General features: G+C 36.4%; 21 protein-coding genes across 34 annotated transcripts; 14 read left to right on the top strand and 7 right to left on the bottom strand.

Annotated features, from left to right (window-relative positions):
- The first annotated feature begins 9,414 nt into the window (after positions 1-9,414).
- LOC109189042 (germin-like protein subfamily 1 member 13) lies at positions 9,415-10,543 on the top strand. 2 transcript variants are annotated; one of them, XR_002055530.1, is made up of 3 exons: positions 9,415-9,595; positions 9,768-10,427; positions 10,460-10,543. XR_002055530.1 is itself a non-coding variant. In XM_019339744.1 (2 exons), the coding sequence occupies exons 1-2, from the start codon at positions 9,463-9,465 to the stop codon at positions 10,328-10,330; spliced, it is 696 nt and encodes a 231-aa protein (XP_019195289.1). In that variant the 5' UTR covers positions 9,415-9,462; the 3' UTR covers positions 10,331-10,524. The 2 variants fall into 2 exon arrangements, 1 of the variants encoding a protein (XP_019195289.1); XM_019339744.1 differs by having other exon boundaries at positions 9,768-10,524.
- An 8,391-nt stretch (positions 10,544-18,934) lies between these two features.
- Positions 18,935-20,015, top strand: LOC109189043 (germin-like protein subfamily 1 member 13). Its single transcript, XM_019339745.1, has 2 exons — positions 18,935-19,103; positions 19,258-20,015. Exons 1-2 carry the CDS (start codon positions 18,980-18,982, stop codon positions 19,827-19,829), a joined length of 696 nt encoding a protein of 231 aa, XP_019195290.1. The 5' UTR covers positions 18,935-18,979; the 3' UTR covers positions 19,830-20,015.
- A 3,165-nt stretch (positions 20,016-23,180) lies between these two features.
- LOC109189051 (germin-like protein subfamily 1 member 13) lies at positions 23,181-24,150 on the top strand. The gene is made up of 2 exons (XM_019339754.1): positions 23,181-23,331; positions 23,434-24,150. Exons 1-2 carry the CDS (start codon positions 23,208-23,210, stop codon positions 23,994-23,996), a joined length of 687 nt encoding a protein of 228 aa, XP_019195299.1. The 5' UTR covers positions 23,181-23,207; the 3' UTR covers positions 23,997-24,150.
- A 3,563-nt stretch (positions 24,151-27,713) lies between these two features.
- Positions 27,714-28,720, top strand: LOC109189050 (germin-like protein subfamily 1 member 13). Its single transcript, XM_019339753.1, has 2 exons — positions 27,714-27,892; positions 27,984-28,720. Exons 1-2 carry the CDS (start codon positions 27,769-27,771, stop codon positions 28,544-28,546), a joined length of 687 nt encoding a protein of 228 aa, XP_019195298.1. The 5' UTR covers positions 27,714-27,768; the 3' UTR covers positions 28,547-28,720.
- Positions 28,721-30,555: 1,835 nt separating this feature from the next.
- LOC109189052 (germin-like protein subfamily 1 member 16) lies at positions 30,556-31,580 on the top strand. Its single transcript, XM_019339755.1, has 2 exons — positions 30,556-30,741; positions 30,891-31,580. The coding sequence occupies exons 1-2, from the start codon at positions 30,618-30,620 to the stop codon at positions 31,448-31,450; spliced, it is 684 nt and encodes a 227-aa protein (XP_019195300.1). The 5' UTR covers positions 30,556-30,617; the 3' UTR covers positions 31,451-31,580.
- Positions 31,581-36,838: 5,258 nt separating this feature from the next.
- Positions 36,839-53,123, top strand: LOC109189044 (germin-like protein subfamily 1 member 13). Of its 3 annotated transcripts, XM_019339747.1 has the most exons (3): positions 36,839-37,012; positions 37,161-37,301; positions 52,566-53,123. In XM_019339747.1, exons 1-3 carry the CDS (start codon positions 36,889-36,891, stop codon positions 52,991-52,993), a joined length of 693 nt encoding a protein of 230 aa, XP_019195292.1. In that variant the 5' UTR covers positions 36,839-36,888; the 3' UTR covers positions 52,994-53,123. The 3 variants fall into 3 exon arrangements, with proteins under 3 accessions (XP_019195292.1, XP_019195293.1, XP_019195291.1); XM_019339748.1 differs by lacking the exon at positions 52,566-53,123 and having other exon boundaries at positions 36,842-37,012; positions 37,161-37,863; XM_019339746.1 differs by lacking the exons at positions 36,839-37,012; positions 37,161-37,301 and adding an exon at positions 52,094-52,288 and having other exon boundaries at positions 52,425-53,123.
- LOC109189048 (putative germin-like protein 2-1) lies at positions 45,444-46,473 on the top strand. Its single transcript, XM_019339751.1, has 2 exons — positions 45,444-45,629; positions 45,754-46,473. Exons 1-2 carry the CDS (start codon positions 45,506-45,508, stop codon positions 46,317-46,319), a joined length of 690 nt encoding a protein of 229 aa, XP_019195296.1. The 5' UTR covers positions 45,444-45,505; the 3' UTR covers positions 46,320-46,473.
- On the top strand, positions 48,841-49,804 carry LOC109189047 (putative germin-like protein 2-1). Its single transcript, XM_019339750.1, has 2 exons — positions 48,841-49,003; positions 49,105-49,804. The coding sequence occupies exons 1-2, from the start codon at positions 48,880-48,882 to the stop codon at positions 49,668-49,670; spliced, it is 690 nt and encodes a 229-aa protein (XP_019195295.1). The 5' UTR covers positions 48,841-48,879; the 3' UTR covers positions 49,671-49,804.
- A 7,701-nt stretch (positions 53,124-60,824) lies between the features above and the next one.
- On the top strand, positions 60,825-69,558 carry LOC109189011 (germin-like protein subfamily 1 member 13). 4 transcript variants are annotated; one of them, XM_019339693.1, is made up of 3 exons: positions 60,825-60,969; positions 63,619-64,216; positions 69,519-69,558. In XM_019339693.1, exons 1-2 carry the CDS (start codon positions 60,846-60,848, stop codon positions 64,179-64,181), a joined length of 687 nt encoding a protein of 228 aa, XP_019195238.1. In that variant the 5' UTR covers positions 60,825-60,845; the 3' UTR covers positions 64,182-64,216; positions 69,519-69,558. The 4 variants fall into 4 exon arrangements, with proteins under 4 accessions (XP_019195238.1, XP_019195237.1, XP_019195236.1 ...); XM_019339692.1 differs by lacking the exon at positions 69,519-69,558 and adding an exon at positions 66,858-67,050 and having other exon boundaries at positions 63,619-64,186; XM_019339691.1 differs by lacking the exons at positions 63,619-64,216; positions 69,519-69,558 and adding an exon at positions 61,061-61,759.
- LOC109189012 (germin-like protein subfamily 1 member 13) lies at positions 66,036-69,702 on the top strand. The gene is made up of 3 exons (XM_019339695.1): positions 66,036-66,194; positions 66,290-66,888; positions 69,544-69,702. The coding sequence occupies exons 1-2, from the start codon at positions 66,071-66,073 to the stop codon at positions 66,850-66,852; spliced, it is 687 nt and encodes a 228-aa protein (XP_019195240.1). The 5' UTR covers positions 66,036-66,070; the 3' UTR covers positions 66,853-66,888; positions 69,544-69,702.
- Positions 68,540-69,502, top strand: LOC109189010 (putative germin-like protein 2-1). Its single transcript, XM_019339689.1, has 2 exons — positions 68,540-68,810; positions 68,919-69,502. The coding sequence occupies exons 1-2, from the start codon at positions 68,687-68,689 to the stop codon at positions 69,482-69,484; spliced, it is 690 nt and encodes a 229-aa protein (XP_019195234.1). The 5' UTR covers positions 68,540-68,686; the 3' UTR covers positions 69,485-69,502.
- A 369-nt stretch (positions 69,703-70,071) lies between the features above and the next one.
- On the bottom strand, positions 70,072-71,458 carry LOC109189015 (HVA22-like protein e). 2 transcript variants are annotated; one of them, XM_019339700.1, is made up of 5 exons: positions 71,121-71,458; positions 71,006-71,032; positions 70,678-70,800; positions 70,399-70,600; positions 70,072-70,281 (listed from the first exon to the last, which is right to left on the bottom strand). In XM_019339700.1, the coding sequence occupies exons 1-4, from the start codon at positions 71,165-71,167 to the stop codon at positions 70,429-70,431; spliced, it is 369 nt and encodes a 122-aa protein (XP_019195245.1). In that variant the 5' UTR covers positions 71,168-71,458; the 3' UTR covers positions 70,072-70,281; positions 70,399-70,428. The 2 variants fall into 2 exon arrangements, with proteins under 2 accessions (XP_019195245.1, XP_019195244.1); XM_019339699.1 differs by having other exon boundaries at positions 70,072-70,279; positions 70,409-70,600.
- Positions 71,459-72,375: 917 nt separating this feature from the next.
- On the bottom strand, positions 72,376-75,123 carry LOC109189013 (acyl-coenzyme A thioesterase 13-like). The gene is made up of 3 exons (XM_019339696.1): positions 74,839-75,123; positions 74,594-74,743; positions 72,376-72,777 (listed from the first exon to the last, which is right to left on the bottom strand). Exons 1-3 carry the CDS (start codon positions 75,013-75,015, stop codon positions 72,634-72,636), a joined length of 471 nt encoding a protein of 156 aa, XP_019195241.1. The 5' UTR covers positions 75,016-75,123; the 3' UTR covers positions 72,376-72,633.
- A 2,080-nt stretch (positions 75,124-77,203) lies between these two features.
- LOC109189005 (protein SUPPRESSOR OF GENE SILENCING 3) lies at positions 77,204-81,584 on the top strand. Of its 2 annotated transcripts, XM_019339680.1 has the most exons (7): positions 77,204-77,356; positions 78,688-79,623; positions 79,746-80,040; positions 80,132-80,376; positions 80,895-80,977; positions 81,276-81,487; positions 81,565-81,580. In XM_019339680.1, the coding sequence occupies exons 2-6, from the start codon at positions 78,700-78,702 to the stop codon at positions 81,463-81,465; spliced, it is 1,737 nt and encodes a 578-aa protein (XP_019195225.1). In that variant the 5' UTR covers positions 77,204-77,356; positions 78,688-78,699; the 3' UTR covers positions 81,466-81,487; positions 81,565-81,580. The 2 variants fall into 2 exon arrangements, with proteins under 2 accessions (XP_019195225.1, XP_019195224.1); XM_019339679.1 differs by having other exon boundaries at positions 81,276-81,584.
- Positions 81,585-86,169: 4,585 nt separating this feature from the next.
- Positions 86,170-90,763, top strand: LOC109189009 (peroxidase 47-like). Of its 2 annotated transcripts, XM_019339688.1 has the most exons (5): positions 86,170-86,550; positions 86,837-87,025; positions 87,136-87,298; positions 87,382-87,814; positions 90,751-90,763. In XM_019339688.1, the coding sequence occupies exons 1-4, from the start codon at positions 86,281-86,283 to the stop codon at positions 87,777-87,779; spliced, it is 1,020 nt and encodes a 339-aa protein (XP_019195233.1). In that variant the 5' UTR covers positions 86,170-86,280; the 3' UTR covers positions 87,780-87,814; positions 90,751-90,763. The 2 variants fall into 2 exon arrangements, with proteins under 2 accessions (XP_019195233.1, XP_019195232.1); XM_019339687.1 differs by lacking the exon at positions 90,751-90,763 and having other exon boundaries at positions 86,171-86,550; positions 87,382-87,958.
- Positions 87,819-91,903, bottom strand: LOC109189006 (ribosomal lysine N-methyltransferase 3). Of its 5 annotated transcripts, none has more exons than XM_019339684.1 (6): positions 91,717-91,901; positions 91,231-91,606; positions 90,641-90,837; positions 89,496-89,751; positions 88,207-88,895; positions 87,819-87,913 (listed from the first exon to the last, which is right to left on the bottom strand). In XM_019339684.1, exons 1-5 carry the CDS (start codon positions 91,725-91,727, stop codon positions 88,215-88,217), a joined length of 1,521 nt encoding a protein of 506 aa, XP_019195229.1. In that variant the 5' UTR covers positions 91,728-91,901; the 3' UTR covers positions 87,819-87,913; positions 88,207-88,214. The 5 variants fall into 5 exon arrangements, with proteins under 5 accessions (XP_019195229.1, XP_019195228.1, XP_019195226.1 ...); XM_019339683.1 differs by having other exon boundaries at positions 87,828-87,913; positions 88,253-88,895; positions 91,717-91,903; XM_019339681.1 differs by having other exon boundaries at positions 87,847-87,913; positions 88,219-88,895; positions 91,717-91,903.
- Positions 91,904-92,227: 324 nt separating this feature from the next.
- LOC109189014 lies at positions 92,228-94,805 on the bottom strand. The gene is made up of 2 exons (XM_019339697.1): positions 94,648-94,805; positions 92,228-92,975 (listed from the first exon to the last, which is right to left on the bottom strand). The coding sequence occupies exon 2, from the start codon at positions 92,831-92,833 to the stop codon at positions 92,426-92,428; it is 408 nt and encodes a 135-aa protein (XP_019195242.1). The 5' UTR covers positions 92,834-92,975; positions 94,648-94,805; the 3' UTR covers positions 92,228-92,425.
- Positions 94,806-95,612: 807 nt separating this feature from the next.
- On the bottom strand, positions 95,613-114,408 carry LOC109189008 (acetylajmalan esterase-like). Its single transcript, XM_019339686.1, has 2 exons — positions 113,250-114,408; positions 95,613-95,624 (listed from the first exon to the last, which is right to left on the bottom strand). Exon 1 carries the CDS (start codon positions 114,358-114,360, stop codon positions 113,251-113,253), a length of 1,110 nt encoding a protein of 369 aa, XP_019195231.1. The 5' UTR covers positions 114,361-114,408; the 3' UTR covers positions 95,613-95,624; position 113,250.
- Positions 95,834-97,119, bottom strand: LOC109188860 (acetylajmalan esterase-like). Its single transcript, XM_019339494.1, has one exon. The coding sequence runs from the start codon at positions 97,117-97,119 to the stop codon at positions 96,013-96,015; it is 1,107 nt and encodes a 368-aa protein (XP_019195039.1). The 3' UTR covers positions 95,834-96,012.
- LOC109188859 (acetylajmalan esterase-like) lies at positions 99,915-101,042 on the bottom strand. The gene has a single exon (XM_019339493.1). It carries the CDS (start codon positions 101,040-101,042, stop codon positions 99,915-99,917), a length of 1,128 nt encoding a protein of 375 aa, XP_019195038.1.
- Positions 114,409-119,734: 5,326 nt separating the features above from the next.
- Positions 119,735-120,847, top strand: LOC109188858 (acetylajmalan esterase-like). The gene has a single exon (XM_019339492.1). It carries the CDS (start codon positions 119,735-119,737, stop codon positions 120,845-120,847), a length of 1,113 nt encoding a protein of 370 aa, XP_019195037.1.
- Positions 120,848-139,768: the final 18,921 nt, after the last annotated feature.

Here is a 139,768-nt window from a genome sequence, read left to right as displayed (position 1 = left end):
CGCGTGCCACGCGCGGGATCTCCCCTTGTTCCCTCTTCATAATACTTCAAGCCATTTAAAATAAGTGGTAATTTAAATAGTGGGAGATAGAAAGGTAGATAAGCAATGTGGGACAAAGCCTACTCTTTAAATGTCCCCAACAATCCCCCACACATTTAAAGTGGTAATTCAATACCGTACCAACCTGAGTGTACATTCGAGTTAATTTCCATATCAGTGTATAAGACTTGAACTGACATGTAGTGGAGCCAAGTAACTCTTTTCCCGAGAGTGAATAAGATCTTGAACTCATCGGTCAGTCGAGTTTTGAACTTAGTTGCACTCATTAACTTTGTACCAGTCCCTGTCTCGTCTATTTCTACATATAGACATTTTAATCTGTCAAGTCTATCTCTGCATAGACTACCTGTAACAGGCTACAGACTTGTCACTGTTTTTTTTCCCAGTTTTGTAAGTCTTTCCGTGATCTCATATGCCCATCATATGTGGTGCATCACGAATTTCTTACCACATTGGGTTTCGAACCCATTTCCCTTGACGTATCAAGGACGGTCTTACGATTTAGACCTTTAGTGAAGGGGTCTGCTATATTCTTTTCAGATCTCACAAATTCCATTGTGATTACCCCATTCAACATTAACTGCCTTACAGACTCATGTCTGACTCTTATGTGTCTTCTTTTGCCATTATAGACACTGTTTTGCGCAACACAGATGGCAGTTTGTGAGTCACAGTGTATTGGAACTGCAGGTGCCGGACACCCCCACAATGGCACGTCTGCCAGTAGGTTTCTCAGCCACTCTGCTTCCTGGCTTGCCAGATCTAAAGCTATAAATTCAGCTTCCATCGTTGATCTGGCAATGCATGATTGTTTTGATGACTTCCATGAGACAGCGGCTCCACACATAGTGAATACATATCCACTTGTTGAGCTTGCATCATCGCCACCATTTACCCAATTTGCATCGCAATACCCTTCTAACATAGCTGGAGACCCTTTATAGTCTAGACCCCAATATACTGTGCCTCTTAGGTATCTTAGTACCCGTTTTAGTGCATCCCAATGTAAGTCACTCGGGTTGTGGGTATAGCGACTTAGTTTATTTACTGTGTATGCAATGTCGGGTCTAGTGTAGTTCATGAGGAACATCAGACTACCGATTATTTTTGCATACTCTTCTTGCGACACACTATTCTCTATGTTTTTTGACAATTTTACACTGGGATCGTAGGGGGTCTTGGCTGGAGTTACATCATAACTCCCAAACTTCTTTAGAAGTTTCTCCGTATAATGACCTTGAGATAAGAGGTAACCCTCCTTGGTTTTTGTGACTTTTATCCCAAGTATCACATCTGCCTCCCCTAGATCTTTCATGTCAAACTTTTCACATAGATTCCTTTTCGTGTCTTTTATAGTCTCAATATTAGGACTAAAGATTAACATGTCATCTACATAGAGACATATGATCACAATGCTAGACTTGCTCTCTTTAGTATATGAGCAGGCATCTGACCGGTTAGTAGTATAACCCAGGTCTACTAAAGTTTTATGAAATTTTTCATACCACTGCTTGGGGGCTTGTTTCAAGCCATACAGAGATCTCTTGAGTCTGCATACTTTCCCTTCTTGACCCTATCTACGCATCCGGGAGGTTGTTCCATATAAATTTCTTCTTCGAGTTCACCATTGAGAAACGCAGTTTTCACATCCATCTGGTGAACCAACAACCTGTGTAGAGATGCTAAAGCAAATAGAACACGAATAGTTGCTATTTTAGTTACCGGTGAGTAAGTAAAGAAATAGTCCTCACCGAATTTCTGTGTGTAGCCTTTTGCCACTAGTCTGGCTTTAAACCTTTCAATTGAGCCATCTGGTCTCAATTTCCTTTTAAAGATCCATTTGCAACCGATAGGTTTGCAACCTCTTGGTAGATTCACTAACTCCCAAGTGTGATTAGACTGTATGGAGTCTAATTCATTTTTGACAGCCTCTTTCCATAATGTGGAATCTACTGAGCGCATAGCTTCTTGAAAGGTTTTTGGTTCTTCCTCTAGGACCAATTGACATATGAACTGGTCACAAATCTCATTTATGTCTTTCAATTCTGTTAAGTATGTTATGAACTCAGAACCAAAATTTTTCTCTATTCTAGCTCTTTTACTCCTTCTTGGTTCCTCAGTAGGGTTTGAGAAACTCGGAAAAGAGTCCGTAAAATTCTGTTGAAGGCTAACATCAGATGCGAGATAAGGTGATTTCATAGGAAAAACAGTTTCAAAGAAAATAGCATCTCTAGCTTCACACATTGTACGATTTTCTAAGTACATGAATCTATATGCAGCACTGTTCTCAGCATACCCAACAAAGATGGCATCCGTCGTTTTAGGTCCCAAGTTGGGCCTTTTGAAGGACGGTAGTCCTACTTTTGCTAAGCAGCCCCATACTCTTAGGTAACTAAGGTTTGGGGCATGCCCCTTCCAAAGTTCATAGGGTGTTTTATCAAACCCTTTGTGCGGTACTCTATTTAGAATGTGGTTTGCTGTTATAGCAGCTTCCCCCCACAAAGAGTCCGGAGCACCTGAACTGATTAGCATTGCATTAATCATCTCCTTGAGAGTTCGATTTTTCCTCTCAGCAATGCCATTTTGTTGGGGAGTGTATGGTGCAGTAACTTCATGTATAATGCCAGAACTTTCACATAGTGTTTTAAGAGAATTTGATTCATATTCTCCCCCTCTATCAGAACGAAGCCTTTTTATCTTTTTGTCTAATTGGTTTTCTACTTCATTTTTAAAAACCACAAATTTCTGTTCAGCTTCGTCTTTTGATCTCAATAGATAAAGTTTTGTGAAACGCGAAAAATCATCAATGAACGTAATGTAGTAACGTTTTCCACCTTTACTTTCAGTGGTTTTGAAATCGGCTAAATCCGAGTGAATCAGTTCTAAAATTGATGTTTTTCTATTACATACTGTTGAGAATGAACTTCTAGCAAATTTTGATTCAACGCAAATTTCACATTGTGTGCATGCTTCACTTGACAATTTTGGCAACAAATTCATGCTCTTTAGCCTGTTTAAACATTTGGTGCCAATGTGTCCTAATCTATCATGCCAAAGATTTAAAGAAACAACTATATAAGCAGAAGAGGAAGATTTATTATTGGCAACATTGTTTGAAATGAGATCACATTTAGTAGAGCCTACTCTAGCAACTTGATTTCTAGCTACAGAGGCATCTAACACAAAAAGGCCAGCACGAAAATATCCCTTTCCCAGGTATTTCCCACAGTGAGTTAGAACCAAACGGTCAGACTCGAAAACCATTTTTATTCCAGCCTTATTCAATAGGCCTCCGGAAATAAGGTTTCTACGCAGGGAAGGGACATATAGCACATTTTGCAATAACAGAAGCTTTCCTGAATAAAGCATTAACTCAATTTTCCCTCTACCACTTACCTTAGCGATACTGGAGTTTCCCATAAAAACTTGTTCATCCCCGGTGTTGAGCTCGAGCACCTTGAACAGGTCCTTGTTGTTGCAGAAATGACGGGATGCTCCCGTGTCCACAACCCACTCATCTGGATCTCCTACCATGTTTGCTTCAGTTATTACAGCTGCTACCATTTCGGTACCTTCTGGATTTTCCACCATGTTAGCTTGGTGTTGTTGTCCTTCATTGCTTGGCTTTTGACCGGTTTGGTTTGTTGAGCCTTTCCTGTGATAGCAGTATTTGGCTTTGTGCCCACGTTTTCCACAAACGTAACATTCTGGGTTGTTTTTCCCTTTTTTCTGAATTTTACCGTTTTTGACACGGTTATTATTGTTTGGTTTTGAGCCTTTCTTTTGGTTTCTGGCACCTTCCCCAGGCTTTGACCTGTTAGAACTCCCACCCATTTCAACTACATTAGCATTAGTATTGTCAGAAAAATTACCTGATTTTTGAACCAGGCGATTTTCTTCCTCTATATTGATTGTGTGGATTAGTTGTTGCAGGGTGTGATTCTTGAGTTCATGTTTCGACTTGTTCTTGAAGTCCAGCCACGAGTCAGGTAGTTTATCAACCAAAGCGTCGGTCAAAAAGGCATCATTAACCACAGCCCCTTCAGATGTCATATCAGCCACCAAGTTTTCAAAGTCGTGTACTTGTTCTGTAATCGGCTTGGCATCCGTCATTTTGAAGTGTAGCCAGCGATTCACAGCATATTTTCGTCTTCCAACGTCATCAACGCCATATTTTTCTTTCATCATCCCCCAGATCATTTTTGCAGACTTATACACTGAAAACATATCAAAAAGTGGATTACTCACCCGTTGGAGAATTAACGCGCGTGCAGTTTTGTTGTCTTTCTCGTATTTTGTACGAGATGCTTGGAGAGTCGTGGACGACTGCTCTGGAGTCGACTTTGCAGCAGTTGAGTCTGCTGAAGTGGCCTGCGTTTCCGTGGTTGTAGCAGTTTTCTCAGTTGACTGCACCACAACCTCAGCAGGCTTCTCAGGATCTTCAAAAATGACATAGTCCACATCTTTGGACTCCAGAAGCATCAAGACCTTACCAGCCCATCTCTTGTAGTTTAAACCCCCCGTGAGAGGTTCAATGGGAGCAACATCAGAGTTGTTGTTCGTCGACTGTGACATAGCTGATCAAATGCTTTTAATTGTTGATTCGTTTGGGATGTGCGACTGCCAACCAAACCTCTGGACACGCTGCTGCACTGCTTGATTAGTTTGGGATGTGTGAAAGCTAACCAAAGCTACTGGACAAGAAATATGCTGCACTTATAATTCGCATGTGACATGCAAAATCCAACCAAAGCTACTGGACAAAATTGATGATGCAGTGCTGACTCGCTTGTGATGTGCAAAAGTCACCAAAAGCTACTGGATATAAATGATGATGAATGACGCAAGTGCTGCTGCAATATCGAACAAGCTACTTCTGCTTTGAACAAGCTGATTTCGAACGGCAATAGATGTAGGATGTATTATTAGGATTATATATGTGTCGTGTATGTTATACACTTCCTTAAAAGCATTTGCGACCAGGGTATCGCTACTTTCGACAGGAAAACACAGAATCACAAGAACATGTATTTTAAGAATTCTCAGGTAATCTCTTCTTTTCAGTGCCCTTGATGTTATGAAGCAGTGGGTTTATATACTAGTTGTATGAAAACCACTCCTCCATTACAAGCCAAATGAGTCCTATAAAGAGGGAGAGCAAGAGAAGGATCTCCACTAATCATCCACACACACCTCACGTTTTTGTACATGGTAAAAAAATGTGCGGACCAAAACTTTGACCCCACCACACCGCGCGTGCCACGCGCGGGATCTCCCCTTGTTCCCTCTTCATAATACTTCAAGCCATTTAAAATAAGTGGTAATTTAAATAGTGGGAGATAGAAAGGTAGATAAGCAATGTGGGACAAAGCCTACTCTTTAAATGTCCCCAACATTATCTTCTTGTGATTTTTTACCAATTAGAGTCACAAGGTGAACTTTGTCTAGAGTGCACCTTTAGGTAGTTAGAATAATATGTATTTGTAATTTAAAAGTTGAATAAATTTCATTAAAAAAAAACCAGAAGCAGGTGCGAAGACTCGGAAAAGATGGAAATAAAATATTTTCGAACGTTAATATAAGGGTCATTATAAACTCGGCAAATTATACAATGGACCATGGTCCATATTGCAAGGTAAACTATTAATAAATGTTAATTTTTAATATACTAAACATACATTATTTGTATACTGAAGATTTATTATTTAGTAGTATATCTTTCATTTTGGGGGCTACTCTCTTTTTCCACTACACATTCTCTCTACACTTAGAATCTTCTCAACTCTCTCTAGAAAATAGAAGAACAATAATGAATAAAAAGGCCCCTTTAATTTGAGCTACATTTTCAAGATCATCTCTCATTTGTTCATACAATTTACATACGCATTATAGATATACAAAATACATCAAGCAATATACGGTATCAAGTATATTACGTTAATGATCTACCTTACAAGGTGAACCATAATCTATATATGGTATGATGTTTGTATATACACAGGTGTCCTTATCCATATTAACATGATCTTTGACTTTAGGTGTATTAGAAGATTGAACTTTAAGGCTCTGTTTGACAGAACTTATAGCTTATTTTAAGTTACTAATAAGCTATAAGCTTTGTTAGGTAAGAGCGCAGCTTATTTTAAAACGCAACCTTAAGGTAGAGTTTCAAAAATAAGTTAGTAGCTTCCTAACTTTTTTTTTTTTAAATCCTTATCATTTTAAATAAATGAAATTTTTACCTCTCCCAATTAAAACCATTTTGGCTATTTGTCTTCTCTTTCTGGCCTTTCGAAAGGGATTTTCCTAACGAAAAAGCTTTTAATGCCGTCTGTTGGGAAAAATCCCTCCACTTGTGACAAATAAAATCACAACAAGAGCGCAAATACGAGATGGTGCAAAACAACCAAAATAAATAACAGACACAAGGGACACAAGATTTACGTGGAAAATCCCAAAATCACGGGGAAAAACCACGGACCACCACCAACACAATATTCCACTATAACAAATCTTGGATGCAAAGTTGCTGGCTACCACCCGAGCCAAACACCCTAAAAATCATCAAATACAACAACTAGGCCAAATACAATATATCACGTTCACGGGCCTAAAAAAGGGATACCAACTCGTACTCAAAATATTCAACCACCACGAACAAGGTGAAAAGAATACAAATATTACGAGCTTACCCAAAACGATGATGCCTGGAACAAACACTGACCTCTACAAAATATTTGATGAAGAAAAGTACCCCAAAGATCTTCGGCAAACCTCACGACAAATTCATCAGACGTGCGACAAAACCTGCCGACACACGCCGCCGCCGTGCCACCAAAGAAGCTAGGCAAACCCACGACAAAGTAGCACAAAAAGAAGAAGAAATAGATGTTGCTCCTTCAACTGCTGCATACGGCCGTGCAAAGAGAAAGAAAGAAAACTGAATTTTTCTTTCTTTTTAGCCTACTGCTTCTGCCGAAAAATACAAAAGGAATATATGTAGTATGTAGAAGTGTCTGGTGTAGTGGTGAGGAAACAATGAATTTTCCCTCCTTTTATAGATGCAGGTAGCCACCTTGGAAATAAATAAAGTTAATTAATTCCTCAACTTCCTCCCATAAACCTTAGGAAACCTCTTCCCAAGTTCCCTTAGGAAACCCCTTCCCATAATCCTTAGGAAACCTCTTCCCATAATCCTTAGGAAATCTATTCCCATAATCCTTAGGAAACTTCTGCCCAACAACTTCATCCCAACATCCACTCTTTAACTTCTACCCAATAACCCATTCTCCAACCCAAACAATTGTCAGCAAACTTTTCCATCAAGCTAACAAATATTGCAGTGGAATAGGCTTGGTCCAAAATGAGCTATTTACCACATAGGAGGGAAGCCCCAACCCAACACTGCTCAAAATGACATGATGTTTAATGTGCTTGAGCAGCATCCAGATTACGTTTCTCATGATGAACTTCAAGATTCAAGTAGTAATATCTCAACAATATTGCTACTTCATTATGAGATGCTAGATCATAATGATTATGGTAATAGTTTCATTTTAAAATGTTAAATTTTAATATGTTAACAAATCTATTCAAATTTTATAAAGATGTCATTTTTAATCTTTTTATATTTATTGGCTTATCAAAAAGCTAATTTACCGGATATACTTTTGAGCATAATCAGCTAGCTTAACTACTCTTCAATTTTAAGCTTCTAACTTATAATATTTCAGCTCTCAGCTATATTTTTAACTAGGTTTGACAAAAATAGCTTAAGAAACTATAGTACAAGATTAGTTAACTTGACTTAGTTTGAATCAATCCAAATAGGCCGGGTTATGCGTCACAATAGTTGTTAGGAAATGGGACAGTTTCAACATGAGATAACCCCACAACAGATATTAGATAATGTTAATATTGGTATTATATTATTTAATAATATTAAGTATAATGAAGCTAAGTATATTTTTTCTTGTACATAATATTGTCGATGAACTAACAAGTATTCATGGATGTTGATAACATATATCCAATTGCATCAACAACGTACAACTAACATGTTCTTATTAGTCTTTCAACAAAAAAAAAAAAACATGTTCTTATTAGTATTTGTTCAAAATGGGAATTGTAGTTGTTGTTGAGGTTGCAAACTCTCTATGATTAATTGTTGAAGAGGTTGTCGATTTTACTCGTATAATTATAAACTTCACATATTATTGCATATAGATCGAGTATTTTTAAATTAAATGTTATTGTCAATACTACTCGATACAATTATGTATATATAATATATATAATAAAATTTGGTATGCATGATTAGTATTGATGTCGATTGACGACATTATAATTTTTTTATAACATACTTAACCTCAATATGTTTTTTTGACTCAGCTTTGTACATCGTGATGATGTTGATTTCTATAATGTTTCATAACGTGTTATAAGAGCATCTCCATCTCTGTACGTTTTTATCAAGTTTATGTCAAAAATAAAAATAAAAATAAAAGAGGCACGGGCGACCATCCTCAACAGGCCCACTGAGAACGTGTAGTACACGCGCCCACTGGGCACTACTACTAACTTCTTCTTTTATTCATTTTGTGGCACCTTTGAAACAAAAAAAATCATTTTTCTTACAACACTTTTTTTTTTCTTTCTCTATTCAATTCCTTTTTTCTTTCTTCCACCTCAGCACAAACTCTGAAAAAACCAAGCAATTCAAAATTCACAATTAGGAATGCCCTAAATAATGCATGCATGATTTGTCCCTAGTAAAAAATTGCAAAATATAGTATTAATTTTATTAATTTGTGACAGTTTTTATTGTGTTAGGTAGTGACTCGGAGAATCGAATCCAATATCGTGTTATCAAAACGTGCACGAATTGTTATGTAAGTATAAAAAAATAAAATTGTGCCTTTCCTATTAATTATAGTTCTTGCCATAGTGATAAGGGCTTAGTTCTAATAATTAGTATCAGAGTAAGTAACTTGTTCATGAACTAAAACATATATAAGACGAGTTAGATTTCCATGAACATCTTGCTCAAAATGGGATTACTCGCAATGGATTCATACCATGAATTTTGGGAGTTGGAGAAGGAGTAATTCCAACAAGCTAACAAATTAATGACCGATTCCAAGAGTTCATTGTAGTAAGTACATGTGATGTTTGTTAAATTCTTGTAGTTGGTGATGAGAGATTACAAAATTTCAAAAACACAATATGGCTTGAAGAAAAAGTAATTGAATTAGTAATCCCATAAAAATACTAATTCTTCATTATACCTATAAATTGGTGACTAAGTCTTAGAAGACATGCCTATAAATAGTCACCCCTCCCATGCTTAGTTCCTCACCACCTCAACAAGTTTTAATTTAGCTTCTCTTACTCTATTCTTCTATGCTAAACATGGCTCTTAGGTTTCTTTTGGTCGCCATTGCCGTTATGGCTTTGGCATCTTCATTTGCCAATGCATCAGATCCCTCCCCTTTGCAGGATTTTTGTGTTGCAATTGATGATCCCAAGGATGCTTGTAAGTATATATCCAAATAAACTGTCTCAAGCCGTTTTCTTTTGAATTTTGATATATAGGCTAAGTTTCTATTGTGTTATATATATAGTACATTAAATTTACTTCAACCGTGATACGTATAGTACTATTTATTCCAACATAACCCTTTTTGTTTCTTTATTTGTGCTTGCAGTGTTCGTGAATGGAAAGTTTTGCAAGAACCCGAACGATGTCAATGCTGATGACTTCTTTTTCCGGGGCCTTAATAAGCCTGGAGACACAAACAATCCGCTTGGTTCTAAGGTCTCAACAGTGAATGTGGCTAATCTAACCGGTCTAAACACTCTCGGGATTTCACTGGCTCGTATTGATTTTGCACCCTATGGCCTTAACCCTCCCCACACCCACCCTAGAGCAACTGAAGTCATCGCTGTCTTGGATGGCACCCTCTACGTTGGGTTTGTTCTTTCTAACCTGCCACCAGGAATGAAGAACAAGCTCTTTACAAAAACATTATACCCCGGAGATGTTTTTGTGTTCCCAGAAGGCCTCATTCATTTCCAATTCAACATAGGAAAAACCCCAGCCGTTGCATTTGCTGCTCTGAGTAGCCAAAATCCAGGAGTGATTACAATTGCCAACGCTGTCTTCGGTTCTGATCCACCAATCAATCCAGATGTTCTCACTAAAGCCTTCCAAGTTGAGGACAAAGTGATTGAATATCTTCAATCACAATTTTGGTACGACAACAACTAGAATCGAATTAAGCATGTACACGTTGAAGGTTCTTCCTTCACTGGATACATAATTATTAATATTAATAAATAAACCGCCCTGCTATGGTGCGCTTATAAACTCATACATACTGAATGTTATGATTGAAATATAATCTCATACAGTATTTTGTTATTTTGACTTTGTGTGGAAGTATACGTGTATTGTCTATATCATATATCTTCTTTTTGTTTTTGTTTTAAAAGATCGAATAATCAAATACATTTTGAAAATTCTAATTAGCAAGTAATCAATAAGCACATCAAAGATTGACCACCACTCAATGAAACTCAAATGTTTATAAAATTAATGTACATAACATACATAAATACTTACAATAGTGAAATTTAGAATTTATTTGTTTATTTATTTTTTGCATTGTGATAAGTTATTGATCATGACAAAATTTAGACATAAAACTTTTGGTACAAAAAATATTTTATTTTACTTTTGATTTATGGGAAAGCCTACAACCACTACTTGGATGTGCGCTCTGGATGAAACCTGCCTTATGATCCTAGTTGGCATAGAAATTAGGTAAACCAGGCTAAGTTGCCCATAACTGACCAACTTAAATCAATAAATTAAAATCAATACAGAACTTCAATAAAAAATAAAACTTGAAATCTTGTGGTTACTAAGCCAATTATCTAATGAACTCACCTGTGTTCAATTTTACCGGCCATATTGTTTGTGGAAGAGATTGATATTAAAAGTTAAACATAAAATATTTAAATTAAATAGACAGTTACATATAAATTACAACTATTTTTGGTTTATATTTGGCCTATTTATGATTTATGAAGACATTGAACGCAAATTATGCCATGGAATCGTGTTTACCGAGAATGGTGAACACAAGGCAAAACGACGTTGTTTTTAGGCAAAAAAAAAAATAATTTTCGCGGATGTGGAGTTAACGGCGCGCGTTTGATCAAATTATGAATTTTCTGTTATGAGATTATGAATTTTATGAAAATTCATAATCTCATAACAGAAAATTCATAATCGCATAACAGAAAATTCATAATCTCACAACTGAAAATTCATAATCTCATAACAGAAAATTCATAATCTTATAACAGAAAATTCATAATCTCATGGTTCCAAAGTGAATGTGTAGGCATGGTTCCAAAGTGAATGTGCAGGCATGGATTCATAATTTATGAATGTCCGTGATTTCGGACGGGAATATGTAGGCATGGTTCCAAAGTGAATGTGCAGGCATGAATTCATAATTTATGAATGTCCGAAATTATGAATGTAATGAAAATTCATAATCTCATAACAGAAAATTCATAATCGCATAACAGAAAATTCATAATCTCATAACTGAAAATTCATAATCTCATAACAGAAAATTCATAATCTTATAACAGAAAATTCATAATCTCATGGTTCCAAAGTGAACGTGTAGGCATGGTTCCAAAGTGAATGTGCAGGCATGGATTCATAATTTATGAATGTCCGTGATTTCGGACGGGAATGTGTAGGCATGGTTCCAAAGTGAATGTGTAGGCATGGTTCCAAAGTGAATGTGCAGGCATGGATTCATAATTTATGAATGTCCGAAATCTTTGTTCACCTCAAATTAAAGTGAAACCGCAAAATGTGAAAATAAAGAAGAAAAGTCACGCAATTAATTAAGAAAAAAAAAAAAAGATAACGGTGTACTAACACCGTTGGAACCGTGTTCACCATGAATGGTGAACACGGTTCCATGGCATAACGTCTGGACATTGAACTATTGGGTAAATCCAACCAAGTTGGTTGATCTGATAATTAGAAATTTCAAATTCAATTCTCGTTGGGGTTGTCTATTTGACCTTGTTAACTAGTTTGAACTAATTAACTATAATAATCAACATTTGTTGATTTATATTCTTGTGATTCTTTGTCGGCTTGGGCAACATGGCAAACTTCATCTAGAGTGCACTTTTAGGTAGTGAGAGTAATATGTATTTGTAATTTACAAGTGGAATAAATTTCATAAAAAAAAAAAAAAAAAAAAAAAAAAAAACCAGAAGCAGGTGCAGAGACTCGGAAAGGATGGAAATAAAATATTTTCAGACGTTACTATAAGGGTTATTATAGGCAAATTATTGTATGGACCATGAATATATGATACATTTTTAATATACTAAAGGTACATTATTTGTGTGTACTGAAAGTACATTATTTGATAGTATATAAAAAATAATGTACTTTTAGTACTAAAATAATGTACCCTCAAATAATGTACCTTTAGTATATTAAAAATGTATTTTTTATTTATGGTCCACACAATTGTGTGGACCATGGTCCATGCAATAATAATTGGTTATTATATTCACGTCAAATTATACTATGGACCATGGTTGCAGTATGGGCCATTAATAAATGATCATTTTTACTATACTGAGTGTACATTATTGGTATACTGAAGATTTATTATTTAATAGTATATAAAATAATGAACTTTTTGTATACAAAAAATGTACCGTACCGTATCTTTAAAAACTAAATATTTAATGTATTAAAAATGAAACTTTAGTATATTAAAAATGTATGTCAATGATCTATCTTACGAGGTGAACCATAGTACATGGTATAATGTTTGTATATACAGAGGTGTCGTTATCCATATTAACATGATCTTTGACTTTAGGTGTATTAGAAGATTGAACTTTTAATAAACTATAGTATAATATTAGTTAACTTGACTTAGTTTGAAACTTTGAATCAATCCAAATAGGCCAGGTTATATATGCGTCTAAATAGTTGTTAGGAAATGGGACAGTTTTAACCTGAGATAACCCCACAACAGATATTAGAGATTGTTAATATTGGTGTTATTTAATACGGAGTAATATAAAGTATAATGAAGTATATTTTTTCTTCTTCTCCCAAGTATATTTTTTCTTGTACATAATATTGTCGATGAACTAACAAGTATTCATGGATGTTGATAACATATATTATATACAATTGCATCAACAACGTACAATTAACATGTTCTATATTAATATTTGTTCAAAATGGGAATTGTAGTTGTTGAGGTTGCAAACTCTCTATGATTAATTGTTGAAGAGGTTGTCGATTTTACTGGTATAATTATAAACTTCACATATTATTGCATAGAGCTAGCATTTTTAAATGTCATTGTCAATACTACTCAAAACAATACTACCGTGATGATATTGATTTGAGTTAATTCTACCAGAGATCCATTATCTTTGGTGGCAATTTTAAATTTACTCTCTGACTATCATATCGTTTTTGTCATTTAACATCGCAGATCAGACTATTATTTTTTGGACACTTTTAATTATTCTCAAGAGTTTTTCAATTTTTAGTAAGGGCATTTTTATCTTTTTTATATTTTTCTTTTGTTATTTTTTCCGGTTCCAACCAGTTTAATTAGTTTAGGACTTTACTAAAAACTGGTTGAAAAATATGGTTACTAAAAATCAGAAGTTACATGTTCTAAATCAATTAAACCAGTTTCAACATGAGATAACCTTACATGCAACAATATCCAGTATAATGAGGCATTAAAAAAAAAAAAAAAAAAAAAACTTCACGAAGACGGCCATGCATGTCTTCGCTATTAGAGTGTGCATATCAATAAGAAGAGAGTGTAATGACCGAGCGTGTACAAACTCGTTGTTGGGTGTATGCGGTATGCTGAACATGTCCATACCTAATAAGTAGTTTGAATTTCACCTATCCGCTGTGTGCGCAACCATGGGTGTAGACATGTCCATACTCAATAAGTAGTTTGAATTTCACCTACCCGCTGTGTGTGCAACCACGGGTGTAGAAGCGTGCGTTATGCTGTAAGTGAACGGGTGCAGAGGGTGTTTTATGCATTAGGTAAACCCACCTAATAAAACACATTCATTACCTATTATTAATTTGTCCGAACGTGTCAGTGTGTGCATGAGCGGTTAACGGAGTGTACGTTCATTTCACTGAGCGAAGGAGCGTAATGACTGCGTGTGTGCATGCATTCTCGGTGTTAGATGTGTGCGTTATGCTGAAAGAGTCCAAAGAACAATTAAAATAAATGAAGATAACAAGTAAACAAAGTAAATAGAGGCTAAAGTTAAATGTATGTATTATTTTTTAGTAAAAAAACTCAGCATTCAAAATAAAAAATTAAAGAGAATATGACCAAATCAAATATGAGAAATGTAGACCCGAGAACTGTATAAACTATATTAAATGAACAGTGATTATAACTGTACAAAGTGCATGAGAGAATATATACAAAAGAGAATCATAAAAAGACTAGGATGAGAAGTCATAATAATATGACTCAAATACAGAGTCCTAATACTTAGTCCTAATAGTTTATATAATCATCTCTTCTGGACAGTAGCAAGCTGCCTTGCATAATTGCTATCCGTTTTAGCATGCGTATACAAAAAGGTCCCACAACTGCCCAGATGAAAACCTGATGAACTGAATTATGTCATGAACATGAATAGAACCAAATATTGGGAAAAATGACTGAAATGTGTAAGTAGCTACATGTATTTCTGAAAATATGACGTTGCTAGGGATTGGATGAAAATATGAAAAAAACGTTTGGAAAATGCGTTTTATCATATTTCCGGTCAAACATGAAACGCAAATCCCACTTGCGTTTTTTTTTTTTTTTTTTTTTTTTTTTTTTGTCTTCTCCGGCGAAGGACCAGCAAGAAGCCCAGGAAGAAGATGAAGATGGAGATCAAATTCAGGGCAGTCCCAACAGTGGAAATAACAATACTGCACAAACGTCACCGCTTAATAGTAGTAGTTCTCCCCCACCACCTGCTGTCGCTGCCACTGCCACAATCGCAGCAGTGTCAATTATGCCTACAACGACAACGCCCACAAGCAAAAGATCCGAATTCAATGACCGTGAAAGCGATCCTTCACTCCTCGCAATCAATACCCAGCGCTGCTTCTCCAAACCCAATCCAAATCCTCCGTTGCCGCCGTCGCGCTTCCGGCTGCCCAGTCTTTCCCCGCCGTTCTCAGCTCCAGTTTTGGCACCCCTTCTGACATTGGTTGCCTTCTCCTTCGCCGGAGAAGACAAGAAAAAAAAAACACAAGTGGGATTTACGTTTCTCGAGAAATGCAAGTGGGGACTTGCGTTTCATGTTTGACTGGAAATATAATAAAACGCATTTCCCAAATGTGTTTTCATATTTTCATCCAATCCCTAGCAACGCCATATTTTGGGAAATGCATGTGCCTACTTACACATTTAAGTCATTTTCCCCCAATATTGACAATTGCAAACTTTCTTTTAAAAAAAAAACAATAGGAATATGGAAACTGGGAATCGTTCACGGGACTGCTCTTTCTACCAACAAATCAAACATTGTGTACTTGAATGAAGACCATTGTATACTCAAGTAAAAATAAGCAAGGAAAAACAAGGACTTTCAAGACCCAGAATTTCTTTTTTCCTCTAATAGGAAAAACAAAGAAAGTAGATTGAGTATTAGTATAGAAAAACTCTACTTTTGAAGGAGTTTCAAGACCCAAAAAGTTTAAATTGCAAAGTTTCTTGACACCCCCCCCCCCCCCAAAAAAAAAAAAAAAGCAGCAATTTAATATTCTATTTACTTAATTGAAGTATAAAGAAAACACTGGATTAATGTTTGTTCCACAAAAATAGAAAACCGTGAAGGAGTTTCAAGACCCAAAAAAGTCTAAATTGCAAAGTTTCTTGCCCCCCCCCCCCCCCCCCCCCCGAAAAAAACAGCAATTTAATATTCTATTTACTTAATATAATGATATAAAATTTATTGGAAACAGATAAATCAATCCTAGAAAATTAAGTATTGGGAAATTACACTTTTGAACTGATTCCTCAAATTTTAAGTGAACTAATGTAACCCTTCAAATTTTTGTCTAGTTGTAGGTACATGAGTTTGGCCTCTTAGGCAAAGGGATCAGATCAAATTGACAACTTGAGCAAAAATTAAAGAACAATATTTCTTCACTTAGAAGTGAGCTGATGGACCACATTTTAAAATAGAAAATAATTAAGAACCAAAATTTGCAATATTTCCTTATAATTTATTACAATTTTAATTGTTTACTAAGTTTGATAATAATATTGATGGTCTAATTAAATGCTCAGTTGTTCACCACTGTGATGCACGAACAAGTATTCATATGGATGTTGATAACATACCAATTGCATCAACAACGTACAACGTAACGACTGACATGTTCTATATTAATATTTAATTTGTTCATAATGGGAATTGTAGTTGTTCATGAGGTTACCAACTCTCTATGATTAATTGTTGATTAGGTTGCAGATCGTACTCGTATAATTAATGTTTTTTTGTTGTTGTTGTTTTTTTTGTTTTGTTTGTTTGTTTGTTTGTTTTTTTTTTTACATATTATTCTTCCAAAAGGTTGAACCCCAACCCTAATGGCTCTCAACACCCCGACCCGACAGAGCATTTGAGAGGATGTAAATCATGGTAACTCAATTGAATATGAACCACAGAGGCTAGACCTTTGCTAACTGCGCACAAGGAGCCCCCTCACTTTGAGAGTATTGATAAGGAAAATTGGTTCATGTATTTCTAGCGTAGAGACAAGGTATAAAATGCATAAAAATCGTATTAAAGTGTATGGTTTTTTTTTTTTTTTAATTGGTCCATTTACCAAACATGGCCCATTGTAATTTCTCTATCTCTTGGTCTCACAACATGATTTTCTAGTTCAGCCCTATGTGCATAGGGCTGTTAACGAACCGAACATAAATGAACGGAGGTTGTTCGTGTTTGTTTGTTAAGGCTTTTGGAGTGTTCGTGTTCGTGTTCCTGTTCGTTTGTTAAGCGTTCATGAGTGTTTGTTAATGTTCGCGAACACGTTCGTGAACGTGTTCGTTAATATTAACGGACACGTTCACGAACTTGTTTGTTAACAAGTACGTTCACGAACATGTTCATTAATGTTTGCGAACATGTTCGTTCACGTTCATAAACACGTTCGTGAATGTTTAATAAACGAACATGTTCATGATCACAATTTGTTCGTGAACAAAAAATAATCAATGTTCATGACAAATAACCAAACAAGTAACACAAGTACAAAGAGAATACAAACAATATTAAACAAACACAAGCAAACTTGTTCACGAACATTATTAAACGAACACTAAACGAGCTTGTTTGCGAACATTATTGAATGAACACAAACGAACTTGTTCACGATCTCTTAGCAAACGAGCTTACAACTTTTCAGAGTATATCCGTTTATTAACCGAGCTCTAAATTTTGTTTGTTAATGTTCGTTTACCTTAATAAGCGAACGCCGCTTACCGAACACGAACACGAGTAGTTTACCAAAAGTTCTATTTGCTATCACCCCTACCTATGCACAATGATAATGTCGATTTGGCCCTTAGGGTTGGGGTTCAGCCTTTTGGAAGAATGATGATGTCGATTTCTTCAAAGTGACCAAAATAATATGACAGTCATTTAATTAGTTAAGATGTCTAGTTCAAATGGAGTATTTAATTCTTACAAATAAATATGTCCTATTTAATATTCTTTCCCAAAATTATTTTAAACTTAAATTTATTTTCTCTTTTTTTTTTTTTTTTAAATGAGATCTTTTAAATGAAAAAATCTATATTGATTTTATTAAAAAAAATAATTAATTTACAGATTCTTTTTTTTTTTAAATTTAATTGTAAGTTAATTAAAAAAATTAGAAAAAAAATACAGAACATCCACAAGGAATTATTTCAGTTCAAACTATGCCCCAAAAAGTATTCTTGAATGATGACTTAATTGCCACATACTATGGGTCCCGGGTAACTAAAAGAACTATTTTTACTTTTGAAAAAATAGAGTTAAAAAAAAATAATATTAACTCTATTACAATGTAATATCTGTTCATAACTATTTTTTCAACCAAAAGAAGCACACGACCAATATCGCCGCCACTGAGGCGAGAACCCACAACCTTCCCTTATGAGGGAGTAACTTGGTGTCCCTGGACTACAAGGTCTATAATGGAGTGTGTAGTATGGATCATTAGATAATTAAATAAAGTGTGAACTATAGAGAAAGAGATTTATAATAGTTCGGGTAAATCCCAACTCCACTTTTTCTCCTTAACCAAATGAAGGATTTCACTAAGTATTTATGAAGATTAAGTGTTTATTACTACGCCAAAAGTTAGAGCTAACAGTGTAGATACATACAACTTTATTTTCTTATACTTGCACAATAGTCAACATCACGTTGAACTCTGCCCTTGCCAAGCTAGCTTTCACTGCACCTAATAACACCCATATTCAAAATAAAGTTTCAAACGTCAATTTTATGTCCATTTTCTAACAGTTGCGCCCCTAGAGGGGATTATTTGGATGATTTGATAAGATGGGTATTCTCAAATTGAGAAAGGTTACGTTGCTACGTTGAGTAGGTAGTTGGCGATTAATGTATTTTTTTCCTTGATGATAAAGAAAATGAGTAGACTTATCGGAACTTGGCTAAGTGAGTCACTCTTTTTTTATAATAAATTGGGAACCTAATAAGTCTAAGAAGACAGCTATAAATAGCCACCCCTCCCATGCTTAGTTTCCCACCACTTACTTATTCTTCAATTCTCTGCTAAACATATATGGCTCTTAGGTTCTTTTTCATCGCCATTGTTGTTATGGCTTTGGCATCTTCATTTGCCAATGCTGCAGATCCCGATCCTTTGCAGGATATCTGCGTTGCAATTGAAGATCCCTACCATGTTTGTAAGAATCCAAACTTGGGCTTTATTATATTTCTGTTATGTTATTATATATACATTACATTATATATATATATATATATATATATATATATATATATATGTACCATATGTTGTAACGTAACTCTTTTTTGTTTATTTATTATTTGTCATTGCAGTGTTCGTGAATGGAAAGTTCTGCAAGAATCCGAATGATGCCAATGCTGGTGACTTCACTTTTCGGGGTCTTAATAGACCTGGAAACACATCAAACCCACTCGGGTCCAATGTTACGGCTGTGAATGTTAACAATTTACCCGGACTTAATACTCTTGGCATTTCAATAGCTCGTATTGATTTTGCACCCTACGGTCTCAACCCTCCCCACACCCACCCTAGAGCAACTGAAGTCCTCGTTGTCTTGGAAGGCACCCTCTACGTTGGGTTTGTTCTTTCTAATCCACCACAAGGAAAGAATAAACTATTTGCCCAGATATTACATCCCGGAGATGTTTATATATTCCCAAAAGGTCTTATTCATTTCCAGTTGAACATAGGAAAGTCCGACGCCGTTGCATTTGCTAGTTTAAGCAGTCAAAATCCAGGAGTGATTACAATTGCCAACGCCGTTTTCGGTTCTGATCCACCAATCAACCCAGATGTTCTCACCAAAGCATTTCAAGTTGACGACAAAGTGATTAAATATCTCCAATCACGATTTTGGTATGATAACAACCAGGGAACTGATTAATATTAATAAATAAGCCGCCCTACCTTTGGTGTGCAATGTTATATATGATTGAAGTTTACGTGTATTTTGTTATTTTGACTTTGAGTGTATTTACATGTATCACGTTATGTTGTATCCCCTCTTGTGTTGTTATTATAACTAGTGTGATACTCGTGCGATGCACGAGAAATGACTTGTAAAATTTAAGTTATACTGTGTTAATAAAATATTAGAAAAATTATATGAAAATAAGTGTAATTGTTAAAATATAAAAAATTTATAAAAATAAAAAATGTGTAGTTAGTGTAATATAAAAGAATAATTTTCATTTGACTTAAAAATATTAATAAAAGAATATAAGCTCATACGAAAAAATAAATTTCCAAGTGTAATTATACTCTTAAAATATAAAAATCTAAGTGAGCTCGTCCTTAATGCTCCCATGGAATTCAAGGTTGTGATTAAGGAAAAGGACACTTCAGGAAAAAGTCAAGGGACGAAATGCCAGAGCTTTTCCTTCCAAACGGAGAAGCTTGCTGACTTCTCTTCTCCGTACACGGAGAAGCTAGTGAGCTTCTCCATGAACGGAGAAGAGAACCCAGCGAGGTTTTCTGCCTAGTGTCGAATCTGGCGACTTATCTACCGTCGGCAATTACGAACGGACGAATTCTGACGACTTTGCTTTTAATTTTTTTTAAAAAATATTTAAATAAAATGTCATGTAAATGTCAAGCATGTAAACTTAACTTGGTTACTTTTTTTTTCCAAAAAAAAAAAAAAACTTGGTTACTTTTTAGTAACCTGTTAAAAAGGATAATTGCACATTTTTAATGAATTTAAGAGTTTTTTTTTTTTTTTTTTTTTTTTTTTTTTTTTTAGCTTGAGGGGCTAATTGCACTTAGGTATATATAGTTGGAGCCTGGAGGGTCTATTTGACCATTATCCCTTAAAAGTATATTATTACAAATGAACACAACTATATATATATATATATATATATATATATATATATATATATATATATATATATATATATATATATATATATATATATTTGTCTAAATTAAAAGAACATGAATCCATTTTGACCTAATTTAAAGCAAAAATGAATCCCAAAAATATTTATACCACAAAATGACCACTTAAAAATAAGCCCAAAGTTGTGTAGGCATAATAAAACATGTTCATAATATAATGATGAGTTAATACGCAAAATCGTCCTCGACTATAGTGGGTTTTCTCAATTTCGTCCTAAACGACTTTGGTGACCTAATATCGTCCCAGACTTTTGTGTTTCGCTCAATTTAGTCCCAGACTTTTGTGTTTTTGCTCAATTTAGTCCCTCATTTGTTATTATGTCCATTTGGTGTTAAATAAATAGACAATTCAGTAATTTTAATATTGGCATCTCTTTACTCATAGACATTTGAACTGCGAAATCCTTTTTTTTTTACGAATTACTCCCAGAATTACTCTTAAAACTGCGAATATAAAATTTGATTTGCAGGTCCGGGAGTAATTCTGGGTGTAATTCGTACAAGAAAGAGGAATTTCGCACTTCACAAGTTGAAAGTAAAGAGAGATCAATATTGACATTACTGAATTGTCCCTTAATTTAACACCAATTTGACAGAATAACAAATGGAGGACTAAATTGAGCGAAACACAAAAGTCTGGGACGATATTAGGTCACCAAAGTCGTTTAGGACGAAATTGAGAAAAACCACTATAGTCGAGGACGATTTTGGGTATTAACTCATATAATGATTAAGCCTGCATAGGCAGCTTAACTGGTCATAGCGGTGAAAATTAAAAAGAATAATATAATGATTAAAAAATAGAGCACACTAGATCAAAATTTAACTAAATTATTCATATTTCCCTCAATATAGATATCGATGTAATTAAAAAATAATAATAAGAGCAAATTACACTTTTGGTCCTGTGACTATTGGGGGTGTGTTAATTTGAGTACGTGACTTTTAAAACTAACAATTTAGTCCTTTAACTATCATTTTTTTAGCAGATTTGGTCCTCCAGGCCAAATTGCCGGTGGAATTTGGCCGGAAAGACGTTCAAATTTTTAAATAAAACGCTATTTTTTTTACAATTAAAAAGACCGAATTACCCCCACTAATATTTGATTTAAAAATTCGAATGTCTTTCCGGCCAAATTCCACCAGCAATTTGGCCAGGAGGACCAAATCTGCTAAAAAAATGATAGTTAAAGGACTAAATTGTTAGTTTTAAAAGTCACGTACCCAAATTAACACACCCCTAATAGTCACAGGACCAAAAGTGTAATTTGCTCTAATAATAATAACGGAAAATCGGTAAATGATGACGAAATGTTTGACCCAAGCTTACCCATCTCGACAAGAGATAACTTCTTCCTAGGTATTTGGTCTTAACTTTTTTTTTTTTTTTTTTTCTATGTATTTGGTTTTAAAATTTCTTCTTCGCGGAAATAATGATTATGCATATTTGACAAATGTATTAAAGATCAAATAGCACTAAATGACCAGGCCAACACGAGGTAATAAACTAACATAGGTTGTCCATTCACAATTGATCAGTTAAAATCAAGAAACTCAATAGATTGTTCATGTTAAGATGTTAATTTGTAATTTTGTGATTATCAAATTAACAACTTGTTAATTGGGACCGTTCCCAACAAAATCTAACAGAGCTTGGTTCAAGTTGCCCCAACAATTAACGCTATGGTTCGATGGTAGCATGTTGGACTCATCTCTCTACCCAACAATTTGTAATAAGTGTAATTTATTGCAATAAATATTATATTTATTGATAAATCAATTCTAGAAATTAAGTATAATGTACCTGATCCATATGCAACCTTAATGGATAACTCTATTTTCAAACATATATAACCTTATTTAAAGGATTTATTACTTTGATGTCACAACTTGGTGCAATATTTTCAAATGGGCACTCATAATAATCTTTGGTGAACTTTCAAAAACCATCAATTATGAATGTTTCTTCTAGGCGGCCGCTTGAATGTTTCATAACTCATTGTAAATAATGCATGAATGATTTATAATTTCTTATACTCTAGCTTCTTGATGAAACAATGTGTTTTAGTTAGTTAAAAATTATTATTATTATTATTATTATTATTATTATTATTATTATTATTATTATTATTTTGAAACAAGTTAAGAATTAATTTATTGAATTAGTAAGCCATCAAGACTTAAAGAAAAAGGAATTGAATTAGTAATCCATAAGAATACCAAATCCTCACAAACTTATAAATTGGAGACTAAGTCTAAGATGAAATTGCTATAAATAGCTACTCCTCTCATGCTTAGTTCCTCACCACTTCAACAAGTTTTACCTTCTATCTACCTCTAACTCCATTCTTTTCTCATAAACATGGCTTTTAGGTTACTTTTGGTCACCATCTCCATTATGGCTTTGGCATCATCATTTGTCAATGCATCAGATCCCTCCCCATTGCAGGATTTCTGTGTTGCAATTGATGATCCCAAGGATGCCTGTAAGTATTATCCAAGAAAACTGTTTCAACCCATTTTCTTTTAATAGGCTAACTTTCTTATTGTAAAATAACCCCTTTTTGTTAATTTATTTTTGTTTGAAGTGTTCGTGAATGGAAAGTTTTGCAAGAATCCAAATGATGTCAAAGCTGATGACTTCCTTTTCCGAGGCCTTAATAAGCCTGGAAACACGTCAAATCCGCTTGGTTCTAAGGTCACGCCTGTGAATGTGGACAATCTAGCAGGACTAAATACTCTTGGCATTTCACTAGCTCGTATTGATTTTGCACCCTATGGCCTCAACCCTCCCCACACCCACCCTAGAGCAACTGAAGTCCTTACTGTCTTGAAGGGTACCCTCTACGTTGGATTCGTTCTTTCTAACCCGCCACCAGGAATGAAGAACAAACTCTTTACTAAAACATTATATCCCGGAGATGTGTTTGTATTCCCTGAAGGCCTCATTCACTTCCAGTTCAACGTAGGAAAGACCAAAGCCATTGCATTTGCTGGTCTAAGTAGCCAAAATCCAGGAGTGATCACAATTGCCAATGCTGTTTTCGGATCTGATCCACCCATCAACCCAGATGTTCTCACTAAAGCATTCCAAGTCGATGACAAAGTGATTAAGTACCTCCAATCACAATTTTGGTACGACAACAACTAGAATCAAAGCTTATACATATATACTGAAGGTTCTTCCTTCTCTGGATACAAAATTATTAATATTTTTAATAAATAAACCGCCCTAGCTATATGGTGCGCTCATGTTATGATTGAAATTTATATTCATATATTGTATTTTGTTATTTTGACTTTTAGTGAAAGTTTACGTTATATCTCTTTGTATTTTTTTTTCTCAATTGTTTTAAAAAAACAATTACATAAGAAATAGTATCAATTTTTTCACACGAACATATATAAAGATTGCACCCTAATCTTGAGAACTTTTACTCTTCATGCATTGGAGATTGGTGCAAGAAGTAATTTGACTCAACAAACTAATTCACACGATCATATATATAGATGAGCCAAGTAATTAATTTAATAAATGCTAACTCCTCATCTTAATCTTAATAAACAAAAAACAACCAATGAATTAAAAACAAAAAAACAAAAAAACAAAAAAAAAAAAAAAAAAAAAACCGATCAAGATTCGGTTAAATTCATTTTATTCTAGAAAATATGAAAATTAGTAGAATGGAGAAAAAAAAGAGCAGGAAATGTTTAACCCAAGTTTACCCATCTTGACAATTGTTCCATGTAGCAGTTAAGATTAGCTTTACTTAGGTATTTGGTTTTAGTATTTTCTTGCTCTATCTATTCTTTCACCCCAAGGTTCAAATTTGATATGATAGTGAAGGGGTTAATATAATCACGATAACTCAGTAGCCCATTAGATGATTCAGGTTTTAGTAAATTTTTATGTAAGGATGAATAAGCTGATAAAAATAAATTTACATAAAAATATAAATAAAATAACGGGATTTAAATTTTAGAAAATATTTCCAAAGGCAAAAGAATGAAATCAACAAAAATTCAAGTCATGTGTAACACACACTCTCCTTAAAACTGATTTACTACCTCCAGAAGGTGTTAGGTGCGTTATAGCATTAGTCTCACATGATAATATTGATTATAATAATATAGTTGAACACTCAAGGTATATTATTCTCATCGAACTAGAACAACAGGAGAGCACTTCGAAATTTATCGGAAGTGTTTGGCGAAAATTTCAAGAAAAAGATTTTTGAGAGGAAGGGAAATAAAAAGGATTTTGAAGTGTTCGAAATCAGCTCCAAAACAATCTACCAAACACAAGATTTTTACTGGAGATGTTCAAATAAATTGCATTAATCATCTGATTAAAAATCAAATTATAACCTCCATTAATTGGCAATTAAACTAGAAATAAGCACATGTGGTTACATAGTTAATTCTTAGAAAAATAAATTAGAATGAATTAAAATTAATTTCTAAACTGATCTGAATGAACTAATTTTACAAGGTAAAAGTGCGAAGTATACCCAAAAGGTACATCTAGACCACAAGGTCACTTGCCCAGACCAGACCACAAAGTCGTGAACCGAAAGGATTTAGATCGAAAAGTAACTTACTTAGAAAATAAATTCTGCAAGGTTGCGAAGTACTGAAAAGTTCCAAATTTAAAAGTCACTTATCTGGAAAGTAAATTTCCGAAAGGTTACTTACCGAAAAGTGGAATACACTTCTCAGATCATATATCTGAGAAGTTAACTTTTCACACAATAATTTTCCGTATAAGTAATGGTACTTGTGATATCAAATGTTAAAAATTACGCGTTTACCAGTTGTAACTAATAATAAATATATAACTTTATTTCATTATACTTATATAACGGTGAGTATCATTTTTTTTTTTTTGAGTACTGATGAAAGAAATTCGTAGTCACTATCCACATTGAATAAATCTCGCTTTATGACTCTAATTGGCAAATGACCACGAGGTAACTAGGGTAAGTTGCTCATAGTTGACTGGTTCAAATCAAGAAGCCTAATAAGCTGCTCATGTTGAGAGTCTAACTTGCAACCTTGCAGTTATTAAGTCAACAACCTGACCAACTTGATTGGGGTCGTACCCAACAGAACTTGGTTGGAGTGGCCCCGATAGTTAGCGAAATGTTTTGATGACAGGATGCTAGACTCATCTCTCCAAGTTACCCCCAACAATTTGTAATAAGTATAATTTATTACAATAAATATTATATTTATTGATAGATCTATTCTAGAAATTAAGTATAATGTACCTGATCCCTACGCAACCTTAATGGATAACTCTATTTTCAAACATATATAACCTTATTTCAAGGATTTATTACTTTGATGTCACAACTTGGTGCAATATTTTCAAATAATGGGCACTCATAATCTTTGGTGAACTTTCAAAAACCATCAATTATGAATGTTTCTTCTAGGCCACCGCTTGAATGTTTCATAACTCGTTGTAAATAATGCATCAATGGTTTATAATTTCTTATACTCTAGCTTCTTGATGAAACAATATGTTTTAGTTAGTTATGAATTATTATTATTATTTTTTGAAACAAGTTAACAATAAATTTATTTAAGGAAAACAAGTATTTTTTTATTAGTCCCTATGTTGGTTTATTATTCATAATTAATTGTCTAGATCTATTGTTATCAAAAGTTGTAGAATATAATATGCAATCAATTTTGCAAGATTGTGACATTTTTTCTTTTCATAAAACAAAAATAGAAGACAAGTTAGAGATTTCCATGAATATTTTAATACTATACATTATTTTTACTCCTAATTTACCGCAAATTATCCTGTGGACCCGGGTTCACCTTGCAAGATGGACCTCAATCCAAATATTCACAATTTACATACTAAATGTTCATAATTTACCTTTTAAAAATTCACAATTTGTATACTACGAACACACAATGTTAACATATATGTAATTGATTACCTTGTTTTGTATTCAGAAGTTCCTTTCAAATACTGCAGTCACACAATATTAACAGATTAGGATTTGATGACTCTGTATTGTACTCACAAATTCTCTTCTATAACTGCTATGTGTTTTGACTTAGAAACACAATATATATTCTAAAAGATCACAATTCCAATATTAAAAATACACAACTTATACGTCGTTTAGGACTAAAATCCACCTTGCATGGTGAACCTTAGTCCATGGTATAACAACCCCAAATTTACCTTAACCTATCGTTCTTCGCATAACACTAAATCTATCAAAGCCTTGCAAAGTTGGAGGTATATTTTACAACTTTTGCCGGTAAGAATTTAAAAAAAAAAAAAAAAAAAAAAAAGATGGGTGCAATCCCAACCATATTGATCAGGTAGTTAGTTTAGTAATCATAAAGTTTAAGTTCAATTTTTTTTTGTGTGGACTATCTATTTGCCTTCTTAGCTTGATCTGAAACAGTCAGCTATATATGAGCAACCTATGCTTGTCTAGGCTGTGAACTTTCTCTTTCGGAAGAAAAGAAAACAAAAGCAGCTAACTACTTGCAATTAATTCTTACCGTTAGGGTTACCATTTGATTTGAGAGTTATTGATATACTTAGCATGCAGCTAATAAAATATTGAATTTTGCAAGCCGGAGAGTAGTTCCAATCTAACAAATGACCAATTCAAAGACAAGTGCACTGTTGTAGAGATGATGCTTGTTCAAATTGACAACTCTTGTAGTTGGTAATGAGAGATTACAAAACATCAAAAACCCATCAAGACTTAAAGAAAAAGGAATTGAATTAGTAATCCATAAGAATACCAAATCCTCATATTATACTTATAAATTGGAGACTAAGTCTAAGATGAAATAGCTATAAATAGCCACTCCTCTCATGCTTAGTTCCTCACCACTTCAACAAGTTTTATCTTCTCTAACTTCATTCTTTTCTCCTAAACATGGCTCTTAGGTTACTTTTGGTCACCATTGCCATTATGGCTTTGGCATCATCATTTGCCAATGCATCAGATCCCTCCCCTTTGCAGGATTTCTGTGTTGCAATTAATGATCCCAAAGATGCATGTAAGTATATATCCAAGAAAATTTGTCTCAAACCATTTTCTTATACTAGGCTAGCTTTCTTAATGTAACGCGTAACCCTTTTTGTTTGCAGTGTTCGTGAATGGAAAGTTTTGCAAGAATCCAGATGATGTCAAAGCTGATGACTTCCTTTTCCGAGGTCTTAATAAGCCTGGAAATACGAAAAATCCGCTTGGTTCTAAGGTCACACCTGTGAATGTGGACAATCTAGCAGGACTAAATACTCTCGGCATTTCACTAGCTCGTATTGATTTTGCACCCTATGGCCTCAACCCTCCCCACACCCACCCTAGAGCAACTGAAGTCCTTGCTGTCTTGGAGGGTACCCTTTACGTTGGATTCGTTCTTTCTAACCCGCCACCAGGAATGAAGAACAAGCTATTTACTAAGACATTATATCCCGGAGATGTATTTGTATTCCCTGAAGGCCTCATTCACTTCCAATTCAACGTAGGAAAGACCAAAGCCATTGCATTTGCTGGTCTCAGTAGCCAAAATCCAGGAGTGATCACAATTGCCAATGCTGTTTTCGGATCTGATCCACCCATCAACCCAGATGTTCTCACTAAAGCATTCCAAGTCGATGACAAAGTGATTAAGTACCTCCAATCACAATTTTGGTACGACAACAACTAGTATCAAAGCTGATTCATACGGAAGGTTCTTCCTTCTCTGGATACATAATTATTAATATTTTTAGTAAATAAACCGCCCTATCTATATGGTGCGCTCATGTTATGATTGAAATTTATACTGATATATTGCATTTTGTTATTTTGACTAATAGTGAAAGTATGTCTACATTATATATCTATGTTTTGTGTTTTTATCTCAATTGTTTTAAAAAACAATTACATAAGAAATAATATCAATCTTTTCACACGAACATATATAAATATAGCATCCTAGTATTGAGAACTCTTACCGTTCTTGCATTGGAGATTGGTGCAGAAAGTAGTTTGAGTCCATCAACAAAGAATATATATAGATGAGCCAAGTAAGTAATTTAATAAATGCTAACACCTCATCTTAATCAACAACAACCAACCAATGAAAAAAAAACTGACCCGATCAAGATTAAAATCATTTTATTCTACAAAATATGAAAATTAGTAGAATAATGGAGAAAAAAAATAAGAAAGAAAGAAAAAAAAAAAAGAGCAGGAAATGTTAGTTTGACCCAAGCTTACCCATCTTGACAATTGTTCCATGTAGCAGTTAAGATTAGCTTTTCTTAGGTATTATTTGGTTTTAGTATTTTCTTGCCCTATTCTCTCACCCCCGAGGTTTAACACCCGGGTTTGGCATGATAGTAAAAGGGTTAATCACGATAACTCAACAGTCCATTAGGTGATTCTGGTTTTAGTATTTTCTTATGTAGGGATGATTAAGTCCATAAAAATAAATTTACATAAAACTAACTATAAATAAAATAACGGGATTTTAAATTTTAGAAAATATAGTCAAAGGCAAAAGAATGAAATTAACGAAAATTTAAGTCGTGTGTAACGCACAATCTCCTTAAAATTGATGCGCTATCTTCGAAAGGTGTTAGCAAAGGTTCATTATAGCACCAGTCTCACAGGATAGAATTGATTATAGTAATATAGTTGAACACTCAAGCTATATTATTCTCGGCGAACTAGAACAACAAGAGAGCACTTCAAAATTTATAGGAAGTGTTGGCAAAAATTTCAAGAAAAATATTTTTGAGAGGAAGGGAAATAAAAAGGATTTTGAAGTGTTTAAAATCAGCTCCAAAAAAAAAAAAAAAAAAAAAATCAGCTCCAAAACAATCTGCTCAACACACTGCTGGAAATTATAAAATTTCTGACCACCTAAAAGTGATTTAAATCAAGTCGAAAGCAAAAAGTGGTCGGAAATAGCAATAAAAGTTTTTCCGGATACCAAAAGTGATCGGAACAAGACTTTCCACTCGATTTAAGATCACTTTCAGGTGGTCGGAAATTTTATAATTTTCAGCCGTGACAAAAGATTTTTACCGGAGATGTTTAAATAATTAGCATTAAACATCTGATTAAAAATCAAATTATAACCTCCATAACTCGCCATTAAATTAAACTAGAAATAATCACTTGTGATTACGTAGTTAATTCTTAAAAAAATAAAATGGAATGAATTATAATTAATTCCTAAACTGGTCACAATGAACTAATTTTAAGACATATAAAATGGCACGGATAGAATAATTAATAGTGTAGACACAACTTTATTTTTGATCTTATACTTGTGCAATAGTCAACATCATGTTTCAATAAAATTAACTCGGCCCTGGCCAAGCTAGCTTTCACCTAATAACACCCGTTCAAAATAAAGTTTCAAAATGTCAATTTTTATGTCCATTTTCTAACAGTTGCGCCCCTAGAGGGGATTATTTGGATGATAAGAAGGGTATTCTCAAATTGAGAAAGGTTGCTACGTTGAGTAGGTAGTTGGTGATCGATCGATTAAGGTATTTTTGCCTTGATGATAAAATTTAAAAAAAAAAAAAAAAAAAAAAAAAAAAAAAAAAAAAGAAGAAAAGAGTAGAATTATCGGAACTTGGCTAAATGAGTTACTCTTTTTTTATAATAAATTGGGGACCAAGTCTAAAGAAGACAGCTATAAATAGCCACCCCTCCCATGCTTAGTTTCTCACCACTTCAGCAAGTTTTAGCTTCTATTACTCTATTCTTCTCTGCTAAACATGCCTCTTAGGTTCTTTTTCATCACCATTGTTGTTATGGCTTTGGCATCTTCATTTGCCAATGCTTCAGACCCCGATCCTTTGCAGGATTTCTGCGTTGCAATTGATGATCCCAATGATGTTTGTAAGTATATCCAAACTTGGGCTTTATTATATTTATGTTGTGTTATTATATATACATTACATTTACTTCAAACATTATATATATGTACCATATATATGCTGTAACGTAACTCTTTTTTAAATTTGTTTCTTTATTATTTGTCATTGCAGTGTTTGTGAATGGAAAGTTTTGCAAGAATCCAAATGATGTCAATGCTGGTGACTTCCTTTTTCAGGGTCTTAATAAACCTGGAAACACATCAAATCCACTCGGGTCTAAGGTTACGGCTGTGAATGTTAACAATTTACCGGGACTAAATACTCTTGGCATTTCAATAGCTCGTATTGATTTTGCACCTTACGGTCTCAATCCTCCCCACACCCACCCAAGAGCAACTGAAGTCCTCGTTGTCTTGGAAGGCACCCTCTACGTTGGGTTTGTTCTTTCTAATCCACCACAAGGAAAGAATAAACTATTTGCCCAGATATTACATCCCGGAGATGTTTATATATTCCCAAAAGGTCTTATTCATTTCCAGTTGAACATAGGAAAGTCCGACGCCGTTGCATTTGCTAGTTTAAGCAGTCAAAATCCAGGAGTGATTACAATTGCCAATGCTGTTTTCGGTTCTGATCCACCAATCAACCCAGATGTTCTCACCAAAGCATTCCAAGTTGATGACAAAGTGATTAAATATCTCCAATCACGATTTTGGTATGATAACAACTAGAGAATCAATTAGTTAATATTAATAAATAAACCGCCCTATTTATGGTGCGCTCATGTTATATATGATTGAAATTTACGTGTATTTTGTTATTTTGACTTTTGAGTGGAAGTATATATACGTGAATTGTGTACGTTACGTTGATATCATAATAAATAAAATAATAATATTTTGTTGGCAATAAGACAATAAAGCATATATTCTACATACATCAAGTAAATTAGTAAGATAAGAATGAAAGGTAAACTTTTTTTTTTTAAAGTGAATTTTTTAAAATAAATAAAAGTTATGTATGTATAGTTTACCTAAAGAAATGCATTTAATGTCGTTTATTCATTAACAATTTTTTTAATTACAGTTAAAGACATGTTAAATAAAATGTCAAAATGAAAAATGTGAAATGTAAAATTAGAAAGAAGTATATGTATGACACAAATAACACATAGAACAAACACTTAATACAACTTATACTACCAACACAATTTCTATTTCAGCTAATGACTAATATCATTGGTTATTATTACATTTTAGTTTACTAATTATATATAATGCACATTGCATGATTAAATTAATGTCCAATATAAAAATTAAATTAAAGCAATAATTAATATAATTGTTAAACATGAAATTTAAGTATTATAAAATAAAATTGGTTATTTATTTAAAAATAATATCTTTCCCATTTTTTGGCAACGGGTAGCTATACCTAGGACCTAGCACCTTTGCCCTAATTTATACACTTTTTGACCTATTTTTGAGCCCAACTCTTCATCCTTTTAGCCCACTCCAATTTCCTTTAATTTTCTACTTAATTTTAGCGCTAGTTTAACTTAGATTATTGTTGATTTCTTGTTATGCTTCAATTATGTTTTCAAGAACTTTGTAACTTTGGATCTCAAGTATTAATAAATAAGTTTTCTTTCTTCATCTCTTTCAATTACATTGCATTTGTGGCTAAGAATCAAGAGCTTGGGTTTGATTTGATTTCTTGCAACAAATTATACCATGGATCAAGGAATGGTTGACTTTGCATTGTGAATTCTGGTCCAAAACAATATTCAGATTATGTACTTACTGTTAACATTCTATATATCTGTAAATAAAAGAAAGGTACATAATATGTTAATTGTAATATGTGCATTATTTATTAACTGAAGGTATGTAATATATTAATTACATGTACATAATACATTAATTATAATAGATACATAATTTATTAACTGTAAGTATATTATATGTTAATTGTAATAGGTATATAATTAGGTATATAATTTATTAACTGAAGGTATATAATATGTTAACTGTAGGTACATAATTTAGACAGAATCCACCATGAACATGGTTGACCCTGCTCCACAATATAACAGTTGATTTCTTGATAATATTGATGCATATTTGATTTGTATTGAATAAAAGGAAAATGTTTGGATGTTCTAGAGTTTAATTTGTTATGTGAATTGGGGGTATGAACAGATTTTTGGATCTCGGTCACATGCTTGATTTTGTAGTGTGTTCGATATTACGAAAGTAGAGCTTATACACAAACCATACATTCACTCACTTATTTCCCTGTATGAGAGTAGTTAGATTTTAAGGGGATTAATTGCTTTGTATATTTGACTTTGACTTGAATTACCACTACAGTGCAGTCCAATGCAAATTTTAGGTCCAAATAAATACAATAGTAATATTTGGACACTTTTATGCCAATCATTATTACATGAACCGTAGTCCACACAGCTGTGTGGATCATAAATAAAAAGTACATTTTTAATATACTAAAAATACATTGTTTATATACATAAAGTACATTTTTTGAAATTACATTATTTGAGTACTGAAAGTAAATTATTTTATATATACTATTAAATAATGTATTTTCAATACACAAATAATGTATTTTTAGTATATTAAAAATGTACCTAATATATATTTATAGTCCACATAATTATGTGTCTAATTACTTGTGATTCTTTTATATATATTACTGTCTAATTACTTGTGATTACATACTACATGTCATAACCTCTAAGAGAATGACATAACACCTACACTCATCGAGCTAGAAGATCTTACATTATGAAGGTATAAACGTAGGTTTAGGTTTCTACCCATTGCCAACAACTTACTTTTTTTATTTTTTTGGTGGGGGGGGGGAGGGGAGGGGGGGGGGGTTAGTTCATGTCAGATTGCTGTGGTTTTCGAGAAATTCTAAGGTAATCTTGGTTAATTTTATTAAAATTTGTTTTCACTATTGTTGGAAAATAAGTCCGATAAATAGGAAAAACAAATAGTTAAAAATTTAAAATTCTTAGAAATAATCTCAATAAAGCAAGACAAATCTTCAATGGGTGCTAGGAGCCCGCTTCAATTTCATTTTAGGATTTGTGTTGCACCTCCACGAGAGAGAGTTTGGTCTTGTTTGGTAAATTGTTGTTAGCTATTAGCTTATTTAGTTAATTATTGGTTATACCTAGTTGATAACATTAGTTGATTGTCGAAAAGTGTTTGGTAAATTAGTTATTAGCTAATAGCTGTTTAGGATAATTTCTTTTCTCAAAAAGTTAATCGAAAAATTTGCTTTGAGTAGCTTTTTAAATTTTAACATTTTGGAGTTACAAAAAGCTAATTAACCAAACATTTATATTAATTTTTTAACCAAGTCAAATAATTAATAGTGGTCAAATAAGTCAAAATTAGCTGATAGGCTAACTATTTTACCAAACAGGCCTTTATGTTTTAAAATTTAAACTCTCATAAATAGGAAATTGTATATACTAGTGCAAAATCACATACCAATTCCAATGTTCTCTATTATTTCATTTCAAATAGGTATACATTATGAATCAATTTTCATTCACCATTATCAATTTTAGGCGTATAATATATCAATATCTTCATCTAACTTAAAAAAACTCAAATTTAATTTGACCTAACTCAAATCAAAAGTGAATCCTAAAAATATTTATACTATAAAATGGGCAAATGGCCACTTAAAAACAAGCCCAAAGTTGTGTGTAGGCATAATAAAACCGCAAATTATGCCATGGAATCGTGTCCACCGAGAATGGTGAACACAAGGCAAAATGACGTCGTTTTTAGGCCAAAAAAAAAAAATTCGCGGATGTGGAGTTAACGGCGCGCGTTTGATCAAATTATGAATTTTCTGTTATGAGATTATGAATTTTATGAAAGTTCATAATCTCATAACAGAAAATTCATAATCGCATAACAGAAAATTCATAATCTCACAACTGAAAATTCATAATCACATAACAGAAAATTCATAATCTTATAACAGAAAATTCATAATCTCATGGTTCCAAAGTGAATGTGTAGGCATGGTTCCAAAGTGAATGTGCAGGCATGGATTCATAATTTATGAATGTCCGTGATTTCGGACGGGAATATGTAGGCATGGTTCCAAAGTGAATGTGCAGGCATGAATTCATAATTTATGAATGTCCGAAATTATGAATGTAATGAAAATTCATAATCTCATAACAGAAAATTCATAATCGCATAACAGAAAATTCATAATCTCATAACTGAAAATTCATAATCTCATAACAGAAAATTCATAATCTTATAACAGAAAATTCATAATCTCATGGTTCCAAAGTGAATGTGTAGGCATGGTTCCAAAGTGAATGTGCAGCCATGGATTCATAATTTATGAATGTCCGTGATTTCGGACAGGAATGTGTAGGCATGGTTCCAAAGTGAATGTGCAGGCATGAATTCATAATTTATGAATGTCCGAAATCTTTGTTCACCTCAAATTAAAGTGAAACCGAAAAATGTGAAAATAAAGAAGAAAAGTCACACAATTAATTTAAAAAAAAAAAAAAAGATAACGGTGTACTAACACCGTTAGAACCGTGTTCACCATGAATGGTGAACACGATTTCATGGCATAACCTCTGTAATAAAACATGTTCATAATATAATTATTAAAAATAGAGCAGACTCGATCGAAATTTAACTAAATTATTCATATTTCCCTCAATATAGATATTGATGTAATTAAAAATTAAAAATAATAATAATAACGAAAAGAGAGCAGGCCAGAGAGGAGGCTCGGTAAATGATGACGAAATGTTTGACCCAAGCTAAGCTTACCCATCTCGACAAGAGATTAATTACTTCTTCCTAGGTATTTGGTCTTAACTTTTTCTTTTTTTTTGTTCAATGTATTTGGTTTTAAAATTTCTTCTTCGCGGAAATAATGACCTATGACTAATGAGTATTTGACAATTGTATTAAAGATCTAATAGCACTAATTGTAATGACCGGCATGAGAAAACTAGCCTAGGTTGTACATAGTTGACCAGTTTAAACTAAGAAGTCCAATAAATTATCTATGTTGAAAGACTAACTTATATTTATTGATAAATCTATTTTAGAAAATTAAGCATAATGTACCTGATCCCTACGCAACTTTATTGGATAACTCTATTTTCAAACATATATAACCTTATTTCAAGGATTTATTACTTTTGATGTCACAACTTGGCCCAATATTTTCAAATGGGCACTCATAATCTTTGGTGAACTTTCAAAAACCATCAATTATGAATGTTTCTTCTTGGCGATCACCGCTTGAATGTTTCATAATTCGTTGTAAATAATGCATGAATGATTTATAATTTCTTATACTCTAGCTTCTTGATGAAACAATGGCCATATTTGGTAAATGACTGTTAGCTGATAGTTGTTAGTTATTAGGTGATTGAATTAATTAGATAGTATAATTAGTTGATTACATTAACTAATTGTAGAAATGTGTTTGATAAATTAGTTGGTAGCTGATATATAGTTGTTTGGTATAATTTTTTTTATAAAAAAAAAAACTAATTGAAAAAGTTGTTTTGAGCAGCTTTTTGAATTTTAGCATTTTGAAGTTACAAAAAACTGATTAACTAAACACTTATATTAATTTTTTAATCAAGTCAAACAGCTAATAGTGATCAAATAAGTCAAAATTAACTTATAGGCTAACTATTTTACTAAAAACGATCAATATTATTTAGCTAACTACATGCAATTAATTCTTACCGTTAGGATTACCATTTGATTTGAGAGTTATCGATGTACTTAGCAGCTAATAAAATATTGAATTTTGCAAGCCGGAGAGTATGTAGTTCAAAACTAACAAATGATCAATTCGAAGAGAAGTGCAATGTTGTAGAGATGATGCTTGTTCAAATTGACAACTCTTGTAGTAGGTAATGAGAGATTACAAAACTCCAAAAACCCATCAAGACTTAAAGAAAAAGGAGTTGAATTAGTAATCCATAAGAATACCAAATCCTCATATACTTATAAATTGGAGACTAAGTCTAAGATGAAATAGCTATAAATAGCCACTCCTCTCATGCTTAGTTCCTCACCACTTCAACAAGTTTTACCTTCTCTAACTCCATTATTTTCTTCTAAACATGGCTCTTAGGTTACTTTTGGTCACCATTGCCATTATGGCTTTAGCATCATCATTTGCCAATGCATCAGATCCCTCCCCTTTGCAGGATTTCTGTGTTGCATTTGATGATCCCAAGGATGCCTGTAAGTATATATATATATATATATATATATATATATATATATATATATATATATATATCCAAGAAAACCGTCTCAAACCATTTTCTTATAATAGGCTAGTTTTCTTATTGTAATGTAACTCTTTCTGTTTCTTTATTTGTGTTTGCAGTGTTCGTGAATGGAAAGTTCTGCAAGAATCCGAACGACGTCAATGCGAATGACTTCTTTTTCCGAGGCCTTAATAAGCCTGGAGACACGAACAATCCGCTTGGTTCTAAGGTGTCAGCAGTAAATGTGGCCAATCTAACCGGTCTAAATACTCTTGGCATTTCACTGGCTCGTATTGATTTTGCACCCTATGGCCTCAACCCTCCCCATACCCACCCTAGAGCAACTGAAGTCCTTGTTGTTTTGGAGGGTACCCTCTATGTTGGATTCGTTCTTTCTAACCCACCACCAGGAATGAAGAACAAGCTCTTTACTAAGACATTATATCCTGGAGATGTGTTTGTATTCCCTGAAGGCCTCATTCACTTCCAATTCAACGTAGGAAAGACCAAAGCAATTGCATTTGCTGGTCTAAGTAGCCAAAATCCAGGAGTGATCACAATTGCTAATGCTGTTTTCGGATCTGACCCACCCATCAACCGAGATGTTCTCACTAAAGCATTCCAAGTCGATGACAAAGTGATTAAGTACCTCCAATCACAATTTTGGTACGACAACAACTAGAATCGAAGCTTATACATACTAAAGGTCTTCCTTCTCTGGATACATAATTATTAATATTTTTAATAAATAAACCGCGCTACCTATGGTGCGCTCATTTTATGATTGAAATTTATACTCATGTATTGTATTTTGTTATTTTGACATTTATGATATTGAAATTAAAGTATGTCTACATTATATCTTTATGTTTTTTTCCTCAATTGTTTTAGAAAACAATTAAATAAGAAATAATTAATATAATATCAATTTTTCCACATGAACATATATAAAGATTGCACCTGGTCTTGAGAATTCTTACCGTTCTTACCGTTCTTGCATTGGAGATTGGTGCAAGAAGTAATTTGACTCAACAAAGTAATTCACATGATCATATATGAATATATAGATAGCCAAGTAATTATAATTTAATAAATGCTAGCTAACACCTTATCTTAATCAACAAAAACCAACCAATAAATACAAAAATATTGACCGATCAAGATTCGATTAAATTCATTTCATTCTACAAACCATGAAACTTAGTAGAATGGAGAAACCCCCCTAAAAAAATAATAATAATAAAAATAAGGAAATGTTTGACCCAAGCTTACCATCTTGACAATTGTTCCATGTAGTTAAGATTAGCTTTTCTTAGGTATTTGGTTTTAGTATTTTCTTTCCCTATTCTCTCACCCAAGGTCACAACATCCCGATTTGACATGATAGTGAAAGGGTTAACCACGATAATTCAACAGTCCATTAGGTGATTCAAATTTTAATATTTTCTTATATAGGGATGAATAAGTCGATAAAATAAATTTACGTAAAAATATAAATAAAATAACGTGATTTAAATTTTAGAAAATATCCCCAACGGCAAAAGAGTGAAAATTCAAATCGTGTGTAACACACTCTCTTTAAAACAGGTGCGCTACCTCCTGGAGGTGTTAGGTGCGTTATAGCATCAGTCTCACAAGATAAAATTGATTACAGTAATATAGTTGAACACTCAAGCTATATTATTTTCGACAAACTAGAACAAGTAGAGCACTTCGAAATTTATCATAAGTGTTGGCAAAAGTTCAAGAAAAATATTTTCGAGAGGAAGGAATATAAAAAGGATTTTGAAGGGTTAGAAATTAGCTCCAAAACAATCTGCCCAAAACAGGATTTTTATTGGAGATGTTCAAATACTTAGCATTAAATTGGCATTAAACATCCGATTAAAAAAAAAAAAAAACAAAGTATAACCTCCATAACTGGCCATTAAACTAGAAAGGTTACTTACCGAAAGTGAAATCCATCTCAGATCGTACATCTTAGAAGTTAACTTTTCAAACGAGTGGCATGTTTTTGCAAGGTGTTTAGACACTTTCCAGTGCAATTAGAAAAATATATATTTAATTTTTTAATTCCATATTCAAGTGTGATGCATTTCAATTGACTTTATAAAGGAGGCCCTGCACAAATTTTTTTCTTTCTTTAATAGAGTTATAATTAATAATATTTTAATCGATTATTGATATAAATGGTTTTCGTAAACTTATATTGGTGCATAAAAAGTTATAATTGTATTACTATATATTCATGTTAGAATTGGAACCTAAGCTAGCTAGCTACTAGAAGCACTATTAACTTTATTTATTTATTTTTCTTCTTTTGTTTACTGTCTACACAAAGACTATCTATAGCAATATAATATATGGGAGTTGGTAGGAACCATTCAAGGTAGAAAATATAAAATTTCCTTATCATGACTTTTTTAATTCACTCAAAACCTTGTGGATGATTGGATGAATAATGAAGTTTGATTTTCTGTTGAGATGTCTCTTTATTAGCTTATTTGAACTTTATTACCACAAGAAAAATAGTGGTTAGAGACCGTTATATACTAATTTTGACAACAAATGTTCAAAACTGATACCCAGAGAAATATAACAATCTCATACGAGTATTTGTCTTTAACAAAAAAATTCATGGTTATTCCATTGACTTACAAGGTTCTTTTTTTTTTTATATCTGCTGGAAGGGTGATACCCAAGGAAGACAGGCTATATTACATGCTATTGACAGGTTCCTGGACAAAACGCCACAGAGGAAGCTCGGAAGTATCGTCATCCAAAAGGGCACCGAGTGTCGCCGGTGGGTCTATAAGCACATGGAGGCCGGCCGGCAAATGCCTGGCGAGGTTCGCGATGTTGTCTGCTACCCGGTTCTGCTCCCGAAGAATGATGTTGATCTGCCAGACTTGTATTCTACGAAGCTCCTTCTTACATGCCTCAAGGATATTGTGAGCCGTGATGCATGGGAGTTTTGATTCTGAAAAGTAAGCTACTACCTCCTCAGAGTCAGATTCAAAGATCACCTTATTGTAGCCCATAGCTAGTGTGAGTTGGATGCCTTTCAGCAGGGCCCAGGATTCAGCTTCAAATGGTGAGCAGTTTCCGATGGTATAGGTGAAACCACGCAGCCATGTACCTGACTGGTCTCTAATTACACCCCCGCAGGAGGCTTTGTTGCTGGTGGTTACAGAGCCATCAATATTTACTTTTACAAACTCTTCTGGTGGCTTAGACCAGCAGAGCTGTTTCCATGTCGCAACTTCATTAGAGCAAGAAGGCCCCCTTGATCTTCCGAAGGCCTTAATGGTCTGTTCAACTTGCATTCGAATCCAGTCAATCTTTAAGGGAAGCGATTTTGCAGAGCCATTGAATACCCATTCATTTCTCCACTTCCACACCCACCATAACGTTGTGGCAAAGAGGGTGGTGGGCATTTCAGGGGAATGGCCTCTGCCAATATCCGAGATACCTTTCTGAAACCAGATTGTGAAAGGAAGGATTTTTAGCTTCTCATATGATTCTGCCAATATCACCTTCCAAATGCCATCCGCTGCCGGGCATAGCCGCAAAACATGTTCCGTATCTTCAACCTTATCCGCACATAATGGACATCTATCATCTGAAGTAATCCCACGGCTAAATCTCTGCTTATTAGTCATGATCCTATCATGACTGGCAATCCATAGGAAGATGCGGATACGATTTGGCACTTTAAGCTTCCATATACTGTTCCATTTGGCAGCTTCCACAGGTTCAGAAGCGCCGCTGGCTAGGTTGTAAGCTGAAGCTACTGAAAAGTTCCCAGATTTCTCACTTTTCCATCCAGTGATGTCTACCATTTCCTGTTCATCATGTATAATGATTGCAGCTAGTCGATTCATGGATTCAGGTGGAAGTTTTAAACTGAGATGACTCCAGTCCCAGCCTAAATTACTATCCCAATAGCTTGCAACAGATCTGGTCAGGTCGACCTGCGATACATCATCTATTGCAATCTCAATCAGAGGCCTATCTTCGAGCCAGCTTTCAAGCCAAAATAATGTGTCTGCTCCATTCCTTATTTGCTTTTTTATGCCTTTACGAAGAATAGGAACAGACTTTAATATCCCTTTCCACGCATTAGACATATTTGCCTTGGGTTTCCAATTAGAGCAATCAGCACTAGTGATACCATATTTTGCTATAAACAATTGCGACCACAAACTGTTATCTCCTTGTAGTAATCTCCAGCCTAGTTTGGCTAGAAACGCTTGATTCATCAGCTCCAACCTTTTAATGCCCAAACCACCTTGGGCCTTGTTACTGGTGACTGTTTCCCATTTTACGAGATGGCATTTCCTTTCACCCTCTTTGCTGCCCCAAAGAAAGTCTCGGGTGAGTCTCTCGATTTTGTTTAAAACACCTGCTGGAATCAATGTTGTCTGCATCGTGTAGTAGGGGATAGAGGACAGAACTGACTGGGCTAGCGTATATCTTCCAGCGAAAGATAAGGTGTGGGATTTCCAACCTGACAAACGAGTTTGGATTTTTTCAATGATGCCTGCAAACGAGTCAGCTTTCAGTCTACCGTGGATTGACGGGATGCCCAGGTATACACCTAGATCAGGAACACATGGAACACCAGCAGCTTCCACAATTTCCTGTTGTAAGTCTATATCTGTATTTTTAGAGAAGAACAGTGATGATTTATTAAGACTGATCCTCTGGCCAGAGCTGGTGCAGAAGCGATCCAGGCAGCGTCTCATCTCCCTAGCTTGCTCCACAGTCGCCTCGCCGAAAAGAACTAAATCATCTGCGAAAAAGAGATGAGAAATATAAGGAGCATGTCTAGAAATTTTAATACCTTTCCAACGCCCATTAGTTACCGATTCCTGTATAATGTGACTTAGTCTCTCGATACAAAGAACAAAAAGAAGAGGAGAAATGGAATCCCCTTGACGAATTCCTCTTCCGGGTCTAAACCAGTCGGTCCTCTGACCATTCCAAATTACTGCAAGTCGCGAAGTAGAGACACAATTCATGATGTTCCTTATCCAAACTTGATTCAATCCTATTGCCTGAAGTGTGTCTTCAATAAAATCCCATGAGAGTCTGTCATAAGCTTTTTCTAAGTCTATCTTCATCACCATCCACCCCGACATACCCTGCTTGTATCTCATAGAGTTGAGGACTTCTTGGTAGGTAATTATGTTGTCCGTTATCTGTCTACCTGGGACAAAGCTTGTCTGGTGCACACCAATAAGTTTCTTGGAGATGCACTTAAGTCTTGAAGATATGACTTTTGTTATCAACTTGTAGGAAACGTTGCAGAGCCCTATGGGCCTTAACTGTTTCACACTATTAGGACTTGGAACTTTTGGTATAAGGGATATGAGCGTATCATTACACCCTGGGGGCAGAGTACCAGTATCCATAAACGACGTGACAAATTCTGTTAAGGAATCTCCCACAACATCCCATGTTTTATGAAAAAATCCTGCTGTGTACCCGTCAGGCCCGGGGGCTTTGCTTGGTGCCATCTCGAACAGAACACTTTTGATTTCTTCATGATTAATCGGCTGATAGACCTGCAACCAGTCAATATTACTAAGACTCGGAAAGTTATTAAGCAAAAGTGGAGAGGACACCGCAGATGGGTCGGCCGAGAAAAGCTTCGTAAAGTATCGTCGAACGTGGTCTTTGGCTTGTTCATCACTCGCGAAGGGTTGCCCATGCTCATCTTTAAGGGAATTGATTTTGGATCGACTCCCTTTAATTGTCGTTGCAGTGTGATAAAAGCGGGTATTGAGGTCGCCTGAGGTGATCCAATCCTCTCTCGAACGTTGGAACCAGATAAGTTCTTCTTGGTGTAAAGTCTCTTCAAGCTCCAGTTTTAGCTTTCTGTTTAATCTTATCAAATCAGATCTGCCATTTCGTGCTAGACTTTTTTGAACACCCTCAAGTCTTGCTAAAAGGCGCTTTTTTCCTTTGAAATATATTACCAAACGTGGTTGAGTTCCAGTCTGTAAGGACTTTAGATAACGCAACTTTATTAGTTTCTAGGTCCTTATCCTTATTCCATACAGAGTCCACCAGTGGTTTGAAACTGGCATGGGTGGCCCATGCCAGGTTGAATCTGAACCCATGGGGACTTACAAGGTTCTTTAGTGTATAGGTTTATTATTTCTGAATTTTAAATCATTTGCAGGCTAGAACTGTTGTACATACTATATAAGATTCAACTCTTCTTGACAATATAAAACGTAACAGACCTAACTAATATGACCACTATATATATATATATATATATATATATATATATATATATATATATATTTAAAAGAAAAAAAGAGAGGCGTACCATGATATAATTGAGAAAAAGAGTTTATTACAAAATGTCTTCTCATATTGTACTTGAAAAATTTGTCAAAAGCCTGTGATTAGGGGCAAAAAGTCATATTATATCCGTAGCTTAGAAACTCATTAGATGAGAGAAGACCAGTATCTACAAGAAATTCATTATATTGAGTGTAATTTTCACATTGAGATTGATAGTGTTTGATCTTGTGTTCTTATATATAATCTACCATTTAAGAATCAACTGATCGAGCTGCTTGTACTAATTTAACTATACACTATTAATAATCTAGAAATAGGAAGGTTCGATCATCGTTAACAATGAACCTAGCCATCATCATCAATACTTAAAGTCAGTCTCTTGTGAGACAATTTTTAATGTCGATAGTTCAGTCAAGGAAATACATTTGACCTAGTGTCCTTATCCATCTACACAAAATCTTATTAGGATTTGAAATGTTGGTCTCCAATTGGATTACGATTGTTTTGTTAATTCAGAATTATTTATAGGTATTAGGTTGGCAATTTCCTGCTTTGATCCATTCAAATGATGGGTTTTGGGACCTTACCCCCTACAGTGTGGATCACGGTCCAAAACGATATTATTTTGATGTTAAAAGTTCTAACTATAAAAGTAAAAGGATCACGATTGCAGATATATAATTTTTTTGTTCAGGAACAATTTTAATTTTTCGATCACTTATAAAAGTGATTAAAAATTCTAACTATTAAAGTGGAAGAAAATAAAGTTTTTCAATTTGTCAAACCATGCTTGAAACTTTCGATAACCCATCAAGATAATGTATCTCTTATTCACTTTTTTTTTTTTTTTTTGTCACATCGAATAACATATTTAATAATCGTAATTACCGTACTAAAATCCCATACTCGTGCTCTCCTTAATCATTAACGAGTTTAATTCTTGATAATATTTTTTATTTTTCAATCAAGTTTATCATATACAAATCTTTTTAAGGTGATTTACCTTTTATGTTTGGTTTGTGAATAATTACATACCCACTAAAAACACGATTTATCTAGTGCACACCTTTAGATAGTGGTTGTGGGTACTCTCCTTTAAAAAAAAAAAATCAAATTATCTCTTACATTATGTTAATTCTCACAAATTTGCATTTTTTTTGCCAATATTCTGATCTAATTTCATTTGTTTTAAGACTTCTTCACTAATTAAAAGATCATAGTTACGTTATGTTTCATTTTTAACATATATAATCCAAAGTCCAAACCATTTAGTCACCTGTGCAATATTAGAACGGGTATGCATTACTCGAAGATGTGGACATGTTTGATGTTTTGGGTCAATTTACTACAGTAATAGGCTAAATAATAAATTATAATTATCAAAAAGAAAATGGTTAGGTCCAACTAACAATATAGACTTGTGGAAGGTCTAAGTTCTCGAATACATACTGATGGTTTCGTCGGGACCGGATTAATACAAAGTCTGGAATAATACTAGGAATCAAACTCTAGTGTATGGGTTAGAGGTAGGACCACAAATTGTCAAGTAAGGGGGTTATTATGATCCAAGGGATGATGTCATAAGAGGAATTAAAGGTGTCTTATATAGTGTAGACGGACTTCCGGATGGTTAACAAATAGTGTAGAGGGCCTTACAAATGTAAGGCATCGACCAATCTTCATTATTCTTAGCCACACATGTGCACCCCCAACACTATTTTGCTTCCAATGCACTTCTAATGCATAAGTGGAACTTCCAGCCCTTTAGTATATAAGATAAGTAGTGGATTGGTTGATTGGGGTATATGGAACTTCCTGAACTACAAAGTTGTGCAATATATTTCTTAATTAAATAAATTGCAGGCTATAAATATTGTATATAAGATTCAACTCTTGATGTTGTTGCAGACATAGATATAAGGAGTATTTATTTATTAATAACAAAAAAAAAAAACATCGCTTGAATTGAAGTAGTCCTGGTCTTGAAGCTGTACGCAACACACTTGATGACTAATTCATAGAGAGTTTATCTATAAATACCCACACTTCCTTTCTTCTTCTCAATCTCATCATTTTTTCAAACAATATTAGCATTATTATTTTCTCTTAGCTTCTTCTATTCTATTCTTCTCTGCCATACATTATGGCTCTTCGGTTCCTTATCCTAGCTTTTGCCATTTTGGCTATGGCTGCTTCATTTGCCCATGCATCTGATCCCAGCCCATTGCAGGACTTCTGTGTTGCAATTAATGATTCCAAGGCTGCTGGTAATTATATAATTTCCCAATTTTCACTTGGACATTTCATTTTCTAGGTTGTGTGAGTTTTTTTTTTTTTTGAAAGGTTGTGTGAGTTTGAATTCACTATAATTTTCTCTTTTTTATTTCGCAGTGTTTGTCAACGGAAAGATTTGCAAGAACCCAATGGAAGTCGATGCTAATGACTTTCTCTTCCAGGGACTTAACAAGCCTGGGAACGTGTCAAATCCGCTTGGATCGGCGGTTTCTGCAGTAAACGTGAATAACCTAGCTGGACTGAATACTCTTGGTATTTCGCTAGCTCGTATTGATTTTGCACCGTATGGTCTCAACCCTCCTCACACCCACCCTAGAGCTACCGAAGTCCTCACGGTCTTGGAGGGCACCCTCTACGTTGGATTCGTTCTTTCTAATCCACCACCAGGAATGAAAAACAAGCTCTTCACTAAAACATTATATCCCGGAGATGTTTTCGTGTTCCCACAAGGTCTCATTCATTTCCAACTCAACGTTGGACATTCAAATGCCATTGCTTTTGCAGGTTTGAGTAGCCAAAACCCAGGAGTCATTACCATTGCCAACGCAGTATTCGGTTCTGATCCACCAATTGATCCTAAGGTTCTAACTAAAGCCTTCCAAGTTGAGGACAAAGTGATTGAATATCTCCAAGCACAATTTTGGTATAACAACAATAACTAGACAATTGAAGCTGATATGAGATAATATTATGTATTCCCATGCATGGATCTAGGAATAAAAATCTAATGTACTACTTTATGTTCTGAGTGGATTATTGTCGTCTAATAAATTAAAGTAATGTATGAAATATGGATTTGGTCTTTCTATTTTATCACCTTGTCAAATTTATATTATCATTTTTTTTCAAATTTATATTAATTATGTTTTGAAGTTTTTTGTCAAGTTGTGCATCTGATGGATGTATTGGGCTTTTGTGTGTGCTTTCTCAAATCAAGATTTATCGTATTGTTTTCAAAATTGGATGGTCATAAATTTCATCTAAGATTTTCAAACTTCCTGTATTAGGAGAAAGCTCGCATCCGCTACCGGAAGGCACCAACAAATTATGTAATAAATTAATTTAAGGTGTTCATAACTAATCGACTCAAATCAAGAAAATTAATAGTGTTAGCTGAATACAAATCAAATACATGTAAAACATAATAATTATTCTAACATCGAGTAGCGGAAGCATAGGATCAAGCATACCTCCAATCATAGTTGATACCTTCATTGCATTATTTCCTCAAGAACTCCAATGGATTAAAGTTTGTTGTCGACCACTTTATCTCTTGTGTAACTATATGGTGTAGTGTGTCACAACATCATAAGAGCAGTGACAGGATTATGTACTTATTTGTTTCAAACTACAAACATAATGACCATAAATGACCTATTAACTTGCAGCACTTTAGTGCCATAATAAAATAAAAAATGTTACAAATAGACAATTCATATAAGATGTCGAACTTGAAATCTTGTAATTATCAAACTAACTATCCAATCAACTTGACAGAAATTATCCCTTTAACTTTTATGATGGGTAAACCAACCTAAGAAAGCAAAACCTAAATTATAACATTCACACAAAACGATGGAGTAAAATAAGTTATTACAAAATGTCTTCTCACAAATTTCATCTTCTTGAATCCAAAAAGTAGATTATTTAATTAAATCATTAAATTTAATTAGTCAATGGATGTTATGAAATAGAGGCATACGCGAGCTGATACTATATCTCGTTAATTTCCATATCTTGTAGGTAGCCGCCAGAATAGAATAATTGATTTTAAGCTGGTAAGTTGTTAACTGTTAAGTGCTTATTAGCTAGTCGGCCAGTAGTTAGTTATATGATCTCTTATTCATTAAAAAATTAATTCAATATTTAAATTAAGCTCTGGTTAGAAACACCGAAAATGATTGATTTTTTTTTTTACAAAAATATTTTCATTTTCTGGTGGTTGGTTGAAAGTAAAATAAAAAATAAAAAATAACAAAATTATTTGACTGAAAATTAAAAAATTATATTTTTCAGTTTGGTTCTTCTTTATTATTATTATTTAAAAAAAAAAAAAAACATGAATACAAATCTATTACAAAGTTATTTTTATTACGCACTTATTTAGGGTGTATTTGGTTGACAGGTTTAGCTATAAGGAATGTGTATCAAAGTGATTGGTATTGTTCGGTTGATAGATTTTTACAACATTATTATGAGATTCAAATACCCCTTAGTTGAAAAATTCATACCCAAATAAAATAAGGGTATCATCCCCTTTCATTCCCTTATTCCTTCTCATCCCCTTTGATTAGTGCTTTTAGATTTTTGTTTTTATTTTTTTGTTCATATTGATGTTTTGAATGTCTTTATATTAGGATTAATTGTCTTAATTTTGTGTTCTTGTATTTTTTAAGTCTTTATTCACATTATAGGATCATAAATAATCAAACAACATTATTGATAATCATTCCCATTCCACCCTACTACCAAACATGCAAAATACTTTCACTAAAATCTATTACTATTACCAAATATTTGATACTCATTCTAATTCCGATTCCCATGTGCGAACCAAATACACCCTTAGTATTATTTTTAATGATTGAATATGTTAATTACTATAAGTGTCTTGGCAACTAGGTGTCTCTTGTTTCGAGGTGTACCCCCTCCATATTCTGATATTTAAAAAAAATTGTGTCTTCACAAATTAATTCGTGCTTAATTTGATTCATTTTACTGCTTTAAGGTCTAGCATTTACGGTTTAGATTTAAAATTTACCTTTTTTGTTAATTGATTTTATAAAATTTACCAGATATGCATATTTAGTTGTTAAAGATTGTGTATTTAAGTGTTCAAGTTTGCATATTGAATTTGGTCATAATTACAAAATTATCACTACATTTAAAAAAATAAAATTAATAATAATCTGATCAGATCCATCGAATTTTTACAGATATAAAACTGAGATTGGTTCTTATTTCTTCATTATGGTATATGTATATATATAAAGCACACCTAATTAATATGATGATTAAGAAAAAACATAGCAGACGACCTAGCTTAGCTTGATGAGTCGGGAATTGAACCAGTCTGGGTGGTGTTGTTGCAGTATGCAATACACACCTGACGACTAATTCATACACAATTTATGTATAAATACCCACCCTTTCATTGCCTCTTCTCTCATCCATTATTATCTTCTATTGCTCTTTAATTTGCTAATAACATTATATTATATTATGGCTCTTCGCTTCCTTATCCTTGCTTTTGCCATTTTGGCTATGGCTGCTTCATTTGCCCATGCATCTGATCCCAGCCCATTGCAGGACTTCTGTGTTGCAATCAATGATTCCAAGGCTGCTGGTAATTATATCATTTCCCAATTTTCACTTGGACATTTCATTTTCTAGGTTGTGTGTGTTTGAATTGTCACTATATATAATGTTCTCTTTTTTATTTGGCAGTGTTTGTCAACGGAAAGATTTGCAAGAACCCAATGGAAGTCGATGCTAATGACTTCCTCTTCCAGGGCCTTAACAAGCCTGGGAACGTGTCAAATCCGCTTGGATCAGCGGTTTCTGCAGTGAATGTGATTAACCTAGCTGGACTGAATACTCTTGGTATTTCACTAGCTCGTATTGATTTTGCACCCTACGGTCTCAACCCTCCTCACACCCACCCTAGAGCAACTGAAGTCCTCACTGTCCTCGAGGGCACCCTTTACGTTGGATTCGTTCTTTCCAATCCTCCACCAGGAATGAAAAACAAGCTCTTTACTAAGACATTATATCCCGGAGATGTTTTCGTGTTCCCAGAAGGCCTCATTCATTTCCAATTAAACATCGGACATTCAAACGCCATTGCTTTTGCAGGTTTGAGTAGCCAAAACCCAGGAGTCATTACCATTGCCAATGCAGTATTCGGTTCTGATCCCCCAATTGATCCTAAGGTTCTAACTAAAGCCTTTCAAGTTGAGGACAAAGTGATTGAATATCTCCAAGCACAATTCTGGTATAACAACAATAACTAGACAATAGAAGCTGATATGAGATGATACTATGTATCCTACGTTTCAATTCCATGGCTCCAGGAATAAAAATCTCATGTACTACTTTATGTCCTGAGTGTAATAAAGTAATGGCTGAAATGTGGATTTGGCCCTTATGTTTATATCATTATTAACTTTGTCTTATTTTCCCGTTTTGTCAATTTTATTTATATGAAAAAATTAAGAAAATAAAACCTAATTAAGACATCCACAAAAAATAATCATGTAAGAATTAAAAGATTTTTTTACAAAATGTCCTCTCAAATTGTACTTAAACATTTGACAAAAGTCCTGAGATGGAGTTGCATAAATTTCTCACATATTTCATCTTCATCTTAATTATTTAGATTAGGATTAGGAAATAAGCAGAGCATCATTCTTTTTTCATTTTTTGGTGACACGGGAAACACATGTAACTACTATCTGATGGTCAGCACGGGGTAAATCTCACTTTTGCGTAATAGTCGGCAATTAAATCACACTAGAAAAGTAACTGCACTAATTAGAAAGATCTTGTGTGACAAACTTAAACTAAAAGACGTTGAAAAAAAAATTAAAAATAAGGATTATGCTTCCTGCCTTCTAGTCCAAAGGCCTGCATTGCGCGAATGAATAAACTAGTCTTCTCGTCCACAAATAAATTTCAATAGAATTTGTATGCTTCTCATTTTAACCAATAATGGAATTTTCCTTTATATGGTTCAGAACTAGTCTCATTATATATGTGTCATATAAATACTAGTATAGTATGTTAACTAGCTGATTAATCCAAAATAAATTGATAGTTTTGCTTGTGCTAACTGTTGCTGGATGTAATATTTGATTCCTACCAAATATTAAAAAATGCAAGGTATAAAATGACTTTGTTGTCGACACTAATGTATAAATATTTAAGGACATATAGATCAGTTGACACATATCCTGCAATTTACTTCATCAATTTGATGTTAACCTTTTTTCTTCTTCCCCCCTTTTTTTTCTTTTTTTTTTTTTTTCTTTTTGAAACACGTTAACCTTTTATCTAATAGTAGGTGTATAAGTTTTATATACTCAACACTAAACGCCAGTTTAAACATTTTCAAATATTTAAAAATAAAAATAAAACGAACATGTTTGATCCAGCGTCCTCATCCATTTTGACAAAATCTTAGAAGATCGATGGTCTTACATAGATGCTGGATAGTGGATATGATTTACTAATTAAACAAAGATAAAATACTTTGACTTTGTTGCTTGGAACCTTCCATATGATCATTTCGTTTCAAGGCAGTAGTTAGCATTACCATATTTATAATCTTGATCGTTAAATTTGTAACTGCTCTTTTTTTCTTTTTTTCTTTTTTTTTTAACATAGGTGATACCACTTCGCCGGATTAATCCTAGGATTCCTAGGTTCACAGGACCTCATCCCTAAAATCACTATGGAGGTAAATATACATGTTTTAATTGGTTTCGAACCCTACATTGGGACCTCCCATCATGACTTTCAATTAAGCTAGCGACAAATCAACTACGCTAAGTTTCAGAGATTTAAATTTTTAATTGAAATAAAGCATACATTTTAATTTGGTATCAAAGACTTAAAGTCAACCCTATTCAAGAGACATGATGGACGTGTTCGTTCTATTACATGTACTCCCAAATCCTACTCTCAAATTTACTCCCTTATGTGACGGGCGCTGATAGGTTATTTTCTTCATGTGGTCCTTGTACAGGTGTCCACATCAAAATTTTAAGTGTGGGAGTAGAGACTGAATATATATAGAATTTTCCTAATATAAACTTGGCTAAATTGCTACAATATAATATTGTAATCCTTGAAATTCGGCAGCAGAGTTCAATTTCCATCTTGTCAAAGACAGTAGTTAAAATTGTGTAAGCTTATCAGATCGAATATTTATATTTTTCAAGATCATAAATCAATCTGTAATCCTAAGCCAAAGTCTTGTTGGTTCAAATATTTTACCATATATAATTAACTAAAAAAAGTTTAAAATTTTTCCACCAATAAAATTAACCATAATTAAGCACAAGTTTCACCACTCCTAAAATTCTTGTGTCTTTCTTGTTTAATTTTTCTAAATTAAACTATATATTTGAGTGTTCAAATATATTCGTTATAAACTGTTACATTCGTTGAAACGAATGTTTAACGCTTCTTGCATGCTTGGGAAGAAACATATTAATTTTAAGAGAACTATAGATTATTTACTTTACCTTCGATTGAACCATTCAAATGTGTCGATCTTGTAGTTGTTGAAGACTGGTTAATTTATTAATTTTTTTAAGGAAAAAAAAAAAGACAAGAAACACAGCAAATTCATAGAAACAGTCCAGTTTTTATGGTTTATGCAGCACAGTTGAAGACTAATTCATAGAAATTTATGTATAAATACCCAATCATCCATAGCTTCTTCTCTCATCAATTACTCAAACTAACACTAGCAATATCTTCTTCAATTCTCTGCTAAACATCATGGCTCATCGGTTCCTTATCCTTTCTTTTGCCATTTTGGCTATGGCTTCTTATGTTGCCAATGCATCTGATCCCAGCCCTTTGCAGGATTTCTGTGTTGCAATCAATGATTCCAAGGCTGCTGGTAAATTATATTAAATGTTCCACACATCTTTAATTAATATCCCTAATTACAATTTCATTTATATATGTTGTGTTACATATATATGTAGTTGTATGTACAATAATGTAATTCTTTTTTCCTTTTTTTTGTTTGATAGTGTTTGTTAATGGAAAGATTTGCAAGAACCCAATGGAAGTCAATGCTGATGATTTCCTCTTCCAAGGCCTTAACAAGCCCGGAAACCTATCAAACCCGCTTGGATCTGCCGTGACGGCTGTGAACGTGAATAACTTAGCAGGACTAAACACTCTTGGCATTTCACTAGCTCGTATTGATTTTGCACCCTATGGCCTCAACCCTCCCCACACCCACCCTAGAGCAACTGAAGTCCTCACTCTCTTGGAAGGAACCCTCTATGTTGGGTTCGTTCTTTCTAATCCACCTCCTGGAATGAAGAACAAGCTCTTTACAAAGACATTATATGCTGGAGATGTTTTCGTGTTCCCACAAGGTCTAATTCATTTCCAATTCAACATCGGACATTCGAACGCCATTGCTTTTGCAGGTTTGAGTAGCCAGAATCCAGGAGTCATTACCATTGCCAATGCAGTATTTGGTTCTGATCCACCAATCAACCCAGATGTTCTAACTAAAGCATTCCAAGTTGACAATAAAGTAATTGAGTATCTCCAATCACAATTCTGGTACAACAATAATAACAACTAGACTACCCAAACTGATATGAGATCAGTTAATACTATGTAGCATTTCCATAATTCCATACTTTACTGCTTTAATTTATATTACTCGGATGTATTGTGGTGGAATAAAGTAATAAATTTCTCTTTGTTAAGTATGTTGTTGGTCCTCCGCTCCTTGCATATCTATTCATTATTTTTGTCTATTTCTTTCCTTTTTCCAGACTTTTTTTTTATTCCTTTACCATTTTTTCCTAACTAAATAACAATTATTGTGCATAAACACTTAAAACATTTATTTTCAAGAATAAAAATTAAAATGCCATTGGCGCGGAAATCCATTATAAACTCCAAATTATTTATGAATTATCATCTGACAAAATTGAGTATAAAAAATATTGTTCATATATTTTATATATATATATATATATATATATATATATATATATATATATATATATATATATATATATATATATATGTGTGTGTGTGTGTGTGTGTGTGTGTGTGTGTGTGTGTGTGTGTGTGTGTGTGTGTGTGTGTGTGTGTATTGATTCCATTGTTTGGACAATCACTGCTGGAAATTATGGAATTTCCGACCACCTGAAAGTGATCTTAAATAAGTCGAAAGCAAAAAGTGGTCGGAAATAGAAACAAAAGTTTTTCCGGATACCAAAAGTGGTCGGAACAAGACTTTTGACTTGATTTAAGATCACTTTCAGGTGGTCGGAAATTCCATAATTTCCAGTAGTGAATGGAAATGAAAGTATTGGTAATAATTAGTATAAAGATTAAAATATATCTATGTTGAGCGAAGGTTTGGAGGGTCGAGTTTAACATCCTATCATTAAAATGTGACATTGACTGCCGCGCAAATATAAGAAAATAAAGTTGCATATTCGTTATTAACTATAGTTTTTGTATAGTGATAAACATTTGATCTTGACAATTGGTATTAGATCAGGTTATGGTACGAAAATAAAAGGAAATAAAGTTGGTTTTTCGTTACTAGTTAAACCTTTTGGCATAGTGGTAAGCATTTAATATTGTCTAACATGCCTAACCTGTCTTTCCAAAATGTGTGAAATTTAAACTACTTAAATTCAAACCTCTTATTCAAAAATAAATAAATAAATAATCACATCCAGAAGGGAAGCATGGGAGACTTGAGACCCATCATATTATGCAATCTTCTATATAAAATTTGTTCAAAGGTGCTTGCTAATAGGATGAATTGCTAGAAAAGCTGGGTTCGAAAGCCCATATCAGAGTGCATTTGTGCCACTGTGCCAGGGAAGTTGATAAATAACAATATATATTATGATCGCCTATGAAATTCAACGCTACTTAAAGAGAAAAACACAATGAAAAGTGAGATTTACAATTCTTAAATTGGATATGAGTCGTTCTTACAATAGAGTGGGAATGGAACTTATTGCTGGCGATCCTGGAAAGAGGGGGATGAAATATTGTCAACTAAACCAAAAGAGGGAGACAAATATTATTGATGCGTAGTATATTTGCAAACAAATAATTCTCGGAGTACGAGTTATCGATCCACAGGGAAGTGATTGTATCAAGCACTAGTTACTAACTTATTCATTAGAGCTAATCCTAACAATTACTTAGATGATTGATTGGCATAAAATAAATAAAATAAAACAGAGGTTCAGGATTTTGAAAACAATTAGAGAGAAGTTGAGATTCATGAGATTCAAGTATTTAATCACCTAGTGCCAATTATCGTTTGCAATATTTAGTTTGGAATTAAGATTTGTGTGGGAATGCAAAGTGGAATCGAATTACTCCCGTAATCTCTATTCCTAGTGAATTTCCACTCCCATGGCTTAAACACCCAATAAGATCAAAGATCAGCATTCAATTATTCCTAATTACTACCATCTCCCGATTGGCAACAATCTAGAATAAACTTCCCCTAATAAGTTCCTCTTTCCCAAGGACCAACCATTAGGTGCAATCGTGTGTGCCCTAATTTATGCCCCAACTCCCATTGGTGACACAAACATGGCTATGAAGCTAGTAACTATGGCCATTAATTACAAGCATCAAACAATATTATCACGATTGCAACACAAGTATTAAACCCAAATAATAATATATTAAAGAAACTGAGAGCTCAGGCACATAGGTTCATAAACACTTTTACCCAAGAATCTCTAAAGAATTTAGCCAAGCATGACTAAATTATACATAGCAAATATAAATAAAGAATTACAAATCATCAAAAGAGTACAAGAATTAACCAGACGATTTTCCCAAATCTCCCTAGTCTTCTTCTTGCTTTCCAAGACAACTTGTGGCTCTTGATTTCTCTCCTTCTTGTCTCTAAGAATCTCTGAAAATCTCTCTGTCTCGATCTCTCTTCGTCTGTTTAGGGTTGAGGAAGGAGGGATTTTATAGTAGGTACAAAGTTGAGATGAAATAGGAATCTTGTACCAAATTGGACTCAAATTCCAATTCCTATATTTAAATAAAGAAATTGTCGTCTTTAATGATATTTAGAATTTAGAAGATTTCTTGAATTGCTAACTTTTAATATGGAGATATGAGCCTTGAAGTCCGCGCAATTGATATTAGGAAAAGAAATCTCGCGCTTGTATTGAATTTTGCCCAGCTGCGCCACTTTAGGCGTCTGTTTTTATCCCAGAAATAGACGCCTATTCTCTCGACGCGTCGAGAATTTTCTCCACGCGTCGAGATTTCCTGTGCGCGAATTAGTTAGCTACTGGAAAATTTCGACGCGTCGAGTCCACTGGGCCCCGAACTCATCCAAAATTGCTCCAAACTCATCCTTGAACTTCCCTTGCTCATAGAATTGACCTACAATGGTTCAAAAACACTAACAAACACCGTAAAACATTCAAAACAAGTACGAACCATAATTAAATGATAATAGCAAGGAAAACCTGTATTAAATAAGCAACATTAAAGAACTTAATTACTATGATGATTCAAAATAACCATAAAAACAAGCACAGATGTGATAACATCACCCCCTCACACTTAAGCTTTTGCTTGTCCTCAAGCAAAACTAAGGAATAAAATCACAAGTCAACACATACAAATTACTCATGCTCTCTCTTGCACAACCTTTCAAACCACCAACCAACTTGCTACAAAACAACAAGCTTCAAGAATCAAATTAGTTTGGCACATAAGAGACCCATTTCCAAGCCAAAAACCGAGCGCCAAGAATTTAAAGTGTGTGAGGATCAATTGTGTACAAGTACTCAGTTGAGATTATGCAAGACACGGCTCAAGAATGAGATCCCATAGGCTTGCCCTTCATACTCCCCTAGATCAAATCTAAGAATGCATGCTAAGATCAAATAGGACTTTATTAAGCTTGTAATGGGGCTACGGGTGACGGCTAACAAAGAAGTGGTATGGAAAATTAATCAAAAAGAGAGAATGTCACAATTTATCTAAACTTTTCAAAATTTGGAAGAGATGAGATAATTATAATTTCAAGGAGCAAATTTCTTTTGAGAACTTAGCAACGCTTTGGTAAAGTGGGGATCCAAACTCAAAAACTTTCAATCTTTTTTTTTTTTTGTCTCATTCTTTTCTTTGTCTTTGGACTTCTTTTGGATACAGCAAGATAATTTTAATCCAAACTTTCATGACCTCCACACTTGAACATTTGTAACACTAGCTGCTTCTTTTTTTGTAGCACAACTCCATAAAAACTCTTCTTACAGAAAAGATAAAGATAAAAGTTTCATTCTCTCAAGGGTGGATGGGAAATATTTGGCCAAGGGCTAAGGGTTATAATAATGGGGTAAATCAAAGAAAAACAATCACAAAGAGGGGATAAGTGCTTAGCACTTATTTAAACAAACAAAAGGCACAATGGGGATACGAAGGATAAAAATATATATAGGGACAGGTTTAAAGGCTATGGCTAAACAAAAATGGCCTAAATCACTTCAAAACATGCAAAACTTAGACATCACTTAGGGAGTAATGAGGCAAGTTCTAGCAAAACACCCATGACCGGAATCTCACATAAGCCTTCACTATCAATGCAAAACACAAGATCAAGAATTAATCCAATTATTAAGTGGTTAACAAAGCTATTGGCAAGGGAATAGATCAAATATGTGTTACACCTCAAATCATCCATTACAAATTGAGATGCAGCAAGCACCACTAAAACAAACCACAAACCAACAAGAGAGAATAATTGTAACTGCATGCTAAGACAAGTAGCTTATTCACCAAAAATAGCATATGAGTCATCCAAGCAAAAGCAAAAATTTTAAAAATTTAGAAATATCCCCAAATTAATGATTCCTCCCCCTCACACTTAAAACTTTGCATCATCCCTGATGCAAAATAAAAGAAAAGGAGAACAAGAGAAAAGAGAAAACTAAAAAGCAATAAAATAATCACGAACTAGAAAATAATAAAACTAAATAAGACGAAACTAGAAAGCAATAAATAAATAGGGAAAGTAATAAAAGATAACATGGGGTGCCTCCCATGAAGCGCTAAATTTAACGTCGTTAGCTCGACGTTACCTCTCTAGCCATCAAGTGATTGGAGAAGAAAAATCCCCTTCTTTCCATCAACTTTCTCTTCCAAGTATTTCTTCAAGTGGTGTCCATTTATAAACTCTCTTAAGCTCGAACCCTTCACGTCATCATGTAAGGAACCACATTTGCCCGAATCAAGAATTATGCCTCCATTCTCTTTTTCTTCTTTTTCAACACTCTTTTGTTCAACAAGTAATGAGAGTCTCGGATCATTCACATGAACCAGCAAGTATTGGGAATCATTGGATATATAGATAGGCAAATGTGTGCCATTATCCTTAAGAACTCCAATGCCTCCCAAATTCAAAATTTCTCTGAAGTTCTCTCCAAGGGAAGTGTTCTCCATTGGTGAGACATCCTCATTCAAATCATGTGCTCTATTGAGAACTTCCTCATCTAATGGGCAACTCTCTATATGTTCATTGCCATCATTACTTTGCAACTCTACATTTTCCTCCCAGCTTGGTGTCTCCATCTCAATGCATTTATCAAATATTTCTTCATCTCCCTCCCTAAGATCCTCATCATCCTTTTTATTTCTCTCAACTTCATGACCTTCATTTGGCAAGAGCAACTCTTCTAGAACCTCTCCATTAAATGAATCTTGAAGTGGCTCTTGAATTGTCAAATCTTGTTGTCGAGCTATCATGTGATCGAGTAGAGCATTCATGCGATCAAGTTGAGCATTCATGTGATCTTGTAACTCCAGATATTTCGAGCACAATTGCATTGTCTTGGTCTCTTTGGACTTCATCTCAATTATTTGGTCAAGTGATTGACAATCTTGTTGAAACTCTTGGTACGGCAACTCTTGAGCTTGCCCTTGATACTTGTAATTGGGATCCATGATAAAGCAATTTTCCGCCTCATGAGGTCCACCACATATCATGCACCATGAGGGTTGTGGAGTAGGTGGTGTGCATCTTTGATAAGTAGCTTGACTCATGTTGGCACAAAATCCTTGAGTAGATTGTTGAGGGATATGGTTAGTGGGGTTGAGCGTGTAACAATTTTCCACAAAGTGATTCCCACCACAAAATGAGCACCATTGGAGTTGTGATGTTTGATATGAACTTTCTTGATAATATCCTTGACTAGAGTTGGCAAAATTTGAGAAAGGGAATTGTTGTTCCATTCCTCCATATTCTCGATTCATATTCCAACTCATCTCATAACCTTGAGAAGGAGGGTAAAACAGTGGCATGGTTCCTTGGGATGCATATCTATCCATAGACTTAATCACACTCAAAACAATGAACTTGTTATGGGTTAGCAAAATAAAATAAAATAAAATAAAATAAAAATAAAAAAAAAATAAAAATGAACTAGTCTCCTAGAATAAAGATTTCACTAATGTTAATACTAGAAGCACCACCTCCCCGGCAACGGCGCCAATTTGATGCGTAGTATATTTGCAAACAAATAATTCTCGGAGTACGAGTTATCGATCCACAGGGAAGTGATTGTATCAAGCACTAGTTACTAACTTATTCATTAGAGCTAATCCTAACAATTACTTAGATGATTGATTGGCATAAAATAAATAAAATAAAACAGAGGTTCAGGATTTTGAAAACAATTAGAGAGAAGTTGAGATTCATGAGATTCAAGTATTTAATCACCTAGTGCCAATTATCGTTTGCAATATTTAGTTTGGAATTAAGATTTGTGTGGGAATGCAAAGTGGAATCGAATTACTCCCGTAATCTCTATTCCTAGTGAATTTCCACTCCCATGGCTTAAACACCCAATAAGATCAAAGATCAGCATTCAATTATTCCTAATTACTACCATCTCCCGATTGGCAACAATCTAGAATAAACTTCCCCTAATAAGTTCCTCTTTCCCAAGGACCAACCATTAGGTGCAATCGTGTGTGCCCTAATTTATGCCCCAACTCCCATTGGTGACACAAACATGGCTATGAAGCTAGTAACTATGGCCATTAATTACAAGCATCAAACAATATTATCACGATTGCAACACAAGTATTAAACCCAAATAATAATATATTAAAGAAACTGAGAGCTCAGGCACATAGGTTCATAAACACTTTTACCCAAGAATCTCTAAAGAATTTAGCCAAGCATGACTAAATTATACATAGCAAATATAAATAAAGAATTACAAATCATCAAAAGAGTACAAGAATTAACCAGACGATTTTCCCAAATCTCCCTAGTCTTCTTCTTGCTTTCCAAGACAACTTGTGGCTCTTGATTTCTCTCTTCTTGTCTCTAAGAATCTCTGAAAATCTCTCTGTCTCGATCTCTCTTCGTCTGTTTAGGGTTGAGGAAGGAGGGATTTTATAGTGGGTACAAAGTTGAGATGAAATAGGAATCTTGTACCAAATTGGACTCAAATTCCAATTCCTATATTTAAATAAAGAAATTGTCGTTTTTAATGATATTTAGAATTTAGAAGATTCCTTGAATTGCTAACTTTTAATATGGAGATATGAGCCTTGAAGTCCGCGCAATTGATATTAGGAAAAGAAATCTTGCGCTTGTATTGAATTTTGCCCAGCTGCGCCACTTTAGGCGTCTGTTTTTATCCCAGAAATAGACGCCTATTCTCTCAACGCGTCGAGAATTTTCTCCACGCGTCGAGATTTCCTGTGCGCGAATTAGTTAGCTACTGGAAAATTTCGACGCGTCGAGTCCACTGGGCCCCGAACTCATCCAAAATTGCTCCAAACTCATCCTTGAACTTCCCTTGCTCATAGAATTGACCTACAATGGTTCAAAAACACTAACAAACACCGTAAAACATTCAAAACAAGTACGAACCATAATTAAATGATAATAGCAAGGAAAACTTGTATTAAATAAACAACATTAAAGAACTTAATTACTATGATGATTCAAAATAACCATAAAAACAAGCACAGATGTGATAACATCAATTATCAACTGAACTAATGAGTTAAACTCGTGCGGTAGAAAAGACATTTCTAAATATATACTAAAGTTTTACCTGTTCTTTTATTTTGGCTAATAAAATGTTTATCCGTGTAAGATTCATTCATCTCTCTTCACACTCGTGGCTGACAACATAGACTTGGCTTATAGTCATTGAAAAGTTAAAAACATATAATTAATTAATATATACTTGAGAGGGAGTATGCAATTATTGAAGCAGTCCTAATCTTTTATATGCACGCAAACAATTAATTAGTCACGTATTAGCTGATTCAAACCAAACAGATCTATAAATACCCAACCTCTCCCTCTTTCTCTAATCAACACTTTCTCACATTATAACATCTCAGCTTCCATCTTTTCACTGCATATATATATATTCTTCTCTGATCTCCTAAAAATGGCTCTAAGGTTACTTATAGTTGCCATTGCCGTTTTGGCATTGGCATCTTCATTTGCACAAGCATCCGATCCTAGCCCTTTGCAAGATTTTTGCGTCGCTGTTAATGACTCCAAGGCTGCCGGTATGTACCTTAACTTTCACAAACTGCATCTATATTTCGCTTTAATTTCAGTCAACAATGTATGTGACGACTTTTGATTCTTGCATTGCAGTGTTTGTTAACGGAAAGATTTGCAAGAACCCAATGGAAGTTGATGCCAATGATTTCCTCTTCCAAGGTCTTAACAAGCTTGGAAACACATCAAATCCACTTGGATCAGCCGTCTCACCTGTGAATGTCAATAATCTACCCGGACTTAACACACTTGGCATTTCATTAGCTCGTATTGATTTTGAGCCCTACGGCCTCAACCCTCCCCACACCCACCCTCGTGCAACCGAAGTCCTTACAGTCTTGGAAGGCACCCTCTACGTCGGGTTCGTCCTTTCTAATCCGGCGCCAGGAATGAAGAACAAGCTCTTTACCAAGACATTATATCCCGGAGATGTTTTCGTATTCCCACAAGGTCTCATTCATTTCCAATTTAACATCGGACATTCAAAAGCCATTGCTTTTGCTGGCTTGAGCAGTCAAAATCCGGGAGTCATTACTATTGCCAATGCAGTTTTTGGTTCGGATCCCCCAATCAGTCCAAATGTTTTGACTAAAGCATTCCAAGTGGACAAGAATGTGATTAACTACCTCCAATCACAATTCTGGTACAACAACAACTAGTACGTGAACCAAAGCAATGCAAGAGATACTTAAGATCAGATGGATTATTTTCCTTTACTATTACATTGGATACAAAATACATTAGTTTTAATATTTTTTTAAATATGAATAAAGCGAGCGCCTATTTGCGTTCTCATGTTAGAATTATACTTAAACACATATGAATTATTGTATCTTGTTATCTTTTACTTTGAGTAGTGGATTGTAATGGAAATAATGGAATATACTGATGATTGAGTTTTTAATTGGATCTTAACTACTTTGAGTAGTGAGTTGTAGGAGTAAGTCATATTAAAAACTCTAGATCTGATTTTTGAATCCAAATTAATTTCACAGTTATAGAAATACCGGATGTTGTATGTAAAAATATCTGTTTAATATATATATAGTAGCTATATTATTAAATTTACCTTACTCTAATACTAATTGTATTGTCAAGATTAAATATTTATCACTATGTCAAAAGTTAAAATTGATCTATTAATAGTCAACGTCACATTTTAATGGCAGAATGTTAGACAACTAACTTTCCAAAGGATGTGACTGGGCACATGTTATATTTCTTCATGTTAGCGGTATACAAAGGAAATTGTAGGAGCTGGAAACTCGTAGGATCAGATGGAAACAATCAATTGACAATCAAGGAACCATCAGCAAATGGGTGATTGACTATCTATCAAAGTTCTTTAAACTTGAAGAAGAACTCTAACTCATTAAATGATGAAACACAAGCTCCCCTTCCGATGAAGATTAAGTACTCCATGTTTTTATAACATTTTTTTGTGTGTGTGGAAATAGTGCACTGTACTGCCTAAAAATTTATGTACACTGATACTATCTTTTTGTTATAAACAAATTTAATATTTAAATATATTTTTATTTTGAATTTAGATAGTGTGTACATTACTTTGTTGATAATATAGAATAATGTATGGATAACAGGTAAAACAAAATTATAGCAAGATCAAAATAATAAAAATGATTTATATAAATAAAAAAAAAATCATGTCGATCGTTGGTCACAATTCCGACCAACAGACTGGTTGGAATTTCCGTCCAACGGATCAAAGTTGGATGTAAATTCACATCCTAAAATAGTGGGTTACCAACTTACCATCTAGAATTTTCGTCCAACTTTGACCCGTTAGACACGGGTGATTGACAAAGGACACTTCAGAGTGGAATGGAACTTATTGCTGGCGATCCTGAAAATTTTTTATTTTAATGCTCACTAGATCAATTTCTCTTATGATGGAATGCATTTCCACTGTACAGTATAAAATCATAAAAGATGGGGTGAAATACTGTCAACTGAATCAATGAGTTAAACTCGTGCGGACAGGAATGGTATTTCTAAATATATACTAGAGTTTTACATGTTCTTTATTTTGGCTAATAAAATGTCTCCGTGTAAGATTCATTCATCTCTCATCACACTCGTGGCTGACAACACTGACTTGGCTAATTCATACTGTTACTTATAATAATAGCTAATAGTTGAGATCGAATCAAACTAATTTGACTTAGCTTATAGTCATTGAAAAGTTAAAAACATATAATTAATACTTGATGAGGGAGTATGCAATTATTGAAGCAGTCCTAATCTTGTATATGCACGCAACACTTAATTAATTAGTCACGTATTAGCTGATTCAAACCAAACATATCTATAAATACCCACCCCCTCCCTCTTTCTCTAATCAACACTTCCTCACATTATAACATCTCAGCTTCCATCTTTTCACTGCATATATATTCTTCTCTGATCTGCTAAAAATGGCTCTAAGGTTACTTATACTTGCCATTGCCGTTTTGGCATTGACATCTTCATTTGCACAAGCATCCGATCCTAGTCCTTTGCAAGATTTCTGCGTCGCAGTTAATGACTCCAAGGCTGCCGGTATGTACCTTAACTTTCACAAACTGAATCTATATATATTTCCCTTTAATTTAAGTCAACAATGTATGTGACTTTTGTTTCTTGTTGTATTGCAGTGTTTGTTAATGGAAAGATTTGCAAGAACCCAATGGAAGTCAATGCTGATGATTTCCTCTTCCAAGGCCTTAACAAGCCTGGAAATGTATCAAACCCACTCGGATCAGCTGTCTCACCTGTAAATGTTAATAACCTTGCAGGACTAAACACTCTCGGCATCTCACTGGCTCGTATTGATTTTGCACCCTATGGCCTCAATCCTCCTCACACTCACCCTCGTGCAACCGAAGTCCTTACAGTCTTGGAAGGCACCCTCTATGTCGGGTTTGTCCTTTCTAATCCAGCACCAGGAATGAAGAACAAGCTCTTTACCAAGACATTATATCCCGGAGATGTTTTCGTATTCCCACAAGGTCTCATTCATTTCCAATTTAACATCGGACATTCAAAAGCCATTGCTTTTGCTGGCTTGAGCAGTCAAAACCCGGGAGTCATTACTATTGCCAATGCAGTTTTTGGTTCGGATCCCCCAATCAGTCCAAATGTTTTGACTAAAGCATTCCAAGTGGACAAGAATGTGATTAACTACCTCCAATCACAATTCTGGTACAACAACAACTAGTGAACCAAAGCAATGCAAGAGATACTTAAGATCAGATGGATTATTTTCCTTTAATATTACATTGGATACAAAATACATTATTAGTTTTAATATTTTTTAAAATATGAATAAAGAGAGCGCCTATTTGCGTTCTCATGTTAGATTGATACTTAAACACATATGAATTGTATCTTGTTATCTTTTACTTTGAGTAGTGCATTGTAATGGAATAAACTGTTGATTGAGTTTTTAATTGGATCTTAACTACTTTGAGTAGTGCGTTGTAGGAGTAAGTCATATTAAAAACTCTAGATCTGATTTTTGAATCCAAATTAATTTCACAATTATTCTTTCAAAAGGTTGAACCCCAACCCTAAGCACCCCCCACACCCTGGCCCGACAGAACATACCGGATGTTGTATGTAAAAATATCTGTCTAATATATATAGTAGCTATATTATTAAATTTACCTTACTCTAATACCAATTGCAGGATAAATATATTTATCACTATGTCAAAAGTTAAAATTGATTTATTAATAGTCAACGCCACATTTTATTGGCAGAATGTTAGACAACTAACTTTCCAAAGGATGTGACTGGGCACATGTTATTTTTCTTCTTGTTAGCTGTATACAAAGGAAACTTTTAGGAGCTGGAAACTCGTAGGATCAGATGGAAACAATCAATTGACAATCAAGAAGCCATTAGCAAACGGGTTATTGACTATCTATCAAAGTTCTTTAAACTTGAAGAACTCTAGCTCATTAAATGATGAAACACAAGCTCCTTCTTATGAAGATTATGTACTCCATGTTTTTATAACATTTTTTTTTTGTGTATGGAAATAGTGCACTGCCTAAAAATTTATGTACACAATACTATCTTTTTGTTATAAAAAATTTTGATATTTTAATATATTTTTATTTTGAATTTAGATAGTGTGTACATTACTTTATTGATAATATAAAATGTATTGACAACAGGTAAAACAAAATTATAGCAAGATCAAAATAAGAAAAATGATTGATATAAATAAAAAATTTCCTGCCGATCGTTGGTCACAATTTCCGACCAACAGGTTGGTCGGAGTTTTCGTCCAACGGATGAAAGTTGGACGAAAATTCCCATCCTAAAATAGTGGATTACCAACTTACCATGTAGATTTTCTGTCCACTAGGACTATGTGGTTTAATGGTACCCGGGTTGGATTTCCATTTGAAAGATTATGAGTTTGAGCCTCAGTGGAGGCGTTATTGGTTCTTTGTGTTTTAGTAGGTTGAGAAAGTATATGAACACATACTACAATGTAATAGAGCCAGTAACTTTCAAAAAAAATGTAGATTTTCCGTCCACGATCCTGAAATTTTTTTATTTTAATGCTCACTAGATCAATTTCTTTTATGATGGAACGCATTTCCATTGTACAGTATAAAATCATATTGTCAATTGAACCGATGAATTAAACTCGTGCGGACAAAAATGACATTTCTAAATATATACTAGAGTTTTACCTGTTGTTTATTTGGCTAATAAAATGTTTCCGTGTAAGATTCATTCATCTTTCTTCACACTCGTGGCTGACAACATAGACTTGGCTAATTCATACTGTTACTTATAATAATAGCTAATAGTTGAGATCGAATCAAACTAATTGACTTAGCTTATAGTCATTGAAAACTTAAAAACATATAATTAATACTTGATGAGGGAGTATGCAATTATTGAAGCAGTCCTAATCTTGTATATCCACGCAACACTTAATTAGTCACGTATTAGCTTATTCAAACCAAACAGATCGCTATAAATACCCACCCCCTCCCTCTTCCTCTAATCAACACTTCCTCACATTATAACATCTCAGCTTCCTATCTTTTCACTGCATATATATTCTTCTCTGATCTGCTAAAAATGGCTCTAAGGTTACTTATAGTTGCCATTGCCGTTTTGGCATTGGGATCTTCATTTGCACAAGCATCCGATCCTAGCCCTTTGCAAGATTTCTGCGTCGCTGTTAATGACTCCAAGGCTGCCGGTATGTACCTTAACTTTCACAAACTGAATCTATATATATTTCCCTTTAATTTAAGTCAACAATGTATGTGACTTTTGTTTCTTGTTGTATTGCAGTGTTTGTTAATGGAAAGATTTGCAAGAACCCAATGGAAGTCAATGCTGATGATTTCCTCTTCCAAGGCCTTAACAAGCCTGGAAACGTATCAAACCCACTCGGATCAGCTGTCTCACCTGTAAATGTCAATAACCTAGCAGGACTAAACACTCTCGGCATCTCACTGGCTCGTATTGATTTTGCACCATATGGCCTCAACCCTCCTCACACTCACCCTCGTGCAACCGAAGTCCTTACCGTCTTAGAAGGCACCCTCTATGTCGGGTTCGTCCTTTCTAATCCGGCACCCGGAATGAAGAACAAGCTCTTTACCAAGACATTATATCCTGGAGATGTTTTCGTATTCCCAGAAGGTCTCATTCATTTCCAATTCAACATCGGACATTCAAAAGCCATTGCTTTTGCTGGCTTGAGCAGTCAAAATCCAGGAGTCATTACTATTGCAAATGCTGTTTTCGGTTCGAACCCACCAATCAATCCAAATGTTTTGACTAAAGCATTCCAAGTGGACAAGAATGTGATTAACTACCTCCAATCACAATTCTGGTACAACAACAATTAGTGAACCAAAGCTGATACTGAAGAAGGATTTTCCTTCAAATATAACATTAGCATTAATATTTTTTAATATTAATAAAGTTCCCTATTTCTTGGGCCCTCATGTTGGATTGATATTTAAACTTAATTATTGTATCTTGTTATTTTTACTTAATTTGATGATGAGTTGATTGTAATGGAATAAATTAATTGAGTTGTTAAATATTGGTGTGTACATGTGGCTTGTGTATACTTTGCATTTTTTTCACTTTCATTTTATTTATTTATTTATTTTCTCTCAAAAGAATTGCCAAATAATAATAATAATAATAATAATAATAATAATAATAATAATAATAATAATAATAATAATAATAATAATAATAATAATAATTAAATAATTAACATTTACAAATTAAAACGTACACAACCCCAAAGCCAATAAATCTGGAACAACTAAAATTATAATATCGGATACACATATGGTAATTAATTAGCTCATTCAAACACAATTTATCTATAAATAATTAAATACCACTCCCACCCCTCGCTAATCATCACTTCCACAAATTGTTACATCCATTTCAGCTCCCATCTCTTAACTTCATATCCTTTTCTGCAAAAAAGGGTCTTAGATTACTCATAGTTGCCATTGCTGTTTTGGCATTGGCATCTTCATTTGCACAAGCATCGGATCCTAGTCCTTTGCAGGATTTTTGTGTCGCTATTAATGACTCCATGGCTGCGTAGTACGTTTGGACCAATGTCTTGTGTTCTTGACAAAATCTTATTGGAAACGAATTATTGGTTCCAATATAATTGAAATTGGATTAAATAGTTAAATATAAATATTTTTAGCTTTCGTAGAAAAGACGAAATTTTTTACTCTAAGCAAAGAGTACCCAATCATTATTGCGTGGACCGTGGACCAAAAACACAAAGTATATTATGCTAACTCATAAAATACATTATATTATTCTAATGCATAAAGTACATTATTCTAACACGATCATAAAGTACATTATAGATTATTCTAACTCATAAAATACATTCTTCTAACATATAAAGTACATTATTCTAACTCATAAAATACATTATCCTACCCCAGAAATTTCAGTATTCTAACACATATAAAGTACAGTATTCTAACACATAAAATACTTTATTCTAACTCATAAAATGCATTATCTTATCCCAAAATGTTCATTAGTCTAATGGGTAGGCGGAGCAAGAAATTATTTTTTTTCATGTGAGTCCCAATATATGTGTTTACATCAGAATTTTGTACATGAGAGTAAAGGTTAAGAGTTTAAAGTGAGATTATACATAATATTTTTCTTCAAATAATGGTTTATTTGGAGAAGTTAATTATTAGGATTGTGGACCAAAGCCTAGTTACTTAGAGTTTGACACTTTGACCTGTTCTTTGTTTTTGTGTTTTTTTTTTTTCCTAATACTAAACTACTTAATTTGAATTGATACAGAATGTCTGCATAAATAAGATTATATTTATTCAACTTTCTTCACATTCATTGCTGACAATATAGATCGGGCAAATTCATACTGTAATAATGGGTGAGAAAATGAAGATCAAATCAAACTAATTGACTTAACTTAGCTTATAGTGGTTGAAAAGTTAAATATATTGTTGAAGGAGTAGACAATTATTGAAGCAGTCTTAGTCTTCATTGTGCACGCAACACATGATCATTGGCTCATCCAAACCCCAATTATCTATAAATACCCACTCCTCCCTCTTTCTCTAATCATCACTTAGTTTCCACACATTCAAACATCTCATATATATCTTAGCTGCAGCATTTATTTATATTATATTCTTCAATTCTCAATTGAAAATAATGGGTGTTAGATTACTTATCATTGCCACTGCGGTTTTGGCATTGGCATCTTCATTTGCAGAAGCATCAGATCCCAGCCCTTTGCAAGATTTCTGTGTTGCTGTTAATGACTCCAAGGCTGCAGGTGTGTATCCTAAACATCATATCAAATTAAAGAGTAGCTAGCTAGCTTGTGTATATTTAACTTTTCAATCAGTAATAATATAATGTGAATTTTATTTCTTTCTTGCAGTGTTTGTTAATGGAAAGATTTGCAAGAACCCAATGGAAGTTGATGCCAATGATTTCCTCTTCCGAGGTCTTAACAAGCCTGGAAATACATCAAATCCACTTGGATCAGCCGTCTCACCTGTGAATGTCAATAATCTACCCGGACTTAATACACTTGGCATTTCACTAGCTCGTATTGATTTTGAGCCCTACGGCCTCAACCCACCCCACACCCACCCTCGTGCAACCGAAGTCCTCACAGTCTTGGAAGGCACCCTCTATGTTGGATTTGTCCTTTCTAATCCAGCACCAGGAATGAAGAACAAACTCTTCACCAAAGTACTTAACGCAGGCGATGTTTTCGTATTCCCAGAAGGTCTCATTCATTTCCAATTCAACATCGGACATTCAAAAGCCATAGCTTTTGCTGGCCTAAGCAGTCAAAATCCAGGAGTCATTACTATTGCCAATGCTGTTTTCGGATCGGATCCACCAATCAGTCCAAATGTTTTGACTAAAGCATTCCAAGTGGACAAGAATGTGATTAACTACCTCCAATCACAATTCTGGTACAACAACAACAACTAGTACGTGAACCAAAGCAAGATCAGAGATACTTAAGATCAGATGCATTATTTTCCTTTACTATTACATTGGATACAAAATACTACATTAATTTTAATATTTTTTAAAATATGAATAAAGCGAGCGCCTATTTGCGTTCTCATGTTAGATTGATACTTAAACACATATGAATTGTATCTTGTTATCTTTTACTTTGTGTAGTGGATTGTAATGGAATAAAACTGATGATTGAGTATTTAATTGGATCTTAACTTTGAGTAGTGGATTGTAGGAATAAGTCATATTAAAAAACTTAAGATCTGACTTTTGAATCCAAATTAATTTCACAGTAGTTATAAATATACGGGATGTTGTATGTAAAAACATCTATCTAATATATATAGTAGCTATATTCTTTAAGTTTACCTTACTCTAATACTAATTGCATTGTCAGGATTAAATGTTTATCATTAAAACTGATTTATTAATAGTCAAGTCACATTTTAATGACATAATGTTTGACTAATTAACTCTCCAAGTTGCCTCCGCCCCTCAATGGTATCAAACATTCATCAAAATTGGATGTATTGAGATAATTAAAAAGTGAAATATGACAGGAAGAATGGAGAACATCAATTTATTAGTGAGAAGAGATCTGATATTTTACAGCTTTTTTTTTTTTTAATGTGACGACTGATGGTGATACACAGGTACAGGTTAATGTAAGAAGATGGCAAAATGATATATATGATCCTAGTACGAAGTTGCCGGTCCACCAAACATCATATTGCTCTATTCTCAGTAGGCTTCCTGCCCTCCCTGCACAACATAAAATTCGTAAACTTTAATTACTTTGAAAAACATTAAAAAACAATAATAATAACTTCTTATTAATGTTCCTAGTTTAATTAGATAGTATGGGTAGGAGTACGTGTGGGTGTGACCGACCTTGTTAGGAGAAACGAAAGTCACAATTTGGCTTTGGCCTTTGCATTTGGTGATCTTTGCAGCAAATTTGGTACATATTTTTTTATCACCTTTTCTCTAACAAACGTCTCGTATATGAAGGCAGCTCCCCTGAACTGTGGCAGCACCAGCCATGCCACAAATACCAACTTCACATCATACCAAATTGGTATCCTGTACAATCTCAAATCATGTCTTTTTCGAATAAAAGTCAAACTCAATCGAGAATCTGAATTAAATTAAAATGTCACCATTGAAGTATGGGTTGGAAAACCATTTCCACGAGAGTAAGAAAAGAATAGAGAATCCAATAAGCAAGCCACTGCTCATCGTCCAATTTTGATGTGCTCTCTATCGCTACAACTGATGCGTACCTACCAAATATATACCATATATTATATTGCATAGTATAATATGTACGCATATATAATTAATAAATCACCATAAATAAAATTTCAAACATATGATACCGCACTCTAATCAAAACATTTCCAAATTAAGAGTGAAATATCTTGTAAAACAAACATAGGATCATATCATATTATAATAAATATACTATAGGTGGTAGGTAGTACATACAGAGGATAGAGCAAGGTGGTAGCCGGCCTGCAATTTAAGGAAGGAAATTATAAAGTTAGATCGAAATTGAAATGAATGAAATATATATAATAGTAAATAGTAATTACATACATACCCTGCAATGGCATGAAGTTGGGTGATCAAAGTCCATGAACGGCCCATGATGATGGATGGATTCTATCTAAAAGCTAAGGCCTAAGGGATCGGAGATTGAGATGGCCGGAAACACCAAACTGATCTGATGAAGAGGAAACTAATTTAACAGACAATATAAGCAAGCTAGGTCCTAGGTAGATTAATGAGTGAGTATACGTGTGGATTAAGGTAAGCTACTAGCCGATAGCGACATCCAGGTTTTATAGTGGGAGAGGGGGTGGCCATATAGCGACACGCGGCGCTGCAAGCGGCATCAGATTCTCGCCTTAACGTGGAGGTTTCGCACCGCCCACATCAGATCTATGTCTCCCGCCTCCCATTTTAATTTTTACTCTTTCTTATCAAATTTTGATTTTTACATTTTCATTAAGACTCATAAAATGAAGAATTATCACATTACAAAATAAAAAGTAAGAAAATAGAATTAAAAGATACATATTGGATAAGAGCGTACTCCGATCCGTATATAGTTTATCTGTGATTGGGTAAAAGAATTTTGTCTCATTTAAAGGAGTTATTAATTAATTTAATTTAATTGCTTTGTACTTTACCCAAAACCGAAGCCACGTGTTCATGTTCTCTAGCCACAGGGTCGGTGACTCTCCCTCCCTCACACGAATCCCACTTCCTTTCATATTTTACTCATTTACATTCACAAATTATACTCTCATCCCTATTTAAAATCATCCATCTTTAAAAGTTTTATTTTTTTCATTTCCATCAACTTGCTCCCAAACAAAATTTTCATTATTCCATATGACTTTTCAGAGACGGGACAGGTCAAGGTGGGGAGAGATATCTCGATCTCAATCTAACAGAGAATCACACATTCTTCGTCTCTAATTCCGTTCTCGTTTTCTGAAAAAAAAATCATTCTCATCTCTATAAAGACAGAAATCAAGGATTCCTGTCGGAGATCAAGAAATCCCATTAGAACGAAACAAATTGTCAATCCCTAATAAGATGTACAGCGGTCCACGGAATGATTTGCCCTTTGTAAGGTTCATGGTATTGAGTTAGCATAGAGGGTTTTTTATTTTGGGAAGAAAAAGTTGTTGGGCCACCGGTCTGGACAATTGGACCAATGGCACTCTCATTTAGGCTGCCCTCATCTAGGCCATCAAATAGATCGGACTTCAATGTAGTTGTCTGCTGCCTGGTTGACTAAAATATCATATTGCAGATGTACAAAAGACCAGTTAAAAAACACAACCTTAAAAAACTAGTCCAATGTTTCTCCTCTTTCATTCAACTGTTCATCAATGCCTCCTTATAGGAGTGAATAGAGTGCTCGCATAAAGAGCATATTAACAAGTTTCATCATAATTAAACAGGTCTTACTATTTTCATTCCCACTTTTCTGTATATATATTTCTCCAACACCACAGGCTCTTTTTGCCCAGTTCACCCAAATTAAACAGCTAAAAATAGGGGAAAATGGAGTTATGGAGAAAGCAAATAGTCAAACAAGTTCAAACCCTACTGCGAATGCCCAAGTATTTAGTGTGACGTCCTTGAGCAATTATCTTCCCCGTCTCTTTCTTCCTCAATTCCACACTCGCAACACATATCATCTTCCCAACGCGTAATACTTTCGACTCTATCTCGATTTCCTCCTGAAACAGTACATACACTATCATCTAAAACTTTAAAGAATGGCAATTCAATGCATTGTGAAAAGATATGATGTTACAAACGTACATTCTGCTCTTACATAGTAACTGTAAACATTTTGATACAAGGTAAGGTTCTGTTAAACTCTTCTTCTTGTTGAGACTTCAAATTAAAGGCTTTGGTACAGTGCTTCATTAAATCTCCCCCTCTAAGTCATAATACATACTAGCAGAAATAAAGGGTAATTTGGCAAACCACTTCCAAATGGCTAACCCAATGAAGAATAAAGGTAGTTTCTTCTCGGTTCTTGTTTCAGTAATGGCAGAAGATGAATGAATTGGCATCCTATTCCTGGTTATGACCTAAAACTAAAATTTAAAGGTCAAGTCTTTTAGGGCACATGCATTTTCAAAAATAGGAAAAATCAACAATTACACAAATATCTTTGTAACTTTTACAAAGGGTATCAGTCAATGTAATAAAATCAGCCATACTTGAGGAAAATCAAGACACTTTTTACATGAAAAATGCCAACGCGGGAAAAGACTATATGTATCTGAAGAGGATCGACAATAGTACTTGGAAATCACAGGAAAACCAATTTACTCGTATTTCAACTTATACTAGTTCATTTTCCACCTTTTTGAAGGTCATAGAAGGGTAAGGGCCTAAGCAAGGGTACCCTACAGGTGTGCCTCTCATATCCATAAGAGAATTTGCACTGAACAGTAATCACTACTCTACTCAATCAAGGGAATAGACCATAGTGTTATTGGATAGTCAACTATAGTTTATCACATGCCTACTTATCAGACTCCTTGCATATAAATATATAATTTCACTTATCCCTACTCTTCATTGCCAAAAATAAAATGTCCCTCCATTTGAAGGACTCGCTGACTCACATGATACAGTAAAAAAGGTTTAAGTTAGTCACTTAGCAGCATACAACAAGTATCAAAATCCTAAGATTTGAAAATCTGATTTGTAGGTTTGATTACAGGCAACAACACGACACAAGAGAAACAGGGAGCACACAAATTGCTTCTCCAACTCACTCTGCAACTGGCATCCTCACAGCCACAAGTATTGATGATATCACTCCAATCTCTCATCCATCTATCTTTTCTTTTTTGTGGATGACCTCATCTTACTGTTCACTGGCTACTCAGAAAATCAAGAATAATGTAAACAATGAATTATCTATCTGAAGTAGTTTCTTACTAGTCTTTATGCCTCTAATAACAGTCTAGCCTATCAACTAAAGATTTAAAGAACCTTGCTACAATATTCAGAATAAACAAAGAAATCTAGGGCATTATATTTAATACTCCATATTTTGTCTCGAAAAGGGTGGCCAAATGAGTGGAGCCATATTCTGATACTCTCATACTAAAAGTCACAAGTTCAACTCTTAACAATAACCTCTTGGTCAAGCCCGTCACATAGGTTCTGGCGGATCCAGAGGGGACAGTTGCCCCCTTCACAAGTCCCCACCCCTTATATATATATATAGGGGTAACTTATATATGAAAACGTATATATACAAGTTATTAAATATTTAGGTAACTTGGTTGTTTTTAAAAATTAAGAATTCACCCCTAATCGAGGTTTTTCTAGTGAAATTTATTTCCCTCGTGATTCGTGTGCTATTACACAAGGGTTTAGCTGTGTGTAGATATCCATTGTTAAGGATAAACATCAAATGACCAAATGGAGATGCAACTAATGCAAGAAGAGACAGTTGAGAATTAAAAAATAAATTCACAATAAACTATAAACTATAATAAATAAACAGCAAAAGGCAACACCACTCACACCAAGAACAGCAACATCGACAAAGGAAATGTTGATCTCGACGGATACCCCGGAATGAAAAGTCCCCAATTCCGCAGTGTGAAAAACCACCGAAGTCAGAAGGTCAAGCAGCGTCGCCATGGCTCCGCCGTGCAATCTGTTGCCGGCATCCTATCGTAAACGCCCAAAACATTGGCCAATTATATTATTACATCACAGCTCAAACTAATGGGGAAAATGTGAAATTAAAAGAGATAGAAGTGAACCACTAGGCGCGGGGGAACTTTGAGAGAGCAGATAAGGCGGCCGGGCTCAACCAGGTCGACCTTGAGCCCCTGCGCGACAATGGGCTCGATGAATTTGGCAGGCATGGAATCGATTGTGGACTCATTTTCGCCATCTTCGTTCTCCAAGAATCGCTTTACTGATTCCAATAAGTCCATCTTCTTTCCTGGATTTAGCTGAATTTAAAACATCAGAAGAATTCCGCAGTCGTCAGGTTTCAGGTAGAGAAAGGACGTGTTTGACTGCGGTATTCCTTTCTGTAACCACATTCTCGGGAATGACTCTTTCGTTGAGGTTATGAGAATGGAGTCATGGACTCTTACGGGCCAAAAAAGTACTTTTCTCATCTGGTGAGACTCAATTTCTGATTATTCTTTCGTTCACATTTATAACTAGTTGAGCTGACCATCAATTATATTTGTTCACTTTTACTTTATGATGTGATAAATAAGAATAAATTATTTTGTCATGTGAGCCTAAGGGTGTGTTTGAAAAGCAAAAAAATGACTTTTAAAAACTGAATCATTTTTCAAAAAATATTTTCCTTTATAGTGTTTGATTGCATTTCATAAAACTACCTTGGTGTGTTTGAATTGGTTCATTTTTTTGAAAAATGAACAGAATTATGTTTAATTTTAAATATCTAAAATATACAATTATTTTATTATTATTATTATTATTATTATTATTGGCGAAGGGCGACGGTGACAACGAATAGTAGGTTGGTTTGGGAGATGAAATTACCTCCGAAAAATGACTTTTTTTTTAAAAAAAGGGAGAAAGTTGTTTTCCAGAAAAACATCCATATTTTTTATTGACTAGACACTCATTTTTCATTGACTTCTATTTTCTCCTTCTTGTCAAACACTGGGAACCCGAAAAATAATTTTCATAAATTATTTTTTGAATTTCTAAATACACCCTAAGGAGAAAATAGAAATCTATATAATACTTTTCTTCCTTTTTTTTTTTTTTTTTTGGAAACTTTGGAACAATATTATAAGAGTTAAGCCCAATTAAAACTTTTAATTGAATCAAATGATTTAGTCTGTCGTAATTGGCAAACATCTTATACTCAGATGACATGTAGTGACTCTTTCGTATGGGAGGTAATGAGATCGAGGCTCAATGGAGATGGTGCTGACTATTTGTGATTTAACAGATTTGAGAAAGTATAGATGAAGTGATGGAGAGATTAAACTAACAGACCACTAAAATTATTGTTTACGGAGTAACTATTATTAGTCCGTCAATGAAATGAATCTTTCACGAAATCGTCTATATTAATATGTTTTAATTTTCTAATCTGATTTTGTATTTGACTATACCAACTGCATTCCTATTTTGGCATAAAAAATCAATTCAGCAATGTCAAAAATAGAATCATAATTAAGACTCTCTAAATCATTGCTCTCTTCCAAAGAATCATAATTAAGACTCTCTCTCAATCATTGCTCTCTTCCAAATTCTAACTAAATATGTCAGTATTATATTTGATTTTGATACATTATGAATTATGAATAAAGTAATGGGAAAATGATATTTTCTCATAAATTATATGCTTATAGCATTTTTTTTTTTCACATTGATTATTCGCATATCCACATTAGTTCACTCAATTATTTTAAAGGTGATGATTTTTCTCACTTTCTATTAAATATACATTTTTCACCTTTAAAAATAAGGGCAAAACATATATTTCACTTATTTTTCATCTCCAACAAATTATTGTTTATACGTAGGGATCAAAATAAATACGAAAAGAAAACATACACTATTTACAAATATTATAATTATAATTTTAAACTAATGCAAATAAAAAATTAAAAATTAAACACAAATAATCATTAATGCTAATTTAGCATTAATGAATTATTTTTGTTTAATTTTTTTATTTACATTAATTTATAATTATAATTATAATATTTACAAATGATGTCGGTACTTTTTTGCAAGAGAAAAAACAAATGAAATACTTATTTTGTATTTTTTTTTAAATAAAAATGTCTATTTTACAAATTTTTTTTAATCATATTTAAAATAATTGAAAGATTAATGTTGATACATAAATAATTAAAAAAAAAAACATTATAAACATATATAATATAGGGAGGAAAATTGTCATTTTCCCAAAAGGAGGAAAAGGTGGAAAAGAAGGAAAAGTGTGAATTATTATTCCTTGCAGGGATGCAGCGTTAAGTTAATGTCGTTATGGGCATACATCCCGCATGGACGCATGGTACTGGACGTAATTCACGGAATTCACCTCACCGAATTGAATAATTTATTTGGGGTCCGCGGTTTCGCACACAGCCGTCGCCGGTTAAAGACCCCTGGGCTTACGCGTCAAACTCTGCTTTTGCCAAACTTTTTCTCTCTCACAGTCTCACTGCAACTCTCACTCTCTCACTACGACTCTGCTACCTCACCAGCGGCGATCGGCGATCGACGATCTTGCCTGGATAACGCTTTCATTTCGCTGCTTTCGGGTCTCTTCTGGTATCTCCTCCTCGAAACCCTTCCTATTTTTGCCTAGTTCATTTCGCGCAAACAGTGAATAATAGTTTTTTGTTGTTTTACTGAAAATCTGACAATGTGTTGACGATCGGTGTGTTCATTTCTGTGCTCTCGTTTGTGTTAGGGTTGTAGTGGTTTAAGCAGTGAAACTGTGCAAGTGTTACTGATATTTTGTCTTAACCGTGATTGTTTGTGTGCTTGTATGTTCTGTGGGGTTATATCAGTGGGATCGGTTTTCGGTGTTCACGTTTATGCAAGGAAATCAATTTTGGTTCATATGTGGTCGGGGAGATGGAGTTGATTATGTTGTACTAAACTAGTAGTACAAACATGTTGTATTTGAATATTTGATACACGGGGTGGAGGTCAATTTTTGTAATGGACCTGCATTCTAATATTTGAAGTTTGCTTTTCCTTCTGTGTATCATATATGTGATTTCTATATGTCACTTGTTTAGAATTTCATGTGTTGATATTTATTGTCTAATCTCGCAATTAGTTTTCACTGGAATATACATTTCCTAGTATAATACTACTGTTTGACATACGGATGTCTACTAATTGCCCTGCATTATATGCTATCACTACTAATAATTAAGGTTGATGATGTGTGGAATAATTAAAGAAGAGGTATAAGTCATGTTGACTTGGACATTGTTGGTCACATTGCACTGGCTAGGTTCATGAACAACAATTGGAGGATCCGATCAAGCAGAACAAACTTATGCTGTTTATTTGTAATCAAACATGGTCTTTGATTTTTAAGAATGCCTTCTGGGTGTTACTGCAGGAAGATATTCGGATGTGACTTGAGTGGTAAATAGCTATTGCATGTGGAAAATAATACTTATCCATAACCTATGTGGCGCATATTGCTTCTTTTTGTAATGTCATATATGAAGATTTCTGACTTTCTGTGCATCTTTAGTTGGTTACATTCCTTGTTTCTTTATCTATGAAGAATGTCAGCATCACTGGCCCTACTAATTTATTTAACACTTCGGTTGGAATTTAAACAGCAGTTATGTTTTTCCTCTATAAAAGTAAGGTGGGAATTTGTCAGTTGTAATTAGGTGTGTAGGTGAGTTGTAACTTGTGATAAAGTCCACCACTCTAGCTACATTGGCAATTTGGAAAAGATTTACTTATATGTTCTTATGTCTGGTATTTATTGTGTATGCCTTTGATAATTGATTTTACTCAAGTTGGATGGAATAGAAAAAGGTTTGTTGTTTGTAATAACCTAAAACTGCCTTATTCTTGTAACTGATTCATGATATATCCCTGCTGGTACTAATTTTTATTCTGTGCAGTGCAATTGTTTAATGATGAGTTCGACTAAAGGGGGTAAGCAAGCTTCTGGTTCGAGTACCTATCCTTCAGTGCCAGATATGACCGTACATTCAGCACAAGGTGATGGATGGGAGGTTTATGGTAAGAAGTCGAAGAACAAGGCTGGAACCAGTGGGGGGAGACAGTATGTTCCCCAAAACTCTGCTGCTGTTTCCACTGGCAATGCATGGGGAAGTTCAGGTCATAAAGCCTGGAATAATGGTGGGTCAGGAAGGGGTTCTGTCAGCAGTACAGATTCTAGAAGACCTTCAAGTGGAGGTAGAGATAATGCAAGGTTTCCTCCCGCAATTCCACCTCCTCTACAACATGGATGGAATTGGTCTAGTAGAGTAGCCTCAAATCCTTCCTCTGAAGATGGCCTCAGAAAGATTGAAAATAACCAAACCCATCCTGCTGCAGTGGAGACTGTAACTATGAAGAATGAAGAAGAGGAAGATGATGAAGATGAGGATTTGCTCGATGACAGTGATGAAGAGTTTCTTAGTGATGGCTTTGACTCAGATGAAAGCGAAAAGAGTCATGAGACTGCCAAGAAGAATTCCTGGTTCAAAGAGTTCTTTGATAGTATTGACAGTTTGAATAATGAAGAACTTAATGATCCAGAAAGGCAGTGGCACTGTTCTGCTTGCAAAGGGGGTCCTGGTGCTATTGAATGGTTTCGGGGTTTGCAGCCCCTGTTGACACATGCAAAAACACGACGATCTAAGCGTGTTAAATTACATAGAAAACTTTATAAACTATTAGAGGAAGAGCTGCGCAGGAGGGGTACTACTGTTGTGCAAGCAGGTGAACCGTTAGGGAAATGGAACGGGGTCAAAGAAAAAGATTTTGAAATAGTGTGGCCTCCAATGGTCATTATCATGAACACAAGGGATGATAAAGATGATAATGATAAGGTAAAATGATGCTTTGGTACTTCGTTTTTATTAAATTTTATTTAAGTACTATGTATGAAAATCTAACATGTAATGCTCCCAAACCCTTTCTTACTTTTTCCCCTTTGAGTGGCTTTTCTCAGTGGACAGGAATGGGTAATCAAGAACTGCTTGATTACTTCTCTGAATATGCTGCTGTTAGGGCACGGCATTCATATGGCCCACAGGGCCATCGTGGCATGAGCGTTCTGATTTTTGAGGCCTCTGCAGTGGGCTACCTTGAGGCTGAGCGCCTCAGCAAGCATTTTACTGACAATGGAAGAGACAGGGAAGCCTGGCAACGCAACAATATGATATTTTATCAGGGTGGAAAGCGCCAGCTGTTTGGTTACATGGCCACAAAGAAAGATCTAGACGTATTTAACCAGCATTCACAGGGTAGCTTGCATACATTATCTTCCTGCAAGTTTTCTGCTAGATGTAAGAAATATGTGGTGTTTGATAATTTGGTTTCTGCATGATCATTTAGGTAAATCAAAACTGAAGTATGAGATTAGATCTCATCTAGAGACGGTGGTCAATTCAATGAAGCAGATGAATGAGGATAATCAACAGCTAATCTGGTACAAGAACAACGCACAAAAGCACCAGAAAATTGCAAAGGCTGTTAAGGAATCTTTTATTGTGATGGGTGAGAAGTACCGCCAATCTGCAGAAGAAACAAAAATTGTTCGTTCAAAAACGAAAGATCACCATGTGCAGAAAGAGGAGGAGGTATGATCACTTCTTTGGAGCCTCCATCAGAGTCCCACGCATTAATTATTACTGGAGTACTTAATTCATGTTTTTTTGCTGCTGTAAAATGGTAAGATGTTGCTACTTTTGGGATTGCTGTTGCATATGGGCTCTAATGGTCGTAGTAATGTTGTTTAAATTTGAAGTGCATGGACTTTAAAATATTAAATTCTGGAGATTAATTCAATTCCCCTCCAATATAACCTTTGCCAAGAGCTTGCTCGTCTTTGATTTCCCTATTTGGCCTGAGATAAGGGTGAGGCTATTGAATTTTGTTCATTGCATTTGATTGAAGTAGTAATTGATCGTGATCATTTCTGTATTTATGTTTGTGGGGCTAGTCTATTGGTTTCTGTTTCACTTAATAATTGTGGAGTATTTCATCCCCCCTTTTTTCATATTGCCCTATTCTACAATTTCCTTTTTCTTTATATCTTTTTTTTGGCTAAGTATTTCCTTCTCTATGGTAAACATTTTTGCTTTTTATTTCTCTTCAGATTGAGTATTTGGAACATTTAGTTCAGCAAAAGTTCCAAAGCATATTGGAAGTCAAGGACCAGTCAGCTGTTGATAATCAAAGGTAAAATGCTTTATGGAATTTATTTTCTAGGTATTTTTTCAATCAGTACCTTTAGGCATGTGCCTCTCAGGACCTGGACCAGCTTATCTCTAATGTATACAATTTATACACTTGGGATGGGGAGAGCAAATTCTGTAAATACTCCATTTTTTATTTTATTTTATTATCACACTGTTGTGTGTATTGCAATGGAGACTTTCTTGCAAGGTTGTGTTGTAATTGAAAGAAAATTTCATTTTGACATCTTGAATATTTTCTGTATGAGTTTAAATTAATTGATTTGTTGGTTTGGATTTAGGTTTAGGGCCGAGGTGGGAAAATATTTTGAGTCATTGGAGCTGGAAAAGGTGGAACCCATGGAACGCAAGCAACTGCTGATAAAAGCCCACGGTGAATGGGTTAATAAGATGAAACAGAGACACCGTGCAGAAGAGGCTGCGGTGGAGGAGGAATTTAATGCTGCATTAACTAGGTTGCTTGAGATTTGAGAGGAGAGATTTGTAACTAGTTTATACTCTGCAGTTAATAGTTTTGGAACTCCAGAAAATTTTCGTGGAAGTTGAACTATTATATGCTTATGTTATCCGTGACTTGGATTTTGGATTTCTTGCAGCTTTTTTTTTTTTTTTTTTTTTTTTTTCTTTTCTTGTGTGCCACTTTGTTATTCACATTTTGGATTTTGAGCAGCAGAGGAACAGCCCTTTTATGTTAATCAAGCTTGGTTTAGGGGCAAAGTGCTTTGATGCTGCTGCTAAGATGATACTTGTTAACATTGACAAGTTTGTCACTTGCTGGAGAGCATATGCCCTGCCCTTTTATGTATGTGAAATGCCTCTACAGCGTGGATGATCAAAATATGTAGCGTACATATGGACCAGGATGTTTTTTGTCCAAAAGCATTATAAGCTTAATCCTTAGCATGTTGTATATCATATCCTGCTGCCAGCTAGCTTATTGTGTTTGTGTGGAAACTAATGTTGGTCCCAAATGAAGTGAACCATACTTAAGTTTTGGACAGGCAGGATTGAATTATTGATATAGTATTGGCAGGATTGAATTATTGCTAATGGGGGCTCAAACCTAACATGTGTCTGTTAAGAGTGCAATAGCAATAGTACGAGCATCAAATCATCATTTTTGTGACTTCTCAAAATCAATTAAATCCTAAATCGTTAATGGTTAAACTACACATACTCACGTACATAGCATTATAAAGTTTGTGTGACCAAGTATATGGTTGTAACTTGTAAGATTGGTATGGATATGACATATATACCTAATGAATAATTGGAATCAAGTATATGGTTGTAAGATGGTATGATATGACATGTATGAATAATTGGAATCTCATGCATTAGTAACCAATGCAATCATAATAACAATATATGTAATACCACATTAAGTTCGTGACTTAATTATTGTTTAATAATTCATAAAAAATTGTGCATTATTATCTCTTCTTAATCACTAAAGCTAAGAGACCAAGCGGATCAGCGCTAACCACTGCACCACCACCCCACAAATACTATCTCTGTTAGTATAGTGGGCAAGTAAAATTTTTACTTAATGAAATTACACTGATTTTATTTTTTAAATTTTATATCATTAATAAAAACACATTACATAATTTAGTATTTTTAGTAATGAAAGAGTAGTATTGTCCATTTGTATCTAGAAAGAGAACAATCTAGAGAGAGGTAAGGTGCTCATATATAATTTCCAAAGTTTGTCCTTTTTTTTTTTTGGTTGTTATGGAGTAGTGGACTACAGCTATGGTTTGTTTTGTTTGGGATTTGACATCATTGCTTCCACCTCGACCCCATGCATGTTGACTATCCTAAGTTCTTTCACATACATAAATAATAAATTCATAAAATGCATATATACAATATATATTCAAGTTTTTACTACGTATTGATTTACACTATTAATGATAGTATCAAGCAGAATCATGTGTTTTATATCAAAACATATTGAATATATATATATATATATATATATATATATATATATATATATATATATATATATATATATATATATATATATATATATATTTTTTTTTTTTACGACAAAAAAAAAAAAAATTTCATACATTATTTGAAAACTGAGTAACCATGTTCTTTATAATAACACGCAATTAATATAAGAAAATAGCTTTATACCGACAACCACTGCACACCTATAAATTATATTGAATGTATTTTACCTTTATATCGATAGTACTCGATATTAAAAAAAATAACATATATAATTATATCTCTGATATTTTTAACATTGGTATCTGGATATAGATAAATGGTTGACCTTTTAATGATAGTAAAAAGATGGATGAGTACTAACCTGTCAACTATGCACTCCACCAAGCTAAGCTAGCCTGATATGATCTACTAGACCTTTCACTTAATTAATGCACTGAACTTATCATGAAATTCCACCATCTTAATTAATCCATTTCACAACTCACTCACACTCCATCAATCCATTTACAAGCTAAGCTACTTGAAAACTAGAAATTGTATTTATCCTGCATTATGAATTTAATTATATGATATATACTATGCCATATATACTTTTTTTAAAAATAATAATTATATTTTGCTAATTATTTGACAAGTTTCTCTCTTTGGCATGATAGAGACTTGCATGTGCTTGGAGTCCGGCCAACCCCTTCAACAAATTCTTGAGTATGATTGGTTTGGTATCATCGGATAGAGGCAAATTGCTATGATATGGCTACCAATTAGTTATTGACATGTTTCTTCTTTGGGTGTTTTGATAGAAAAAAATAGTTTTTTTTTTTTTTTTTTTGAAATGAATAACTTAATGCATTAAATCAATTGAGAGACAATCAACAAGGAAATGAGGAGGACTGCCAAACCACTCCCCGCAATTAGAAACGGCTTCCCGAGCAACAATGTGGGTAGCACGATTCGTAGATAGATTGCTTAGCAAAACAGAAGTGTACATCATTTATATGGGATGCAACTTCTTTAATATCGTCAAAAAAAAAAAAAAAAAAAAAAAAAAAAAAAAAAACCAAAACTAGAATAAAAAGAGTTTGAACGTAAAGCATGAAAATCTAACTGAGAATTTGTCTCCACATCCACCTCGCCCAATCTTGTACCCTTTAACCAGCTAAGGGCTTCCCGAGATGGTATTATTTAAAATTTTTAAATTATTTATAATCCTCAAAATAAATTCATGGGTGGTCCAATTAGAGGAAGTACACTGCAAAGTGGGATGATGTAAATAAGTACAAGGGATAAAGGCACTGAACATTAGTGAGTGTTGAGAATGTGGCCATGTGGGAGATGATATTTGACTTAAAAGAGGAGGGGAGATTTTTTTTATTTTTATTATTTTTTTTTTCTGAGGGGAGATTAATTACTTAATTTCTCTCATTTTATTGTTCTTTGGTCAAATAAATTCCTTTTTTTTTTTTTTTTGAAAACAATTCCTTTTTTATTTGTTTCTTTTAGATTTTTTTTGTTTAATAATACATTAATGTAATTTTCTATATATACAAATTTAAAAATGGTTAAATAAGCCCTCTAAACGGACCAAATAATGCAATTGAATTCCATAACTAAAAAAAATTCATCGTGACCTTTTTTTTTTTTTAAGTATCGAGACCCTTTAAATCATCAAAAAGTGCATACAAATGCTAATTTTTCATATTTAGTAAGTTACCACTGATTTGGCGCTGACTAGACTTCCACATATGCTATAATTCTGATGTGGTAATAACTTGGTAACTAATGTGGCAATAACTTGACATAATTTTAAAAAATATTAATAAAATTTTGTTTTAAAAATCATAAATTATTAAATAAATAAATAAAAAAAAGGACAAAGACTACTAGCCTCCATTCTGCAAACGAGGGGTTGCCATGGCAGCCCTTATCTCATATTAGATGAGGGTTGCCCCTTGTTTTGCCAGTTTTTTCTTTTTAAAATTTGTTTGAATTTTTAAAATTATATAAGTCATCGCCATATTAGATGTCAAGTAATCGTCACATTAGAATAATAGTACACATAAAAGTCTAGTTAGTGTCAAATCAGTGGTAACCTACTGAATAAGTAAAATTAAGGTTCAAATATACGGAATACCTTTTTTTTTTTTAGTTAGGGACTTAATTACACTATTTGACTTACTTAGGTTTTTATTAGGGTCTGATTTTTAATTGTTTGTTTATTTATTTATTTATTCATCTTTTTTTAAAAAGCAGATTCATCACTGTAAATCACACAAATGAGCACACCACCCACATGATCTTAGTGCTACCATTAGTTCAAAAGGCTGCTCCATCTTCCACTACTTCATTTTTTTAACCTTAACTTGTAACGTGTCCAATAACATGCAATTAACACACATAAAACTTATATTATCATATTGACTTTGTGATTAGTGGACTGATTTATGGACCACTTTTGGACCCTTTTCCTATTTGTGTTTGTATTATTACACCACTCTCATTTTATTTCTTACGGAGTACTTTTTTACATGTTAATTGATTATTAGTTTTAAAAGATAATTCCTTTTTTTTTTCTTTCTCTCACATCCAATCAATGTAGACTACACTGTGTAATTGATTTCACTAGAAGAAGCATATATTTCATGAAAAATGACATTAAAATGAAGATATGCGCAATATTTAAGTTGTATTACATTACTCCCATTTTATTTTCTGAGTCATGACAGGTTGATCGACGAATAGTTTAGAAAGTAGTCCACTCTTTCTCTCTTTTTCTTTCTCTTTTGTCCAATCAAAATAGGCTAGAAGCACATACTTTCAAACAAATAATAAGTGCACTATTAAAGAACTAAAACTTTTGTCACATGTTTAGATTTTATTAGAGAATGAAAAGAAACTGAGTAAATATTGTGACCGTTTTTTTTTTTTTTTTTTTTCCTGAATCAACCAGTAGAATGTCAAAAAAGAGTAAACACTCTGACCCATGTTTTTTTTTAAAATAAAAATCAATTGGTGTCATGTCAAAAAGGAAACGAAAAAAAAAAAAAAGAAAAAAGAAGTAAAAGTATGAATGCATATAATATTACTAATAATTTTTTTTTTTTTTGAAAAGATATTACTCATATTTTAGAGAACACAAATTAAATAGTATTTCAATTATTATCTTCCTATTTTTCTCCTCAAAATGCTTCTTTATGTAAAAGCCAACTCAACTTTCCTTTAACATCTGTACTTACATTATAAATAGCCCCATTCCTGTATAAGTTAGTGTATCTCACCACCTGCAATTAAGTTTCTAATTAACCTCTGAATTTTGTTGCAATAATGGTGAGAGTAAGGCCTGTGAAAGGTGCAGAGATGGGGAAGTATAATAATGTGATAATAATGGTGGTGCTCTTAATGGCTGCAATTGCTAGAGGGCAGTGGACATTTGGAGGAGGAGGAGGAGGAGATGGTTTGAGCATGAATTACTATATGATGAGTTGCCCCTTTGCAGATGGGATTGTTAAGGACATTGTGAACAGGCACTTGCAGTTTGATCCTTCTCTTGCTGCTGCACTTGTTAGAATGCACTTCCATGATTGTTTCATTCAGGTATATATGCTACTCACATCTTTACTTTAAGGTGTCGATGAGTACCAGTATTGATGTTATCTGATATGGTATGATGATAGATCGTAGATAGAAGTTCCCTTATATATATATATATATATACACAAACAATATGCTAATAGGTAATGATGTTTTTGTGTGTGTGTGTGTGTGTGTGTGGTGATTAAAGTGAGATTTGGTTGTTTTCATTCTCTCAAATACTGTCTACTGAACCAGTGAGCTAAGCCTGTGCTGACGGGATTTGGTTGTTTTGGTGTTGTGGATGTAGGGATGTGATGCATCAATCTTGATAGAATCAACAAAGGGAAACAAAGCAGAAAAGGATTCACCTGCAAACTTGAGCTTGAGAGGTTATGAAGTGATTGATGAAGCAAAGGAAGAGGTTGAGAGGCAATGCCCGGGAGTCGTATCTTGTGCTGATATTATAGCCATGGCGGCGAGAGATGCTGTTTTCTTTGTAATACTTTGTTTTTCTACTAAAAAACTAAAAACCCATGCTTTTTATTTTATTTTATTTTATTTTATTTTATATGTTTTCTTGATGAGTGTTGGTTCATGTTTGATTAGTCTGGGGGACCAGTTTATGACATACCTAAAGGAAGAAAGGATGGAAGAAGGTCAAGAATTGAGGACACTAGGAATCTACCATCTCCCACTCTCAACACTTCTGAGCTTATCAAGATGTTTGACCAGCATGGCTTTAGTGCTCAAGAAATGGTGGTTTTGTCTGGTAATTTTTTATTATATATATTTCAAGCCACACAATATACTCATTCTAAAATCAAATTAATTTACAAAGAGATGATTTGTTAGGGGCACACACCCTAGGAGTGGCAAGGTGCTCCTCATTCAAGCACAGACTAAACAACTTCGACACAACTCACGAAGTGGATCCATCGATGGAGGCTCAGTTCGCCCAGACGCTGGCGAGAACGTGCAGTGCGGGCGACACTGCAGAGCAGCCGTTCGACTCGACCAGAAACTCTTTCGACAACGATTACTTCTACGCCTTGATGAGGAGGAACGGCGTTCTCTTCTCCGATCAGACCCTGTATGCCAGCCCCAGAACTAGAGGCTTCGTCAATGGCTACGCCATGAACCAGGCCATGTTCTTCTTCGATTTCCAGCAAGCTATGGTGAAGATGGGAACACTGGATGTCAAAGATGGTTCCAATGGGGAGGTACGAGGTAACTGTCGAGTAATCAATTAGTATAAACAGTCATAGATAGATAGAACCTGTCAACTGTCCCGCTTACATTTTCCTTGTGTAGATACCATGTACTGTTATTTCAACTTTCAACTATGTATTATAGGTAGATGCCCTGTCATGTGTATAGCACAGACCTGAAAAGGAATGCAAAATAAATCACTTTGATAATGTTGTGGCCAGTTCAAGTCTCCAAAATATCATGGGATTTGAAACTACTGATGATTCAATCACAGTTTTTTCATGGTTTTTCTCAATGGTTTCAGTAAAAATGAAAGGAACAAATTAAAAAGAGCATTTAACAAAATGTTTCTACGTTTCAATAGTAAATAAAATTCCAAAATTTGAAGTTCAACTTCTCTTGAGAACCATTGCAACAATCCCTCTATTACCAAAAACAGTAGAATAAACAAGCAATAAAGAAGGATACCAAGAATGCTACCGGGTGACTTGCGTCTTCATGCACCGTCTTTTACCTTTCCTTTTTGTACCTTTCTTCGTTGTAGCACCTGCTGAGGCATAAGTCCTTAATTTCTGAAGAATCTTCCTCTCACTTATACGTAGCACGAGAGAGTGATACAGTTTAGGTTCGCTTAGCTGAGAGCACCTATTCAGCTCTTTGAGATCATTTCTGAGATAATTTGAACCATATAAACTTTCCCGGGCATCTGCTAGTGACAAGAGAGCCAAGCAAACGCTTTCTGTAAGCAATGAATTCTTGTTAAGTTCTGATCCATTTTCCAATGGAACCCCTTGCTTTGATAAAAAGAGTTGCCAAGATTTTTCAACATCACCCATTGTAGACACAGCAAGATCAACTTCACTATATGCTTCTTCTGACAACAACAATATGTAAAGCAAAATTATTAACTCAATTTGTGGCTCCCCATAATATGAGATTTCAAAATATTCAGAGTCTTGACTGACGCATCCAGAATAATCCAACGCTCTCCATAGTGATAACCTCCTCCTACTGTGACGGTATGAGAATCGAGATGAACTCCACTGAAGTACCAGTTCAAGATCTAAGTTCAAAATATCATATGGATTATCTGATTCTGTGAATCCATATCTATGCAGCAACGCAGCATTGCCTAGGGATCCATATGTATTAAATACCTAAAATTAAGAAATCAAGAAATTTAGAGAACTGTGAATCAAATGATCAGGTCAAAAGTTTAGTGGTACATTAAAGTCAAGCCACTCCCTCACACAAGTTTTCAGAGGAGTGGACAATGCAGAGCTCAAGATGAACACAACCTCGACCCAAAGGAGTTTGCCAAGTTGCAAAAAATTAGCAGTTTATTGTTGTGAACTGTTAACACTTGACAGTGACAGTGTGACACTACAAGGGTACTTGACACCATCAACTATAATAGTTCCTATATTCTAGTCATGGTAAATTGAGAATCATTTCTTCTTGTCCTTTTCTGATACATTTTTATTTTCAGAGGAAGTGACACCAGGAGAGGGAAGGGGGTTGGGGGGGTATACTCAAATATTCAATATCTTACCAAATGTATAGACATAGCAGAGGCAAATAGGATCATTATGATTCAGTTTTCATGGAACCTAGGCTATTTAATTCATTTCATTTTTTATTCTCATTTCAGTATTATGTTACCTATGCAGAATAAGGCATATCAAAATGTTGCCAAATGAAAATCAATACTACTCAATCTGAGATGGTGAGAGTGTGAGAACTAACAAATTGCTAACCTCAACTCCAGCTTTGACATTTTTCACCATGATCATTTCCAGAGCTGTAGGATCATTCCCAGACATTGAAGAAGAATCTAAATCACTCCCGCTCAAAGAATCTCCTTCTGAATGTGCATTTTCGCTAATTGGCTCATGGTCACTATTATTCTGATACTCAGTGTTACTATTGTTATCATCTGCGTCACTATCTGATTCAGAATCGGAGGATATGGATGTGAAGTGCACATCCTCAGCACCAGTCTTGTGATTAAAACTGCAGAATGAAACTTTTGATCAAACACTAGATGGCAGCAGAAACTTGAAATGGAGAAGGATAAAGCTTTGAAATTCTAAATCCAATGAAGGCATAAAGGAACAAGATGGCACCAAAAAAAACCATAGCTACTAACATGAGCACTAATAAAATTTCGTGTATATTTCATTCCTCAAGCTTCATAGAAGTAAACTGGACCTAGAGTGAAAGGATTATGACCATTTATCAGCATTCGAGATTAAAACAGAGCAAATATGAATCAAAATAAGGATCTCTTCTATTTGAATGTTCTAAGTCTCAATTAGCTACCATAGTGAGGGAAAATTCGAAGACATATGAAATTTCTAAACCCTGGATTACCAAAGATTTGTGCACCAAACAGATGGTTAAAAGAGTTGCACCAGAGAGCACCAATAAAGGAAATATGAAAAATAATTAGTTATAAACAATACCGATCATATACTCCTTTTTATTAACTCTTTTAAGCAATACATTTGTGGTGAATCTAACCATGAAAAGGGTGCTGAAACAGAGAAAGGTAGAGAAAACATAGACCCAAGAAAGGAATAGAATATGGTTTTATATTAAGGAACAGTTATTACTTTTACCAAGACAGATAACAAAAGGTGAATCGGGAATTTATCCAGCTTATTTGTATCATGAAGCAACAGTGTTTCATGCATCTTCAGCCAGTGATTTCATATTAGCTCCTTGCAGCAGGCAGGTCACATGAATCAGTAACTGCCATTGAATTGGAGATAAAGCTCAAAATTTTAAAAACATGGGGAAAAAAAAAAAAGCAATATTACAAGAATATACATTATAGAAAATAAGTACTCTGTATTATATATGGGCACAATTAAGCAACACAACTGGAGATGTAACTTACAGGTCTGCCAGGGGAACCATCCCAAATCCATGGTAATCATCAATTTGAAATGATCGAGAAGCAATAAGACTTTTTGCCGCAAAATATTCTTCAATACCAAAGCCTTCCAGGTTAAGCCCCAATGAAGCATTGTCCAAAAGAGGTTGGATGCACTCTTTCCAGTCCTCATGGATAAGAACCTTGTCTTCTTTAATTATCTGCCTTCAAGAATACCAGATTACCAGGATGGTCATACATTCTGAAATCTAACACCATACAAGGACTCAAAAGATGCCATGAAGTCAAATTTCATATGACATGAAGAATGATATTTAGTTTCCCAAACACTGAGAAGTGAGACGATAATTTATTCAGTTATAGCCTTGTTTTTTATTTCTGTAACAGATTAAGAGGCAATAAGCAAAGATATTTCCTTGTACGAAATCATAGTGAATTTTCAATTATCATTCAACAACACATAAGACATACATATTCCCAGTATATACAGCCAAATAATATTAATGAAGTTTATCATGCACGCACAGACAAAACTGGAAGAATTTAAATTCACAAAAAAATTAAACCTAAAAACAGCAAAATGGTAAGAAGACCTTGTGGAGCTCAGTGCCAGCGAGAAGAGAGTTGATTTCAGAGAGCGACCAAAGCAAGGGGATAGGCTCAGAATGTGGCAGCAACTGAAGATAACCAAACCAAGGAGAAACCGGGCCGAGACTCCTTTCATACATCAGCGCCACGGCCAGGCCTAAGTAGCCGTCAAGCTCAGCTTCCTCGATCATTTGCCGAGCACCACAAGTTTTTATCGTCAAGCAGCTCTCCTTCGGGATTTTCGCCACCACGTCGCCTTCGTGCAAATCGCACACCGCTCTGATGAAGACGGGGGATTCCGTTGCGACTAGCTCCAAAGCGTCGCTCCACTCTATGCCTTTCGAGTTCATCCATTTTTTGAACGCCCTCATTTTCCTGTTACTATTACATGTTGTCAGATATAGTATATAGTATCAAACGGAATCGCAGTGATATAGACGAAAACACAAAATAAAGTAAAAATGCGCTAGATGAACTGCAGTGGTGGATACCTGGTAGCCATTGCCGCGGCGGAGGCGGCGCAATGTAACTAGGAAGAGTTGTACTGTGACTCTGTGATTGCTCAACTCTGTAGTTCGGGGCGGGAGATTGGAAACGGTCACGGGTCGGACTTTCCAAAATTTACGCAAGACACCCTTAGGATTTCAGAAAATCGCACATTTCTCCCATAGAGGTTTGAAATTCAAAAAAATTTCCTTGGATTATGACATTAGTTTTGGTTGGTCCAACAACTATGAGATCATTTTCATATTAAGTTTGCGACTTTAACTTTTCTATGGATTTCTAAATCCTTGTCATTTCTTCGGCCTAATGTTTAGTAATCAACAATTTATTTTAAAAGCGCAAAATTGTAATTTTTCATTACTTCTCCATAAGGGAAACCGAAAATGACAATTTTCTATTCAAAATAAGTAACTTGACTAAAATTTGGTCACATCGAAAATTAGGTTGGAGGTGAAAATAATTCCATACTTGTAGGATGAAAAGTGAAAACTCATTATGAATAACAAAATGCTACTTTGATACTAAAATAGAAGTTAAACATACAATGTTGATAACATGTACCATCAGTATATACTACAAAAACCAAAAGATAGAAGATAAATAATACCCATTGATCACAAATTCAAACTAACTACAAAGTATGACAAACTGCAGTATATGGAAGGAAGTTGGGAACTGATGTAATCATAGAATCTCTCAAGAAGCTGAATTCGAGGATGCGGTGAACTTCCCACGCAGCCACACCAATCGCCTCTCGTTCTTAAGAGATACGAATGTTTCTCTTGCATTTGGATTCTCGAATAAATCCAGTGCATAGAAGTAGAGGTTTTGATCAACCCCTTGTATCTCATCTAGTATTTTTATGCATTTGCTTATAGCAAACCGCTCCTCGTTTCTCATAGTTGCGGCCGCCCTCATCTTTGAAGCCGCTGCAATTTCAAGCATCGCGTCCACTATAGCATCGCCAGTCGCCTTGCGGCTTCTCTTGCGGCGACCTGAATTTAGTGCTCCAGACCGATGTTTACCATGTCCATCTAACATGTTCATGTCATCAGCAGAGCCTGAAGAACCATCCTCGTCTACAAAGGTGGGATCAGCCGACATGTTGATACTGTCTGTTTGTAAATATATTACCGAGTATTTATGTTTCCAGTTCTCGATTCAAGGTAACAAGTATAACCCACAGAGTAAAAGCCTAATAACACAGTCCAGCAGAAACTAGAGCACCAGAAAATATAACTTACACCTGAAACACAGAAGACAAAGAAAGGGGTTGTTAGCTTTCATTAGGAAACAAGTCAGAGGATTGCAAAGGTATAGGTTTTCAATTATTAAAAAAAATAGGGTAATCTGAAAAGCTTCTGTTGATATTCATTTTTTTTAGTACTACTGACTCTATTAGAATGCAGTACATGTTCATAACTACTTTCTCAACCTACTGAAGCACAAAGAATCAATATCGCCCCACTGAGGCTCGATATTAACTAATAATTAAAAAAGAGTTAATGCCATCTAGGGTCCTTCGAATATAGTGGTTTTTCCACCATTGGTTCTAAACTTAAAAGTTAACCACCCGCGACCCTTTAACTTTCAAATTTTAATCCGTCGAGGTCCTTTTAGAAGTAAAGTAAGGGCAAAGTCGTCCTTATAGAAGGACCACAATTGGTTAAAATTTGAAAGTTGAAGGATCATGACTAGTTAAAATTTGAAAGTTGAAGGACCATAGGTGGTTAACTTGAAAGTTGAAGGATCAATGGTGGTTAACTTGAAAGTTTAGGACAAAGCCTAGCAAAACCACTATATTCAGAGGACCTCAGATGGCATTAACTCATTAAAAAGAAGAACCATACATTCAACTCATTGCCGGTGGACATTTGGTAAAGCACACACCTTAAAACTTACAATGAGCGACTTAATTAGTGACATTAGGTCAGCATAAGTCTGGACCGACAAGTCCTTGTATATTGAAGTCAGGGAAACCAGCATATGTAGTTTAGTTGATCAGATCTAAAGAGTAAATTGGATGATGTGATTAACCCAGGTCCCGGGGAAATAACACCTCCCTTCCCCCTAAGGATTTATGGTACGGGAATTGCAAGCATTTGACCTTACTTCTTTGGAATGAACTGAATGAATAAAGGATTGCCTATTCATCTTAAACCCTGGCGTGAATATGTTAAGCCTCAAATTCATACACAAAATATCAACTTAGCAGTTAGCACTCAACTTACTTCGGGATTAAGCTGTGCATTGACACCACAAAATACTAACACAAACAATCACAATAATTATTCACCAATCACCTAGTAACCCCAAACTATTAGTAATTTTATCAGAGTACACCAAACCACAAAGGTTATCAATTTACATAATAGTCTATATCCCCTTGTGTGCAGAGTGTACAGTAGGGGTGGGAACCAGGGGCCAACTGCTCCTCTAGGGTAGGGGCTCTGGGGCTTAAGATTAGTCTAGAAGTCTATATCTTGACTTCAAAAATGGAGGCACCAATTTCTGACATAAAGTACTTAGTGCAGAACTATTTGTCAGCATTGCAGCAAAATGGGAAATTGCATACATCCGGGTGGAAAACAAACCCAAAAATGTTAATATATGCTAAAACGATCACAAATTCAAACAGTCAATTTCACGATATAAGCACAATGAACCAAAGAAAATGCGCATTCAAAACATTAAGGGAATTAAAAATGGTAAATCAAGGCCTGACAATCGCATAAAGCAATTAAAATGTTGTGTATTTACACCACGGGAAAGTGCTGATTCACATTAAACAGCATATAACCCTAATCCGGAAGAGAGATTAAAACTTTTTAAAAAACATGAGGCGAAAAGAGAGGGAGAACACAAACAAGATTGTCGTAACACATAAAGAATGGAAGAAAGGGGGGATTTGCATTTACCTGAAAAACGAAGGGAATCGAGAGTTGGAGAAAGCGAATAGCGGTTTAGGGGTTTGGGAGAGGGTTTAAAGAAAGTGGCCGTCGGGAGAGTATACCTGCGGCGTTGCTGCCGCGTGATTCTGTGCCGGAAACTAATAAAATAAAGACCTCCTATCTTCTTCTTCTTTTTTGTTTTGTTTTTTTTTTTCGGAATGTTCGGCCCACAAGTCCACGAGACGCAAATTATTTGTGGACTCGGGTCCATATTCCAAGACCTATATTCAAATGTTTACAATTTATCTTTTAAAAATTTATAATTTGTATATTACAAATACACAAGATTAATATATATGTAATTGATTATCTTATTTTGTATTCACAAGTTTTATTCAAATACTACAGTCGAACAATATTAACAAATTGTATTCGCAAATTCTCTTCTATAGTTGTTATGTGTTTTGACTTAGAAACATAATTTACATTCTAAAAGTATATAATTCGAATACTAAAAATACACAATTTATATGTCGTTTAGAACTAGAGTCCACTTTACAAGATAGACACTGATCCATGGTATAACAACTCTCCACGAGATTACTCATAAATTAAATTTTGGCCATTTGAATACTCAACAGTTGAAGGTCGTTGAAAATTAAGATGAAAAATATGAAATTCTTTTTTATAAATATTAATAACTTTTAATAATTATAAAATTGACCTTATATTTTTTTTATTAAAATCATCAACCATTAATCACCCTGTTGGACTGCAGAAATCATTCACCAATTTTTAAATGAGTACTTTGTTCTTAATTGATCCGGCCCATACAAATACAATTATAAAATAGAGTTAATTCCACCGAAGTTTATTGTCTTTGGTGACAATTCCAAATTAAGTTTCAAACTATCATTTTTTGCCGTTTAACATCCAATACTATCAATTTTTGAACGATTTTAGTCCTTGCGATGACTTCTTCGTTTTTTAGTAAAAGTACTCCGCAAAAAGTATTCCGCAATAACTACTTTTGCCTCAATTATATTCATCCACAAATTAAAAGATCAGATGGCAGTATTGGGCAGAAAGATTCAGAATTTCATGAAGAACAAGTTTCACTGGAACACTACGCATGGCGGCGCCGGAGTTCCCAAGGGGCACGTCATCGTCAACGTCGGCGAAGAGGAAAAGGAATACTTGCTTCGAGATTATGAACAAAATATCATAATGTTTAAATATGTAATAGCACCAGCACGCATGATCAAATTAAAGCCACAGATAGAGATAACACTCTTAATTATTGCTTAATTCTTTATTACAACTTAATTTATTCTGGAACTCGCTTAACTATTCTGTTAAGCCTGGATTCCGACAAACTTTATTCCTTGAGATTCACGAACACTTGATGTTCCTCAAAACTTTACGGATAAGAATCTCCGTCATGCGAAGATAACTCTTATCGGTGAGATGAATGCCATCCCAGTGCACATACTGTGCCGGGTTTGAACAGGCCGAAACGCCGTCAGATCCGCACGTTTTCGAGCCGTCAAAGTTATATCGCCCTCCGGTTCCGCAGCACGCTTTGAGTAACGATTCGTTGTTGAATCCCCGCCGGAGAACCGACCGGAGAGCACCGTAGTAATCCCCGTAGACGATCATAATGTCGCCGGAGACGGTGGACAGCTCTCGGCTAAGTTTCGAGAGAGCTTTTTTGAGATAGCTGTTGTGATAGGAAGAGAAATCGTTGAGGGTTTTCAGGCAGCCCAGCTCGTCGTAGGATTTCGGGTCGGAGCTTGGGAAGTTGGTAAGGTAAACGGGCAGGCACCCGAAAGGTAAAGTACCCGGAACCACGACCCGTTTAGCTCCGTGTTTAACGATGTGTTTAATGCCGTTAATAACGGCGTCGACGGTGTACGGAACGTAAGTCTTGGTCTCCTCGAGGGATTTCCCTTTGGAGAGGGCGTTGTAATAGTCGTTGCCGCCAAATTCTCCAAATATAAAAAGGGCATTTCGGACCTTTTCCGCACATTCACGACCGCCGGCGCCGCCGCACGTGGCGTTGAGGTGTGCATGGAACCACCGGAGTTGGGCGCTGATCGGAGTGTTGAACGACGGCATGCTAATGTTTCTCCCGGCGAAGAAAGAGTTGTCGAGCGCCGTGCCGCCGGCGACGGCGAAGTTGGCGCCATGGGCGAATGAACCGTTGGTGTCGAGGTAAGCGTCGACGAAGGGAAGCTTAAGAGCGGCGGCGACGTAGTCCACAATAAGGCGGCCGTCGCTGAAGCGGCCAGTGGGCTTACCGAAGTAGGTCTGGCCGTAAGGGTGGCGGTCGGCGTGGAAACTCATGGTGGCGCCGGGAATGCGGAATAAGTTTCCGGTATCGGCGAGGGAATCGCCGAACTGATAGATGGATTTGAAAGAGCATTGAGTTAAGGGGTTTGCAGTAGCGTAAGAGACAGGGAAGAAGAAGAGAGCTGTTAAAAGGAAGAAAGAAGCCATTGGCGGATGAATGTGTTGAATAGTGAAGATATGCATGGTCACTTATATAGGAATTGAACCTAACTACTATGTAAAGTGTTAATGGTACTCTATTACAGCTTGCCAACTTTTGTTTTGTTTATTTAATCATTATTCCAAAAGGCTGAACCCCAACCCTAAGGGTCCCCACACCCCGGCCCGACAAATCATTTGGGAGGATGTAAATCATGGTGACTCAATGCTCACTGCGCACAAGAAGCCCCCTCACTTTGAGAGGTTACTCCCACACTGCCGCTGGTGAGACTCGATCCCTGGTCATTATTCTAAAGTTTCACCTCTATGTTTATTTAATCATAATAGTATTGAATTTCGTGGAGAGCTTTGAAGGCATTACTATATGGCTATATACAAATATATACATCATTATGGAGTGGGGTGTTGGTGGGATGAAAAATTAAACTACTTTATAATATATATATATATATATATATATATATATATATATATAGTCAGATTTCCGTGCGGTCATGCACCTACGCATTAATGCACCACAAAGTATTCAAAAATATACTTTGACTCTCCACAAGCAAAGCCTCCTTCTTCGCCACCATTTCTTCGCTTTCTGCTCTACTGGAGAAGGCGCCCTTTTTGGTCGCCTTCTGCTTTGCTGGAGAGGGCAACCATATTTGATCGCCTTCTCATCAAGCAGGGTCATCGGAGCAGAAGGCGACCATTTTGGTCGCATTCTCAAGCAATGTTGCCGAATTTTGGTCGGTGGGTCGGAACCATAGTGACATGCGTCACTAATCGATTTTTGGGTTTCAGTGTACCAAGATAACATCTTAATGAATTTAATTCTAATTTTTAAAAATTTACGAATTTAATTAACTTTTCGAGTAAAGTTTATGTGCATATTTTACCTTTTTCCCCACTTAAAATTATAAAAGTAGCCACTTATGTATGGAAAAGGTGCATGTCTGAATTCCCCCATCAACCCATGTGACGTGCAACTTTTTGTTAATGTTTTTTTTTTAATGCCAAGTTTACTATTTAATTAGGACGTACGCATTTAGTTGAGGGGATGTGATTGATATTATATTATGTAATTACACTGTTCTTCAAAAGGTAATATGGAATCATGACAACGATTACTTTGAACTTTATGTTTAGTTATTAGTTACTACGATGATGGGGGATGTAATATTATTTGCATGTGTGTTTTTCAATAAATGTTGAAATTTATTGATATATAGGAGTATAATTATATTGTATAAAGGCAAAGTTAAAATATTGAAAATTATTGTTATATCGCTTGCATGCCGGCCAACTTTTGTTTTGTTTATTTAATCATAATGGTATTCTTATGGTATATGTGAATCTCGTGGAGAGCTTTGAAGGCATTACTATATGTCCATGTACAAATATATACATCACTATGCGGGTACGTGGGGGTGTTGATGGGGTGAAAAATTAAATTACTTTTTTTTTTTTTTGTCAGATTACAAGGTGTCCTGAATAGCCCCTAAGTGTAGGAGTACCTTTAAGCCAGTACCATAATATATTATAGAAAATATATGATAAATTATATATTAGTTCTATTGATAATTTGATATATATTTAAAATTGACTCGAATAATCGATCTTTGACAATAATATTATATATATCAAATGTACTACTAGTTAATTGAAGTGCATTGCACACTTATATTAAATCAATGGCTAATGATAAAAGAAATTATAAAGTTACATAATCAAATTAAATATAAAACTATTATAGTTTTATTAAGTTGTTAATCTATTTATAAGTTTATATTTAATGGTCATATTTTATTTTAACAAAATATTTGTACACTATATTAATTATGTGTACTTGAATAATAAATTACATACTTCATTTTTTTTTTTTTTTGAAACCCAATGAAAAATAAAATAAGGAAAAAATAAATCCTTTTAAACTATCACATGCAAGATATAAGCTAAAAGTTTATATATAAAAGTTTTCAAAAAATATATATATACCAACACAATAAAAATTATGCAATTAAAATATACCAATTACAAAATAAAATTCAACACAACTCATAGAAAGAAAAAAAAAAAAAAACATATCCTTAGACAATTGAAAATGGCGTAGACAAAACTAAGAAGAGAAGTTATAAATTAGAAAGTATTTGTAAAAGTACAAGAAACAAGGCCTAATGTATAAGTTATCAATGCTACCAATTATAATAATAATATAATTTTCATTCAAATAATAACTTAAGGGCCAGATAGTTAAGAAAAAAAATTTAAAAGATGGCGGAAAAATTAAAAATAATGTGCAGGTATTAGTATAAGAAAGAAAAAGAAAGTATAATGCACAAGTTATTAATGCAATTTATTACGGAGTACATCAATATAATTTGTATTTCTCTTATAACCCTATAACATTATTAACTTTTATTATATTGAGTAGATATAAATGTCCTTTTTTCAATATCCAGTTCATTTTTTTTATTCTTCCCTAAATATTACTTGCTGAACCATTAAACTATGTTTATGCCAGAAATTTATTATTTTTCATTGTCTGGGACATACACGTACAACCAATTTAAAGTTACACTGACCAAACTTTATTCTTAGCAAATTAAAAAAAAAAAAAAAAAAAAAGTACGTAAATATAAAAATACCGGATTATTTGCACTTACGCATAAACTAATTAACATAGATATATAGGATTTGGATTGTATTGTTGATTATTATATCTTCAACAACAACATCCATGGAGCCACGTACACCGCTTGATCAGATCATCATCATCATCGGCTACCTTCGCTTCATGCGCACGTAATCTTCCTTAACACTTGATCAATCAGAATCTCCGACATACGATGATTGGTTTCATCGGTGGGATGGAAGCCGTCCCAGTTCACGGACCGGGCCGGGTTCGAGCAAACCGGAACGTTGCCGGAGCCGCACATTTTCTTGGCGTCGAAGTTATACACTCCTCCGGCTCCGCAGCAGGCTTTCAGTAACGACCCGCTGTCGAACCCGAGAGAGGATGCTTGCCGGAGAACTGACCGGAAAGCGCCGTAGTAATCGCCGTAGACTACGACGGCGTCGCTGGGGAGTTCTTTGCTGAGCAACGAGAGAGCTTTCATCAAGTAGGTGTTGTGGTAGGAGGAGAGGTCGTTGAGGCTTTTCAGGCAACCCAGGTCGTCGTAAGCTTTCGGGTCGGAGCTCCGGAAGGCAGTGAGGTAAACGGGCAGGCACCCGAATGGGATGGTACCCGGGACAATGACCCGTTTGGCGCCGGATTTAACGATGTCTCTGACGCCGTTAATAACGGCGTCGACGGCGTACGGGACGTAGGCTCTGGTATCGTGGACGGATTTACGTTGGGCAAGGGCGTTGTAATAGTCGTCGTGGCCGAATTCCCCGAAGATGAAAAGGGCATTTCTGACCTTTTGCGCGCAGGCGGAGGGAGTGTGGCACGTGGCGTTCAGGTGCGCGTGGTACCACTTGAGTTGGGCGCTGATCGGAACGTTGTACGCCGGCGCGTTAATGTGTCTCTGGGAAAAAAAACTACTGTCGAGCGCCGTGGCTCCGGCGACGGCGAAGTTAACGCCGTGAACGAACGAAGCCGAGTTGTCGAGGTAAGGAGCGAGGAAAGGAAGCTTGAGAGCAAAGGCTATGTAGTCGACAATGAGACGGCCGTCGGAGAAGCGGCCGGTGGGTTTCCGGAAGTAGGTCCGGCCATAGGGATGGCGGTCGGCGTGGAAACTGGTAGTGACACCGGAAATGCGCAGAAAGTTTCCGGTGTCGGAGAAGGAATCGCCAAACTGGTAAATGGATTTGAAAGGGCATAGAGAAGGGGTGTTTGTTATGGTGGTTGTGTTGATATTAGCATAGGCAAAAGGCAAGAGAAGGAGACATGCTACGAAGAAGAAAGAAGAAGAAGCCATTGTTTCAGGGAGGGAGATCTTATGACAGTGGCATTCGATGTAGAGAGTCTTTGAGTTGAGGCCTTGAGGGTTGGTATATATATATAGCATGCATATATGATCTATATCATATCGATAGGGAAGATGATAAATATACACGTGGCCGGGATAGATCAAATGAGAACCACTATTTCTATATGAATATGTCAATTGCACAATAAAATATAATAAGTTCACATTTCTAAAATTACAATGCATAATTAAGTATTAGAAGGTGCGCAATCATAATTATAAAAATGTGTATTTTTAAAATGTACAATCTCATAATGAAATTGATATAACAAATATTCAGATGTCTTGTGGTACACTAGGTTTTGAAATTCTTATTAGGCAACTACAATGATCTTTCTTCGTAAAGATGAGGTCAGTATTTGGAGTGTAGGATATTCGGAGGTGTTCGAGGATGTGATCAGAGTTCAAAGTCCTCCGCTAGCAATTAATAGGCCTTTTATAGGTGAGGGCGTCAGGCTAACATGTCAGGTTACCAGCATGTCTTACACTTGACGGTTATAATTAATGGGAAAAGGTAATGGAAAGTGACGAGACATGATATGACTGATTGTTTAATTTTCACTCGGGGAATGCCTTTGAGGCAGTTTACGGGGAAAGAGGCTCAACAACAGATCGGATCAAAAGGCTTCCCGATCGACCAAGTCTGATCGGAAGTGGTCGGTGCAGCATAAATATATGAGGGAATTAATTGGGTGTGTTATGAGGTCGGGAAGTCTAATGGGTTGGTAAGGTAAGCAGTGGTCGGAAATGGGTCAGATACGACCAGGGTGATAGAGATACGCTTAGTCGTACTAGTGTGTTCCTTATTAGAAATATTAGTGTTTTTTATGCGGGATGCGCAAAAATATATGCTCAATATTTATATTTTTAAAAATAACTAACAAATTCGTACTAATTAAAATCTATATGAAATCAAATTTATTTATTATATTAATTCAATATATAATGTCTACAAATATTATTATCATAAAAAAATATATGGTGGATGCATGTGCACGGTAACCATAATGAAAAAGATAACGGAAGTTATAATAACAGAGATATTTTTGTCTAAAAAATTATATAGTACAACTCTAAAACCCAAGGTATACAATGATTAGCATTAAAAACAAGGAAAAAAATTATGAATATAATTTTGATTGAGACTTATTTGCAGGTTAGGGGTGATTGTCATTTCATCTATCACATACACGTATATGTAAAGAGTGTGTAACCATTGACACCGAAACCAGGCGTTTGATTCAGAACAGCGGCCACGTGGTAACCCGAGACGATGATGATTCTTCTTCTACATCGTTCAATTCGTTTTAGCGTGAATGGCTGCTTCGAGACGGCATCTCTTGGTGTTTTTCTTTCATGGTCTGATCTGATCAATGTATGTATATGTTTTTGTGTCTTTTTGTATTTCATGCATATTCTGGGGTCCGGGTTGGAAAGATGAGATGTTTAAAGATATATAGAATAAAGCTAAGAATATATGCAACTCGTGAACATGATTTGGACATACATGCAGGCTTTCAGCTGCTTCGACAGAACAGATGGTGAAGGAAAGGAGGAGGTGGAAACAACCCAATTCTTACAACAACAAAAATAATTATTACTAAGGTTGTTGGATACACTAATTTAATATATTTATTAAATTAAAATATCCCCTTTTAAAAAAAAAAATTGCTTTAAAGTTTATTATTGGGAAAAGGGTCAAATACACCATCCAACTTTAGGTAAGAAGTCAATTAGGTCCTAAAACTTTTGGAATGTGCAATTAGACACATTAACATGTGAATTTAGTGCATCAAGGCCCAAACACCTAATAGTGACTTGCAATAACAAGTCAATAATACACCGGCGGAACTCCGGTGACTTTCCGGCGAACGCATGCCCAGCAAATCGCCGGAACGCCACCCTCAACCACCGCTGCTCCAGAATTTGCAAACATTGTTGGTTGTTAAGTAATGAGTTCGGAGTTGATCTACAGAGGACAAGAGGCGCAGCCGGTGATGGACGGTTAATGGTTTCGGGGTCGGCGGAGTGGCACCGCACATTAAAACGGCGTCGTTTTATTTAATGAAAAGAAACGGAATCCGTTTCGCGCCTTTCCGCAAAAAATAACTCTGTTCTTTAGTTTCATTTTGTATATACTGCAGTTTCATTTCGATATAACTACAGTTCCATTCAATATTTATAACTCAAATATGTGAAAATGTTATTTAATTTTATTTTATATAGACTATAGTTCCATTAAAACACAACTACATGATTATTTCGATATAATTACAGCTTCATTGTACAATATACACTCAAATATGTGAAATGTTATTCAGTTTCATTTTATATATACTGCAGTTTCATTTCACCACAACTACAGTATCATTTTGATATAACTGCAATTTCATTTGATAATATAAAAATAATACGTGAGGCAGTGTCGATTTAGATACACCGTAGTATCACTCCGTTAACACTAACAACGCACTATTTTAATACGCGGTGCATAATCAATTATACATCGCGGTCCATGATATAACGACTGTGCACACGGTTGCACAACATAATTTATAGTTCCTATCGCACATGGTCAAAGTTGGGCCATGTCCTGGTGAGGTTAGCCCAAGGGAATTGAGGACAGTTGTTATATTATAGACCGGCCCATATACGGCGCCGTTTCTTTAAGTAAAGAAACGGCCCGCCGTTAGAGTTAACGGAGTCCGTTTGTTTGGTGTATTAAACACCAACTGACACTACAGTATATCCAAACCGACACTGCAGTTATATCAAAATGATACTGTAGTTAGAGTGAAATGAAACTGCAGTGTATATAAACTGAAACTGAATAAAATTTCACATATTTGAGTGTATATTGTACAATGAAGCTGTAATTATATCAAAATGATCATGTAGTTATGTTTTAATAAAACTATAGTGTATATAAAATAAAATTAAATAACATTTTCACATATTTGAGTCTATAAATATCGAATGAAACTATAGTTATATCGAAATGAAACTGTAGTTGTGTTCAACTGAAACTGCAGTGTATACAAAATGACACTGAATAACAGAGTTACTTTTTGCAAAAGGGTGCGAAACGGCGGAAATAAACACTGTTAATTTTCATTTAAAAAAAAAAAAAAAAAAAAAAGACGCGCGGTGCACAATCGATTATGCACCGCGGTGCATAATATAATTTGCCAATTGAGGAGGCTGGCGGTAAGGACTATTCAAGAATGGGCTGGCCAATCAACATTCCATAAAACTAACAATGAGGTTTCTTTTCAAAGCTACAATAATTATCGAATATCTACATACAATACATACAATACATACAATTCTAATAAGAGTCAATAATGTTAGGCCCTTAACTGGAATAAAAAAAAATGTCGGTCTTATTTTTTCTTAAAATGAATAGTTCATATTATTTAGATTTTAGTATTCTTTTAATGATTTTTCTTATTTACTTTCTATTATATTATTTTCTTCCCTTAGATAACTTAAATTCCGTTAGTATAAACTTTAGTAACGGAATATTCCGTTAACTATTTATTATTTTTAACTTATTAATTTATATAAGAAAGATCTTAGGTTCGAACCTCATCCCAATTAGAGTTGGCATAATTGTTAAACATATACTACGAATATTTTAAAATGTATTAAAATATATATATATATATATATATATATATATATATATATATATATATATATATATATATATATATATATATATATATATATATATATATATATATATATATATAAATAAAATATAAAATTTAACATAAACTTTGGTCAAATAATCCGACTAAATACATAACATTCAAAGTTAAAGCATCAAAGATTATAAATCAAGAACTTTAAAAATCATTTGATTTTTATGCATTTAAAAAAAAATTAAGTTAAGTTTTATTTTTTTTCGTTTAATTAATGTTCTTTTGATTATTTTTTTTGAAAGTCAACCTGGCGGTTGTATTTATAGAAGAGTTAAAATAGAGTCTGGTGGAACATTGTTCCAGTACATAGCAGTATTGAAACTAAGTGCTGAAGTAGCTAAAATATGAGCTAATAAATTCTGTAATCTAGGAATGTAAAGCACTGAACAATAATTAAAGGCAGACATATAGGTTCTGCAACTATCGATGGCATAACCTAAATGCGAGCGTAACGTGGGTGGTGGCCCAGATAAGTAGCACTGTAACTGTTGACAATCCGTATGAATCCGTATAGATAGCTCATTCCTCCTCTTAAGCCATGATAAAGCTTCTTTGCATGCCAAAGCCTCGGCCATGAGCGGTGAGTGGCAACCTGCTAACGGGGCGCTGAAGGCGGATATGTAGTGGCCATTGGCATCGAGGAGTACCGCACCAACAACCGCGACATTGGTTCCTCGATGATAACTTGCGTCCACATAACATTTGACGGGTGTCATCATCTCGCCAATCACGGATTCCGAAGCGGCAGCTTGCAGCGGCGGCAGTCCGTTCCCGGCAGGCTCGGCGTTCGGTCCCAGCGGCGGCAGTGGGTGCTGTTCGGCAGCGACGTGGTGGCTGGCAGTCCGTGGCTGTGACGGCAAGTGGCGGTGGTGAATATCCTTCCAAGCTTTCATTGTGGCAGCCGCCACTGACAATAATTTCGTTGGTGTTGGTAGGCAGGCATCCCAAACCGCTCCGTTTCTGGCCCTCCAAAGATGGTATAAAATTGCAGCTGCATAAACAATTCCATCAAAGTCTAGAACATTCAAGATTGCACTAAACCATTCATGGAAAATATTTGTGATAATATTGGGGATTGGAAGGTTGGATTTTGCCCAAATGGAGTGTGCATAGTCACACAAAACTAATGCATGCATGGTATCTTCATTCACATTTCCACACATGGCACACAATGGGTTAACATCCACTCTCTTTATAAGCAGATTGTTTGTGGTAGGAAGGATATCACAAATAGCTCTCCACAAGAATGTCTTCCACTTTGGTGGTATTTTTAATTTCCATAGGGATAACCATTCATTAAAAATACCATTAGAATTATGCTCATAACTCCCCACTATATGCCTGTAGCCACTCTTGACTGAATAACATCCATTAGGGTCACCATACCAATACCATATATCATAATACTCAGGGGCAATTGGTATAATCTGAATTCTGGGTATATCACTTGGTTGGAAAATATCTGCCAATATATGCGGATCCCAGGTGCCTGTATCGCGATCAATTAGCCCTATTACTTTGGCCCCAGACAGATATTGCGGCATTTCCGTGTGAATCATAGGGTCCAGTTCATCATTTAGCCAGGGATGCTCCCATATCAAGGTAGAACTTCCATTTCCAACTCTTCTTCTTATGCCACCACATACTAGATCCTTCGCTGCCATGATACTGCGCCAACAAAAACTTGGATTATTTCCTATAGTTGCCTCTAGGAAAGTATCCTTTGGATAATATCTTGCTTTATAAACTTTGGCTACCAATGAGTCTGTGTTAGTGAGCAGCCTCCATGCCTGCTTTCCTAACATTGCCAAATTAAATGCCCTTAGATCTTTGAATCCCAGTCCACCATATTTCTTTGGGATACACAATTTATCCCAGGCTTTCCAATGTATGCCACGATCCGTACCTGACCCCCACCAGTACCGATTCATAGTACGCTCAATAGCCGTACAAACAGATATTGGTAGAAGAAAAACACTCATTGAAAAAGTTGGCATTGCCTGGGCCACACTTTTCAACAATATTTCCTTCCCGGCCTGCGTTAGCAACTTCTTATTCCAAGATCCAACCCTTTGCTTAATTTTATCCTCAATGTATGCGAATGCCGCCTTTTTGTTCCGTCCGACAAAAGAAGGCAGCCCCAGATATTTCCCAAAGTTGGGGGCTTGTGTAACCCCCAGTATTTGTGCCACCATATCTTTATCATTCTGCCCTGTATTCCTGCTGTAGCATATGCTGGATTTGTGGTAGTTTACTTTCTGGCCGGATAAGCTCTCATATAACTGTAAACAATTCTTTATTTCAGATGCTTCGTGTCTGTTTGCTCTAAAAAACAGTAGGCTATCATCTGCAAAAAATAAGTGAGAGATCGGTGGTGCGCCTCTAGCAACCCTGCAACCATGTATTAAACCTCTATTCTGCACCTGCTGCAATAATAGTGAGAGCCCCTCTGCACATATGATAAATAAATACGGAGATAATGGGTCTCCCTGGCGGAGGCCACGCGTGGGTGTAATGGAGGTACTGCGAGCGCCATTTATCATAAAGCTATACGACACAGTGGTCACACACAACATAAGTAACTCAACCCATCTATCATCAAAGCCCAAAGCTAACAACATCCCACGGAGGAAGGGCCATTCCATGCGGTCATAAGCTTTGGCCATATCCAGTTTGAGTGCACTCCATCCTACTGCCCCGCATTGTTTTCTATTCAGGTAGTGCCCTACTTCCGCAGCTACAAGAATATTATCAGTAATCAGCCTGTCTGGTATAAAAGCAGTCTGGGATGCAGAAATTAAATCTCCCATTAACGGCTTCATTCTCTGGGTAATCATCTTAGCCATTATCCTGTATATTACATTGCTTAATGCTATCGAGCGAAAATCTGCTACCACTTGAGGGGTTTTCTTCTTGGGGATGAGTACCACATCTGTATCATTCAAATTGGGGGGCAAAACACGGTTGTTTAGGCAATCCACTATAAATGCCGCAACATCACTACCAACTATATCCCAGAATTGTTGATAAAATCCTGGGTTCATACCATCTGGTCCAGGTGCTTTGTCAGGGGCCATCGCAAATAGAGCATCTTTAACCTCAAATATCTCAAAGGGTCGTAATAATGACTCATTTTGATCCTGGGTTACCCGGGGGATACTCCAGAAAACAGATTGTCACCATTCAATGGGTTACAGGAAGAAAATATATGGCTAAAATAATCCAAAATAACTGCACTCATAGCATTACCTTCCACCCAATCCCCACTATCATTCATAAGTTTATAAATAGTATTTTTCTTCTTACGATGAGAGGCGTACCTGTGATAGAATTTCGTATTAGCATCCGCATTCCTTAACCAGTGTTGTTTTGCCCTTTGCCTCCAGTAAGCATCTTCTTGGATCTCCATATTACTCAGAATTCCTTCCAGGCGCTGGAATTCATTCAAGGATGCCACATCAGTACGACCCCTAAGATGTAACTGTTGCTTCCGCAGGAGTCTGATTTTTTCACCAAACTTATGGTACCGGTCTCCGCCCCATCTTGACAATTTGTTCCCACAGTGTGTTATACAGTCCTGGATCCCTTCACTCCTCCCCTCCTCCCACGACTTCTCCACCACATTCCTGCATCCATCATCATACAACCAGGCCATTTCAAACCGAAACCCTCTCCTTCCTCCTCCTCCGTTTTGTAACAGTCCATAGACACTCAAAAATAATGCAGAATGATCTGACCTCCTCATTAGATTATTAATCACCCTAGCCCCAGGCACAATGTCACGCCAATCATTAGATGCTAATACCTTATCCAATCGTTCTTCAATGCAAGCTGGTGTACCCTTTCCTTTTTCCCAAGTAAACCGGTAACCCTCCATCTGCAACTGAGTCAAGCCACACTGGTCAATAGTCTCCCCAAAGCCGCGTAGGAGATTATTAGGGTGTGGATTACCTCCTCTCTTCTCGTGCTGGAATAGGAGATCATTAAAATCCCCAATCATAACCCATGGTAAGGTGGACCGGGATGCAAAGGACTTTATCAACTCCCATGCTTCTGCCCTCCTATGGCGCTGAGAGTAGCCATAATAACATGTCATTCTCCACCTCGGAAAGCTAGGCATTTTTACTTCAATATCAATGTGATTTCTAGAGTAACTCAATAAACTTGCTGTATTATTCTTCCGCCATAACAGTGCTAAACCACCACCACCCTGCGGTGTCGGATCAACATAAAAAAGTCCCTCAAAACCAAGGGTGACACGAATTCTTTCAGCATGTATTCGTTGCACCATTGTTTCCATAAGAAAAATAAAATCAGGCTTCTTTCTGGACGCAAGGTCCGTTAATTCTCGAACTGTTCGTGGATTGCCCAAGCCACGACAGTTCCAGCTGATAGTACTCATAATGACGGGCGGGTCTGGGAACCAGAACCCGCCATGGACAAGTTTTTTTGGATCTCTGTCATAATCACATCTCCACCAACTCTCTCATCACCCCCATCATTGGCCTCAGCCCTTCTTCTCTTGCTCGCAGCCGTGACCACATCACCTTCCACCTGGTCACGTGAAAGCCCAGTTGGCCCCCCTTCCTGCCCATCAACCCGTGGCCTATGTACCATATCTGGCCGTGTTCCTGTCATCGGGTTGCCATTCATATCAAGTAGCCACGAAGCACCCACTTTTCGTGGTCCTTTTCTAAAACCAGCACGTAAACTCTCATCATACGGATATTGCTCTACCGGTAGTTTTGCATCCCGCGCCTTCAAACAGTACTTATGAAGATGCCCCATCATACCACAGAAGTAACAAAAGTTGTGTAATCTTTCATATTTGAAATTTACCCAACAAGTCGTTTTATCCCTCTTCATTAGTTTCATACGCCGTTTTAGCGGTTTCAAGACCGAGATTGAAACCCTAATCCGGTAGAACATCTTCCAAGGTGCATTCGCGAACCTATCATCAATCTTGATAAAAACACCCAAAAAATTTCCTACCTGCTCCAAAATAAGATCCGAGGTATAGCCCAACGGCAAGTCATGCACCTGTATCCACATATCAACCGAATCCAGCGGTACCGAGACCGGTATCTCACCATCGTGGATTTGCTTGCAAACAAAAGTGTGGTTCTCAAAGGACCATGGACCACCATCTAGAACCAACTGAATGTCTGTGTCATGGAAGAACACAAAGAGAAACAGCCCCGGTTGCAATTCTGAGACCCGAACCCCCTTCACCGGCTGCCAAACCGAAGCCATGACCTGACTCATGTACTCCGCCTTCACAAGCTTGGTAGTTAGGAACCTACCAATTAGCCGCCACGTTGGTGCTGCCTCGGCCGGCTGTTCAGCGCCTTCCTCCACCGCCGGCACAAAAACATCGTCTTCTTCGTCGTCCAAGACCACGTCCGCCCATCGGCGGCCCAACGCCGCCACCGCCTGCTGCGTCGCCGCTTCTTGCTCCGTCCCTTCCATCACTGTTACGCCGTCACAATACCCGGAGAGAACGCCCGATTTGCGCCGGAAAACCTTGAAACACAAGAGAGAGAGCGGAAAACCCTAGTAAACCCTAGAGAGAAAATTTTTAATATAAATTCCAATTATGTTGTTCTTTTGATTATTTAGATCATAATAAAACTTAATATTTCAATTATACTTTTGCAATATTGGTATGATTTATGTCGTTATGCTATTAATATTTTTTGTATGTATTTTTATAATAGTAAAATTGTACATTACTTTACAAATTTTATACCATTATTTTTTTTATCGGACAAAATTATTCTTACATCATTGTCAGACCTGCGCGACCTAACTACAAAGTTGTTGATTATAAATATAATTACACCTGGAATCTAAAACGGTGAGACCATTTTCCAAAGAATTGACAATGTTGACATCCCATTGGCTCTAATTAAACAAGTTTACACATCAGAATTTTATCATTATAACAATATATCATGAAGAAATTTGTAAGTTAATTTTTACTATATCATTATAACAATATCTATTGTAACTATATATTTTGAATTATTTATTATCATCCTCTATTTACAGGAATTGTAAAAATCGTCATTGACAAACTCTCAAAACAATTCGTCTCAACAACGAATGTAAATTTAAAATAAAAAAAATCAATGATTTCATTATTGTTGATGAAAAGTATGTACGCTACTTTATTACTCTTATTCAATTAAATAAATTAGTAGCTACAACAAAAAATAATACATGCATTTAATTAATTTAGAACTAGATGTCTATAATGCCTTTATTTAGGACATGTACTGAAGATGAAGACAATGACAATGCTATCCAAACGAGAATTGAGAAGAATTAGAGAAATTTAAACCAAAAGTAGTATTTATTTAGACTATCGTTTTTAGACTAGCGTTATTACAAAGTTGCAAACATTTATTTTAGTGACAATATAATCAATCTCTCATATATTATAATGCATTTATATACTTTAAATTATCGATTTAAATAAACAAATTTAATATTTATTTACCTATGTATGAACATCTCCGATATAATATATATTGCATTGATATACTTTGAAATACTTGTTTAAAAATAATCATTGAGCATTATTCCATTCGTGCAAAGCGCGTAAAAGAATTAGTAACAATACAATAGTAAATTTCAATTTTGATTTTGTGACTAAGGGAATCTGGTTAATTACAATTAATAATTTTGTAAATTGTTAATTTAGTATCTTAACTATTTAATTTTTATTAATTTTGATAACTTCAGTCAAATTTTACCACAAAATATTAATATTAATAGGTAAAATAATAAGTATATTTTAGTCACTTTATTTCTTTTTTTTTTTTTTTTTTTAAAATTTGCGACAAGTCCATCTCAGATTCCGGCAACCGCCATTTCAGCTTGGTGTATGCTCATCTTGTTTTTTCTGACGAGTCCATTGTTTTTGTATCTTCGATTTGCCTCTTCGCACCAAAATTTCTCCTCTTTGCTTCTTCATCGGCTACTGTCCATTTCCTTTTTTACCCTCCCATTTAAATTTCAGAGGCGATATAAGCTTCAAATAGATATATATGGGTATTATTGATTCTGAGAGGTTAAATTATACTTCGTCCGTCACATTTTATGTATCTGATTCTATTAACGAGGTTTGATTGAAGTTATTTTTAATTCAATTTTTCATAATATTAAGTTTAGTATTAATATACAAAATTTATATATTTAGAAACGATATTAAAAGTATTATTAAACACAAAAAATCAAATTTAAAAATAAGTAAAAAATAATATAGAAAATAACAAAGAAGAAAGAATTGGTTTGACCAAAGAATAATAAGTAGGACAGATAAAATGAGACAGATGGAGTATTAAAGAAAGGATCAAAGACGAAGACGAGATTTGGAGTGGTAGGAAGTGGGAACTCCTGTGGCGGTTTCTTGGGCGGTTTGCCGGAAACTAAGATTGACTCGTCGGAGAAGAAAGAAAAGAGAAATAAAATGACTAAAATATCCTCATTATTTTACATATTAATATTTTGGAATAAGGGTCACAAATAGGTCATCCAACTGCACACGACAATGCAATTAGGCCACTGAACCTAAAAAATTAACAATTAGATCCCTAAACTAACTTAATTCATGCAATTTCTCCAATTTGCAAATTTCCAATAGGTCATCTCAATTAAATTATTTTAAAAAAATAAAATTTTAAAAATAATTATTTAAAATTAAAATTAAAATTTAAAAAAAAAAAAAAAAACAAACTTCCGCCCGGAGACGAAGAGTTTCTTCGTCTCCAACTCCATCCATGGAGACGTCTCCGTCCAGACGAAGATTCGTCTCCATGGCCGGAGACGAAGAATTTCTTTGTTTGGACGGAAGTTCTGTTTTTTTTTTTTTTTCCTATTATTTTATTTTATTTTTATTTTTATTTTAAATAATTATTTTTTCAAATTTATTTTTTTTTTAAAATAATTTAATTTGGATGACCTGTTATTATTTATTTATTTTATTTTTATTTTAAATAATTATTTTTTAAAATTTATTTTTTAAAAATAATTTAATTTGAATGACGTGCCGGAAACTTACAAATGGGAGGAATTGTATGAATTTGATTAGCTTAGGTACTTAATTGTTGATTTTTTAAGTTCAGTGGCATAATTACATTATTGTGTGCAGTTAGATGACCTATTTGACTGTTATTCCTAATATTTTTGATGAAATTTGACCACAATTTGACATGAGTTATCAAAATTGATAAAAATTGAATAACTAAGGTACTAAATTAACAATTTTAAAAGTCGTGAATTGCAGTTAACAAGACCTCAATAGTCATTTGACCAAAATTGAAATCTACTCACGATACAATTATAATTTATTATACCAACTACAAAAAAAATACTAGCAAATGCATGTAAAAACTTTTTGAATAAATAAGAAAAGACTAAAATACTTGCAAATAATTTCAAATAGTTTATGCACATTTCATTTTTCTAAATACTTGATCAATCACAAGTTGCGAAACAAGACGATTGGCGTGTTGTGTGAGATGTGTCCCATCCCAGCTCACAAACCGGTCCGGGTTAGAGCAAACCGGAACGCCCTCCGATCCACACGTTTTCTTGCCGTCGAAATCATATTTCCCTCCCATTCCGCAGCACGCTTTGAGCAACGATTCCTTCTCGAATCCGAGAGAAGACCCCCGCCGGAGAACTGACCGGAGAGCGCCGTAGTAATCGGCGTAGACGATCACAGTGTCGCCGGGGAGTTCTTCGCCGAGCGCAGAAACAGCTTTCCTAAGATGGCTATTGTAATAGGAGGAGTAGTCGTTGAATTTCTTCAGGCATCCCAAATCATCGTAGGCTTTCGGGTCGGAGCTTCCGAAAGCGGTTAAGAAAACGGGCAAGCATCCGGACGCGTACGTGCCCGGAACCACCACCCGCTTAGCTCCGAGTCCGACGACCCGTTTAACCCCACGGATAACGGCGTTAACTATATCCGGGACGTACGTCCTAACTTCCTCAAGGGATTTGCCGCGGAACACGGCGCTAGAGTAGTCGTTACCTCCAAACGCGCCAAAAATGAAAAACGCATATCGAAGCCTCCTCCTCACGCACTTCGACCGCGCGTGGCAGGTAGAGTTGAGGTGCGACTGGAACCACCGTAGTTGACCGCTGAGCGGCGGCCGGAACGACGGGATGCTAATGTTCTTCTCGACGAAGAACGCTTGATCGAGCGCCGTAGCTCCGGCGACCGCGAAATTAGCGCCGTGAGTGAACGAAGCGTTGAAATCCAGGTAAGGAGGAATTAAAGGAAGATGAAGTGCGGCGGCGATGTAGTCGATAATGAGGCGGCCGTTGGAGTAGCGACCGGTCGGGCGGTGAAAGAAGGATTGGCCGTAAGGTAGGCGATCGGCGTGGAAGGTGGAAACTGCGCCGGGAATGCGGATTAAGTTTCCGGTGTCGGCGAGAGAATCTCCGAACTGGTAAATGTATTTGAAAGAGCAGAGGGACGACGGGGAACCAGAAGCGTAGACAAAAGGGAAGAGAAAGATAAACAATGCAAGGTAGGTGGAAGGAGCCATTGGAGGAAGAAGGAGATGGAGATCATTAGATCAGAGACGGCTATATATTTATATATAATTCAACTTTTTTTTTTTGGAAAGAAAAGTTGAATTATATATTGTATTATTAGTAAAAATCCAAAAGAGATAAAGTTGTCGTATCACATTCAAATTACTTTAAAGATTTTGCTTTTAATGGCCTTTGGTGCGGTCATGGTCTTAGAGGACTTAGAGTCTAGAGGTGGCTGCTTTAATACAGTGATCTTGTCCTTAGAGGAAAATATTATTTATTGTAAGTGTCTGGACTACTGACTCAGTTAGAATGTACTTTCTGAGTTTGAACCTGTAAGTCTGTAATCTCTTATTTGGGAGAACCATAGTTATGCTGTTTAACCACGAGGTCTTTTGGCTTTTTTATTATTTATTTATTTTGATTTTAAATAATAGTATTATATTAAATAATAAGTAGAATATCATCAATTTTTTTCTTGCATTGTTTTTATTTTTATTTTATATATAACAGGTATGTATGAAATTATTAATTTGGATTTGGTTCAAATCATGTAACAAAATATACTTAATTTGGATTAACCAATCAACACGCGTATAGTACTTTAGATTAGCTAGCTTACTGTACAATTGATGAATGAGCTGAGGATCGGATCTGAGAAATGAAGGCTGTCCCAATGCACGGCCGGCACGGGAAGATTCCCAACACCACTATCCGCTTAGCTCCGAGCCGGACGATCCGTCGGATTCCATCAACAGTTGCGCCGACGACGTTCCACCGCCAAGGGAGGAGAAGTAGTCATTCGCGCCAAATTCTCCAAAAACGAATTGAAGGGAGAATTTTTGAGTTTTTTTTCCGAACGCGCAGCGCGTGTTCGGAACGTAGAGTTGAAGTGCGTATTTGCTCATCGGCGGTTTGAAATTGGATGCGGTAACGGCCATCGGGAAGACGGAGTAAGTTTCCGGCGTCGGAAAGGGAATCGCGAAATAGATAGATGCGTTTGAAGGATGGAAGGTTGGTAGCAAAAGCTATATGGAACACAAAGAAGACAGTTAAAAGGAAGTACATATATAATAATATAAGAAGCCATTATTGCAGATTCCAGCAGCAAACTGATGATTCGCCAGCGCCTGCATATATATAAAAAGGTAACACAATATTTTTAAATTTTTTTTTCCAGAGATGCTTGATTGATTGTGAAACTATGAATTATAAACAATATAAGGAATCTGGTTGAGAAGATGGGAAATGCAGTAGGAGATCCGATAGAATCAGTTCTGAGATTTCGCGAGCGAGCATGTGCCTTCATCTAATGTCAACTCCTCGTCCTTAGAAATCTTGACTTTCGTGCATGTGCCTAAACCCCTCTCATCTTGTAACTTCAAAATTAGGTTTTGAACGAAGACTTCATAATAGTTGTAGTTTTTTGGGTTGAGTTTCACTAGAATCAATTTAATTCGACTTTTCTATATTGAGATATAATCATAATAATACTGATGGGCAATAATCATTTTAAACATAAATTTTAACTTTGTATGTAGACTTTTATTCAATCTTTTGTATTGATTTGCCTAATAAATTATCAAGACCATTCAAACCTGCACTATTTTTAAGCTTATCGAGGAATGCTTTAGTGCCCCCGGAGTATAGCCGTAATTGGTTCGTCTCAAGGTCATGATGGGAGATAGCAGTATGCTGGAAGGTCTAGATTAAATTCTTTGTGTGCATATTAAAACTAAAATCTAATTGGTGAGCTATTTGTGCAATTCGCGATTTATTTTCGCAAGTACTTTGGAGGTGAGATTCTATGGACTTAGGAATTAGTTAGGATTAGTCCAGCGAAAGTGGAATCATTTATATATCATGTGGGCTTACAATTAATATAAATGACCATTTAATTGAATTACAATTTGAAATATATTATATATGTTAAATCTAATACTCCGTACAAAGTTTTTTTTTTTGAATGCCGGACAAAGTTATTTCTTATAAATTATTAATTATTATTCAATGACCTTGTAGTCAAGTAGCATGAAATGGCTTTCCTAAATGGGAGGTCATGAGTTTGAGCCCCAGTGGAGGAATAGTACACTGGCTCTGTTTGGCAAACCTAGTTGAAAAGGAGCTGAAAATTGAAGAGCTGTTAAACTAGCTGTTATGATTGAAAGTGTTTGGTAAAATTAGCTTTTTGATAATCTGATAAATGTAAAAAGACTAAAAATGACATCTTCATAAAATTTAAATTAGTTTGTTTACATATTAAAATTTAACATTTCGTCTTCCAAAAAAAGTAAACACTTTTTAAAATAAAACTATTAACATGATCATGATCTAGCATCCCATAATGAAGTAGCAATATTGTTGCGAATCTCCTTCATCTCCATAGAGGTGTGACTTAAATTTTCGTTGATGGAGATATTACTACTTGAATCTTGAAGTTCATCGGGCGGTATATAATCTGGATGCTGTTCAAGCACATTAAACATCATGTCATCTTGTGAATTCTTCGAATATAATTATGTAGTGCAAATGTGGCCATAATAACATCAATTTGGGTCTCCTCACTAAACTGCGGCATTTTAGCAAGTATCTTCCATCTCTTATTCAATACTCCAAACGGTCTCTCAATACAACTTCGAAGAGAAGAATGTGCACGATTGAATGCTTCTTGAGCATTAGTTGGCGACTCTTGTTCAAATTGAGATTGAAGCCATATTGCTAATTTAAAAATAACAACAACAACAACAACAACAACAACAATAATAATAATAATAATAATAATAATAATAATAATAATAATAATAATAATAATAATAATAATAATAATAATAATAATAATAATAAGCTAAAGTTTCAACATAATTGTTTAGCAGGAAGCAAGACTAAGGAAGGGATTGACGTGAAAGTTGGGATAGGAAAGAGAAAGAGTTTTAATTCATAAGGTTAAAATAAGCCATTACTTTAAAATAATAAGGGTAAATATGGAAAAAAAGTTAGGAAGCTAGTAGCTTATTTTGAAACGCTACCTAAAATAGCGTTCCAAAATAAGCTCTTATTTTAAGCTAGGAGCTTATTTTGGGAACATTACCAAATATAGCTTATATCTTATTAGTAGCTTAAAATAAGCTATAAGCTCCTAGCTTAGCGTTACCAAACAGAGCCATAGGAGATTAAAAATGCCCTTACTTTTAATTTTAAAAAATTAACTACCTTAAAGCGTTTAATAGAGTGGATGGGCACGACTAAAATTAATGGAGTCTTGAGGCCCTCACTTTTTCCACATCAGTGGAAAAAAAGCTCCCCTTCTTCTTATTTATTTATTTTTTAAAATTTTTGTTATTATTATTATTATTATTATTATTATTATTATTATTATTATTATTATTATTATTATATTCTTTAAGTTATTTTACATGTTAATCGCTAACTTAAACATTTAATTTTATCAAACATGTTTTTACAAATTACTGATACAATTTACTTATCAAACTCGCTAATATAATCCGCTATTTGCTAATCGTTAACACAATCTGCTACCTATCCTAGCTGTTGGCAAAACAAGGCCTTAATCCAAGTAGGTTAGTTGTCGTGTGCAGGGCACCGTTGATTCTCAAACAGAGTTAATGATCAAAATCATGTGTGCGAAATGTAACTAGCAGCTACATTTATGGATATTCTCGATCCACTCCAATAATATTATACGAAAATAAAGTTAATATATTATTACAAAGTATATATTTTAACACGTGATGAATATATTATAGTTTTAATGAATTCAATTCAACATAAAGTTAACTGTAGATGTATGGCGGAAGCAATGTCGTTTAAGGAGGCTCTCTCACGGATAAATTAAAGAATAATGGATATTCTCAGATTCATATTCAATTAAATTGCTAGGTCTCATGTAGGAATATATTTAGTCGTGTCTGTGTTAGTTCGTATGTTGAGTTTGTTTATGACGACTGTGTAGCCTTGCTTGACTCCATGCTTGCAAGATAATCTTTTCCAACCTACAAAATAAACAAATAGTGCTAAGAAAAAAAAAAAAAAAAAAAAGAAGAAGAAAAAAACTTCAGTTGTAGTTTTCCAGGTGTTCTTGCCAAGCCAGACAACAATTGGAAGATGTAGAATTTAGGTTACATTTTGATAAATTTTTTAAATCTCAACTATCAAATCATGTTTTCAAATTGAAAACTTGTACTTATTAATTAATTAATTTTTTTTTTTTTTTTGGTAAAAAACACACCGAAAACACTTTTTGATGAATTTTGAGGAGTTTCAAATATTGAAGTGTTTCTAAAATAAGAAAATGCATGCTAATGTTAAGAGTATTAGGAATCATAAAAAAGTTCACATAATAATCAAATATAAAATAAATTTAATACAATAATAACAAGTAAGATAATAAACACATTATAAAAATTACTTTTGTATATGAAGGAAGTATTACTTTACGTTATAATGTTATAAAATGAAAATTTTATATTTCTTATCGAGAATAGAGAAAGTCAACATTCAACAAAGATCATTATTTTTGGGGGATGAATGAACTATCCAAAATTGATGGAGGTGTTAATGGACATTCAATATAATATACTAAAAATGAATTTTAAATAGACTAGACAAATTTCAATATATTAAAATTAAATCTTATACAATTTGATGAGGTAGATGGTGGTGATTCAAAAAAGACAATTTAACTGGTTGAATGGTATAACTTTGACCCTTCAAATGAGAGATATCAGGTTCATTACGTTGAAAAAAGTATGTATGAATAGATATTATTACGTACATTGTAATAGAGTTAATAATATTCAAAAAAACTGGTTTAATTGTGTTCTCAATCACCTTCCGTAGCTAACATTAGAGACTAGAGAGGTCTTAATAGATATAATGGGTTTTTAGTGAGTATAATAATATGGGAAGTGAGAATTGACGAGGGTTGAGAAAGCTAGGATATATATGATATGATGAATTCCACTCGTCACAGACCTTATACATGTGCCGCATAACATTAATTATGGAGTTTTATCATAAATTAATAGTTTTAATTTCTCATACAGACATACACAAATCCATGACACATGATACACCTAGCCACCTAGGTAGATCTAGAGAAGCAAAGTGAGCTAGCTACTAATAATTAAGTAATTAAAAAGATGCATTGTCCGTAAATTTTTAGTTTGTTCTGATCAGTTATAAACAACTTATACTTGTTTAATTATCTCGTTATAATTCATAACAAATTAGGATCACAAGACAAAGTTTACCTAATACACAGTCATCTTTGATCGTGGTTGCAGGTTTTCTTCGTCATTCAGAATGCCTATATATACATGCAGGCTTGGGTGAGTAAACGAATCAAATTAAACAATCATTTCAACAATGGCGACTTCCTTGTTGCTAACCGCTTTGCTTCTCCTCCCTTTAGCCATTGCCGCCAACTCCGCTCCCCTTCCCGCCTTCAAAAGAATCTACCAATTTGGCGATTCCCTTTCCGATACCGGAAACTTACTCCGTTGGGGCAAAATGTTTTACCCTGCCGACCGCCTCCCGTACGGCGAAACCTACTTCCGTAAAGCCACCGGTAGGTTCTCCGACGGCCGCCTCATCCTCGACCACATCGCCGCCGCACTTAAGCTCCCGTTCATTGACGCGTACCTGAACCCCAACGGCTCATTCGCTCACGGCGTTAATTTCGCCGTCGCCGGAGCAACGGCGAACGACCTAGATTTTTTCACCAAGAGAAACGTCACCATGCCCACCTTCAAACCCCCGATTAGCCAACAACTGAAGTGGTTCGAAGCGCACATTAACTCCACGTGCCGCGCACGCCGACGCCGCAGAGCGTCGTGCTCCGCAAGATTCGGAACTAACTCTCTCTTCATTTTCGGAGAGTATGGCGGCAACGACTACTTCCCCGCCTTCCAGCAAGGAAAGTCCATCGATGAGGTCAAGTCTTACGTTCCGTACACCGTCGCCGCCATCGTCCGAGGAATTAAACGGATCGTCAAGTTCGGAGCAAAACGGATCGTGGTTCCCGGCCCCGTTCCATTCGGCTGCATGCCGTCTCAACTCGCCGCTTCCGCCGCCGTCGCCGATCCAACCGATTACGACGAATTCGGATGCCTGAAACCCTACAACAGCTTCACTTCCTACCACAACCGCTATTTACGCGCCCTTGTGTCTTCTCTCCACCGAGAATTCTCCGGCGAGGGTGTTGTGATCGTTTACGCCGATTATTACGGCGGTTTCATGGATATTCTCCGGAACGCGACTCAGCTCGGATTCGATAAGGGGTCATTGCTTAAAGCGTGCTGTGGAACAGGTGGGGAGTATAAGTTCGATCACCTCCGGCCTTGTGGAACCGACGGCGTCGGGTCGTGCTCGGAGCCGGGCAGGGCCGTGCACTGGGACGGTGTTCATCTCACCGATGCAGCGTACCATCATATTTCACAGTTTGTGATTGATCAAGTGTTTAGCAAGCTTGTGTTTTAGGTGTTGCATGGTGGATTTAGTGATTGATCAGAAATAAACCCTAATGACATGCTGGGAGCCTGGGACAGTGTCCTAATAATAACTCAAGTTGATTTGATAGTTGACTTAATAATCATATATAAGATTTCAAATTCTATTCATCTCATAATCCATAACAGACCGTTTGGTTCACGGAATGTTAGGTTACCTTGAGGAATGTTAGATAATTTTAAAATATTAGCTACAATTTTGAACTTGAGAAACAAAATTATTTTAATTATATGCTAACATAACGCAATAAAAATAAATAAATAAATAAATATATATAATTACAAAAATAATTATATATACAAGCTAACATAAAATATATATTTTTAAATAATTAGAATTAAAATGGCAAAATTTATAAATATCCAAGGTTATCTTACATAACATAAGAAAGGGAAGGGAATCACATTCCCTTGAAAATCCTATGTGGAAGGAATGTTAAATTCCGTGAGAATGTTGTATTTCCTAGGACAATATAACCAAACATAGAAATGTAACATTTTGAATGTCACATTCCATTGATTATGTTATATGATTAACCTGAACCAAACGCCGCATAAGAGTTGATCAAGTATGAATGCTCTTCACCTAGAGGTCACTTGATTTCTAAAATAGGTTTCTTCTTGGGCCAGGATGGTTAGTTGAATGGTTTATTATATGTTTCTATTCTAAGTTAAGGATAAAGTTTTTAGGGTTTGAAGTTAGAAATTGGAATGTCTTGTTAGGAAGTCGATGGACTAAGTTTTGGGATGTATTGTGAAATCTTGAACTATAGTGTATATTTATTATGGAATAGAGTTAATTCCATTAAAGGTCCCTTGTTTTTTGTAGCAATTTTAAATTTAGTCTCAAACTATCGTTTTTGTCATTTAACATCACCGACTATTATTTTTTGGACACTTTTAGTCCGTCTCATAACTTTTCCCATTTTAGTAATGACATTTTTGTTTCTTTATATTTTTCTTTTGTTATTTTTTCCGGTTTCAACTAGTTTAGGACTTTGCTAAAAATCGGTTGAAAAATATGGTTACTAAAAATTAGAGGATGCCTAAAGTTCTAAACCAGTTGAAACTGAAAAAATAACAAAAGAAAAATATGAAAAGATAAAAATGCCCTTACTAAAAATAGAAAAAGTCATGAAAATGACTAAAAGTGTCCAAAAAATAATAGTCTAGGATGTCAAATGGCAAAAACGATAGTTTTGGACTAAATTTGAAATTGCCACCAAAGACAATGGATCTCTAGTGAAATTAACTCGTTGGAATATTATTATGGTTCATAATATAATTAAGAGTAAATACCACCTATGGTCCCTGGAGTTTGGTGGGATCACCTTTGGTGGCATCACCAACAATGGTCCCTAACTTCCGTAATTACCATCCATCATCCTCCGAGTTGCAAAAAGTTACCTTCTGCCGTCCTTCCTTACTTCTTCGCGTCTCGGCCGTCAAGTGTGAGGTTACTATAGTCATTTGGCTTATACGAAATCAAAGTCTCCTGATTTTTACGATAAAGACAAAAACTCGGTCTTTGGCTTTTAGCGCTATTTTGGGTGTTTCTTGCTAGAATCCCAGAGCACGTGATTTTTGTCCAGTGAATAAAATGAAGGTCTCTTGCAACCTGACTTTGTCCGGAGCCGGGAGGAATCCCGGTGTCCCGTCTGTCTCAAGATCCTTGGGATCGAAAGACACGTTCTCTGACGTCGGAGTTGCTCTTGGTGGGCGAAATAGTGTCACTAAACCTCCTACCCCAACCGTTGGGCCCTTCCACAACTCTAGGAAGCTTGAAGGTGATGAGTGCCGGATCAAGGAGTTTGACTCCATTAATGGCGTCGTGGTTCTTGGAGTGGACGATGACTTCGTCTTCTTGGTACGTTTGCCGGCCATTTTCCGAGAATGCGTTTAGTGGTTGGTTTGGCTGAGTCGTGGGGCGTGAACTGCAAACCTGAGGCCCTCCTGAACGGGCATGTAAGTTCTGGTTTGGGAAGGAGGAAGATAGGGATGTTGTTCTTTCCGGTGACCCCTATGCTCTCTTTGGTAAACGTCTCTTTCTTCGTACTCCGTCGGAAAACTTCAGGCCGGGGTATGACGATTATAAACATTTGCCAGTTTGGGTGAGGCTGCCGGGATTGCCGAAGACTTGCTAGCACTAGAATGCTCTTGGGAAGATTTCTTCATGTATTGGGAAGTCGTTGTATAAGGATTGGTTTACGAAGGAGATGAAAAAGCTTGCATTTGCCCGTCTCTTATTGGAAATTGATTGTTCTGCGGATCAACCCGATCACATTACTGTCAAACTCCCTAATGGCGTCTCATTTGAGAAACCCATCACCTTTGAGAATCTGCCTCTGTTTTTCACTCACTGTGGAAGCATCAGACATGTTACTGAAGATTGTTCACTGAGTTCTGTTGGCAAAAATTTGAAGGATAGAGCAGAGGCTTACACTGATGGTGTTCAACAAACTGTGTGCCCAGTTGTGGAGGACAACATCATTGCTTCGTCTGGTAAGAACGACTGCTCGCCGGATAATGCCCAAGTTCCCCCGTTAGTTGTTGAACATGTTTGTGCGGATAAATCTCATGGTGTGCCGGAGGGTGTGGGCTGTTCCCACGATGGGGATACCCGTGGTTCAAAGTCGAAGGAATCCGGTGCTAATGGTAATGATGTGCCACTGGAAAATTATTCCTGCATAGGTGATTCTACGTTTGAGAACCAACCAGCTGATGCGTTTGGGGTCAGGAATATTTCTGGTATTCCGTACACAAGCAAGCAGAATATAACAAAAAGGAAGAATAAGAAGAAGGTGGCAGGCGGAGGCAAAGACTGTTCTGCCGAGGATGCTTCTCTCCGGTGGGATTTTTAACTCTGCTATCTGTGCTTGCTTCTAGTTGCTTTAAGTTTCTGGTGTTTTTTACTGTGTCGGTGGGTTCTCCGACGAGTTTATGTTCGCTTAAAACAGTTTGCTTGTCGTTTTTCCGGCGGAAACAGTGCCTCCGATGTTTTTTCTGTCGCTGGCTTGCATCTTGTAGGTTGGCGGTGGCCTTGTGTTCTTTGTCTTGGTTTCCGACGAAAATTCTGTTTGGTTTTTGGTGGTTCTGATCGTTGCAGCATTCTTGTCGTTTTTCCGGTGTGAATGGGTAGCCGGATTCCCCTTCCAGTTGTCGTTGTTTGCTGGAAGGTTAAATGCTTAGTCGCCGGAGCCTTTGATTTTGTATTTAAAAGCGTCAAATGACTATACTAACCTCACATCTAAAGGCCAAATGACTATAGTAACCTAACACTTGACGGTCGAGACGGGAATAATTAAGTAACGGAAGGACGACGGAAGGTAATTTTTCGCAACTCGGAAGATGACGGATGGTAATTACGGAAGTAAGGGACCATTGTTGGTGATGCCATCAAACTCGATGGACCATAGGTGGTATTTACTCTATAATTAAATATGCTTGTGTTTCTTTAATTTATAATTGGAAAAAAGTCAAATTGGTCCAAAACTTTAAAAAGTTTTAATTAAACACTCAAACTTGTTGTTGTTGTTACATAAGATTTATAAATAATATTATTCAATATCAATTGCAATATTGTAAAACCCCCCAAGCCTTCGTCCCCAAAAGCAATCTATCGCTAATTTTGATTCAATTTTCTGTCGTCGACGTCAACTAACAATCACAGTGACCTGAATCGGTCATCTTCCTCGCCTCGTTGAGGCGTCTATGGAGGTGGGTGGTTTGCCTCAAGAATCGGTGGATGAAGTGATCGATCCTGTCCGCGAGATTTTGTTGGAGTTACGACGTAAAGGCTACACGCTCTCCTCGTTGGCGATCAAACGACTCCAGGCGGGCGACGACCCTCCACAACCTTCCAGAACCGCCGAAGAGCCGCATCAATTTATATATATTCAAATACATATACATAAATAAGGGTCAAATAGAAAATAAAATGTATAACATATTTCTGAGAACTCAGGAATGACTTAAAACCAGGTGAGGGCCAGTAATATAGCTATTCCCTGATAGTTCATTCCTAGATTTCTGGGAATACAAGTTCTTACCAAACAACAGAATATGCCTATTATTGGGAATACTATTCTATTTCAGATCTATTTTGCGAATCAAATGTGTCATAAATGTAATTATCAAGAAAACATGGGACCGCTGATGAAAATGAAGCATTGCAGAACCCTTTTGTTTTTTCAGAGAAGAGGAAGGTAGTGCAAAAAAAAAAAAAAAAAAAAAAAAGATTCTATATTCGTCTGCCCTGCCATCACTGCAGCACTAGTTTGTACTGAACCAACACTCACATAAACACGTTTAATTATTTAGTGATACAACACGTGTCTAAATTACCCAGATTGTTTAGCACCAAATAAGATTACGTGTCATCAGCTAAGTTCACCAACCTAAATGTTTCTTAAAACAACCCAACTACTTTTTAAAGCCAACTAACTTTCAACTGCGTTTCTTGAACCAACTAACTCAACTACGTTATTTATTCGTTTAACGGGACGTTTGGTTAAAAAAACATTACAATTCCATTTGTACTTAATTCCCATATAATTTCTAAAGCAGACCCTTTTTTTCGTTTGGCTAGCGATGAAATTGTAATTTCGTCGAATTGTGGGAATTTTTTCTCTTTTAATTTTTTAAGTCTAAAGTTGATGTTTGACGGAATTGTAATTATGTGGAATCGAAAAAATTCTACCTCTTTTTAAGTTTAAAATTGATGTTTGATATCTCTCTTTCGATTATAATTGTATGTATATGGAAGTTATTATCGGTTTCTACCCCAAAAAATAAAGATTATGTGCAATAATTTAACTTGCCTTATTGTTTACATAATTATAAACATAAAATAGAGTCAATTCCATTTTTGGTCCTACTGTTATAGGGGCGTTTTTAATTTCAGTCTACTTTATTTATTTTTTTTTTGTCACTTTACAACCACTGTTATTGAATGTGTTTCACTTTTAGTCCACCGTTAATATTTCCGTCAAGAGGCCGTATAATCAAAGGGTATTTTGGTCTTTTTATGTTTGTCTCTTCTCTTTTAATCCAGGCGCTTCGTCCTCCTCCTCCGATATTCGAAGATGGCTCTTCGAACAACGAGAATGGGAAGCCAAAGCTACATCGTTTCGTTCGTTCCAACATGGACCGGCGAGGTTTCTTAGATTTTTGGTTTAATGTTCTCATTTCTTTAGTCAAACATAGTCTTGGATGAGAAGAAAGGTCAAAATACCCCTAGATTACACGGCCTCTTGATGGAAATACTAACGGTGGGACTAAAAGTGAAACACATTCAATAATAATGGTTATAAAGTGGCAAAAAAAATTAAGGTGGACTAAAATTGGAAACGCCCCTATAACAGTAGGATCAAAAATGGAATTCACTCCATAAAATATAAAATGTAATACGAAAAGTCTTTATCATTATATAGAATACTCGACAAAGAAATTATGTAATTCAAAACATTACTTTAAGTGGCATGTTTTTGGTTAACAAGAAAAACTTACAATTATTATTTAAGAGTGTGTATTGAGTGACATTTTGTGTGCATACGAAGATGCAAAGTTTTCGCCAAATATTTGATATCAATTTTAATAAAGTAGATTTTTTTTTTTTTTGAAAAATAATAAAGTAGATTTGATGTGCTTACAAAATGATAATTTTTATTTTGGTCATAATAAATGTACTGTAACTTTACACATTATATTTCTTGCTCATAAAGGATATTAAGATATTGAAATTATAATACGGTGTTTGGTTGGAGGGAATTACAAAATTCCATTCTCACCTAATTTCCACATAATTCCGAAGGCAATTCATTCGTTTGGTTGGAAAAATTTTACAATTTCGTGGAATTAAAATTTCATCATTTTTAAGGAATTAGAATCACATCCCCCCCCCCCCCCCCCCCCCCCCCCCCCCCCCTCTCCCCGAGTATTTCAATTCCATGGATTTTAAAAAGAAAAAAAATAACTTTGAGAAAAAATTACCCCTCTTTTTTAACATAAAATTAATGTTTGACCTCACTTTTCGATTATAGCGTGTCTTATTCTTCTACTTTCAACACAAAACGTCAATTAGCAGTCCAACCTCAATAAAATATGTTTTCTCAAAACTCTCTTATCTATTTTATTGCTTTTGTTATGCAACTCTATGGTTTATTTGTAGCGTGTTACATAAATTTGAATTTGATCATTTAGGATTTATAATAGTAGTAGTAGTAATCCCACCTAATTCCCTCTCTCCAACCAAACGCCCCGTAAAGGGTACGTAAAGAAATAATTCCTTGGAACATTTCAATATAACAATAAGAACTTTTTAAGAATATAGGGAAAATATTGGTTTTTTTTTTAAATGCTATCGACTCTATTACAATATAGTATCTGTTCATACATATTTTTTCGACCTTCTGAAGAGCACAGTGGAGTACAAATTTGAGACCTCTCATTTGAGGAGCCACAACTATGTCGCTCGACCACAAGGCCTTTGACAAAATATAGGATTGTTAAGAAATGAAAACCTTAAAGCCTAATAAGGCTTTTACAATAGTCTTTAGTGGTGTTTGGTTCGCGAAATATTAGATTATCTTAGGCATTATAATGTTAGATTATATTCATGTGTTTTGTTAAAATTGAGGTAGATAATATAAATATGTTTGGTTAAAGTGTTATTGTTTAGTTATAATATATATATATATATATATATATATATATATATATATATATATATATATATATATATATATATATATATAAAGAAGGTTGAAGTGTGGCGGTGTCTTACGGTGCGGCGTCACCAATAGTTCATCAAATATAAACCATCAACGTTAGGAAAATACACTACAAAAACACACACAAAATTAGGTACGTATCACAAAAAACACACTATTAGGTGTAATTAAAAACACCATACAATGTTAAGAAATACACCATTAGAGTGGTGAGTTATATGATGTATTTTTTGGTATTTTTTGCATTTCATTGTGTGTGTTTCCCTTACACAGTTGGTGTATTTTGAAACTCCGCCGCACGGGAAGACCCGCCGCATTTGAACTTTCTTATATATATATATATATATATATATATATATATATATATATATATATATATATATATATATATATTGGTTCCTGTGAGAATAGGTCTTCCCGTGCGGTCACTGCGGCATACATCATTAGGTATGCATAAATGCACCATACAGTGTTTGAGAATACACCAGAATGAAATGCCAAAAAATGTACCACACAAAAAAAATACACCACACATAATGATGTATTTTCAAACACCGTGTGATGCATTTATGCATACCTAATGGTGTATGCCGCACTGACCGCATGAGAAGACCTGTACAATGTTGAGTGATAGTTCTGGTGTCCTTCCAATATCGATCTTGGTTAGTAGTGGTTGACGCATCTGTACAAAATAATGGTGAGCTTGGGTTTTATGGAATTGTGGTCCTTGATAATGGTTGTGGATTTGTGGCGGCCAAATGTGGACCTATCCGTTATCTAAGGGATCCACATCTTGCAGAAGTCATGGCTATCAAGGAAGCGCTATCTTGGATCATATCTCAAGGTTGGCGTAATGTCATCATCCACTCGGACTATCAGTTGGTGTGTAGGTTCTTAAACCAAAATCTCCCGGATACTTCCTATACAGGCAATATTATCAATCAGTGTCGGGCCTTGAAACGACACTTTGAATCAGTGTCTATTGAATTTGTCTCGCGATCAGTGAACAAACGAGCTCATGCTTTAGCTCGTTCTGCTAGTTCTTATTCTGGTCATGTTACTTGGTTTTCTTCAATTCTTTCATGTATTGAACAATATATTTCTTAAGTCTGAATAAAGTTTTTACCCTTAAAAAATAAATAGTCATACTTTCAAATTTTAAAGACAAAATTACCCTTGTAGTTATTATACATTCGTAATTACCGTTGCAATACAATTCGTACATATATAACTTTATTTTATGCATACCGTACTAAGCGAGATAGATATGAAGCAAAAGGATACCTGCTACGATAGATTACTTCACGTTCCAATACTATTCATGCCATATAACCAATACTGTTCACGCCAGCTAATACAGTAATAAGTATTAAATATTCATGTATTATATTACTCTCTAGTATGTACTGTACTACTCGTCAGAAACGGACTGTTATGTCGTAAAAAGGCCATTTATTAATTAAATAACTAAACAAGTAGAGGAAAAATAGTTTTACAAAAGTAATCAAATTACACATAAAAATGTAATGAGGTTATTATTATTATACCAAATGACTAGTTCGTTTTTTTTTTTTTTTTTTTTTTTTTTTTTTTTTTTTAATTTTTTTTTTTAAAAGTACTATTGACTCTATTACATTGTAGTATTTGTTCATCTATCTGTTAAAGCACAAAGAGTCAACACCGCCTCCACTAAAGCTCGATCTCATAACCTCTCATATGGGAGAGTCACTACATCTCATTTGAGAATAAGGTGCTTGACAATATGATATTTTATTACATATTTTTTTGAATGCTACTTACTCTATTACATTGTAGTATCTGTTCAAACATACTTTCTTAATTTAATGAAACACAAAGAGTCAACAACGCCTCCACACTGAGGCTCGATCTCATGACCACCCACATAGGAGAGGTCACTACATGTCATATGATATTTTATATTTTTATTACATATTTTAATTTAATGAAAAAATGGTAAGTCCCTAAACTTTACACAAAAAGTCAATTAGGCCCTTAAACTTTTAGAAGTTGCAGCTAAACTCGCAAATATGTTATTTTTGAGTAATGAAACACACTAACCTCTTGATGACCTATAATTACAGATCAATTAGGGCTCCAACCAACTCCGACAACCTCCGGCAAACATCCGACCAAATTACGACAACTTATGTCAAATTCCAGCGACCGTTGATGGTCGCCGGTTGCGTTCTGCTGTTGAAGGCGACCAAGTTAGTTGCCTTTTCCGACAGAATGCGACCGGCGACCGATCGCCGAAATTTAGTCGGATGTTTGTTGGAGGTTCATCGGAGTTGGCTGGAACCTTAATTGACCTGCAATTACATGTCACCAATATATTAGTGACTTTTATTGTTCCAAAATAACATGTTTGTGGATTTAATTGCAACTTTAATTTCATTGCCAATGTCAACATTTCTCTTCTTCATTGTCAATAGAATTTAGTGCTTGAAGCAATACTCTCAAGTTGCCATAGAAATTCCTCAATAATTTTTCTTTTATTTTCCTCAATAGAAATTCTGATATGCTGCCAATGGCTACCTTCATTCAATAAATGAAAGAAGGCAGCCAATGGTCGTCGCCTACATGGCTTCGATCATCTCATAATCGTTGTATGAGACTCTAATAAGGTGTAAACTATAGTTAAAAATCGTTATCTTTTACGTCAAAAATTTGTTGTTGGAGATGTACGTTGTTATTGTAAGTCTAGCTCAAAGCTAAGATAAAAATTCTGTCTAATATATAGTTTAATTTGGATTTTCATGATTTTTATTTTGAGATTCAATCTAAACATGATATAATAAAACTAATTTAAAAAAAAAACAAAACAAAAGGATAAAAATATATAGAGGTACTCAGAAACCAGAACATAGGGGAAGAGAGATTTTTAACATTTAGAATATTCGTTAATGATACTGATACTGCTAATTATATGTAAGCAATATAGGATAACACGAGGCCAATTAAAGCAAGTAAAATCTTTATTGATCCCGGTAAAGGCCCTAAGTACAATCTACTTGGCTGTTCTGAGTACCGACTGACTGCGGTCGGGATTCTCTAACAACAACCTATCGATCGTCCAAAAGTCCCTTACACTGTAGCTACTGTGGGTATTTATAGCCGCTATGCCGGGGACAGGATTCCAGCCGTTCGGCATGTCCTCCACGTAGCCACCACGTGTCATCCTCCCGGGTGCCCTGCCTGTCGATGTAAAGAGCCGCCACGTGTCCTTCGTCAGCTCTTTCGCCCAAGGGCTACCGCTCGGTGGTCGACACCGTCGCTCGGGCAACTCCGGTCGGTCTACGACCGGGTTCTTCTCGTGGAGCCCGACCTGTTACCTGCAAAGACAAGGAGAAAGAGACAAAGACTCCTCGGTCGGGATATTCCCTACCAAGAGCCCCCCAGCCCGGGCCTTTTTGATCAGTCGGGAAAAAACGGGACGGGATGAAGAAGCCCAACCGTCAGCCACCAAGCCGACCTGCCAGTTGTCATTCTTTCCTACGCCACGTGTCGGCCTCTGCCTGCCTCGGCGATCCCATCCGTCGCCTCGGATTCAGCGCGGGTCGTGTCAGGCAAGTTGGCCCATTTCCCGCCTAAATGCCCTCCTATAAATAGGCCCTTGAGGCCCTCATTTGAACTTTCCTCACTCTTTTGCTTCAGTCGGTATCCTCTAAGAATCCCGAGCAGAACATCTCAGCAAGGCGATCAAGCAAAACAAAACTTCAGACCTTCTTCAAAGTTTCCTCACTCGGTAAGCTCTTAGTTCTTTACTCTTTGTTTACTCTTTACTTAGCGTAGAAGTAGGATAGCACTAACTTCGAGCTAACTCCCCGAACCCTGTACTAACTCCCGACCGACCTTTAGGTAGAATTATGTCGGACTCGGATAGTCAAAACGCCTCGATCGCGGATTACGATGAGGAGGTCGAGCGTATCAGCGACGAGGCAGTGGACATTATGTCCTACACTCCCGAAGCCAGCCCCCGAGCAACGCCAGCCCCCGATCGAGCCGTCGAGCATAACAGCGCATCAAGCTCCTCCGGGACGTCAAGCTCTAGCTCCAGCGGATCGGGGAGCTCCAGCGAAGAAGAGGAAGAGAGAACCACGTCAAGCGGGCGGGGTTCTCCGACCGAGGGCGTTAGGGGAACGCCTACCCGGGTGGTTGGGGACCACCCGGAAGCTGCTCCTCGAGGAGGTGATCGAGAAAATACCCCCGAGCAGACCGAAGAAGACCCGGCCGGGCCGGCCACACCAGCCGTCGAGCTCGAGTTTTTGAACAGCGAGAGTGTCGAGCAAGAAATGAGCCTGCTGACCAAAGGCGAAGCGGCTCGGGTTACTGAAATACTCCGGGGTCGGGTTGAATTCGACACGAGCCGGCAGCTGGGGAACGTGATTGACAGGCATCGGGGCAAGTGGATCGGGATGCATTACGACTCCCTAATGGCCCCGATTGCCATTCCCTTCCCGGCCCTCTTGACGGCCTTTCTAGCGTATTACCGGGTCGTTCCGGCTCAAATCTGCCCGAACGCACATCGGATCCTCGCCTGCTTCCCGCAGATATGCACTCGGCACGAGGCCGAGTGCACGATGGAGTTGTTCAACTTCATCTACCAGATCAAGGTTCTCCCGGGCCGCTACGGGGGAGGGTTCCTGATGCTGCAATCCCGAGCAGATATGTGCTCCATCAAAGGCCTGCCCGGGAACAACAAGGGGTGGAAGAATAGAATTTTCTCCATCAAATACGACCCCTGGATCCTCCCGGTCGATCGGACTTGGAGCAGCCACTTCAGAAAGCAAGTGGTGCCGGTCGAGACGCAAGCGCTGAGGGACACGGTCAGCCGAATTTCGAGCGAGGTGCACGAATACACAATCTTCCGGACGGCTGAAAGTCTCGCAGCCGCCAAGCTCCCGCCCCCCACGTACGAGCTAAAGGAGAAGTACCTTCCCGTACCGATGGGCGTGACGGTCGCCAAGCCGTCGAAACGGAAGAAGAAAGGTTTAGCTCGAGCTGTTCCTCCCGACCTAGCTTCATTTCTTGATCTATCTAACTTAGCTCTTTTATTGCAGCCATGGCAGAATTCGGCGATGAAGACACCGCCCTTCCCCCGCCCACAAAGATCTCCCTCGGCGGGAAGAAAAAGGCCAAGACCAAAGCAGCCGGGGAAAAGGAGATTCCCACTGCCCGACCCCTGAGTGCCTCGACCGTGTCGACGGGCGAGGGCTTCATCGTCGAGCAGCCCGACGTCTTGGTCACCCGGGTGGAGGTCGCCCGGGGCAAGGAGAAGGTCGCCGACCAGGGCGCGACCGAGGTGGGCAGCCTGAAGCGCCGCCGTGACCAACACAGCCCGAGCCCTTCTGTCGGGCGAGAAAGGGATTCTACGTCCGTGCTGGCACGGATCGGCAACGCTGCGCCAGCCCGAGTGGATCTGGGGAAGATGACCCCGACCCAGGTGGCTGAACAGATCGGCCACGACCTGGCTGAGGTGAGTTTCCCAACTTATAATCTTTCTTTGCCAAAGTGTTTTCGATCGGGCTAACCTGAACGTCTTTTGCTTTGCAGATTTCCCGGGCCGCCCAGCTCCTACAAGGTCGAGCCATGCTGGCCGAGGAAGCTGATCACCACAAGAAGACGGCCGCCCGTCGCTTGAAGGAGATCAAGGACCTCCAAGCCGAGCTGGAGAAGACCCAGAAGGCCCGGAAGAAGGGCGATGAGGAGCGGGTTCTTGCCGAGAAGGTCGCCAGCCGGGCGATCGGAGAGGCCAAGGAGCTGAAGGCTCAGCTCGAGAATCCGAGCGAGCTGGCGCGGGCAGCCTTCAAAGACAAGGACTTGGGCTCGGCCTTCCTCACAGCCGCCCGGGGAACAGAGATCGGGGAAGAGCTGATCGTCTCATTCGGTCGCTGGGGCTTTACGGCCGGGAAACGGAAGATGCTCGAACGAGTCCGTTCCCGGTTAGAGCAGGCCCTAGACGGGGAAGACCTTCAGCTGGTCCTCTTGGTATTACCCCCGGACCTAGCCGATCCCGGTCCCTCTCCCTTCGCCCCAAAAGCCAAGGCGTCTGAAGCCGGGGCATCAACGGCGGCCACCCCGAGCGGAAAGGAACCGGCTGCCGGAGCTCGGGAGATGAAGAAGTAGAATAGGCTCCTTTCTTCTTCTTCTTTTTGTAAAGGATCATTGATCGGGAGCCCGGTCCCGAATTGTACCGGGCAACTTTTGTTTGTTAATAAAATTTATTTTTTGTTCTATCTTGCGTCGCTCGTTCTTTCTTTTCGCACTTTTATCTTTAATCGCGTAAGTGCTGATCCTTAATGCTCGACCTCGCGGCCTTGTGGCCCGATCTTGCACTGGTTCGACCCACTCGACGCCCGACCTCACGACCTTATGGCCTGGTCGTGCGTTTGATATTACGACGTCAAATCTGGCCAACCGATCGGGTGTACCCGATCCCCGGGCCTTTGTCGAAAAATTTTTGGAAACAAGCCTCTACGGTCGGGATGTAACCGAGCGACGGGCCTGCGAATACTTCCTTATCCCAGCCCCCACACTATTGTGCGCTCGAGGCACGAGTGGGTGCAATAGTGGACGGAAGTTGGACAGATCGGGGGATAATGCTGTGAGCGCCTGGCTTCCCCGATCAGTGGCATGACTTGGGTGTCCGCCAATGTGGAGCGCGTTTTGACCGGTCGATAGATTTCGCCCGGTTGATGAATGTTGAACTGATCTGCATGTAACGAAGGTGAAAGAAAATAACCGATCGGGCCACTGCATACAAACGGTCGGGCAATCATCGATCGTATATACATTAAACTCTTCCGCTCGCAGGCGGTTGAATTAATTTTACAACCATAAATTTACATAGAACTGACGACCGGGACTAACTCGCAGGTCAAGCCCCCACTTCGTCTAAAAATACAAAAAATAGGCTAATGCCTAAAAAGAACGAGGTGCTCGGAATTCCAAGTCCCCTCGATTAGCCGACCAGTCGTTGTCTCTAGTCGGTATGTACCCGGCCGTATGACAGCGTTGATGATGTACGGCCCTTCCCAGTTCTGAGCTAGCTTTCCGCCCTCTAACGGCTGACTGGCCTCCCTTCGTCGTAGAACGTAATCTCCGACTTGAAAATAGCGAGGGTTGACCCGAACGTCTTTCGAACTCTTGACACGTTTCTGGTACTCGGCCATACGCCGAGCGGCTAGCTCTCGTTTTTCTTCGACCCCATCAAGGTCCACGGCCATCGCGTGTTCGTTCTCTTCCGCGTTATAGGTTCTCTCTCGATCGGTCGGAATCCAGGCCTCAATTGGAAGTCGGGCCTCGGCTCCGTAAACCAGGGCGAAAGGGGTCTCCAAAGTAGCTTCCCTCGGGGTCGTCCGATAAGTGCACAAAACATATGGCAACTCATCGGCCCAACTACGACCGGCCGAGTGTAACTTCTTTTTCAGACCTTCCAATATCGTCCGGTTAGCATTCTCCACTTGTCCATTTCCCTGTGGGTAAGCGACCGACGACCGGACGTGAGTCGTCCCGATCGTGGCCAAGAAATTCTGGAAGTATTGGCTCACAAACTGGCGACCGTTGTCGCTAATGAGATGCACGGGTGCGCCAAAACGGGAAATGACATTGCGCCAAAGGAAGCGAGCACACTGCTGAGATGTGATCGTGGCTAAGGGCTCGGCTTCTATCCATTTGGAGAAGTAATCTATGGCGACGATCACGAATTTTCTCCGACCGGAAAGCTGAGGGAAGGGGCCCAAGATATCTACCCCCCACCTAGCGAAAGGAATTGCGGTCGTGACTGGCTGGTAGAACGTTGCCGGTCGGCCAGGCATCCGGGCGTAGAGTTGGCACGTCTCACATTCCCGAGCTAACTTTTCACAGTCTAGCTGGAGGGACGGCCAATAGTACCCGATCAACATGATACGACGGGCCAGGGATCGACCTCCTTGATGTGAAGAGCAAATTCCCGAGTGTAGCTCCTTCATGACCAACTCAGCCTCAAATGCGGTCAAGCAACGCATGAGGGGGCCTCCATACGATCGCCTATACAGACGACCGTCCAAGACTTGGAACCTTGGGGCTCTTAGCTTGGCCTTTCGAGCACGCTGTGGGTCGTCTGGGAGTCGACCGTGCTCGAGGTATTCCTTCAGATCGGTGATCCAGCTGTCCTCCACCGGTTGGATTGGATTGACCGGCAGGCGATGGATACTGTGTTTGGGGATCACCAAGATCCGAGCTATCTTCGAGATGTGTTCCGGGGCGTCTTGGGCCAGTTTGGATAAGATATCTGCATCGGCGTTATCCAATCGGGGTATATGCCGGACGGTATATCCCCGGAACTGAGCAAGCTGCTCCATGGCAAGGTCTCGATACAACTGCAAACGCTCACCATTGACTTCATAGTCCCCGAGGACTTGCCCGATCACGAGCGCGGAATCTGTCTGAGCTCGAATGTATTCAGCCCCCAAGTCCCGAGCGCACTGCAAGCCATTAACGAATGCTTCGTACTCGGCTTCGTTGTTGGTCGGGTGGAACTGGTACATAAGAGCAAAATAGATCTTGAATCCTTCCGGGCTCGTGACCACCACTCCTCCTCCTGCCCCTTTTTTGCTACTCGACCCATCTGTAGCTAGCGACCACCACTCAGCCTCGGGATCCGCAACCTCAGGAGGCCGGGTATCCCGGGCGGTGCACTCAACCAAGAAATCCGCAAGAGCTTGACCTTTAATAGCCGGTCTTGGTCGGTATTCGATCGCGTACTGGGTCAACATTAACGCCCATTTGACTAGGCGACCTGATGATGAAGCAGTTCGGAGGACTGGCCCGATCGGCTGGTCGGTCAACACGCGAATTGCTCGACCTTGGAAGTAGGGAGCCAACTTCTTTGCGGCAATGTATAAGGCATAGACGACCTTCTCTAGCCGGGAGTACCGGAGCTCGGGACCATGTAGCGCGTGGCTTACATAGTACACCGGTCGCTGGACCCCTTCCGGATCGGTTCGGCACAATACTGCGCTTACTGCACGATCGGACACGGCGAGGTACACGTCTAGCTCTTCTCCGAGCTCGGGCTTTGAGAGCACGATCGGAGACATGAGATACTCCTTCAGCTCGTCAAAAGCCGCTCGGCATTCTTCGTCCCAGACGAATCCATTAGCCTTCCGAAATACCTTGAAGAAAGGTAAAGCGCGCTCGGCTAGCTTGGAGAGGAACCGGCTGAGGGCCGCCAACCGACCGGTCAATTGCTGGACTTCCCGAACGGTGGAAGGTGGCTGCATGTCCAGAATCGCTTTTACTTTGGCCGGGTTAGGCTCGATTCCTCTCTTAGTCATCATATAGCCGAGGAATTTGCCGGTCTGGACCGCGAATGTACACTTGGTCGGGTTCAGCCGTAACTGGTACTTCCTCATGATCTGGAAGCACTCCCGAAGGTCCCGAGTGTGGTCGGATCGGTCCCGACTCTTGACCAACATATCATCGATGTAAGCTTCCATCGTTCGGCCCAGCAGATCAGCAAAGAGCATGTTGACCATCCTTTGGTAGGTCGCTCCTGCGTTTCGGAGGCCGAACGGCATCACTCGGTAACAATACAGCCCATCCGGGGTCACGAAGGCTGTCTTGCTCTCGTCTTCATGGTGCATCATGATCTGATGGTATCCCTTAAAGGCATCCATGAAGCTCATTAACTCGGCCCCAGCCGTCTCGTCGACCATCTGATGAATGCTCGGTAGAGTATACGGGTCGAGCGGACAGGCTTTGTTGAGGTCGGTAAAGTCGATGCACATCCTCCATGCTGGGGGCTTAGGAACAAGAACAATATTTGCCACCCACTCAGGATAGACCACCGGACGGATGTGCTCGATCGCCGCCATCTTTTTGACTTCTTCTCTTACAAACTCGCGGCGATCGGAGGAGAGGTGTCGTGTCTTCTGCACGACCGGCTTAGCGGCGGGATCGACGGCCAATTTGTGACAAATGACCGACCGATCGATCCCGGGCATGTCTTCAGGCCCCCATGCAAAAATATCGGCATACTCCCGGAGCACGGCCAGAACTTCCGCTCGGATCTCGGGGGTGAGGGCTCGGCCAATCTTGATCTTCCTATCCGGGCGATCTTCGGATAGGGGAACTTCTTCTATCTCTTCGGAAGGCTCGGGCTGCTCCTTCCGTTCCTTAGCCTCCTCTTTGGCTATAGTGTTCACCTGGGAAGATGGACCGGAATCACGTCGATTAACTGCTCGGGTGTAACACTTCCGGGCGGATTGGACATCGCCACGGACCACGCCGACCCCGTTAGGGGTGGGGAATTTCATGCACAGGTGGGGCATAGAAATTATCCCACCGATCTTCATAATGGCGGGTCGGCTCAAGATAATGTTGTGGACGCAATGGAGGTTGACCACAACAAATTCCAGCTCCGTTTGGATCGACTTTGGAGGCGTGCCGATCTCGACCGGGAGCGTTATTTTTCCCTCGGGGTAGATAAGAGCCCCGGTAAATCCTGACAGTGGTACACCGACCGGAGTCAGCTCCTTCCTGTCAAGGCCAAGCTTCTCAAACACGTCCAAGTATAGGACGTTCACACTACTGCCCGTGTCAACCATAACCCTTTGGACATCCGTCCCCTTGACGTCAATCGTGACCACGAGCGCCTCCATGCCGTGATCACTGCTGGTGGGTTGGTCCTCGAGGGTGAAGGTTATGGGCTCCATCTTCTGCCTCTTCCCGGTCTCCCAGGAATCCACTACTGCGACCGGGCAATTTGTCCGCGGTCGGGAAGCATCTTCCAGCCCACCAAAAATGACATGGATGGTTGGTTTTCCGGACGGGCGGCTACCGGACGGAGGGTCAGGGTCCCGTCGGTCATCATGACGATTGTCCCTTCGATCGTCTCTTCGGTCCTGGCCCGACCGATCAGAGCGGTGATGAGATCGTCTGTGATCCCTCCGATCGGTATTTCTCTTGCTGTCTTCTCTCTTTCCCACACACTTGTCCAATTTTCCCAAATTGAGCAAATCTTCCAATAATTGGCGCAAGTGGGTACACTCCTCGGTGTCATGCCCGGCGCATCGATGGTAAGCACAATGCTTACTCTTGTCAGGGCCGTCTCGTTCGGGATGGGGAAGTTTGATGAGATTGCAGGACTGGGCGTATTGCATGGCCTCTGCTGCGGATCGGTTCAAGGCCGTAAACTCCCCAGGCCTGGTGCGGGATCGGGGATGGTCATCTCCCGACCGATGTTCCGCCCGGCCGGCCGGTTTACGGGACGAAGAGCCGACCTCCTGCAAGCGCTTGACGGCATTCGCCTCACCTGCGTTGGCGTAATCAGTGACCCTTCGGAGGGCCTCCTCATAAGTGGTCGGGGGGTGGAGGATAAAATCCTGGTATAGATAACCCGCCCGGAGGGAGATGTGAAGCATGTGAGTGGCGGTCGCATCATCCATGGGCTCGACCTCCCCGACTGCTGCCTTCCACTTGATGAGGAAGTCGGTCAAGCTTTCCCCTTCGAGCTGCTTGGCCTTTTCGAGGTACATATAGGACTTCCTCACCACTTTGGAAGTAATGAACTTCCGTACGAACTTGATCGCCAGGGTCTCAAATTTGTCGATTGACCCTGGCTGCAGGGTTTGGAACCATTCTGCCGCCCGACCGGTGAGGGTTGAGTAGAAGGCCCTGCACATCACGGCGTCTGAAACGCCCTTCAGCATCATATTGCTGAAAAAATCATTCACGTGAGCCTCAGGATCTGTCCGACCGTCGTAACTCTTCTCTCCCGAGACCTTTAAGTCGAGCGGGTAAGGCTGAGCCATTACCGCTGCTGTAAAAGGCGTCTGGTGTAGGGTCGATCGGTCGGCCGGGGGTGCTGTAGGATACGCACTCCTGAGCTGCGCAACTTCGGCCTGGAGGTTGTAGAGCAATCCTCGGGTTTCGTTGAGCTCGGCGGCTTGAACGGCCTGGGCTGTATCCCGAGCGCGTCGCCGTCGGTGAGATCTCGACCCGCTATACCCGGATGAAGCCTCGTGGCTAGCTTCCTGCATTTGTACGTCCTCTTGCCCGCGATTCGGGTCTTGGGGTCCCAAACGCTGGCGCATCTCCGGTCGGAGACGATCAAAAGCTACCGCTCGGGCAACTTCTTCAGGGTCCTCCGGTTGAAC

This window comes from Ipomoea nil, unplaced genomic scaffold (genome assembly GCF_001879475.1).
Source record: "Ipomoea nil cultivar Tokyo-kokei standard unplaced genomic scaffold, Asagao_1.1 scaffold1509, whole genome shotgun sequence".
Taxonomy (NCBI): Eukaryota; Viridiplantae; Streptophyta; class Magnoliopsida; order Solanales; family Convolvulaceae; genus Ipomoea; species Ipomoea nil.
Note: the sequence above shows the minus strand (reverse complement) of the source record. Positions and strands in the feature narration are given on the sequence as shown.

What these genes read in the sequence shown, in the direction of transcription:
- LOC109189042 (XM_019339744.1), top strand. Translation starts at nt 9,463, where the DNA reads ATGCTAAACATGGCTCTTAGGTTTCTTTTGGTCGCCATTGCCGTTATG. An exon ending in TGATGATCCCAAGGATGCTT is followed by an intron (nt 9,596 to 9,767) that starts GTAAGTATATAT and finishes TTGTGCTTGCAG; the next exon opens with TGTTCGTGAATGGAAAGTTT.
- LOC109189043 (XM_019339745.1), top strand. Translation starts at nt 18,980, where the DNA reads ATGGCTCTTAGGTTCTTTTTCATCGCCATTGTTGTTATGGCTTTGGCA. An exon ending in TGAAGATCCCTACCATGTTT is followed by an intron (nt 19,104 to 19,257) that starts GTAAGAATCCAA and finishes TTGTCATTGCAG; the next exon opens with TGTTCGTGAATGGAAAGTTC.
- LOC109189051 (XM_019339754.1), top strand. Translation starts at nt 23,208, where the DNA reads ATGGCTTTTAGGTTACTTTTGGTCACCATCTCCATTATGGCTTTGGCA. An exon ending in TGATGATCCCAAGGATGCCT is followed by an intron (nt 23,332 to 23,433) that starts GTAAGTATTATC and finishes TTTTGTTTGAAG; the next exon opens with TGTTCGTGAATGGAAAGTTT.
- LOC109189050 (XM_019339753.1), top strand. Translation starts at nt 27,769, where the DNA reads ATGGCTCTTAGGTTACTTTTGGTCACCATTGCCATTATGGCTTTGGCA. An exon ending in TAATGATCCCAAAGATGCAT is followed by an intron (nt 27,893 to 27,983) that starts GTAAGTATATAT and finishes TTTTGTTTGCAG; the next exon opens with TGTTCGTGAATGGAAAGTTT.
- LOC109189052 (XM_019339755.1), top strand. Translation starts at nt 30,618, where the DNA reads ATGCCTCTTAGGTTCTTTTTCATCACCATTGTTGTTATGGCTTTGGCA. An exon ending in TGATGATCCCAATGATGTTT is followed by an intron (nt 30,742 to 30,890) that starts GTAAGTATATCC and finishes TTGTCATTGCAG; the next exon opens with TGTTTGTGAATGGAAAGTTT.
- LOC109189044 (XM_019339747.1), top strand. Translation starts at nt 36,889, where the DNA reads ATGGCTCTTAGGTTACTTTTGGTCACCATTGCCATTATGGCTTTAGCA. An exon ending in TGATGATCCCAAGGATGCCT is followed by an intron (nt 37,013 to 37,160) that starts GTAAGTATATAT and finishes TTGTGTTTGCAG; the next exon opens with TGTTCGTGAATGGAAAGTTC. An exon ending in AAATGTGGCCAATCTAACCG is followed by an intron (nt 37,302 to 52,565) that starts GTCTAAATACTC and finishes ATAACTTAGCAG; the next exon opens with GACTAAACACTCTTGGCATT.
- LOC109189048 (XM_019339751.1), top strand. Translation starts at nt 45,506, where the DNA reads ATGGCTCTTCGGTTCCTTATCCTAGCTTTTGCCATTTTGGCTATGGCT. An exon ending in TAATGATTCCAAGGCTGCTG is followed by an intron (nt 45,630 to 45,753) that starts GTAATTATATAA and finishes TTTATTTCGCAG; the next exon opens with TGTTTGTCAACGGAAAGATT.
- LOC109189047 (XM_019339750.1), top strand. Translation starts at nt 48,880, where the DNA reads ATGGCTCTTCGCTTCCTTATCCTTGCTTTTGCCATTTTGGCTATGGCT. An exon ending in CAATGATTCCAAGGCTGCTG is followed by an intron (nt 49,004 to 49,104) that starts GTAATTATATCA and finishes TTTATTTGGCAG; the next exon opens with TGTTTGTCAACGGAAAGATT.
- LOC109189011 (XM_019339693.1), top strand. Translation starts at nt 60,846, where the DNA reads ATGGCTCTAAGGTTACTTATAGTTGCCATTGCCGTTTTGGCATTGGCA. An exon ending in TAATGACTCCAAGGCTGCCG is followed by an intron (nt 60,970 to 63,618) that starts GTATGTACCTTA and finishes GTTGTATTGCAG; the next exon opens with TGTTTGTTAATGGAAAGATT.
- LOC109189012 (XM_019339695.1), top strand. Translation starts at nt 66,071, where the DNA reads ATGGCTCTAAGGTTACTTATAGTTGCCATTGCCGTTTTGGCATTGGGA. An exon ending in TAATGACTCCAAGGCTGCCG is followed by an intron (nt 66,195 to 66,289) that starts GTATGTACCTTA and finishes GTTGTATTGCAG; the next exon opens with TGTTTGTTAATGGAAAGATT.
- LOC109189010 (XM_019339689.1), top strand. Translation starts at nt 68,687, where the DNA reads ATGGGTGTTAGATTACTTATCATTGCCACTGCGGTTTTGGCATTGGCA. An exon ending in TAATGACTCCAAGGCTGCAG is followed by an intron (nt 68,811 to 68,918) that starts GTGTGTATCCTA and finishes TCTTTCTTGCAG; the next exon opens with TGTTTGTTAATGGAAAGATT.
- LOC109189015 (XM_019339700.1), bottom strand. Translation starts at nt 71,167, where the DNA reads ATGGGCCGTTCATGGACTTTGATCACCCAACTTCATGCCATTGCAGG. An exon ending in CAACTTCATGCCATTGCAGG is followed by an intron (nt 71,033 to 71,120) that starts GTATGTATGTAA and finishes CTTAAATTGCAG; the next exon opens with GCCGGCTACCACCTTGCTCT. An exon ending in ACCACCTTGCTCTATCCTCT is followed by an intron (nt 70,801 to 71,005) that starts GTATGTACTACC and finishes TATATTTGGTAG; the next exon opens with GTACGCATCAGTTGTAGCGA.
- LOC109189013 (XM_019339696.1), bottom strand. Translation starts at nt 75,015, where the DNA reads ATGGACTTATTGGAATCAGTAAAGCGATTCTTGGAGAACGAAGATGGC. An exon ending in AAGTTCCCCCGCGCCTAGTG is followed by an intron (nt 74,744 to 74,838) that starts GTTCACTTCTAT and finishes CGTTTACGATAG; the next exon opens with GATGCCGGCAACAGATTGCA. An exon ending in TCGATGTTGCTGTTCTTGGT is followed by an intron (nt 72,778 to 74,593) that starts GTGAGTGGTGTT and finishes GTACTGTTTCAG; the next exon opens with GAGGAAATCGAGATAGAGTC.
- LOC109189005 (XM_019339679.1), top strand. Translation starts at nt 78,700, where the DNA reads ATGATGAGTTCGACTAAAGGGGGTAAGCAAGCTTCTGGTTCGAGTACC. An exon ending in ATAAAGATGATAATGATAAG is followed by an intron (nt 79,624 to 79,745) that starts GTAAAATGATGC and finishes GGCTTTTCTCAG; the next exon opens with TGGACAGGAATGGGTAATCA. An exon ending in ATTTAACCAGCATTCACAGG is followed by an intron (nt 80,041 to 80,131) that starts GTAGCTTGCATA and finishes ATGATCATTTAG; the next exon opens with GTAAATCAAAACTGAAGTAT.
- LOC109189009 (XM_019339688.1), top strand. Translation starts at nt 86,281, where the DNA reads ATGGTGAGAGTAAGGCCTGTGAAAGGTGCAGAGATGGGGAAGTATAAT. An exon ending in TCCATGATTGTTTCATTCAG is followed by an intron (nt 86,551 to 86,836) that starts GTATATATGCTA and finishes TTGTGGATGTAG; the next exon opens with GGATGTGATGCATCAATCTT. An exon ending in AGAAATGGTGGTTTTGTCTG is followed by an intron (nt 87,299 to 87,381) that starts GTAATTTTTTAT and finishes ATGATTTGTTAG; the next exon opens with GGGCACACACCCTAGGAGTG.
- LOC109189006 (XM_019339681.1), bottom strand. An exon ending in CTGGCACTGAGCTCCACAAG is followed by an intron (nt 90,838 to 91,230) that starts GTCTTCTTACCA and finishes TCTTGAAGGCAG; the next exon opens with ATAATTAAAGAAGACAAGGT. An exon ending in ATGGTTCCCCTGGCAGACCT is followed by an intron (nt 89,752 to 90,640) that starts GTAAGTTACATC and finishes TTCATTCTGCAG; the next exon opens with TTTTAATCACAAGACTGGTG.
- LOC109189014 (XM_019339697.1), bottom strand. Translation starts at nt 92,833, where the DNA reads ATGTCGGCTGATCCCACCTTTGTAGACGAGGATGGTTCTTCAGGCTCT.
- LOC109188860 (XM_019339494.1), bottom strand. Translation starts at nt 97,119, where the DNA reads ATGGCTTCTTTCTTCCTTTTAACAGCTCTCTTCTTCTTCCCTGTCTCT.
- LOC109188859 (XM_019339493.1), bottom strand. Translation starts at nt 101,042, where the DNA reads ATGGCTTCTTCTTCTTTCTTCTTCGTAGCATGTCTCCTTCTCTTGCCT.
- LOC109189008 (XM_019339686.1), bottom strand. Translation starts at nt 114,360, where the DNA reads ATGGCTCCTTCCACCTACCTTGCATTGTTTATCTTTCTCTTCCCTTTT.
- LOC109188858 (XM_019339492.1), top strand. Translation starts at nt 119,735, where the DNA reads ATGGCGACTTCCTTGTTGCTAACCGCTTTGCTTCTCCTCCCTTTAGCC.